Source organism: Heteronotia binoei, chromosome 5 (genome assembly GCF_032191835.1).
Source record: "Heteronotia binoei isolate CCM8104 ecotype False Entrance Well chromosome 5, APGP_CSIRO_Hbin_v1, whole genome shotgun sequence".
Classification (NCBI taxonomy): Eukaryota; Metazoa; Chordata; class Lepidosauria; order Squamata; family Gekkonidae; genus Heteronotia; species Heteronotia binoei.
The window spans coordinates 121,238,488-121,382,666 of NC_083227.1; the positions used below are offsets into that span (position 1 = coordinate 121,238,488).

General features: G+C 44.9%; 1 protein-coding gene across 2 annotated transcripts; it reads left to right on the top strand.

The window, feature by feature from the left end:
- Positions 1 to 13,267: 13,267 nt before the first annotated feature.
- On the top strand, positions 13,268 to 64,221 carry LOC132572812 (LON peptidase N-terminal domain and RING finger protein 1-like). 2 transcript variants are annotated; one of them, XM_060240272.1, is made up of 12 exons: positions 13,268 to 14,521; positions 31,952 to 32,070; positions 37,779 to 37,901; positions 40,815 to 40,949; positions 41,828 to 41,954; positions 43,320 to 43,422; positions 45,750 to 45,864; positions 47,227 to 47,348; positions 50,796 to 50,954; positions 56,948 to 57,110; positions 58,864 to 59,010; positions 63,613 to 64,221. In XM_060240272.1, the coding sequence occupies exons 1-12, from the start codon at positions 14,215 to 14,217 to the stop codon at positions 63,775 to 63,777; spliced, it is 1,785 nt and encodes a 594-aa protein (XP_060096255.1). In that variant the 5' UTR covers positions 13,268 to 14,214; the 3' UTR covers positions 63,778 to 64,221. The 2 variants fall into 2 exon arrangements, with proteins under 2 accessions (XP_060096255.1, XP_060096256.1); XM_060240273.1 differs by lacking the exon at positions 50,796 to 50,954 and having other exon boundaries at positions 14,205 to 14,521; positions 63,613 to 63,863.
- Positions 64,222 to 144,179: the final 79,958 nt, after the last annotated feature.

The window sequence follows — 144,179 nt, forward strand, 5'->3', positions numbered from 1 at the left end:
ATGCCATTGTGTGGTGACACCCTGGTTTTGGGGCAGACTCTATGATAAAATTGGGCTAACTTAGGAAAATAACAGTTCCTTCTCCTCTTCCTCTGATTATATTCATTAAACAACTAAAGGGAACACTTCATGCATATGATGAAATAGCCTTTGGTTCAACAAAAGAACATTAGTAGGGCCTGCAGGAACAGAGCAGTGGTCCATTTAGTCCAGCAAAGTGTTTCACACAGCAGCCAACCAGTTGCTTTAAAGGGCCAATTGTACAGGGTCTCTAGAGCAGAGGTGTCAAACATGCAGTTCAGGGGCCGAATCAGGCTCCTGGAGGGCTCCTATCAGGCCCCTGAGCAACTGGCTGTCATCTGCTTTCTTCTCCTTATATCTTGTTTCCTTCTGCATCACACGTTGCTTTGCAAGGTTTGCTCAATTGCACAGCAGAGCTACTGAGCCAAGCCTTTCTTCCTTCTATTGGACAAGCCCCCTCCCCAGTCCCCTGGAGAAGGAAGGAAAGAGCCAGAACTTCCTTTGCCCAGTTCCCTGAATCCCATGGAAGAAATACGAAGAAAGCATCTTTAAGACCAATGAGTGCTAACATTTTAAGCATGTTTTAAGTTTTTTAAAAAATTGTGTTTGTCTGTGTTCTTTATAAAATTTATATCTCTGCTACCTAATCTTGAATAGGTACACACATGGCCCAGCCTAACATGGCTTGGCCCAACCTGACATGATCCGGCCCAACAAGGTCTAATTTATGTCAGATCCGGCCCTCGTAACAAATGCTCTAGAGGCTGAGGCCCTGCCCTGCTGGTGGTGTTCACAAAAGCTTATATCACCATAAACAACAAACAGCCTTTTAAATCCTGCTGATACAGAACACATTTAAATACCATGATACACACCTCTTGAAAGAAACAATATTACAAGACATTATAGCGTAGAATGTGGAGTCTAATGGAAAAGTAGAAGCATTTGCCTGTTGATTGTGGAGGCTGTAACATTCTATCTTGTAATGTTGTTCCTAAGAGATATTAATCATTATAAGGACCACAAGCTCTTGAGAAAGAGAGTCTTCAAAACAACCTACATTGATTGCTAATTGGGCTCTTGGATCCCTGTTTTATATTCACCTTGTTATATTCACCTTGTCTAAGAAGTCTGGTTGGAGTGAAGTTTTTAGCTACAACAGAATCTGTATATAGAAGTTCAACATTTCAGGTTTGTGAGACACGCTAAAAAGAACTTTCTATTACTATGGTTTGGAATAGACTTATATGTTCTCTATTGTATACGGATTTATAAAGATTGTTAATGATCGTATTGGACTGATATTTATGTTTGCTTTAGTCTTATGAAGTATATACACAGATTATTTATAAATTGTTTATTAGTAGTCTATATTTAAAGGTTGACTCAGCCTTCCATCCTTCTGAGGTTGGTAAAATGAGTACCCAGCTCGCTGGGGGTAAAGTGTAGATGACTGGGGAAGGCAATGGCAAACTACCCCATTAAAAAGTCTGCTGTGAAAATGTCATGATGCGACATCACCCCAGAGTCGGAAACTACTGGTGCTTGCACAGGGGACCACCTTTACCTTTTTAGTCTATATTTATAGAAGTTTTCCCCACCATTGTTTTTTTTTTGATTCTCTAGACCAGGGATATTGAACTCATTTGTTATGAGGACCAGATCGGACATAAATGAGACCTTGTTGGCCAAGGCCATGTGTGTCATAGAATGCAATGCCAGGTAGCAGAGATATAAACTTTATAAAGGACACAGACAAACACGATTAAAGATTTTTTTAAAAAAAACCTTTAAAAATGCTTAAAACATTAGCACTCATTGGTCTTAAAGGTGCTTTCTTTGTATCGCTTCTGTATGATCCAAGGAACTGGGCAAAGGAAGCTCTGGCTCTTTCCTTCCTTCCCTAGGAGACCAGGAGGTGGAGGAGCCTCAGGCCATAGAAGGAAGACAGACTTGTCTCAGTAGCTCTGCTGTGTGATTGAGAGAACCTGGCAAAACAAGCTATCCTTCCCTTCTCTTCCTCAGAGGATGAAGCGTCAGTCAATGGAGAAAACAGAGGCTTTGCTCTGTAGTTCCTGTGCGATTGAGCAAGCTGTGATACAGAAGGAAGCAAGTAAGAGAGGGAAGGAAGCAAGGAAGCAGACAACAGCTTGTTGTTCAGGGGCTTGACAGGAGCCCTTCGGGGGCCTGATTTGGCCCCTGGGCTGCATGTTTGACACCCCTGTGTGTGCTCAGTTGAGGCAGTATTTGTCAAGAGACTAGGCCTCTTCATAGCCTCTTCAAACTCAAAACTTTGCATCAGGTAAAAGGCCTGCAGAACATGGAAAATTCCTGCTCTCTGAGCACAATGCCAAGCTGGCAGTGACTCAGAGGGAGAGGTAAGGGAGGATGGGAGGCAGTTCACTCGTGTATGATGTCTCATCAGCCCTAAATATTTCAAGGATGCCTTTAGTGGGCCTACATATTTCATCTAGTTAACAAGGATTTATGGGAGTTTGTTAATTAGATCTGATGTAGCTGCAGAATATAGGCTTGCCAAGTCCAGTTCAAGAAATATCTGGGGACTTTAGGGGTGGAGCCAGGAGACTTGGGGGTGGAGTCAGGAGACATTGGGGGCAGAGCCAGGAGCAAGAGTGTGACAAGCATAATTGAACTCCAAGGGAGTTCTGGCCATCACATTTAAAGGGACAGCACGCCTTTTAAAATGCCTTCCTTCCATAGGAAATAATGAAGGATAGGGGCACCTTCTTTTAGGGCTCATAGAATTGGACCCCCTGGTCCAATCGTTTTGAAACTTGGAGGGTATTTTGGAGAGAGGCATTAGATGCTATACTGCAAATTTGGTGCCTTTACCTAACCCCTCCCCCTCCCAGAGCCCCCGATGCCTCCAGATCAATTCCCCATTATACCCTAAGAGAACCCAACTCCACATAGAGAATAACAAAGTGCCCAGCAGACATTCCTCCCACCCACGTTTCTGGTGACTCTGAAGCGAGGGATTGGCATCTCTACTCACAAGTTGCTGCCAACTTCATCAAACTAACACAGACACACCATCCCAAGAAGAAGCCTTTCCAATCGGAGACTGAAGCCTCTGGAGGTGGAAAGTCACATGGTGACTGGGGGCAGGAAGGAGCCTGGGAAAGCGGGAGAATCCCTACTGGGACCTGGGGATTGGCAAGGCTAGCAGAATACCAGATACAACTGGAAATCTCACCTGATTGGTTACATCATTTGGTCAGATTCAAGGACAGTGAAAACAGCATTGCCCAATCTTTATCGTTTTTCAGATTTATTCTCCCTCAGTCTGATTCAAGAGTCTGGAGAAGACACTCCTACATCTCTTGCTTAAGTAATTATTAATTCACTTGCTGATTCTTTTTTTTCCAAGCTCCACCCTTTAGTGCCTTATGTAACCTAGCTATTTATCTTTCTATCTGTTGTGAAAGTTAGACCATTTTGATTCTGTGCATGAAAGAAGCCCAAGGATCTTAATATATAAACATCATATTATGAATTGTATGTATGCTTTGGAAGCAGCACTGCTTTCTTCAGGTAACTGAAGGCCAGGCAGTTACTTAATATGCTAACAAGATTAAGCAACAGTCAGATGCCTTTCATATTCCTCTTTGACTGATCCTCCAAACAACACATGTTACATGCAAGGGACCAAGCGAGTTGTATGGAAAAGAGTCAGGATATATAAATCAAATAGCTAGGTTACATAAAGCACTAAAGGGTGGAGCTTGGAAAAAAAGTCAGCAAGTGAATTAATAATTACTTAAGCAAGATGTTGTTCAAGTACATTCACTCATTTTATGTAACAAGTGTTATCACACTGAGGTTTCCCTTAGGAGAGATATACAGTAATTGTCCCTAAATAAAAAACCCCACAGAAATTGTGGTTGCCAGCTGGCTTTACTCCGGATGGTATTACAGGATTTAATTCTGAACAGCATACCAAGTAGAATAATAACAGGATTACAATATATGTAATAGCCATTAACAGAATTGTTTGACTTATATCACATGTCACTGCTCTTCCACAAGCATGTCACCTCATTCAGTTCTGCTTCACTTGTTTGGTCCTCATTCGGGCTGAAGGGAACATGGTAGCAACTACCATGATAGTGAGGCTACCAACCACAGCGTGGAACCTGGAGTTCTCTCAGATCCCCTTCTTAAAAGTTCAATGCTTTTGGGAAGCATTTTCTCTTCCCTGCTCCCCTCCCACCCCGCCACTTCCCCAGAGCATCACAGTCCATCCATGTACTTCTGCGGGTTTTCCCAGCTTTTTCTCAGTCTGTCCCAAACCTGCTTTGCTCCAAAGATTGGGGAAAGATCACAGCAAAGCCTGGATAGCTGCTGTGTGGGTGGGAAAATTTGGCCCACTTGTAGCCACTTTTCCTGCCCCTGTCATGGTGGCAGCCATTTCCTCTCCATGTACAGTAGGATCAACAACACTGTAGGTGACTGCCGTTTATGACACAGTCTAGAAGACCTTGAATATAAATACCATCTTACCAATGTAACAGCAAAAATACACAAAAAACAACATTCTTCAAAATTTGTCCTATGGTTGCAGGATTAGTGAAAAAAGTATAAAATCAACCCCATTTCTCAGTGGAGCAGCACTTGCAGAAGACAAAGGAAGAACAATGTTAGTTTTTTTGTCCTTCCTCACTCCACCCCCTGCCCTGCGAGGCTATTCCACCACTGGTACCTCATTCCTAGGAGCCAGTTTGGTGTAGTGGTTAAGTGTGCGGACTCTTATCTGGGAGAACTGGGTTTGATTCCCCACTCCTCCACTTGCACCTGCTGGAATGGCCTTGGGTCAGCCATAGCTCTGGCAGAGGTTGTCCTTGAAAGGGCAGCTGCTGTGAGAGCCCTCTCCAGCCCCACCCACCTCACAGGGTTTCTGTTGTGGGGGAGGAAGGTAAAGGAGATTGTGAGCCGCTCTGAGACTCTTCGGAGTGGAGGGCGGGATATAAATCCAATATCTTCTTCTTCTTTCAAGTAGTCAGAAAGAAATGCAGGAGTAGAGAATAATAATAATAATAATAATAATAATAATAATAATAATAATAATAATAATAGTAATTTTATTTTTGTATCCCGCCCTCCCCCGCCGGAGGTGGGCTCAGGGCGGCTCACAGACATGGAATTCCATGATTCAAGTAAAACAATGTAAACAACAGTTTTAAATATAATTTATTTATTTATTTATTTATTTATTTGGTGACTTCTATCCCGCCCTTCCCACAAGTGGCTCAGGGCGGCTTACAACAACAATAAAACAATAAAACAGTAAGGTCAGAGCAAGTTATTACCTCTAATCGATTACATAATAAATTATTTAAAATAGATAAAATAGGTGCTATAAAATACTGTAAGTCATAATATCCACAAGATGGCTAAATGGCTACACGTCAAATTAGTCAGGTTCTGTCTCAAAAGCAAGCTGGAAAAGAAATGTTTTGCAAGCCCTGCGGAATTGGTTCAGGTCCCGCAGGGCTCGTACCATCTCTGGAAGATGATTCCACCATCAAGGGGCCATTACTGAGAAGGCTTGCTCCCTGGTTGTCTTCAATCTAGCCTCTCTTGGCCCAGGGATTGTTAGAAGATTTTGAGAGCTAGATCTCAGTGCTCTCTGGGGAACATATGGGGAGAGGCGGTCCCTTAGGTAGGCAGGTCCTCGGCCATATAGGGCTTTAAAGGTGATGACCAGCACTTTATAGCGAACACGGTACACAACCGGCAGCCAATGCAGATCCCGCAGCCCAGGCCGCACATGTTCCCACCGTGGTAGTCCCACTAGCAGCCTGGCCGCCGCGTTCTGGACTACCTGAAGTTTCCGTGTTCGGTATAAGGGCAGCCCCATGTAGAGGGCATTGCAGTAGTCTAGTCTCGAGGTGACCGTTGCGTGGATCACAGTTGCTAGGTCGCTGCGCTCCAAGAAGGGAGCCAACTGCCTCGCCCTCTTGAGATGAAAGAAGGCGGATCTAGCAGTGGCAGCTATCTGGGCCTCCATTGATAAAGAGGATTCCAGTAACACTCCCAGGCTCTTGACTTTGCGCACTGGTATCAGTGGCGCACCGTCGAAAGCCGGTAGGGTAATCTCCCCTCCCGGTCCGCCGCGGCCCACTCAAAGGACCTCAGTCTTTGCCGGATTCAACTTCAGCCCGCTCAGCCTGAGCCAGTCAGCCACGGCTTGTAACGCCCGGTCCAAATTTATAGGGACATCGCCAGCCCGGCCGTCCATCAGTAGATAGAGCTGGGTGTCATCTGCATATTGATGACAACCCAGCCCATACCTCCGTGCAATCTGGGCAAGGGGGCGCATAAAGATGTTGAACAACATCAGGGAGAGAACTGCCCCCTGAGGCACGCCACAGTGAAGTGGGTGCCTCTGAGAAAGCTCCCCCCCCAATTGCCACCCTTTGTCCCCGACCTTCAAGAAAGGAGGAGAGCCACTGTAAGGCTAGCCCCCGAATTCCTGCGTCGGCGAGGCGGCGGGTCAGCAGCCGATGGTCGACCATATCGAACGCAGCCGATAGGTCTAGCAGCAGCAATACTGCCGAGCTGCAGGAAAAACAGCTTTCTGTGAGTTGGAAGGACTGCAGGTTGGAAGGAACACAGAAGAACTCCAAGTACCTTTTGTGCACAGATGTGCTTAATATGTACTATTGTGTCACAGTAGTTAGAAATTGGACTTGGAATGGAGGAACATGGATTCAAATCACTTTTCTGTTGTGAATTTCTATTGATTACTTCCGGCTAGTTACTCTCTTAGCCTAACCCGCATAGGATTATTGTGAACAGTGGGGTAGTTAGGGTAATTTTAAACTCAAGATTTCATGGTTTAATGCAGAAATACCTTAGATGGTAACATACTTTTCAGATTTGAAACTACAACCTGATGGAATGGTGTGGAGGATCCTATACTTCCATCCCAAAGTCCAGCACTGATGTCACCGTTAGTTGTAAGAATAAGATGAAGGAGGAAATGTATGCTCCTGGGAGAAAGAGGAGGATAAAATGCAATAGATACATTATTTATAAAAAGCCACAGTCATGTTTAGATTTTTCAAAGCACTGAATGGGTGAGTCTCCCCCAAGGCAGATGAAGCAACAGGTCCAGACATAGGTCCCAAGTGAGAAAAGGGGCAGAAGCCAATATAAATAAGGGGGAAGTGAAGCCAGATGAGAAGAGAACATTGTTCCACACAGTGTCATTGCAGCCTGGGTCAGTTTGACCTAAGATTTCATGCAACTCATCCTACTGCTGCTTCTGATGGGGGTTAACTAGGTGCACATATTTGTAGAATGGCACCTGATGGTTGAAAACTATGATATTGCTGCCAGAAGTGAATTTTGGAATGAGCTAGGACCTTCTCTTCCCTGCCCAACGCTTCCTTATGGGCCCCTATCCTGTAGTTAATATTAACAGTGACAGTTTCTTTTCCATAATATATCATCTCTGTAATAACATTCCTAAGATGTGCTTCAGCTTTCCCTCCTTTGGAATGGTGTGCTTTTTCTCTTTTCCAAAATAGTTTGTCTGTGCTTTTTTCTTGCTTTGGAACTTCACTTTGGGTGGGTTACAGACTGGTTTTGTTCAGGTATTTTGGAATGAATGTGGCTCCCACAAATGTTTTTCCCCCAGAACTTCTGCTGAGATGGAAGACTTCATCGTAACCTCATAGGTCTTTTAAAATAGCAATTCTTCAATGTGTTACGAAGTCTGGAATGCAGACTCACTGTGAACTCTGAATCATTCAGGCAAACATGATTCACCATTGTCTAAAGGACAGAAATGGGGGTGTGGATTATTTTCCCCCAAAACTAAAGTCTTTCCAGCATGTATGGCTATAATAAAAATTTTAAATCTGAGATTTTTGCACAGAACCTTCATGCTATCAACAGCCCTCCCCCCATCTCCCCCCATCTCTCATTATATCTTGAAAAAGGATTGCTTGCAATGGATGCCAGACTTCTCTGAGTGGTGAAAAGTTCAGGGGTAGTGCTATAAGATTTAGTTACCTTTGAAGCAGAGACTGAAAGCACCAGTCATTTCTGACTCTGGGGTGATGTCATATCACAACGTTTTTACGGCAGACTTTTTAATGGAGTGGTTTGCCATTGCCTTCCCCAGTAATCTACACTTTGTCCCCAGCAAGCTGGGTACTCATTTTACCGACCTCAGAAGGATGGAAGGCTGAGTCAACCTTGAGTTGGTTACCTGAACCCAGCTTCTACCTGGATCAAACTCAGGTCATGAGCAGAGAGCTTGGACTGCATTACTGCAGCTTTACCACTCTGCGCCACGGGGCTCCTCAGACTAAAAGTACCTTTGTAATATTTGTTTTATTTTCAGATGTACAAGCAGTGCATAATGGAAGCCAACAAGCAGTATAACGGACAGCAAAGGCCTTGTTTTTATAGTGGATTTACAAACAGAACCCCAAGATGCTCCACTTTCAACCAAAATCATGCTTCTCTCCTCTGTCTTCCAGTTCAAAATGCCAAACTAGCATCTGATTCCCTCCCCGTGTCAAAATTCATTATGAAGAAACTCTAAGGTTCTTTTGTCAAATCCTTGAGCCTCATAAAGTGACTATTTAGGCAAGCCCCAGTGATTAGGAGTCACTATAATCAATTTAACCCTATTTCATTGAATTCAGTTGGGATTTATTTTCAAGTAACCATACAGAAAACTGGAGTGAAAAGGTTTTATGGGTCATACACTACAAACCACTGGAGAGCCTCTGAGACTAGAGCTTTCCTTTTACAATCTACTTGTCTGTTCATTGATCTGCCTCTTTGAATGCATTCTACTTTATCCACAACTGCCCTATTCTGAGAATACTTCCTGTTTACCATTAAGCCATCTCTTGATTCAATTTCCTACTTGTTTTTCTCATGAAATTCATAATCATTTCTGCTAGAAGAGCAGATAGAAAAGCCCAATGAAATACCACTACCCTATATTGTATCTCTCTCTTTTTCCCTACCAGGTTAGCTTAGGAGGGCTCTTCTTAGGAACCTGACACAGGGAAAAGAGTTAAATCCTCTTTTTCCCAGCACCATGGATCTCATCCACATTGGGTTCTGGAAGCCTTTAAATTAAGAAACACATTAGGAGGTCTTCCACACAATCTATGATTTAACCCAGGTAGAAGGACCAACATCCCTTTTCCTACCAATACCTCTACCTTTACCAGAGCCATTACAGACAGGCTCGCTTCGAAGCATATTCTGTGACCTTGCCTTTCTAACCTTTAAGACTATTTTTCTCTGCATGGAAATTTAGCTGTCTGATAATAGAGTAAATAAATTTGCATTCCTCTCTCCCCAATAACGTTTTATTTTGAATATCAGATTTCTGGGTATTGGATTTAAAGCTTAGCTTGGAGATGCTCCAAAATAAAGCTATAACTGAACAAGGACCACACAGTATTCAATAGGTAAGGAACAACCCCCCCCCCCCGAAACCTTGTGTGTGCTACACAAATAAAGAATATGTAAAACCAAATTAGAACAAAGTCTTACTCATTTTTGACTACCATCACACTCACACAACTGAAATACAAAAATGTCCAACTGTGTTAAATACTGGGTTCAATGCATTAGAGTCCAAACAGGAACATATTTTATTGGTAACTACATACTAAGATGAATGGTGGGGCCGCAACCTTGCCTATATGCATGCAAAAGAACCACCCCCCAGTTCCCCATACCAAATCATGACAATCAAGTTTCGTGGCAAGACTACTCGTTGGTTACTGTTTAGCATCCAGATCTATAGATGCATCAAAGAGTTTCTAGTGTTCCCACTGCTGCCTGGGCGTGCACGCAAGCTCCCCACCAAACATAAAGTCAAGTACATAACACCCCTCCCCTCAAGTTCTAAAGTACTTAACACACATAGTCCTCTAGGTACTCTGGTTGGTGACGTTCCCTCTGTGAGTGTTGGGGGCCGGCCTGAGAAGGAGGTGTTGTGCAACCTTGCTTGGCTGTGGCAATGAAACAGGAACGCTTGGCTGTGACAGGGAAACAGGAACACCATCAGGATTTTCCCTGGACAGGGGTAGAGGGTCTGCTTCTCTGTGGTTCTTGGGCACCAGACTGAGTGGTGCTGGTTCGCCCCCAGTCTGTGGCAACACTGGCTCTTCCCTGTCACTGTCTCCTTGGTTGTCCCCAGCCTCTCTGGCTCCTCTGGAAGCATCCTGCAGTGCAACTCGTCGATGTGCCGGCGGAGCAGTTGGCCCCCTTCGGTCGACACTTCATAGGGATGGGGGCCAGTAATTCAGATCACCCTGACCAGAACCCATTCTGGGCCACTAGCAAAGTTCAGGCATGCATGGAAAGAATCCTCTGGGTGCTTCTTGGTTCACTGGGTTTGAGCACTGCTCCAGAGGTCAGGGTGCAGCTGGTCCAAACACGTTGTGAGGCGCCGCCCCATGAGGAGTTCCGCTGGACTGCGGCCGGTGGCTGCGCTCAGGGCTACTTGGTGGCCGAACAGAAAGATGGCAGCCTGTGGTCCAATTCCCAATGGATGATTCTGTGGAGGGACTCCTTGGTCGTGCACACCATTCTTTCCGCTTGCCCCTTGGCAGCCGAGTGGAAAGGAGTGGACTGAATGTGCCTAATTAAATAGTGTCCCAAGAACTCCTGGAACTCCCTGGAGGTGAAGGCAATTCTATAGTCAGTCACAACTGTGTCAGGCAGGCCGTGGGTGCTGAAAACCCATCTGAGGACCCGGATGGCCGCTTGTGCTGATGTGGAGACAACGGGTATCACCTCCAACCATTTGATGTAGGAGTCCACCAATATGAAACATATCTGGCCATGGAATGGGCATGCAAAGTTCAAGTGTAGCCTCACCCAAGGTGTGTGTGTAGACTCCCATCAGTGCACGGGTGTGCTTGGGGGATCCGGTCCCATTCCCTGGCAGGGCTGGTACCTTTTTACTCATGTTTAAGGCTAATAAAAGCCAGTGATGTGTCAGGACATAATACCTATATGTTCTTGCCCACATTCACGTCTATAGACAATAAAGTAGTTATATTTCCTTTTGGTTTGTTTAGATATCCATGAAAGCTAGCATCCCTGAAATCAGAGTGTATTCTGATATCTGCATAATTTGATCTTTTATCCATGTATTTGGAAAGAAATCCCACTGAATTCAATAGAATTTACTCTCTGTGTTTGGGATTGTAGGTGTGCATCTCTCTGTGTGTATACACACGCACACACACATACATACATATACACACACTCAAAAGTAGATAAAATTAGAAATGTAAATAAATTTCAGTGTTGTTATTCTGTTCATGCCTCTCCCACTTAGTGAAGTGTAAGTTACTGTATTTTTAGGAAGCTAGTAAACATGTTAAACTTAATTACCATGTAAGTATATTTAAAGCCCAAATTATGCATTTACTGAGAAGTAACTCCCACTGACTTGAATCTGAAGCCCTGTTGAAGTGGTATTTTGGAGTCTCCCATCCTCTTTGAACAGCATGTATGCTTGTACCCCATGTTAGGTCAAAATCTGCTCTCCCAATCCCTTTCCTTCTCCAGAGATATTTGCCATGCAGCACTATGGACTAGTGCTTGTGAAAAACAGTCTAACACCATGTTTTGGTTTTAACAAAACGACTGCTTCCATCGATCTTTGGCTCCTGCCTCCTGAATTCAAAAATCTTTATTCCCCAATAATTGCATAATGGAGCTTTTTGGTATTCATTTAATACAATTGGCATGCCTCTAGGGGAAAAAAAAGCTTTGATTAAAGAAAGATTCACTTTCTCTCTCCCTAAGACTGAGGGAGTAATCCTAAACAGCTTTACTCAGAAATATTTTATTCACTTACAGGGAAGTGATTTTTTTAGGACTGCAGCCTTAGAATTCATCTCACTGTTTCAGAGGTTAGCTGTGTTGGTCTGCAGTGGAACAGTCAGAACACCTTAGAGACCAACAAGAGTTTCAAGTAGGGTTGCCAGATCCAGGCTGGGAATTGATGGAGCTTGGGGTGGACAGGGACCTCAGTGGTGTACAATCAGCCTTGGCGTGTGGGGTTCTGGCACCCGAGGCAGAACCCCAATGCACATCCACCCACCACTCCCTGGGAGAAAACTTATAGCATGTGCGTAAAGCATGCAAGCAGCGTGATGTTGTCACCCAGAGATGACATCATCATGCCAGGCACTCAGCGCGTCCCCTGCCCAGGGCTCTCTGAGTTTGGAAGGCACTAAGGAGGGAAAGTGCCATTCTTTCTTGGCTCTGAGGGATTGGGAGAGTTCCTCTGACCCCTCAGAGCCAATAAAAAAATGAATTGGAGCCTCAGGGACAGCGCCAGGAGTTGGTGCCCTAGGCAGTCACCTAGTTCACTTACTCCCACACACCAGCCCTGGGTACAGTGCCTTGCAGTCCACCCCCCCAAGCAGCCATTGTCTCCAGGGGAGCTGATCTCTGTAGTCTGGAGATGAGCTGGAATTCCAGGGGATTCCCAGATCCCACCTGGAGGCTGACACAGCCATTTCAGAATGTAAGCTTTCCAGCTTCAGACGAAAGCTCATACCCTGAAACTCCTGCTGGTCTCTAAGCTGCTACTGGACTCAGATCTAATTTATCTCATCCTGACTCTCCTCCGCCACTCATCACACGTTAAGTAGTTTAGCATAGCTACTGAACGGTCTCTTTATTTTCTCTGAATCAGAGCTGCATTTTACGCTAATACTCTTCTCTCCGTACGTCCCACAATTAATAACTAATTCGTTGTATTAGTCAATGCATGGATGAAGTGAGCAAAAATATATGTTGGAATAAAAGTTTCGTAAGCGTATGAGGTGCCGCCACGTTTATTTCCTTAGATCTCATCACATCACCTAAAGAAGACAAAACGGAAAGCCCCCAAGTCACGCGCGAACGGCGGACTGCAATAAATCACGACGGTGACAGACAGGAGCGCGTCTCCTTGTTTGGGAAAGAACTCTCTATAGCTCCTCCGATAAAGGCAAAGCAGCTACCCCGAGAGGGATGCTTCGCTGGGCGGGGCGGCTTCGTCCAACCGCGCCCCGCCCCCCCATCATATCATTTCAGGGATTATGAAACGCAGCCCACAACGCGTTTCACAACAGGGGCGGGCACAAGCCGGCAGCCAATAGGGCCGCTCCTTGATCACATCACATGGGGCGGCTCCAGATTTTATGTAATGTGCGGGGAGCTTTGTGCGTGTGTAAGCAAAGAAACAAAAGCTTCTTCCAAAGTAGATGGAGGGGGGGGGTGGAGGCGGAGAAATCGGGCTGGAAGAAAAGGAACGAACGTTGCGACTGAAAAGTTATTCGTGCACCTGTTGTCCACTCTTTCCTTTTCTCTCTCTTTCTCCCTCCCCCCCCCCCCCCAATTAAGTACAGGACGCCGTTTTCTTCCCGTCCCCTATCGGGCGCTGGTAGATGAAAGGATATCCGAGGTGAAATAAGAGAGCCCCAGAAACTGAGCAAGGAAGCTCGGCGTTGCGTTTTGCTCGTCACCCAACTGGCACTCCGGGCTCTGTAGATGATCCGGCTGAAACTCACCCTTGAAGGAGGCAGGGACGCAAAGCCGCAACTCCCGGCTTGGTTGTCTTACCCCGGAAACCGGTTAGCTCCATTTCCAGAGCAGCTCGCAGAGTGAAGGGGTCGAAGGTCCCGGGAGGGACAAAAAGTCAACTTGCGTCTCGCGATTCTGTTCGAAAGAAGTCCATCGCAGGGGGTGGATGTTGTCGGTTGAGCCAGGAGAAGAGACTAGTGCAGCAAAGCGGCTGACTAGACGGAAGGGAAAGTGAAACCAGAAGCCCCCTGCGTCGATGCCGCATCTCTCCATCCTTCGGAAGCAGGAAAGTTAGCCCAGTGCGTGTGTCTTTAAGAGCCTGGTAGTTGGCTCCTGGTTTTGCCGAAAGCGCGCAAATAAGGCAGAGGAATGTCAGCCCTCGGCCAAGTGTCCGCAGCACGGTCACTAGGCAAAAAGAGCAGGGTAGCTGGCTAGGCACCGAGTTCGCCCAGCTCGCCCACGCCCGCTCTTTCTTTTTGATGGGGTTTCTTTCTCGAGGGGGCTGCCCTTCACCCGGCGCTGCGAGAGAACTTCTTTAGTCGGTCTCTCAAGCACACACGCCCCCCACGGGCCCGGCCAGGTGCGGGAGCACAAGCCATGGAGGTTTTTGTCTGCCCCTCTTGCCGCTTTCCTTTGTGGGAGCCGGTGACCGTGTCGTGCGGCCATTCCTTCTGCAGAAGATGTCTGGGGGAAGATTCGCCTTCCAAGTGCTGCGTTTGTGGGGACAAGCTCGTCCTCCTGGGTTCGAGAACTGTGCAGTGCAGCGTCGTGCTCTGTGACTTGCTGGGAAAATGCTTGGATAAAGAGACTAGCGTGGCCAGGCTGAAAGTCGACTTGGACGACCTGCTCAGGAGCGGAAAACATGAGGGGGCATTGAAAACCCTTCAGAAAGGAGTTGGCTTGGGTAAGCAAGCTCGTCTAAGGATGCTTCTTGAGTGTTGGGCCAATGGAAAGACAGAGAAAGCCTAGGCTGGCTTGGGAAACAATTGTTGGACTCCAGAATCCAGATTTTCCCCTCAAACCCCAGCAGTTACTGGTTATGCAACTTGTCACCATACCACATTGTATAAGCAGCAAGGGACAGCAGCCTTTGATAAGTCTGCAGTGGAGTTATTAGCATGCTGTGGAAGAAGTTATTTGTAGTGAAAGTGAATTTTGCATGGTCCACGTATGCATTCCATACCTCTTTAAGAGGAACTTTATTTTCCAAAAATAACCATTGTATGTTGAAAAGGTTGTATTGTGCAATAGTTTGTGTGACAGTGATCTGGATGGCCTGAAGTGGCCATGATGGTTAGCAGGAAATTACTTCAATGTTTGTGTGGCAGATATCTGTGCCCTTTATGAGGTGATTCTTTGGAATTTTTTAAATAGTTGAATTATGTGAGTAAGAAAGAAATCTACTGTCAGACTTAATGATGAATCCAGATGACATGAAGCCACTTTTTTACTTTTCTGAAAAGACACAAAGAAGAAAGGACAGTTGTATTACAGTCTTCTCCTTTCTTAAACAAATGTATAAAGCAAGGTAGCTGGAGATTCAGTGAGTTGCTCAAGAGTGCTTGGTTGCTGATCCTTGGTTTTTATGGGCTTCATTTAGAAAGAGGTTCAATATTATAATACTGTTTATTTCCTATAAAAAGGCTCTTTTCCTCTTGACTGAAGCACATTCTGAGTATTAAAGCTGTTAGAGTTGTCACTTTTTTCTGGTTGCAGTTTTGGACTTTTGCCCAAGGCAGAAATTAAACAGGTAAAGTTTCATAAAACTGGAGATGTAGCAAGGGAGAAAGCTGCAGCTCTTTGACTTGGCTGTCATGCCCTTCTTAGAGGAAATCATGTTAAGTAAATCTCAGGCTAAAGCAGATGCTGGAAGAAATCTTTGTAGTGTTATTTGTATGAAACCCATGTGGGACTTGTCATTACAAACTCAGATGGTGTTTTTTAAACAGGCACTCAAGCTTAGTGATGTCCATTACTAGTTTTGAGAACGTAATGGCCAAAGAACTTGGAGAGACTCATTATGTGTTACAAGACTGCTTTGAAAGAGATTTGCTTAACAAGGGCCCCTTAGTGTTTTCAAATGGGAAGTTTAAGACTGAATTTGTGAGGTGTATATGCTGAAAGAACACTTAAATCCTACACCGTATAGATAACACCTTTCTTGCAGATTCAGTCCTAGAATGTGCCTTAGGTTTGTTATGGAGGCATGGTTGGGAAATGCAGATTGCTGCCTGGATAATACCAGACATGATTTAGCATATACAAGGTTTTTTCAAAGTGTGGAGAAATGTTTGTTCCATTTAGGTGAATGTTTATTAAAAGTTTCACTATGGAGAAGTATCTTTTAAAAACTTTACTCAAGTGGAACTGCACTTTTATTTTTACACTTGAAAAAAGATATGAAAATCAAACTCCTTTAAATATTTTCCTTTTCTCTATGCTTATGTATAAATCATTTATGAGTGAGGAGCTTCCTTGGACATGCTGATGATCTCTAGTCTGGAAAAGATACACATTTAGATATGAAAAATTATAGCCCTTTCTGCAAACTTCCAGGAAGAGCTAGTAATTGCTTAATTTGCTTCAGTTGAATCTGTTTGCTGTCACTGTCCTCTCTCTGTGAGAGACCTGTTTAGCAGCCAGGTCACAGAGAGACGTGCAAGAGATGCAGTTTTCCCATTTGATATTCATGCTAGGAGAAGAGACACAAGGTTTGGGGAAACATAAGCAACCCAGTAGTTCTCATTAATCATGCCTGTTTGAAGAAGAACTCTTACAACTTTAATCTTAAAGAATACAGTCTGATTAATAACGTGCAGGAGTATGTACATGAAAATTTATAAAACTGGTCTTCAGTTTTCACAACTTGTTCTTGAAGCTTTCTGATTAATAATTTTCATGTATTGTTGTTTACTAGTACCAACATCATTCAGCTAAATAGCCTTGACAAAAATAGTGAGAAGCACAGCCTTGAGTCCTAAGTTAGAGCTGGGATGGCTGAATTTTTTTCCAGTTCAGATATTTTCACTCTTCAAGTATTCTTGTCAAGTAAACTTTTAGCATGTTATCTTTAGGTGCTTTAAAACATCCACAATTGTGGATAGAATTGAACTATTTGGTTGTCTTTTTCTTTAATCACTTTGTGAAAAAACAGAATGGGGTTGGAAATCAAATCCTATCACAGAGTTTATGGGGGGTTTTTTTAAGTAAAAGAACACACCTTTCAGTTCTTATAGTTCATTTCCAGACTTTAAAATCCAGTGATGTTCAAAACTGTGAACAATTGGTCATGCCACAGAATGTTCCCAGCAATGTTCCCTCTAAGCTGCAGAGTCTTGTGAGCAAAAATTCTACTATGTGAGCTAGTGGCATTAAAGTTGTGAGCTACTGCATAAATTAGTGTGCTCTGGGGTCATCCTTCCTAGGCTGAGACAAAAATGTGTGAGCTGGAGGCTAAAACTTTGTAAGCTAGCTCACACTAATTCAGCTTAGAGGGAACACTGGTCCCCAGTGTTGTTGAGCCTGTGGGAATTTCAAGAGCAGGTAACAGCTGTCAACATGGCTTCCATGTGGGCTGGGTCCAGCAGTGAAATGTTGAGGGGTTCAAGTCAAATACCCATCTATGATGACAGCAAAGATGTGAAGGTCATGGGGAAAAACTGGATTTGCAGGGAGGGGAGAAACGCCCCTCCCCCCACAACTTTTTCAGTTTTTTCCCCATTGGAAAAATGTTTTACTCAAAATGCGTAGTGTGAGAATTTCTGTATAAGAAAATTTGCAGCATTATGTAGTAGGAGTAGGGATGTTTATCAGAGAAGGTGGGATAGATTGAGAAAGAAGGGATAGGGACCAAAGAGATCAGGCGCAGAGTAAGAGATAAGGGGAAAGAGAGGGGAGATAGAGGATAAAAGGAGGCAATGCCCTATATGTAACCCCCCCCCCCCCAAACAAACAAACAAACAAACCCTGGGCAATCATTCCCTCCACCCTGGCTCTGGTCCCAACCCCTCACTGGTGCTGTCTTTCCACCCCACCACTGCTATGTTGATAATATACTACTAAGGAGTTTGATGTTATAAATAACTTGATATCCAAATATGCTGGAGGTTTGATATGTTGTGGCTATATGAAATGCTTATGTCCATATGTGCTTTCTTTTGTTCCCTATGTAATTTGTCTTCTATCTTTAATTTTTATTTCTTCCCCTTTAGAATATGGAAAATAAAAATACATGTGCTATGTTAGCATAGAATGCAGTCGTTTGTAATTCTCTTTCAAGTTTTGAATACATCTGCAATTTTTTCTGCTTAGCACTAAGACTGGCATCCATGGCAATTCCTCTGGAATCATCGGTCTAGCAAAGTGTCATGAGAAATCATAGCGTATGGCCACCAAATGCATGCTGTCAATCTCCAGTCCACTAAACTAGTATTCTAAGTGTACATTAACAGCATTTAGTATAATTTAGCTTTTGTTATGAGACAGTTGCTTTGTTAACAAGGTAAGGGTAGTGACAACTGGCACATATTAATATCAGCTGAAGATGTACTGCACTCCTGAGCTATCCCAGCCCTAGGCATCAAAACTTATACCATCCCTGACTTCCTAAACCAAACAACATTTGCAAGAACGTGGCTAGGCCTATTCTATAGGCAGTGCTCAGAAATCTGTGGCTCAAACCACAGTTTCATGCCAATCATAGTGGAGTCCACAGCCCTTAAAGAGTTTGAAAACTGATCAACCATAATACTTCAACTGTCTCCAAGTAGCTTTATCTAAGCACTGGCCTTTTAAGCCAGAGAAGGGCATATCAAGCCCCTGGAGGCAATGCCACAACTCAACCCTGCCCCATGATTTTTTACACTCATCATTTTATGACTAATCATCTTCATTCTACTAAAGCCTATACTTCTGCACCTCCACCACATTACTCCACCTAACCAAACTACCACCCCATACCCACCTGCCCCCTGGCCATAAACATGATGATAAACTTATTTGAACAACTCGTAATTCCACAAACACTAGGTATCCCGTTAATTATAATCATATTATTACCAACACTGCTTATCTCCACACAATCTTGTTTAATTCCAAACTGCACAACCATTACCCAAATATGACATATATTAAAATTTACCAAACAGCTTATAACCCCACTTAATAAACCTGGCCATGCCTGGTCTCTACCATTTTTTATGGTCATATGCAATGTTCCCTCTAAGCTTCAGAGTCTTGTGAACAAAAATTCTATTTTGTGAACTACTGGTATTAAAATTGTGAGCTACTGGGATTAAAGTTGTGAGCTACTGCATAAATTATTGTGCTCCGGAGTCATCCTTCCTGAGCTAAGACAAAAATGTGTGAGCTGGAGGCTAAAAATCTGTGAGCTAGCTCACGCTAACTCAGCTTAGAGGAAACACTGGTCATATGTTACTACTTATTAATCAAACTACTAGGCCTGCTCACATACGCATTCACCCCAACAACCCAACTTTTCATAAACATGGGCCGCATAGTACCAGTCTGACTGGCTACGGTATTAACAGGCCTGTGTAGCCAACCAGCCACAGCCCTAGCACATATATTTCCAACAGGTACCCCAACTCCCCTAATTCTAATTCTAATCAAAACAGTAAGTCGCTTCATCTGCCCACTAGCCCTAGGTGTATGGCTAATCACCAACCTAACAGTTATCCATCTACTAATTTTATTAACCCCCATCACTTCAATAACCATAGTACCACTCATACCATCAACTGGAGCACTTACCACAACATTCCTGATCCTTTTATTTGGACTAGAAATTGCAGTCCGATAATTAAAGCCTATGTCTTCGTCCTGCTTTTAAGTCTATACCTACAAGAAGACATCAAATGACCCACATAGCTACCACATAGTCAACCCCAGTCCATGACCACATGGTTCCATAGCTGCACTCCATATAATCTCCAGACTAGCAATATGATTCCACTACAGCTCAACAGTTCTTATAAACATAGGCCTCACCGCCATATTATTAACAGTATATCAGTGATGACGAGACATTATTCATGAGGGCACATTTTCAAGGACATAACACCAAACCCCAGTACAAACTAGTCTATGATAAGGGATAATTCTGTTCACTGCCTCAGAAGTATTCTTCTTCTTTGGCTTCTTCTGAGCAGTCTACCACTCAACCAGAGCATTTCTGTGAATGGAAGGATTTCCACTTATGGAGCATAAACATTATTTTTTTTGAGGTGGGTTTGGAATTTTGGGCTGCTGCAGGAATGGGGAGGTAGTAAAGACAGACATCCTTTATGTGCAAGAATGTTCCTGCTGTTCCAAACCAATGAACTTCCCTTTGATCACATTTGCTGGAATCTAGTATACACAGTGTGTTTTTTGTCCTTTTGGTTAACAAATGAATTTCCAGACAGTACAGGCAAACAATTATATGAATTCACAGAAGGCAAATAGAAAACTTCGCTGACTTGCATCTTTTTATTCAAAAAAGTAATACATAGTAGTGGACATTACTGAAACTTATCCAAACTGTAAGAATTATTTCTTTTGACATTTCTGATATGGCAACTCTGTCAGCAGCACAATGTGCCAGATGTTATTAAAACAACTTCCTCTAGATGTGATTCTGTCTTCTTCCAAATTTTGACTATTGCCATTTTCTCAGCCTTAAGTAACATCAGAACAAAATCTCTGGGGGATTACATATTGTTTAAAGTAACCTTGGATTCCAGAGGAATATATTTCTGAATAACATGTCATGAATAAACTGAATTACAGCTTGTCAAAAAACAAACAAACCAACACCCCTGAATTTGGGGATGTGTCTAAAAAATATGCAGCAAATCATCTTTTAATGTATCACATCTCCAGTAATCATGTTCATTACTTCCATATAAAATAGGCAGAATCTGAAGACCTTGATAGCACTGAAATGAGATTTTGGGGGAGAAAGTCTTTTGAACTCAGTGATTAATTTAGGAGTAACATTAGGCCATATCATTGTCATTCATCTAGATCATATTCAGGTCTTTCCCCCATTTCTTAGTATAATTTAATGAGACAATAACAAAGTTTAATAGCAGAGAATATATTTCAGCAATAATGCAGCCAGATAGAAGATTGCTACCAGTTACTGACTCAGTAATGGCTTTCCTGCAATAGTCCATTGTATCTCTGTACAGGATTATCCATAGCATGCATTTTTTGAAATAATTTAAATAATGGAGGTTTATTTCCCCATTAATTTTGTCCAGCCTGAAAATGTGTAGCTTCTTCAGATCGTGAAACTGCCAAGAGAAATCCCACATTTTTGCAGTTGAAAATGTTCGTGGGAGTACTGTTTTTCCTGTTTTCAGGGCTCTTTGTTTCTGGCTCTGGGACAAACAGGCCCCTCTGTGGATGGCTTTGTTCACAAAAACTGCATGAATTTCCCTCCTTCCGCTGCCCCATGGTCTAGAACAGAAAAACAAGGCTGCATCCTGAAAAGTTCTGAATCCCATGGTGGGTTCATACAATAACTCTAGGCTGCAAACTGTTAATCTGGAACCCTTTGGCTATTGCCCTTCAGTTTATGCCTTACCCTTTGGGCACATAGGGTTGCCAATTCCCAGGTGGAGGCAGGGGATCCCCCAGTTTGGAGGCCCTCCGCCCACCTCAGGGTCAGAAAGCAGCAGGGGGAGGGAAATGTCTGCTGGGTACTCCATTATTCCAAATGGAGACCAATTCCCATAGAGGATAATAGAGAATTGATCCACGGGTATCTGGGGCTCGGGGGTGGGGGCTGCTTTTTGAGGTAGAGGCACCAAATTTGTAGCATAGCATCCAGTGCTTCTTCCCAAAGGGGGTCAAGTTCTGTGAGCCCCAAAAGAAGGTGTCCCTATCCTTCATTATTTCCAGTGGAGGGAAGGCATTTAAAAGGTGTGCAGTCCCTTTAAACGTGATGGCCAGAACTCACTTTGTAGTTCCATTATGTTTGTCACAACCTTGCCCCTGGCCCCACCCCCAATGTCTCCTGGCTCCATCCCCAAAGTCCCCAGATATTTCTTGAACTGGACTTGGCAACCCTATGGTCACACCAGTTTTTTAGGATGACCATATTAGTGTGTCATCAGCTTTCTGTTTTCTGGGGTTTCTCCTCTTTTAATTTGTGCAAGTATTATTGTAAACGTGTTTGTCAGTGACTTTTAAACAATGCTTATTGTTTCCCAATCAATTATTTTAGTTCAAGTACAGTAAAAGCTGTGTTAGCCAGCACCCTGTTAATCAGCAAACTTGATTAACTGGCATGGCAGACTGTGCTGTCCACTTCCTGCTGTAAAGCAAAGTGAGAGAAACAGGCTTCAGGGTGATGTCAGTTTGTGCTGCTGCTGAACAATCAGTCCTTATGGCTGGGAGCTGGCTGAAAGACACTCCCTTCACCATGGGCACCACCAGATTCAAAGCCAGAGCTGCCCATTGTCATGAGTTGTCTGAGAACATAAGCATATGAAGCAGAGGTCCATCCGTTGCTGTTAGCCACAGCATATTGTTGGAACTCTCTGTCTGGGGCAGAGATGCTCTGTATTTTTGGTGCTGGGGGGCAACAGTGGGAGGGCTTCTAGTGTCTTGGCCCCACTGATGGACTTCCTGATGGCACCTGGATTTTTTTTTTTTGCCACTGTGTGACACAGAGTGTTGGACTGGATGGGCCATTGGCCTGATCCAACATGGCTTCTCTTATGTTCTTATGAGAAGCCTCTCACTGCTCTTCCTCGGCTTGCTTTCATACGACAGTAGGTGGGGAAGTGCAGGGAGTCGCCATAGCTCCCATGAAAGATGGGTGGCAGTGGCAGCAGAGCAGGGGGTGTTTTTCAGCCATTGATGCCATTTGCTTGCACTACTGCTGAACAAGCAGTGCTCATGCCTGGAAGCAAGCTTGGATGCTCTGCTTGCTGTTCCTTGGTTTGCTCTAGAAGTGGGGGAAGAGAAACAGTCAGAGAGTCCCTGCCTTTTCTATCCATGTCTGTTGTGGCAGTGCTTAGCAAGTGATGTGTCCATGCTGTATCTGGCCACAGCCACCACCCAGTTGGTACTGCTGTGTTATAAAAGCCTTGTGAACCAGTATTTGGCTAAATCAACAACTCTTATTCCCCATGCATGCCAGTTGATAGAGCCTTTACCACGTTTGTTGATATTGAAATGACAAATCAACATGGGTATATTGTAAATTTCGTTTACTAAAATCAAAATCACTCTGCTAAATCAGCTCATGTCTTGTTCAGGGCACAAAAAATTCTGGTTTCTCTCTCTCTGTATGTGTATATATTTAAAACCTGCATCACTGAGAACCAGGCTGACCTGTTTAAGAAAGAGAGTTGTTGTCTTATAAAAATAGGTTTTGATGTTTGGGAGGCAATCTGAGAACAATGTTCTTGCCCCCCCCCCAGTGATAACACACAGTATACATTTATTTTTATGATTTTAATGAGTAGTGTGTACACCAGTAGCTTGGGTGTGCTTTTCACAGCTGGCAATCCTTCAGCCTTTGTCAGTCAAACTCTAGGGGAAGAATGTACATAGTCTGTCACTCATGCTTTATCTTTTGTCTCTTTTGAACATACTTATGTTCGGAGATCAGGATGAAACAGAGACAACCTATTGATGATCCTGCTGAGTGGGAAGACAGGAATGAGATGAAACATTTCCTAGGCATATCTGCTGCTTCTGTGGTAGAAGCACAGTGAAACCAGCCTTACTATGTTCTTTTTTTTGGGGGGGGGGAGGGGTTGTAGAGGCACCAACTTACCATGTTTTTGAGATGGGTCTATCAGAGAAGCTTGAACTCTTCCATGACTTTGTGGAGGCCTTGTGCTCAAGACTCTAAAATGCACAAAGCTGTATACTGAGTTAGACTGCTTATGAAGGGAAGTATTGTCTGCTCAGATTGGCAGCAGCTTTCCGAAGTTTGAAGCCAGGATCCTTCATGACACCTGCTGACTTGATTCTTTTGAACATATGAACATATGAAGCTGCCTTATACTGAATCAGACCCTAGGTCCATCAAAGTCAGTATTGTCTACTCAGACTGGCAGCGGCTCTCCAGGGTCTCCAACTGAGGTTTTTCATGCCTATTTGCCTGGACCCTTTTTTGGAGAAGCCGGGGATTGAACCTGGGACCTTCTGCTTCCCAAGCAGATGCTCTGCCACTGAGCCACCGTCCCTCCCTTTGGAGATGCTGCGGATTGAACCTGGGGTTTCCTTCATGAAAAAATGTTGTTCTGTCACTTAGCCGCAAGCCACTCCCATGACTTGGTGGGTAACTGCTTGCATTAATTCAGAATCTCTTTTCTACAAAAAGCTTGAAGGGAAGGTTGATGCTTACTGTTCAGAGACTCTCAGGCAAACTTTATTTTGGTCACCCTGAAGAATCCCTTTGCACTGGCATGTCCTCAGAAAACCTTGACATGTCATTTGAAATGGGAAGCTTTCGTTCACAGAGGCAGGGAAAATGCCAAATACATTCTGTATGTTTTATTTTCACTGCTATCAATTTTTAAAGATATAAATAACATGTAAGCCTGGGGTGTCAAATGTCTGGCCCGCTCGCCAGAACTGGCCCATCCAGGGCTTTCCTTCCCCCTCCTCCCCATCCTGCCCTCACCCTTTGAAGCTCCAAAGCTATTAAAGTTCCCAGTTCCTTCTGCCTTGTCTTTGCTGGCTGTAGCAGGAAGCTCTTCTGGGATTGCAAAGCTGCAAAGAAAATGCAGAATGGATTTTCCATTAAGGTCTCTGTGGCCAGATAGATAAGGACCTTAATGGAAATCCATCCCACATTTTCCTTGCAACTTTGTCTGTGCTGCAATCAGGCCCGGCGCTGGGCTTTCCAGCATTCAGTTTCTCAGCCATTTCCCTATCCTCCTTCAGTAATTATTTTACCCCTTGGTCATCCAAGGGCTCCATTGCCTCTCGGGCTGGTTTCCTGCTTCTAATATATTTGAAGAAATTTTTATTGTTGGTCTTTATGTTTTTTGCAATATGCTCCTCATAGTCCCTTTTTGCCTGCCTGATCACAGTCTTTCATTTGATTTGCCTGTTTTCCCTTTTATTAATCTCACTTGGACTAGCTTTCCACTGCTTAAAGAAGTCCTTCCTAACTTTTGCAGCTTCCATTACTTTGTTTGTTAACCATGCAGGCCTTTTCTTATACCCGTTTGTGCCTTTCCTAAATTGTGGTATATATTTTATCTGAGCTTCAAGGATTGTAGTTTTAAATAGCCTCCAAGCTTCCCCAAGGGTTTTGACTGTATTTACCTTTCCTTTCAGTTTCTTCTTCACATGCCTCCTCAGAGAATTTACCTCTTTTAAAGTTAAACGTGGTTGTGCTGGTCTTTTGGGGCAACTCTCTATTTATACAAATGGTGAAATCAATAATGTTATGGTAACTGCTCCCAAGTGGTGCGATCACTTTTACATCTCTCACCAAATCTTGGGCATTACTTAGGACCAAATCTAGGATCGCCCCACCCCTGGTATGTTCTGAGACCATCTGCTCCATAGCACAGTCATTGAAAGTGTCTAGAAACTCAATCTCTTTCTCTCGACCCGAACATATATTTACCCAATCAATCTGCGGGTAGTTAAAATCATCTATTACGACACAGTTTTTACGTTTAGCTGCTATCTTTAATCCTTCCATCATATTATAATCATTCTCTTATCTTTTTATTTGATGGCCGATAACTAACTTTCATAGTTAAATTTCCTTTTGGGCCCTCTATTTCGACTCAAAGCATTTCTAGAAGGGAATCTAATTCTTTGACCTCAGTCTTACTGGACTGTATACCCTCTCTGACATACAGAGTCACCCCACCTCCAACCCTTCCCTCCCTGTTCTTCCGATATAACTTATATCCAGGAATCACTGTGTCCCACTGATTCTCCTCATTCCACCAAGTTTCTGAAATTCCCACAATGTCTGTTTTCCCCCAACACTAAACATTCCAACTTACCAATTTTACTTCGAACACTTCTAGCATTTGTATACAAACATATATAATTTCCCAGGCAAGTTCGGGCTGCAACCTTCCTCCTGCTGCCTCAAGACTTTGGCAGAAACTCCATACTGTTTGTCACCATCTCAGTGGACAACTCTGATCCATTAACCGGTAGAAAAGTAACAGCTAACCGTTCATCTCTTTGAGATGAGTCCTCCCGAACCAGAGACATTTAATCTCCTGTTGGCTTTCCCCGAAGATTTAGTTTAAAAACTGCTTTGCCACCTTCTTGATTTTAAGTGCCAGCAGCTTGGTTCCATCTGGGTACAAGTGGAGACCGTCTCTTTTGTACAGCTCCAGCTTGTTCCAGAAAGTATCCCAATGCCTAACAAAGTTAAACCCTTCCTCCCTACACCATCGTCTCATCCACACATTGAGGCTTCTAATTTGTGCCTGTCTCTTCAGCCCTGCACGTGGAACCGGTAGCACTTCTGAGAAGGCTACCTTGGAGGTCCTGGCCTTAAGTCTCCTGCCTAGCAGCCTAAATTTTTCCTCCAGGACCTCACGACTGCATTTCCCCACATCATTGGTGCCAACATGCACCACGACGACTGGCTCCTCCCCAGCACTGTCTATCAGCCTATCTAAAACACGCATAATGTCCGCTACTTTCACACCAGGCAGGCAAGTCATACGGTCAGTACGCGGTTTTGCCACCCAGCTGTCTACTTGCCTAAGGATTGAATCACCAACTACTAAGACCCCCCCTCGTTCCCTGCCCAGGGATGGTTCCTTGGCATGAAAGGATACCCACTCACCAACTAAAGAAGAGGTCCCTTCTGAGGACACATTCCTCTTATCCTCAGGACGGTTCCCTGTTCCCTCTCGACCCTCATGCTCCCTGGCAGCAATGAGGCTGCCACGTTCAGAGTGGGGCTCATCTAACACGTCCCTGAGAGTCTTCTCCGAGTGCCTAACTGACTGTCTCTGCTTCTCCAGGTCCGCCACCTTGACCTCAAGGGTATGAACTCGTTCCCTGAATACCAGGAGCTCCTTGCATCAAGCACAAGGGGCAGATAGTCATACATGTGACACTCAGTGCAAAACACTGGAAAGCCCCCACCCCCCTGCTGGCATTCTGCCTTCATGATAGCTTTTTAAAAATATACAGTTCCCTTTTCAATCCTGTTTGTTTATGTAGCTCTCCTTCTGGAGGGTCTACTTACCTTATTTGGAACACAAAGAAAATAGGGATCTGGGTTCCTGGTCCTTACAGAGCCCCCAGGCTAAGAGCAACAGACCAAGAGCCCTTTAGCTCTCATCCTTCGGCTCATGCCAAAGGCAAGGCGCAGCTTAATAATGCAAAGAGGGTGGGGCCTCAGTCTGCCCCAGGAACACAGCCACTCCTAAGCAATCAGCAACAATCACCTTTAGCCCACTCAAACCAAACAAACAGCAGTTCCCCAGCAACCACAAACTCAGAATTTTCAGCAATCACACAGTCACACAAACTCAGAAATTCTCAGCAACTCCCCCAGCTGTTTAGAATATATATTTAACAATATATTTAATTGTGTTTCTCCATATCCTTTATAAAGTTTGTATCTCTGCTACCTGGCATTATGTTTTATGACACACATGGCCCAGCCCCCCAAATCCCATTTATGTCATATTCGGCCCTCATAACAAATGAGTTATAACAAAAGAAGTTTGGTTCACTCAAAATGGATTCTGTTTCAGAAAGTTTGGTCAGACTGTTGCGGCCTGCTTTGCCTATTCATTTTTTCCTCTAGAGATTCATTCCCTGTTGCTGGGAAGAATGCACAGTGACCTTGTATAGAAGCGATAACACCAGCTGTGCCTCATCTTCTCTGCCCTCTATATTCCATTCAATTAGCCACCTGTGTGAAAGTCTGAAGTTGTTGGATGCAGAAACTCTTCTACCCTCTCACATGAGCAGAGACTATGAGGTCATATAGATCAGGGGTGGCCAAACGTGCATAGTGTAAGAGCCACATAGAATAAATGTCAGATCTATGAGAGCTGCAAGACATGAACATCAGCTGTTGGAGGGAGGGAGGGAGGAAAGAAGGAAGATGGATGGGGGGAGGGAGTAAGAGGTGAAAAGAAAGCAACTTTTGCATTCTCCAAGTCACCAGCTGACTTGACTTGAAGAAGTGATTTGAAGAGACAAATGCTTCAAAAGCCGCACAATGTGTGTGAAAGAGCCACAAGTGGCTCCTGAGCCGTAGTTTGGCCACCCCTGATTTAAATAATCATTGACTAACATGTTTGACAATAGAAACTTGTTTGGAGCTCTGATTGGCACAAAGACCTAGCAACAATCTAGACTCTTAGCAATAAAGGTAACATCTTAAACTCTGTTCCTTAGCCTGGAAGGTTCCTGCATGCTGTCATGGACTTAGCTTGCTGAAGCCGACCAGGCTTGCTAAACTCTGGAGAAGAGTTGTCTTGAGAACCTCAACCTCAACAACTTATATTTGTGAACCACTAGCTAGCACTTATTATTTAGCTTTCTTAATTTCTCCTCACTGAACTGTTCTTAAAGTATTATAGTATTTTTTGCACCTTAATAAAAATACCTTTTGAAATTCATAACTCTGGTTATTTGTCTTCACAGCCTGCAATATCTTCTAGTGCCTTAGACTGGCAAAGCCACCTAACTCTGAAATTTTAATTCTTGTGAATTCCTGCTTTGAGTCTATCTTGCAGGAAGGAATTCTTAGTTATTCCTGGTAAGATCTGGAGTTGGTCCTTTGGCTTCTGACTAGAGAGAATAGAGGACTGGTGGCAGCTACCTAAGCTGAGCTGCACACAGGTGTACCCCAGTTGTTTGCAACTTGTTAACCTGCCTACTTGAACCCACAAGTTACTGGGCTCTGGTTGAGTTGGTGACCTTTGTGACAGACACCCTTGAATTAATATACAGACATAAATTATACATGTAAGAATGTCTCTAAAGTCTTCATTGCTAGAATGCATTTTTAATGGTTAGAAACTAGATTTTAAAAATGTTCATGAATGACACAAGTTTGGCACTGAAAGACATCTTGGTATACCAATGGAATAGTTCAACAGACAAAGCTTGTTGCATTGCCAGTACCCTACAGTTTCCATTACACTTGATGACTGTTCTTGCCTGGATACTTTATGGACCTCCCCAGTTTGTATGATTGGTTGGCTGGGGGTTATTTCATATTTAATATAACATGACATGGAGTAGCTCTGGGCTTTCACATGTCTTCTAAACATAGCATAGTTAGTCTTAACTGAGGCTTGTGAGTTAGTATGCTAGCTGTTCCCATGCTATCCATGTACCTCATTATTTCAGTAAATAAGTGTGTGTGTGTAAAAGTGTTGGCCCATACAAAACATTCTGTGTTAAAAATGTGAGAGCAAAGCTTTTTTTGCCTAACATGGAGGATAATTAACAACCCTTAGTGCAGGGGAGTCAAACATGTGGCCTAGGGGCTGAATCAGGCCCCTGGAGGGCTCCTATCAGGCCCCCAAGCAACTGGCTGTTATCTGCTTCCTTCTCCCTCTCTCTTGCTTCTTTCTGCATAACAGCTTGCTTTGCAAGACTTGCTCAATCGCACAGGAATTACAGAGCAAAAACTCTATTTTCTCAATTGGTTGAAGCTCTTCCCTTGGGGAGGAAGGGGAGGAGGGATAGCTTGCTTTGCCAGGCTCTCTCAATTGCACAGCAGAGCTACTGAGCCGAGCCTCTCTTCTTTCTATCGGCTGAGGCTCCTTCTTCTCATCCCCTGGAGAAGGAAGGAAAGCCAGAGCTTCCTTTGCCCAGTTCCCTGGATCCCATGGGAAAGCTATAAAGAAAGCACCTTTAAGACCAATGAGTACTAATGTTTTAAGCATGTTTTAAGGGGTTTTTTAACTCTTTTAATTGTGTTTGTCTGTGTCCTTTATAAAGTTTATCTCTCTGCTACCTAATCTTAAATAGGCACACACATGACCCAGTCTGACAGGACCTGGCCCGGCCCAATATGGCTCGGCCCGACAAGGTCTCATTTATGTCAGGTTTGGCCCTCATAACAAATGAGTTTGACACCCCTGCCTTAGAGATTATTAAGGTCTGTTTGGGACCATGGGGTATCTCTGTAAGTTATGAAAGCTATTGATTTTAGAGTTCAGGATTTATGGATTTAGCAAATAAAGACTGATAGCAAGATGTCTGGTTTAGTGACGGACTCCGAGAGGATTTAGTTCAAAGTTTCTGTTTTAAAATTCAAAACAAGAGTCAGATTTTTAGTTGATTTTGTGCCAGTGGAGAATATGACGCATAGCAAATGGAGTACTGTGTTTCTTGGTCTTCCAACATCTCCACAATGGAAACTGGTTGTGTAACCACTTTTCTGCTGCACACATAGGTGAATCACTACTGCAGTACTGATAGGTGAATCATTAACAAATGCAGTCTTGTGCTTTATTATGAAAAATTACTAGTTGGGGGAGGGGGGGCTCTATTTACAATCCAAGTGCCACATAGGCTGCATGCTGTTCATTTTGCTGTACTCTTTTCTTGTGTTATAAACCCAGCTGAATCTCTGTAATCCCCCCCCCCCCCATAGGTTCTGTCCTTAAAATCACAGAGTTGATTAGTGTCAGATTCTGTTAAACTGCATAACTATGTGCTTGCATAACAGACTAAGATTGGGTCAAAAATAGGAATGATTGAAGAAAAAGAAAATGAACTGCACTGTGATTAGAATGTTTTATTTCTAAATAAAGTTTAGCAAAGGGACATTTGCTGGGTTTAGTCTGTGGCCCTTTCCTAAATGGTTTAGGATTTTTATGATCAAACAGTCATTTATATTTAACCATTGTAGTCAGATAATTTTTATATCACATCATCTGTACATCTTGAAAGTTTAACTGCAATCTGAATACTGATTTCTTCTCCAAATGGCTGTGGATGCCATAGCAAGATTTAACCTGGCCTTGGAATACTTAGTTATTCTGGATTATCAAGAGTTTGCAAATGAACAGTCTGTGCAACAGCCAATTTGTGAATGGCTTTGCTGCGCCCACAGTTATTTCCCAATATTCACAAATGCCTGCAGGATCAGCAAAGTTGGGGATGCATAATAAACACAAGATCCATATTATCCATAGCGTGTTGAAAAAGAGCTATGTGATTATGACAGAGTGGGAGTTACAGCCACAAATGTGTTTCCGCATAGAGTTTTTTGTAGATTTCCAGTCTGTGATATAAATCTAGGGACATGGGGAGTGGCTTGAGTTTAGGCAGGTTTTACTAACCAGTGGAGAACTAATAAATTAAAGAATCTCATACAGTAGCAGTGCTACTGATTTCCTAACTTGTTGGATTTAAACAGCTTTGTTGCTTACATCTGTTTCTTGATGTACAACCTCACTGATTCTGGTCAATGATTCTTGCTTGGACATTTAACCAGGAGGGGAGACTTTTACATTTTTGGAGAACTACTTAAATTTTTTCAAGAGATTTGAGACCTACCATTTGCAAAATCATGTATTTCAGAGCAGGTCTTCAGTGCTCATGTGGAAAAATCTTTCCCTTCTGCTCTTTTCCAAAGTAAACCAATGCCACCCCTTCAGACAGTGTCTTGCTCTACAGAGGGAACTTGTTTATTTATTTATATGACACTTTTTCCTCCAGTTGGAAATGAAAGTGGCCTAGAACATCATTCACTCTTCCTCCGTTTTCTCATAACAACAAACCTGCAGGGTAGACCATACTGAAGAGTTTGTGATGGGTCCAAGGTCACACAGCAAAGTTCCATGGTAGAAGTTGGGTTTTGAACCCTCATCACCAGGATTCTAGTCTGCCACTATATCTACTCTGCCATACTATTTACTAGTTATCTCTGTGTTTTCATTGGAAGGGCAAATAGCAGCTTTGATACAGGCGAAAAGAGTCAAGAGTATGATGCTTTCCCTTCCACAACAAGCGTATATGTATGTAGGCATGTTGTGAAGGTGCAGAAATGGATGGAAAAGGCTTCTGGTACTGTCCTTTTCCCAACCAGAACAAAGGTGAATGTATACATATGCCACCACCTCCTTCATACAAAAAGAGAAAAGAAACATTGGTTCATCTCACCCAGTATTGTCTAGTCAGACTGATAGAAGCTGTCTAACACCAAGTTCCTTCTTTGTATTCTTTCTATGGACATTCCAGGGATTTAAAACTGTTCTGCATATGCCATGCTACTGAGCCACAGGCCCTACCGTTTTCCACTAAATATGACTATTGTTCTTTTGTAAAGAGAAAGCATTTGTAATGTGCTTCACTAGGAACACTTTTCAAATGTTTTTCCTTCTCCCTCTAGCTCCAGACGATCTTGAACTGAGAATGTGCCGTTCAGAAGTGTATGTCGCTTTGCAGCAATATCCAGAGGCCCTGAAGGATTTGGAAATGCTGTGCATTCAACAACCAGAAGGATGTGAAGTAAGTTGGGTGTGCAGTTATGCTGTTATTGTCAAAGACTAGTATCTACTTCTGCCTGTACATAAAGCAATAAGAAGCAATCTAATTTAAAAAAATTGTTGTCTAGTAATGCATATAGATACAATTTTTTTTGTTAAAAACATCACTCTTTTCTTACTTTTACATATCAACAATTCCAACATTAAGTACATGTAGGGTTGTCAAGTCTGTGTTGGAAAATACCTGGAGATTTTGGGGGTGTATCCAAGAGAGGGCAGGGTTTGGGGAATACAGGGGCCTTAGTATGCTACAGTGCCATAGAGTCCACCCTTCAAAGCAGCCATTTTCTCCAGGGGAACTGATCTCTACCAGCTAGAGATCAGTTGTAAAAGTGGGAGATCTCTAGCCTCCACTTGGAGGCTGGCAACCCTACATTAAAATAACTCTCTATATTAAACCAATGATCGCAAACTTATATCAGTATACTTAAGACTTCTAGCTCACCAAATGTGGTAAAGTTAATCATTTTCATCGGGGCCTTTTTAAAAGAAAAGGCCCAGCAGGAACTCATTTGCATATTAGACCACACCCCCTGAGGTCACCATTGTTTCACACAGGACTTTTTTGTAGAAAAAGCCCAGCAGGAACTTATTTGTATTTTAGGACATACCCCCCTGATGCCAAGCTAGTCAGAACTGTATTCTTGTACATTCTTGCTAAAATAAGCCCTGGTTTTCACTGTGTACCACACCTTTAATAACTATTCTTACTTACTGGGGAAAAACTATTCTTACCTCCATTAGCATGTTGAATGTTATTTCGCTTACATATACTTTGTAGTACTATCAGTAAGACGACTTCCAGATTAATTTGGGAACTTGGACAAGTCCCCTCTCTCACAAACATCAGAAAATATGCTCTGCAGCATCTCCACTGCATATTCTGAGAATTTGCGTCTTTTTTGAAAGAAAACCTCCATTCAGTACTCATCTTACCACTTATTTTAGAAATAACCTACTGATAATTTTAAAATAGTGTTCTCATAATTATGTTTACTGAAAATAATGGTGCACATATATCCATTTTGCTTCATTTAGCTTGTAATCTAATGCTTTACATCACTTATTATGCTGATTACATTTTCAGTACTTCAAATCGATTAACAAGGAAACTTTTGGATTGCTGCTCTTTAGGAAAAGATGTCTTTATCATTGCTGCAGACAGACATTCCTTGGTTAAAGGGCTATCTGTTAGTAGATCTTTGAAATCCTAAACTGGTAGAGATTCAAGAGAGTGTTCCCAGAGATTTTGGGCATCATGCTGGAGCATTGGGTGGAGATCAGAGATGGGCATGAACCGATCAATGAATTGCCATTTGTGCACGAATTAGGCTGATTCGTGGTTTGTTTTGAACCAGTTTGTTTGCTTGTGCCATGCCTGAACTGGAAAACTAACCACCTTTTTTCCTTGGTGGGTTATTTGGGTTTATTTTGCGATTCATTTTCCCAGACAGTCTAGTGCTGATTCAGTCAATTCCTAGGCAGCGCTAGGGGTAGACTTCTGGGAGCCTTAGAAACACTCATAGTAATTGTCCATAGCTTGATTGGCAGCTCTGGGAGCCAATCATGGAACTCCCATTATGCTCTATGGGAGCAGACACCCTGACTCCACCGCTTCCATTTTGCAGCATGAAGAGAGAAGAGTTAGTTGTCCTGAGAGCTGAAGCTGAGGTTTTCTGGGGTAACCTGCTTTGGGAGGCTATAACTTGAGAGGCTAACCCAAATCCAGTCTTTACCAGATGTGGAGGGTGGGTGGAGGAGAGCCTGCTGAAGACTCCCAGTGAGTTTTGCACCTCCCAAACCAATGAACCACAAACCAGTTCAGACAACCATATGAATAATGAAATGGAACAAACCTCCAGTTCAGGCAATCAAATGAACCATGAACCAACATGAATCACCATTTTCCTGTTCTGTGCGGATCCCTAGTGGAAATATTTTAGTAGGCCAACTGATCTTATGTAGGAAGATGCCATGTTCATCTCCACCAAAAATCCTATGCAAGCATATGAGCTCCTTGAAATAACATTCTATATTTCTCATGTTTTTTCTATTTCTGTATTCATTTTTATTACTCCTCCTGATGTGTACATGACAGTGTGTTCAATTGCTAATGAATAACTGTTTAACTTGATTGTTTGAAGGTAAAATTTACTTATTATTTGACTGGTGTTTCATGAAAGATGGGTGATGGCCAACAGGAAGTACTCTTGCATTCCCACAATCAAGCAAGAATTTCACCTGGATCTTTTCTTCTAGTTTAAACAAACAGACTAATCTGTGATTGTGACTGAACAAAAACCAAATCTTTGTGATTTGAGCTGATATCCTCCTATTGTTTTTATTTTAAAAAATACTTCTGTATAATGTTTCCAGGTCATTCCATTGCTGACGTAAGAGTGGCAGTCCTCAAACAAAGAAACTTCTGAACCTGAGTTCACGTACAAGTTTAGAACAATGGACCCCCCATGGCTGAATAGAAACATATGATTCTTATTGCATTACAGATGCTAATTTTCTGCCCCCTTTGCATCCTGAGTCCCTTCTTTACAACACCCCTCCCACCTTCTAATTGGGATATAAAGGCTCTCCATTCCTACTTGTATCTTACAAAGGGAACACTGAGTCTCAAAAGCTTGTACCCTGAAAATCCTGTTGATCTTTAAGGTGCTACTGAATTCATCTAACTGTTCTATATAATGGATATATATAGATATATATTCTCTAATAAAATTTGCATTTTGATTGAAGACATTCCCTTGGAATCTTAAGATCAGACCTCTCCTTTTCTTGATCTGATATGTATGTACACACAAATATTTTAAATAGCAAGGTAGTAATTTACCTGTAGGTCTTTCAGTATCTGGTCATTTTCCTGCTCCTGTTCTTTCATTGTCAACGTCTTCCCTCTTAAAGTTGGTAAAACTGATTTTCTTCAAGTTCTGCATTAGCAATGCACTTAACATAACAGATGTTTCAAGCTTTGTTTCTCCTGCCTTTTATTACAAAACCCATAAAAGTTATGGATGAGTGCAGGGGTGAACAGCTGTTGTTGTGTAGTATCATTGTAAAGAAGGGGGGGATGCCATAAACTGTCAAGGGGTTTCTGTTTTCTTGTGACAGTTTGTAGGACAACAGCAAACATTATTCTGGCCCTTGAGAGTATGTGAATATGTTCATTTACAATTATTGTGAATCTAACTTTTGAATGCCGTTATGCCATCACTTTGTCAGAAGGCCAGTTCAGTTGCTGATAAACCAAGATCTAGGTACACATGCAATTTTGACTTTGACTGTTCTTCTGGCAGCTTTGTTGGGTCACAGATGAATCTTGTTTTCCACTAGGAAAATCAGGTATTTGCCTAGGAAAATCAGGCCCGGGGGGAGTGCCAAATTAGGTGCTGCCCCAGGTGACTTTTAGAAGGAGTCCCTATGCCTGGCCTGTGCCCCGGCCCCCAGGCTCTGAGCAAGTGCCACATTACCAGGAAATGCCTGGCTGCACTGCCGCTTGCTTCCCTCCTCACCTTCCCTCCCATCCCATCTTTCTGTCCTTCCTTGCCTTCTCTCCCACCCCCTTTCTCCTGGGCATGGTGCTGCTTCCCTCCCAACCTTCCCTCCTGTACCCTCTTCTTTCTGTCCCTCCTTGCTTCCCCCCCCCTCGGCTTTCTCCCAGGCATGGTGTTTCTTCCCTCCCTGGCTTCCCTCCCATCCTCTCTTCTTTTCTCTCTCCCTTTCTCTTGGGCATGGTGCTTCCTTCCCATCCCGTTCCTTCCTTCCTTCCTTCCTTCCTTCCTTCCTTCCTTCCTTCCTTCCTTCCTTCCTTCCTTCCTTCCTTCCTTCCTTCCTTCCTTCCTTCCTTCCTTCCTTCCTTCCTTCCTTCCTTCCTTCCTTTCTCCCAGGCACGATGCTTCCCTCCTATCCCCTCTTCTCAGTGTGTGTGTGCCTTTAAATCTCACTGACTAGAGGTGTATGGGCTGGACAAGCAGGCAGAAAGGAGGAAAAGCGTTATTCTGGAGTAAAACTCCACACCCTTTGGCTGCTCTCTGTTTTCCTGAGAAGTTGGTGAAAATAGAGATGGTTACGTTTACCAGTTCCAATGAGTAAATTGCCCCAGTGAGATTCACAAACTCTTTATTTTGACTGATATCTGTGTGGAAGGAAAGAAGGAAGGAAGGCCAAGCCAGCTCTAGCGGATGAGGAAATTTGTATTTATTTTCGGGAATGGGAAGGTCTCCTTGCTCCATCCTCCAAAGTCCCCAGATGTTTTTGAGTTGCACTTGGCAACCCTATGCTCTGTTGCCCACAGGGATGGTGTTTTGGTTCAACTGATTCAGGCTGACTTGGATTAATCAGAAATGAGCAGCTAGTGTTCACTGATCAAGATCTAAGCACTGATCGAGATCAGGATCACTGATCAAGATCTAGCAAGTGGAATAGTTCACTTACTTTTTCAGATGCCAGGTGATGAAATCATGCTAATGTTTCCAAATTGTACAGCAATTGTCAAATCATGATTTCAGTTTAAGTACAATTATACAGATGTTTTTAAGTCTTAGCAACAGAATCCCCCTGGCTTTCCCCATCTTTTGGTGTTTTCAATGGTGGGGTGGGGCTGGTTGCACAGAATTTTATTGGAGGCTGCCTCCTCCACCATAAGAGCATCTGGAAGTCATGGTGACAATTCATCTGTATTTGAACATTGGTTATGAGGGTGGGGGTGAGGGGGCTCGGTTTGCCTATGGTGCCAGATAGTCTAGGGCTGGCCCTGATGATGTAGTATTCAGCAGCTCAGTGACTACTTTCAAATGCTGGTCAGGTGCCACAGAAAACCAATAATAAATCTCTCTATGAGGTTAGAGTGATATATATTCTTTTAGGAAGGTTGAGGTGAGCTTCTCTACTAGTCTAATGATGAAATGGTATTTTACTTACCATGTTCAGCTGGACATTTATGCCTTGGTGTTGGGATAGGTGACAGTGCATGTAAAAGTAGACTTAAAAATAAAAATGCATATTAGAGTCTCATGGACTTTGAATGTAATCCTGTATAGAAAAGACATTCAGAAAGATTATCTAGTATCTATGTTGGTGAGCCGCCTTAAGAAGGTTCAAGTAAATTCATCATCAGTGGCTTGTTAACATGCATGATAGGAGGGTCACCATAAAATGAGAGAGTGGGCTGGAAGTGTTTATATTTCCAAGGATCTTTGTAGGTCAAGACTTAGGGAATTGCAGTTGCTGCTCTTCAGCATTCATTATACTCTAAAGAGCCAATGGGCATTCTACAAAAATAAAATGGATGTACTGCCCACAAAAGATTCTTATCAGTCTTCCTGTGCAATCTTCCATCAGCCAAAACAGTGTCACAGTTAACCACAGAAGAGAGTGACTGGCCAAAGGTAATCCAATGTGTTCTATAGCAGAGTGGTCCTTTGAATCTGGATTCCCCCAGTCTAAATACAACACTCCAGTCATTATACCACACTGGAACATCTTAATTCCAAAGCTCCTCATGTCTTCATTCTGTCTGTCTCAGTTTGCATGTATTTCCGTATAATTGTCTGTGGAAAATATTTACAATGCACTTATTACAGTGGAAGACATGAGATGAAGCATCAAAATGTTTGGAAGGAATTGTTTTTAATGCATGCATTCTTCACTGTTCTGCAGGGTTTTTTCCAGAAGGGAAAGGTACTCCTGGCAATAGGACACAAATCTGAAGCCCTGCAGCAGTTCCAACATTGCCTCAGACTGAATTCCAAATTCTATGCTGCTAAGTATGAGATAGAAAAGGTAAACACACCTAACTGACAATAGTTATTTGGCTATTTATTTAATACATTCTATGCCACCTGCTTTGTTTTGTGATGTGTCTCAAAGATAAAATCATTAATCCACAATCATTAAAAACACTGAAGCATAAGAGGAGCATTAAAAAAAACCTCAAACACAGTCTAAAAATGATCTTCATAACAGTCCTTACACTAGAAGCATATGTCAAGATTTTAAAAAATTACTTAAAATGTCAATCATACTGAATTTCCAACAAAAGAGCATTATTACGAGCCAGATACCATTTACTCCTTGTTTGCCCAGATTGCAGAAAAGAAAGAAATATTTTAGCTCTTCTTATTTTCTAATTAAACAGCTGCATTGTGAATTTTGCCTAACAAAACCCTCACTTCTCCAGTTCACAGTGCTTTACAAAAACTTATTCTGAATCAAGCCAGGGCAGTTTGTTACCCAAAATAGTCTCCACATAGTTTGGGGGAATTCGCTTGGAGATGGAGCAAAAGGCAAGTAACAGATCTCCACCTATGTATACGAGGATTGTCACTCTGAGAACTTTTGGAAATAACCAGACAGATATTCAAGTGATAGGGTTTTTTAAAATTAAAAACAAAAACAAACAAAGGTACACACACAAAAGAAACCCTTACAAGAGCTAGCTAAGGAAAGCAGGGAGGAAAGGGGAAAGTTGTTTAGTGGAGGGGTTATATTTACGGATACTGACGAGGTCTGCAGGAGCAGCAAGTTGAGGAAGGAAGCAACCAGCATTTTAAGAAGTGAGAGAGAAAAGTTCCACATGCAACTGTGGGTGTGCAAATGGTCCAAGAACACACAGACACTGCTGGGGCAGTTGGGTGATATATTTATAGGTCAAAAGATATCCTGAGATGAGTTGACACACCGCCAGATGACAATGACTCAGTTGCTTTACTGGAGGTAAACGAAGAGGTAGGAGAGGTTTGATGGCCCTACAAGCACTGGACAAGAAGGGTGATAGGGAAGGTGAATAGACTTAAGCATTGTTTGATTGCTGCTTCATCAAGGGGAATGGGTGAAGGGGAAGTTATGCTTGGATGTTGATAGGATTATACTGAGTGAATCAATAGATGACTCATTTGTTCTAAAGTCCTACATCTCTCCATGGCAAGGAGTGGGTAGTAGCAAGACGTGTGCCTTGAAAACAATTTTTCTTAGGCCTCCACCTGCCTGGGATCCAACTTGATCCATTTTGGCCCAAGCAGTGCCCTGCATTTAAGGTATTGGGGTATTTCTGGCTCTTTTAGCTCTAAATTGCCTCTCAGCAGGAGGAGTGATCTGACCGCTGACAGCTTTGCCCATTGGTGCTCCCAGTCCTTAAATGTTCCTTCAGTATTTTCACCACTGCATGCACAGCAGCTGGATTGTGTTAGAAGGGTTTTGGTTTGCCTTTCCAACTACATCAGAAAGATGTTCACAGTAGCCATTGTCCTGATTTAGATACAAATGTGCACAGGTTCTGATGTAAGAATAAACTGGAATAGCAATAACCCACTGGAAATTATTTAACTCTCACACTAAAAGTGTGTATAACCTAATAAATTCTATACAAATAGCAATTAAAGCACACAATTCATACAATACAGTCTTTTCCTTGAGTGCAGCGGCTAGTTCTTTAACAAAGTCCAGATTCTTATTTCATCCTCAAGAAATAATTCAAAGAATGTTCCTCTGGGCTAAATATGCCTCCAAAGTATTATGCTGTTGAACCCTTGAAGATCCAATAAATGTTAAAGGAGTCCAAAGTATTTAGAATATGGGGACTGATCAAAACCGTGGAAAGTCCTAGGAGTGCACCTTGCATTTATGTGCAGGAAGGGAGACTCCTCACAGGGAGAGGGAGGGGAGGGGGCACCCAGTGCCCCTGTAGGCCAGGTGGTGCCCTAGGTGGCTGCCTACCTGGCCTATTTGGTGGCTCTGGCCATGGCTCTAACTGTTAGAAAGTTCTTCCTAATGTTTAGCTGGGAACTGTTTTGATTTCATTTCAACTCATTGGTTCTGATCCAACCTTCTGGGGCCATAGAAAGCAACTCATCATCTTGTCTCCTCTTCTGGCTAAACATACCCAGTTCATTCAGCTTTTCCTCATAGGACTTGGTTTCCAGACCCCTCACCATCTTTGTTGCTCTCATCTGGACATGTCTAAATCCTTCTTAAATTCTAGGTGAGGTCTTACCAGAGCAGAGTAAAGCAGTACCATCATTCTGAGTCGAATAAATCGAATAAAGTAAAGTAAAGTGATCTGGACATTATGCTTCTGTTGATACAGCCCAAAAGTGCATTGGCCTTTTTAGCTACTGCATGACACTGCTGACTCATGTTCAGCGTATGGCCTACTAAGACCCCTAGATCCTTCTCACACACACTACTGCCAAGACAAGTCTCCCCCATCCTATAATGATGCATTGGATTTTTTCTACCTAAATGCAGAACTTTTCGTTTATCCCTGTTAAAATTCATTGTATTTATTTTAGTCCAATTTTTCAGCTTGTCAAGATTGCCCTGTATAATGTCTCTGTCTTCTACAGTATTTGTGACCCCCTCCCAATTCAGTATCACCTGCAAATTTAATAAGAATTTTCTCTGTTCCTTCATCCAAATCATTTATTAAGATGTTGAACAAAACAGGTCCCAGGACAGATCCTTGAGGATCTTGTCACTCCTCTCCAAGAGGATGAGGAACCATTCACAAGCCCTTTTTGGGTGCGATTTGTCAACCAGTTACAGATCATGTTTGATTACAAATATTTTGAGTGAAGAAAAAGCAAGATGATGAACTCTGCAGGGGCCCATGTTGCCTCTAGTGTCACTTAAAAGCTCAGTGTTTTCATGCACCTTGTCTTCAGTTAGAAATAAAGCATACTGTTGTCTTATTTCCAGATTCTCACAAATGATGACTACCTTCTTCCAGGCACTGTTGCAAAACTAAAGAGTGCTGTCAGTCAGAACTTGAAAGAGTCAAATTCAGGGAAAGACCCAACTTTACTTGTGCCTTCTGAAGGAGAGTCGCTACAGGTGAGCAACTTTAGATGCCTGTAGTAATTACAAGTCTGTTAATTGCAAAAGGGAATTAGATATACATAATCTTTCTTTATCAATACATGTAACACAAACCAGCAATCCCTCAGGCAACAGGCTGTAACGGCTTGATCATGAGTGTTTCTATGGCTGAGTACAGATGGGCAGCTTCAGGCACACCAGAGACATCCCAAACTGGAGCAGCCAAATCCTGATCAGATGCTCCTCCACAGTGCGCCTGTTTATTGCGCGGGGGCACTTTGGCATCTTCACATGGTTATTGCGTGCCACCCCCGTAGCACAGTTTGGATTTCTTTTTTTCCTTACATTTTAGTGGCCATGTGCCCATGAGCTCTGGGCAGTTTTTTAAAAAAGAATACTGGTGAATGCCTAGAGCTGATTGGCAGGTTCACACCACCAATCCGCCTCACTTGTGTTCGCCTGGAAAGACGGAGTGTGTGATACCCCTTCCCAAGTGGTAGTTATTTGGTCCATCTCAGAGATGTCAGAGGATGGGGGTGAATGTGGGAGTGGGATGGATGGTAGCTGTGCCTGTCTGACCTTGCTTTTTTAACCACCTGGGGGCCGTCCCTATGTCAGCTCAAATTGGCCATCTGAATTCAGCCTAAGTGATTCAGTGCTTTTAAAATATCAGTTGTCTTTGAGTGGTGTCTAAACTCACTGGAGAATGTGTGCTGTTATGAGGACACAAAATACTACTGAAACCAGCAGAAAACATATCCAGGTTTGTTTGTTTGTTTGCAGAATGCAAGAACATACATTTTTTAAAGAAATGTAAGGCACCCATGTTTAAGTATGATCATGCAAGGGTGCTCTTTTATTCCAACCTGTTTTGTTTTAAACTTATTACATAGGATATAAAGCAAAGCCAAGAAGTTTGGCAGGAAGAAACTATGTCTGGCCAGAACCTGGCATCACTTTCCCTGCCAGAGTGGTTGTGGAAGAAATCTAACTCTGGTGTTTCTGTAAAAAAGGAGGAAGGTGAGATTGTCTGAAGATGTCTACAGATCCATATAACTGGTAAAGGAATTCTGTTATCTCCCTTTGGGATAAAGAAAGGAAGGATTCTTGCTGTTTGGGCTCCCTTTCTATGGTGCTGCTAAGTGCATCTACTGGACTGTACCAGTCAGATCTTACAGCCTGTTAAGTACAAGGTCCTAATGTAGACACATAGATCTTACCTACACAATATGGTTACTGAGCACCCTTGTTTTCTTCCACTGTACCAGTGAAATTCTATTGTTTTTGTTTCTTCTCTGCCCCACCCCCAATAGCTGTTGTGATAGAAGCTCTTCAAGGAAAGTAAGACATTATTAATAAAGAGGGAGTAATGCTCCCTTCCTATCAAACCATCCAGCTGTTTCCAAGAAGTCAGGCGATAATTCCCTGCATGTCTGTGGCAGAAAGCAGATAGAGAACTAGCACACTGATTATAGTCTCTAAGATACCAAACTGTAGAATTGTCTGAATGTTCTCATGGTAGAACTCTATAACAGGCAGGATTCCAAGAACAACATGTTCCAAGAACAACATGTTCTTTAAAATGCATATTGTTCAGTAATATGTGCAGTCATAGCCACGAGATGAGCTGTAAATATTTGTCAAATTAAATGCTGGAGTTGTGAATTGTGCATTGCGTTTAGAACACTGGTAAAATACAAGACTCACGTGTATGCCTAAACATTGTAATGTATCACATTGCTTTTTCTGTGCAATTTCACTTGCCACTCAAATGTAATATGCAGGGCTTTTTTGAACAAGAATGCACAGAAACACAGTTCCAGCTGGCTTGGCCAGGGCTCTGGCTCAAAAAAAGGTCTCTGGCAGAGGGAAGGCACTAGGCAGCCATGCACTCCCAGACTGTTTGCTCCATCCTCTCTGCTGCCTGCAGACTCCAACAGGTTTGCAAAGAGAGTGAGAAATGCAGGGCTGCCCTTAAGCACTCCCTGGGGAGAAACAAGGTCTCTCATTGGGCTGTGTGAGAATACACATCCATGAAATGCAGCTGATGACACTGTACTGTTCTGTGTCAATATGCGGAAGGAAAGTAACCTACCAAATGGGTGATGTCACTTCCGGTGATGTCAGGGGGTGTGACCTAATATGCAAATTAGTCCCTGTTGGCCTTATGATTCCTAGACTGAAGACATAGAGAATATGGGTTTCTTCTGTTTTGTTCTGTGACTGTGTTTTCTGTATCTTTCTGTATCTCAGATGGTCATGTACAAAGCAAATGTGATAGAACTACCCTTCCACTTGAGTGAAAGATGCTGGGTTATGGTGAGAGGGGAGTTGATGTGTGAGGTTAATTTTTTTTAAATCTTTTTTTTTTTTTTTGCTGTCTAGATATTGAGAAGGGAGCAACAGCAGAAACAACAGGAGCCAAATCCACACAGGACATTAGGAGCCTCTTGAGTACATCAGACCTGGAATGTTCTCTTTGCATACGGTTTGTATTTATTTATTTACTTACTTATTTGTTTGTTTGTTTATGTTGGCTTATATTGCACCCTTTCCTGTGCACGGGCTCAGGGTGGATAACAACATAGGTTAAAGTTAAAAACTTACAAATTAAAACCAAATAATATAATAAAACCAAAACAATAATATACAGCAAAGGCGGCAATTTCCATTGGTCACATTCTACAGTTCGATACAGCTAGGCCTACGAATCTAAAATAAGATGCTAATAATAAGGTAGCATCACAGCAAGGCCAAGGCCAAGCAGATGGAATAAGGATGCCTGCTGTTGCCCTTTTTAGCAGTGGCTGCATTTGGTTGCTCTGTCCATCCAGTAGGGAAGGGTGGGAATCCTGAGTGTGTGTCCATCTGGATACAGTGGCATGGCTGGCAGCTTCCCTCCCTTACATACTCACTTTTCTCCCTCAGCTCTTGTGTTCTCTTTCCCCACTCTAGGTCTTTGGTGACCTCTGTGGTAGAGAAGAGCTTGCAAGCCTGCCTATTTTCCCCTCCTTTCCCACTTCACACATGATGGAAATAGTCACCTACCTGTGGGTCAGCACTCTGAGGTCTTGATGCTATGCAAGCTTGCGTGAGAGTAAGCCTGCAGTAAATTCTTCCTCAGCCTTTGGGAGCCACACAATACTTTGAAAGAGCCACATGTGGCTCCTGACCCACAGTTGGACTGTTCCTGTCTTAGAGGCTCGTATAAAAAGGAATATATGAACCTGCTATATACAATGTGGGACTGTTTATCTGTCTACCTCTGACAAGCAGTGGCTTTCCAGGTTAACTAGAGAAATATACCTATTTCCATAGATAATTTAACTGAAGATGCCAGAGAGGCCTTCTGCATATTTTCTAGAGAATCTGAAGCTGCTTTCTTGTGTCCTGGAGGTGTCTGGAAGCTCTGGCCAAAAAGCTGTATCACTAAGCCATGGTCCCTTTCCTAAGATAATTCATGCTATATCAATACAAGACCACAAGAAGGCGATTTGCAGGCATGTTCTTATATGACAATGCCAATAGTTTGACTTGTTTAATAATGTAAAGCAGCTTTTTAGGGCCAAGGATGTCTTTATATTGTGACTCTTCTTTTAAGCAGCAGTATTTATGATCAAATCTCAGGCCTTATCTATGCAAAGCCTCTGCTATACCCCTGAGTTCTGACCCTTTCCTAGACAGCTTATTGTGTTTAAATATATTTCTTAGATTTCAGTGACTCACTAGAGTAGTCATCTGCCACATGAGAGCAAATTGTTTTCATGAACTGGGGTCTCCTGCTGCACACTTTTTGAGTGTAGGTTTATGCCGGCTGGTCAGTGGCCATTGGGTAAAAAGAGGAAAATAGGTTGAAATTGCGAGGGCTTTTTGCAAACAGTGGGGTGTTAGAAAACTTAATCATGAAGCCCTTTGAATATTTGAAGATGTATGTAGTACAAAGCACCAACACCCCTGTAAGACAGCATTCAGCCGCTACTAGAGTTTTCATTGGATTCCCACCAGACAGACTTAGTCATTGAACAAACTAGACAGCTGAGTTTCTTTCTTAAACCCCTGGTCCATTTAGCTCATTATTGTCATTCTGATTGGCAACAGCTCTCTAGGTTCTCAGGCAGAGAAAAGTCTTTCCTAGCAACTGCTTCCTGTGGTCCTTTTAATTGTAAATGTTAGAGACTGGATCTGGGTTCTCCTCTGTCACTTACCCATGGTCTCTCCCCACAACAACTCACCTTGACTCTGAGATTCAACAGTGCAGCTGATGCCAGTGGAAGTTTCTTGTGTGTTGGGAACAAGTATGGAGATAGGTTTGGCAAACTTATCCCTCCCTGAATAACAAATATCTAAATTCTTAAGTGTGGAGTGAGTATGTGAGAATACCTCCAGTTCTTCAAGTAAGCCAGTGGTATCCAAGGTAAGCAGGAGACATTGCTCTACATAAAAGATACTACATACATCTGTGATCTTTGTTCTTTCAGTTCAAAAACCAGATAGTCATGCTGCAGTTCTCAAACAGGCAGCAGGTTTGCAGGTCTTATTGTCAGGTTTGTGGAAGAAAATCAGCAACAGGATGAGTGATACCAAATAAAGGCAATTGTGGTATTATTTTCATTCCTCATGGGCAGCTTTCAGACTTCCACTTGGAACAGCTCCCTTGCCCTTTGCATATCACAATTCAAACAACCTCAAGCCATCAGAACCTGGAGGATGCAGTCACTCATGACTTGATTTTTCTTCAGGTGTCTAATGGCACATCTCCCTCCTTTTTACCATCATTGCCAATTCACCTTTTTTCTTCCTCTGGTTGGTTTGCAGTATGTTCTTTGAGCCTGTGACGACGCCTTGTGGCCATACCTTTTGCAAAGAGTGTGTGGAGCGTAGCCTAGACCACAGGCCCAACTGCCCACTTTGCAAACAGAGCCTGAGAGAGGTAAGATGAACTTAGCAGTAGACTTACATGAGGGAAAAAGTAATCTCTCATTTAGAACATTTCTTAATGTTGAAGAAAAGGGGTTACAGGTTCTCCTTGCAAGCTGGCATTTAGCTGTCTCATTTTCTGTCCTCCAGTCCTTTCTCCAAGTTACATATCTTGTATTCTAATAGCCACTTGTGGCCCCATCTGCAGATATCTGAATCTGCAGACTGAGACCACACAGAGGCTAAAGAGATTTTTCTGCACAGTTGGGGGACTCCCTAGATGTGCAGAAAAATCTGACTTTGGGGGAAGAAAACAATGGGTTTTTTAAAAAATCCCCAACATTTCACATGCCTGATGGAGCCCAGCAGATCAGGAGTCACATTGGGTCAAGCTTTAGAGGCACAACAGCCCAGAAGCTGCATTATGCTTAGTAGCAAAGCAGCCTGGGAGCTGTGCTGAACCCAATGGTGGCAGCAGCCCAAGAGCCATGGTGGGCCCAGTGGTGGAGGCATGGCAGCCCAGGACCTGCTCTGGGTCCAGCAGCAGTACTACATAGCAGCCTGGGAGACATAGCAGAGTGGTATAATGCCATAGGCTCCACCCTCCAAAGCATTCATTTCTTCCAGGGGAGCTAGGATTGCCAACTTCCAAGTAGTGCCTGGAGATTATCTGGAATTTCAACTGCTTTCCAGATGACAGAGATCAGTTCTTCTGGAGAAAATGGCTGCTTTCGATGGTGGACTTTATGGCATTATACCCTGCTGAGGTTGCTTCCTTCCTCAAAACTCACCTGCCCTTAGACTTCACCCCCAAATCTCCAGGGATTTCTTAACCTTGATCTGGCAACTCTAAGGGGAACTGATTTCTGTAGCTAGGAGATCTGTTGTTATTCCAGGAGATCTTCAGCCCCCCACCCAGAGGTTGTTAACCCTAGAAGGAAAGAAGAAATCAGGAAAAGAGAGAGACCATGGGGGTTTTCAGGAAAGTGTAAATAATGGACAATATATCAAGCTAGTAAGAAAAGGTGGTTATTACGTCAGAGAGATTTCTTTCCCTCACAAATTACGTGGCCCTGCATTGACCAAAATGTTAGAACAGATCATAACCAACATTTGAAATAACAAATAGAAAAACAACAAATAGAAAAACAACTTTTTGCTATTCCAAATGGTCTTTCAAAATTTCTGTAAAGGATTAGCTCAATCCTTATCTGAAAAAAATGCTGATCTGGGGGTTTGTTACTGGGGTACATTCTGTTGTCAACACCAGGATATTACTTTGTAACTTTTAAAGAAAGCAGCCCAATGATAAGTCCCTGTAAATGGTGATATTAGAGATGCCCATTCTCTTAATTTTTTAAAACATTTCTTCCAGTACCTGAAGGCTCGGAAATACAGTACCACAGTAGTTTTGGAGAAGCTCATGTCAACCGTCTTTCCATCGCAGTTGGCAGACAGGAGGCAGATCTACCAGACTGAGATGGCTGAACTTTCCAAGTAAATATAAGCATTTGAGGAGAATTTTTTCATATTTGTGTCAGCATGTTATACAAAAGGGTTTTGTTTCTTATCAAGCTGTATTTTAGCCAAGTATTTTGCAGGAATACTTGTTGGCAGTGAATTGATGAGCTTCCTTTACACTGAAGTGCATTGAGACAGTCTTGCAATCTGAAGAAATTATTCTAAGAAACCTATTCAACATACCAGATATCCTGCATGCAGAAATGTTGGGTGATGAGTCATAAATCCTCACTTCTTTGTTGTTGTCCATTTATTAAAGTAGAGGTTGCACCCCAGCAGTGTTTGTTTTGCATGCCCTTTCTTTCTGCATTATCCAGATGCTATTACAAGTGGCATCCTTTACTGTGTGATTCCCTGAACATAATAAACCCCCCCCCTCAGGAATGTCTGGCTAATTAGCCGTTATTCCTTTTGTACATATGTACGTCTTCTTCAGACTAACTTCTAGGCCGAATAGCTTGGCAGCCTCTGCAAAGCAGGACGTCATATGCTGCAGAGCTGCCTGCACCCCAGGAAGATTATCACCCTCCCTGCATCACTGTGGATGAATCAGTTCTGAAGACAGTCCAGCAGTTCAGCTACCTAGGTTGCATCATCTCCTCAGATGCCAAGATTGACAAGGAGATTGACAACAGGCTGGCAAAGGCAAATCGTGCATTTGGCCGACTGCACAAAAGAGTGTGGAGCAACAAGCATCTGGAAAAAGGCACAAAGATCAATGTTTACAAAGCAGTTGTGATGACAACCCTCATCTACGGCTCCGAATCGTGGGTTTTATACCGTCATCACCTGCGACTCCTTGAGCGCTTTCATCAGCGCTGCCTTCGCACCATCCTCAACATCCACTGGAGTGACTTTGTGACCAACACTGAAGTCCTCAAGAGGGCGGAGGTTACAAGCATCGAAGCACTGCTGTTGAAGACGCAGCTGCGCTGGGCAGGGCATATTTCTAGGATGGAAAACCACCGCCTTCCCAAGATTGCTCTGTATGGCGAACTTTCCACTGGCCGTCGAAGTAGAGGGGCACCAAAGAAGAGGTACAAGGACTCCTTGAAGAAATCCCTTGGCACCTGTCGCATCAACCATCACCAGTGGTCTGACCTAGCCTCAGATCGCAAAGCATGGAGGCACACCATCCACCAGGCTGTCTCTTCCTTTGAGAACGCACGCATAGCTGGTCTTGAGAACAAAAGGAGATTGAGGAAGAATCGCACTGCTACAGCACCAACTCCAAATCAGACTTTTCCCTGCAGCCACTGTGGCCAGATCTGCCTGTCCCGCATTGGTCTTGTCAGCCACCAGCGAGCCTGCAGCAGACGTGGACTACTGCACCCTTCTTAAATCTTCGTTCGCGAAGTCAAGCCGAGAGAGAGAGAGAGAGACATATGTACTTACATTTCTATTCTGCCCTTTTCAGATGGGCTCAAGGCAAGTCACATAAAATAAAACCAGGAGGGGGAATGTTTGTTGTTTGTTTTGTTTTTTAGCAGGAACACACAGGAATGCAGTTCTGGCTGGCTTGATAACAGGAGGTGTGGCCTAATATGCAGATGAGTTCCTGCTGGGCTTTTTCTACAAAAAAGCCCTGTGCAAAACAGTGGTGATGCCGGGGGTGTGGCCTAATATGCAAATGAGTTCCTCCTCAAACAAATTACATAATTTCTAAAACTAGCTAAATGTCATGAGCCCTGACGAGGAAGAGCTGGAAGGGTTAACAGACCTGGAAGAGTTGCCAGCCAGTTCCTCAGCTGAACAAACAGCAGCTGGCCCATCAATCACTCTCCAGGCACCAGTGTCAGGATCAATCTCCTCCAAACTCTCCTCCTTCCATCTCAAGAGTTCAAAGCAGGCTCTGGAAAGAACTTTCAGAGCGAAGACATGAGACACGCCGATGCTTCAGATCTCTCAGCCCTGAGTTCTAGCAGAGTCACTGCCACCCAGGGAGCAGGCTGATTGAGACTCCCATATAGCTCCCACCCAGGACCTGGTAACCTTGTGGAAGCAACAAGTCTATTCTCTGGCTTGCATCCACACTCCTTCCTGATCCTGACCTGCTTGATTTCCTTGGCACCCTGACCTTTTGGCTTTTGGAAATTGACTCCTGATTCCGGTTTGTAATTCTGCATTGGTGACTTGGCTCCTGCTTGACTTCCTGGACTTTGACCTTGGACTGATTTTGGACTTCTGCCTGCGTGCACCCTGAGAACGTGACACTAAACATAAAACCAAACAAACCAATTAAGTAATTAAAAAATCTGTTCTGCAACCACTTATTAATATTTGCACATTACATGTTAGCAGTTATCTTTGTAAATACTAAGAAGTATGAGTATGGTGTACACAAGGCCAAATTTAAATAACCTACTTTCACCCCATGTTGGACATCTTTACTCTTTCATCTTTCTCATTTCAGCACAATTTCCATTGCAGCTGTGGCCTGTCATTAGCTCTGCCAAGCCTAATACAACACCATCCCTTTAACGCTTTTCTCTTTCAGCTGTTGTATGCTGGAGCATTTGCCTTCCATTCTCTCCCCCCATCTAACTTTTCTTTCTTTTACTGTGTGGTTTCCACAGGTAACATTTTATTTACTTCCACCATTCCTTGTGTCTCTGGATTCTCTACCACACTTCTACACTTCTCTTCTGAGGCATGTACAAGCACAGAACCTCTGAGCAAGATGCTCTCAATATTTCCTTTCCCCCTGTCATGCACTCATCTATCCCCTCTCATTTCTTCCCTGCCGTACTTTATAGCAGTGTCACTGATTTCTGCCTGTTTCTTTCAACATAAGGGGTTGGATCCTATCAACTTTTCTACTGGTGAAAGAGAGGGGAGGATCCCTTTCTGCCTAATGAAAGACTGTGCCAGAAGTTGTGGGGCCAAGAAGAACAGGGGCCATTGCTCCCTCTAAGCTGTGGAGTTCTTGTGAGCAAAAATTCTGTGTTGTGAGCTACAGGCATTAAAGATGTGAGCTGCTGCATAAATTAGTTTGCTCTGGCACCATCCTTCCTGAGCTAAGACAGAATTGTGTGATCTGGAGGCTAAAAAACTGAGCTAGCTCACACTCAGCTTGGAACACTGACAGGGGCTGTGATGAGGCCAGGAGTTGGATGACATTGAGTGGAAAAGCTGGTAGGATGCAACTCAAGAAAAATATGCCAGGGGGTCAAAACAGTGTATGAAAGGAAAGAGAAAATCCATCTGTCCTTACCCATACAACAGCCCTTTGCATTTATATGGTGCTGAGGTTACATAGCTTTTTATAGCATATACATTGAAAGAAGGGAGGGTATTTCATTCATAAGACATGAATAAGCCAATGATGTCACTGTTTCCTCAGAGCATGCATATATTCAGTCCAGTATAGTTGATAGACACTGGTAACAAATGATCATGCTTCTTCTTTTTTCCTTTCTATAGTCTGACCAAGAATATCCCTATCTTTGTGTGCACGCTAGCCTTTCCAGGCATTGTGTGTTCCCTTCATGTGTTTGAGCCTCGCTATCGCCTTATGATTCGAAGGTGTCGGGAAACTGGCACGAAGATGTTTGGCATGTGTATGTCTGAGAATGGGAAGAGGTAAGCCTTTTGGCCTGTGGCCAATCTCTAATTCTCAGGTTCATTGTGGGTTTCTTCTCTTGTAGAACCTTCATACTCCTTGGTTGCAGGACAGATCATTGGCTAGGATACCTTCCTGGTACTTGTTCTCTGTTCTGTTCCTTATTCTGATACAAACTTTCTATGTTGTGGGTGGAAGTCAGGATTTCACCCTTTGAGTGTCCTTTTGTGTTCAGAGTAATTTTCCATGTTTTTTGAAGTTTAGTGGACTTTTTTCCTGAGCTGCATTATTGTATATGTTGAAGCAAACAAATCACCCTTTCTGGTTACATCTTGATGATCAGGAATACCAGAAGTGGAGTGTAAAAGCAAATTGTAATTTGATCCACATTTCAGTAAGGTGGTGACTCTTCTGTACTCACCAGTGGTTCAGTAGTCTTTGGCTTTTGTCTTACAAGAGCCTTCCTTCCACTCCTACTTAGCCCCTCTCCAGAATCTTTTTACTGGTAGATTAGTAAGGGTAAAGAGAGGGATAGCAATGGGAGAAGAATTGAAAATAGCTCCTCTTATCCAAAAATAGAAGTATTCTTCTATTATTGGAAATACATAGTAGGATTGCAACCTGTTTTGTGAATCTGTTTCACACCTGGTTTAAGGTATTCATTCTTGTGTACTTACTAGTGGTCCACATATGTGTTTTCAGTCTGCTATTGGTTGATGCTGTGGCTAGCAATACATAAAGGACGCAAGGGGTTCTTCATTCTCATGCGTCCTATACCGGGTCCCCCTGATTTCCTTATTTCTGGTAACACATGGAATTCAGTTCCCCAGGAAGTGTTGGCAGCTACAAACATAGACAGCTTCAAGAAGGGATTGGATAAACATATGGAGCAGAGGTCCATCTGTAGCTATTAGCCACAAAGGTATAGATAGAACACTGTGGGTGAGATCACAAGAGATTTGGCCCGACCTAGCCACATCTCCCCTCCAGATTTAATGTGCGTGATCACACACACACATCTACCATGAGTCGCACCCATACTTGCCTCATTTTAGGATGGGCTGGGAGTAGTAGATTAGGGTACCCTATCATCATCAAGCCACATTCCAAAGTGACAGCTGCCCTGCCAGCACATGCGCGTTCACACACAAAACCTGCTATGGCTCAGCACAAAGTCCACTCATGTCCCACTGAAGTGAATGGAAGATGCTCAGCTGTAAGACTTGGTAGATTTTTCAAATCCATTAGACAGGCAAACTAAGATTGCTGTAATAAAGAAATAGTTCTAAGGCACATAATAGTTCAGGCATAGCACATAATCATGGTTTGCCCATGCTTAGTTTATAAAACCAGGATTTGGTTTACAGATGATCATTCATATCCTGGTTTGCCTCAACAGATGCCACACTGTCTTTGCTCTCTCACAGAGGCCCTAGTGGTAACCTGGCCTTTGTTGCTACAATACAATGTTGGTGCCAGGAAGCATGCCAAAATTCATCCAGAGTATTTGTCTTACATCATGTGGATTAATGAAGCACTTTCAAACCATGGTCTCAGATCTCGGTTTGACATCTATCATAGTGGAGTGGTTTGTATTCAGATGGACAGGCTCACCATATTTAGCTTAATGAAACCATGTTTCCAAGCAGTGTTCAAACCAAGCCACTCTGTTGCCTTAATTTAAAGCATGCCTTTCTGCAGTAGACAGCACAATCATTACATTTATTTATAAAAAGCCTTCCTCTTTCTTCGAAGCATTCTGAGGATGGAATCTGGCTAAGCTAGCCATAGCTTTGACCTTCTAGGCATATCAGGATAATTGTTTGTTCCTTGAAAATGTTTCCCTTGTGCACTCAATCTTTAGCTGAAACATTTCAGTGTTAATTTACAAAATGATAGTGTATCCATTCGTGTGACTTTACCTATTAAATCTACCAGTCCTATTTTATGGCTTCTGTAGACAGCTAACAGCTCTGAGGTAACTGGTCCTTTCAGATTTCTGTTTGTGTGTGCTGAACCAGCACATAGAGATACTCCTGGTGCCCTCTAGAGGACAGGCATACACAACACAATCCATCCTCCTGCGAGAGAGGTCCAAGTGGGCAGCTGTGTTGTTCTGAGGCAGTAGAACAGATTTTGGGTCCCGTAGCACCTTTAAGACCAACAAAGTTTATTCAAAGGTATGAGTTTTCCTGAAAAAGACAGTTCTCATAGGGTTCAATGGACTCTTTCCCCTCATTTTCCAGCCAGCCCGTTGGCATTACTTGGTCCTATATTTGCCTTGCCAGACCTATCAGCCATTACTTGGTCCTATAATTCTCTCCCGATAGTTCTGATACTTCCCAGGACCATGAAAAATGACTTATGGCCTATATGATTATACACATCCAGATTCTTCATGGTAAGGAAGCTCAGGGGTCAAATACCTCTTCTTGAACCCACATCCTTCCACCACATCATAGGTTATTTATTTACCTGGTCAGCTTCTGAGTGACAGTAACTTGTAGGTTGAGGAGAAAGAGAAGAAGAAACGGGTGTCTGTATTGAGCTTAGGTTCCTTCCTAGATACATGTGATGGGTACTGGTGGCCTCTGAGACTCCCAATCTTGCTTTGGCAGGTGGGTAGATTGAATGTTGATACCTCATTTCTCCCTTCCTCCTCTTTCTCTCCCATCAGATGCCCCATGAGCATAGCAACATACACATACCTTTCAGGTATGTTGAGACAACTGACTTTCACACAGGTGCTCTCACACACTGACAGAGGGAAGGGTTTTAAAAATAAATTGCAATAATTCCCCAACTGCTGTTTAAAGCCAGATAACATGTCTGAAAGCACCTCAGTGATCTCCACACATTTCCCAGCATTTTTCAGTGCTCATCTCTGAGTGGATTTCTGTAAGCCTCTGGCATACTCAGAGATTCAGTCCGTCTCCAAATTAATATTTTTAAAGAATAAAGGTGGAAACTGGAAGGGGGGAAACTCTTTATAAATTACCTGTGAAGTTCCATAAACATCAGACTGCAGCTTTTTGGGGGGAGGGGCAGTGGTTTAATCGTGGCTTTAAATGTTTAATTATGAGATGCGTTTGCAGCGGACACTCAAAAGGATGCTGATGGTGCTCTTGTGTCAGAACTTCCTTCCTGTCAAATGGACAGTACTCCCAGAAATAATAGCCCAGATTCCACCAAAGAAATACGTGTCAAATTGATACTGAGCTGGTCTGGCATCTGAGAAAGGGCTAGGGAGGACAGTATTAACCCACTGATTGCTCTGGGATGCATAGTTCACAGCTTGTGAAAGTGTGTGTGTGTGTGGGGGTACTATTCCAATAAAATGCTGTGGCTAATAGCCGCTGATGGACTTCTGCTCCATATTTTTATCCAATCCCCTCTTGAAGCTGGCTATGCTTGTAGCCTCTACCACCTCCTGTGGCGGTGAATTCCACATGTTAATCACCACACATTGCCAATCTTAAAAAGGGATCAAGTAAGTAACAGTGACCTTAAGCGTGCACCAAGTTGTGAAACACAAGTTCCAGATCATAATAAGAACATGAGAGAAGCCTTGTTGGATCAGGCCAACACTCTGTATCACACTGTGGCAAAAAACAAAACCAAACCCATGTTCCATCAGAAGGTTCACAAGTGGTGCTAGAAGGCCTTCCACTTTGCCCCCCCAAGCACCAAGAATACAGAGCATCACTGCCCCAGGCTGTTCCAATAAAATGCTGTGGCTAATAGCCGCTGTTGGACCTCTGCTCCATATTTTTATCCAGTCCCCTTTTAAAGCAGGCTATGCTAGTAGCTGCCACCACCTCCTGCGGCGGTGAATTCCACATGTTAATCACCCTTTGGGTGAAGAAGTACTTCCTTTTATTCATTTTAACCTGACTGATCAGCAATTTCATTGAATGCCCACGAGTTCTTGTATTGTGAGAAAGGGAGAAAAGTACCTCTTTCTCTGCTTTCTTCATCCCATGCATAATCTTGTAAACTTCTATCATGTTACCCCGCAGTCAACGTTTCTCCAAGCTAAAGAGCCCCAAGCGTTTTAACCTTTCTTCATAGGGAAAGTGTTCCAAACCATTAATCATTCTAGTTGCCCTTTTCTACACTTTTTATAATACCCTTTTTGAGATACCCTTTTTGAGATGTGGTGACCAGAACTGTACACAGTATTCCAAATGAGTCCGCACCATCGATTTATACAGGGAGGGCATTATGATACCGGCTGCTTTGTTTTCAATCCCCTTCCTAATAATTCCCAGCGTGACGTTGGCCTTTTTTATTGCAATCGCACACTGCCTTGACATTTTCAGTGAGTTATCTACCACGATCCCAAGATCTCTCTCTCTCTTTTGGTCAGTCTCTACCAGTTAACACCCCCATCAACTTGAATTTGTAGCCGGGATTCTTGGCCCTGATGTGCATTATTTTGCACTTGGCCACGTTGAACCTCATCTGCCACGTTGTCGCCCCACTCACCCAGCCTCAACAGCCCCCTTTGGAGTGCCTCTCAATCCTCTCTGGTTCTCACCACCCTGAACAATTTAGTGTCATCTGCAAACTTGGCCCCTATGCTGCTTACTCCCGACTCCGGATCATTAATGAACAAGTTAAAGAGCATGAGTTGTATCAACATGCAACCTGATGCAACTTGATGTTAAAGGGACGTGTTACAGGTATAAGGTTAGCAGCGCTCAGTTTTAAAGCCATCATTTTATCCGTTGGGTATGTCTCCTCTCCAAACTATGGCCGCTTAGAACCGTTGCATCTCCACAATTCTCTAAAAAATGTCTGTGTTGCAAAACACGCTTTCCCCCCAAAACAATATGAAGCCTGCTACACCAGTGGCTGATCCTCCTTTCTCCCCTTAGGAAACAGCCGGCATTCCTTGGGGGGAGCGGATCCCTAGCCGCCCCCTCGGGGACTGTTGCATCACTCCCCCATAAGGAAACATATGACGTTCATTTTTGTGTGTGAATGCGCATGTGTGGGCAGGGCAGCTGTCACTTTGGAATGCAGCTTGATGATGATAGGGTACCCTAATCTACTACTGCTGGGACTGGATTAAATAGCTACCAGGAACTCTCTAAAGCACATGCAGGGCGCATTTCTCAGCTGTTTGAATGACTGGGGCATGCAATGCACCTGCCCTGCATGCCCAAGAACAGTCTGAGTGCTCCTCTTGCATGTGTGCAGCCTGTACCTCTTCTGACGGCAGGGTGGGGGCTGTGTGATTGCTACGACATGCATCAAAGAAAGCCAGAATACTGCCATGCCAAATTCCCAGTGTGATCCCACCCTGTGTCTGCTCCATATTCTTGGTTCTGGGGGATCAACAGTGGGAGGGCTTCTGGAGGTCTGGCCCCACTGGTGGACCACCCAGTGACACCTGGGTTTTGGCCACTGTGTGACACAGACTGTTGGACTGGATGGGCCATTGACCTGATTCAACATGACTTATGTTCTTATTAAACTCCAAGCTCAGACTAGGCCTTCAGGTAGGTTTTCTCGCAAGAGTGGGAACTGGACAGGACAGCAAATCTCAAACCCCATAGAATGAGGTAGGGTTTTTCCTCCAAAAGGACTCAGTTGATTGGATTACCAGAGCAGAAAAAGAGCAAAAGGGTATGATTATAACAAAATTGGTAAAGTCCTGTTGGTAGAGTTATTATTGGCTTTTCTATATGCAATCAAGGGAAAAGGGGTCCCTTGCATGATAGGCCCATTCAGGCTGACATGGCTCAGAGAGTCTGTCTTTTTTAGTTGAGAGCCCTTCTAGCCCTATGTTACTTGGGTATAAAAGTTATATACATAACTTGGGTTATATATATACTAGCTGCCATTTGAACCAGACTATGTATACGATGATGAGGAATGTGTGTGTCTGTGTTTGGCAGACAGGCAAGATGGAACATAGTACATAGCTCAGTTTTGGGGCCTCATTCCCCCCTCCAAAAAAAATCTCATTCTTCAGTTTGTCTTCTCTCTCTGTGCTTCTCCTCAGTTTTGCTGATTATGGCTGCATGTTGGAGATTCAGAAAATAGATTTTCTTCCTGATGGACGGTCTTTTGTAAACACCACAGGCAAACGGAGGTTTCAGGTTTTGAGACGAGGGCACAAAGACGGTTACAACACTGCAGATATTGAATACCTGGAAGATAAAAAGGTGAATCTTACTTTATGGGCTGACCATAGGAGTAATGGCCGTAGCAAATTAGCATGGTGATAAAAAGCCTCCCTGACAGAAAAGCAAACCCTCTGCTAGTGATATAACACCTGAATTGTTTGGGATGGTGGTTGCAAGTGGTGGTCCTTTATGTTATTGAATAATAAGGACATTTTGATGGTTTCAGTTTTTGAGGAGAGATGCAAATTACAAGATGGGCTGTCAATAAACTAAATATTTTTAGGGAAGAAAAGACCAAAAATTTGGAGAAAATTTAGTACTCATTTGCCTGTCAAACCTGACCTCTCTTCACTGTTTGAACAACATAAAATATATCATTGATAATTTAGCATATAAAATTGATATATTTATGCAATTTAGAAGTATGAATATCTGTCTATAAGAAAAACTGCAAGTATATCTAAAACTTGAGAGAGTTACAAACCATTGCACCTTATACTGCCATAGCACTGGATCTTTAATTTTTGCCATCTGAGAGACAGGAAAAAAGAAACATTGAAAATAGAAAAGAAATTCTTTAAGAAAAACACATGTATTATTTGAACAGAAACCCAGAGTCACAATAAATAGAACTACAAGCATGTTTGGATAAAACACATTGATCTTTTAAATAATGTATCCTTAAACACACTGTGGCATGCTGTTGCCAAAATTATTTACATTTAAAAGGAAGACAACTACTGCACTTGTTGTGTATCTCTGCAGTATAAATGTGGTTTTTTTTCCCCCAGTGGTCCCCCAAATTTCCCATTGGGAAAATTGAAAAAGTCCTTAAAGGGGGCAGGGGGAATGTGTGTTTCTGGATTTTTTCCTTGCTTTTCACCAGAACTTTACATCTCTAATAAACTGACAAGTTTTTTAAAAAATGCTGTTTTAAGAGGGGAAGGAAGGGAAAAGGTTTTCAACTGAATACATAAAAACTATCACGCATAGGTAAAGGCATTTTTTTCATTCTTTGTTACTGTAACAAAGAAAAATGAAAATACTTCCTGAAATAAAGAAGCATGTTATTAACTCTTGGTTTCTTAGGTAAAATGAGTCTTTGCAAATTAATTTGCCAAAGGTGTCGTTCAGTGATCTAACAGTTAATGCATGTAGTCTTAAACATTATGGGGACAGAACAATTTTGCTTGTGTAGATGAGAGAGCAAATTTTGAGTAGTTTATTCAGTGAAGTATTGTGTTATGATGAACATCAAAATTATATATACTTGTTAACATAAACTGGCTGTTGCCCAGACTATTGTCATTAGGAGTGTCCATAAATACTTGATAACAACCAAAGTATGGTACAATAGCAGGTAACACTTGTCTGTTTTGCGTCTCATTTTGTGTTACCTATGAGGCAATATCACATATGGCACTAAATAACTTTGTATCAATTCCTGTTGATTGTACTTCACTTTATCTCATTTTTTGTTCTCAGCTCCACCACCAAATCATATATTTATAAAGAGAAAGCTATTTCTAATTCACAGCAGTTTAGGAAATTCTGCCACACAGTCTTGATGCTTTGATATAGTTCAGTTATTGACAACCATGGTGTTCCAATGATTTGGTAGACATTATGTTTGGTACTTAGAGGCTGGTTCCTTTCCATTTTATTATCTGTTTTGCTTTTAATGTGAATGGTCTGTTTTAAATTTTGAAATATAAGCCCCTTATATTTGTCTTTGGAGAAAAAGAGTATAAGTATAGTTTAAATAAACTCGTATCTTACCCAATGCATGCAGGTGGAAGGAGAAGAACTGACTGAGCTCCAGAATTTGCATGACTGCACATATGAGCTATCACAGAGGTTTTATGAAAATGGGTACATGACTTTTAGGCACAGCTTGATGTACTATGGCCCCATTCCTGAGAAAGAGGAGGATATACAGGTATGTATACACTGAGTACTATCTATGGTTAAAGCATAATGAGAACTACAGGCCAAGTGGCTTACTGGTTTTATATATATATAAGGTAAAGTTGTCAGAAGTACCCATTCTACTTTTTTGGGTTTTCTTTAAGTGGACATTTTGAAATTTTTATGTTTTTAAAAAAACAAAACGATATGATCCACATGCTGACTCATGCTTGCCTATAAATGGCATACAAATTGAAGTCTGTTGGTGCAAGGATTAGGGATCAGAAGGACTGCAGATTTTTCTCCATTTATCAGATGCCATTCTGACCACAGGAGATCTCTGGGGTCATAGACCCCCTGTGGAATACTGTGCAGGTTGCTGGGCAGCAGTGAGAAGGGGGCAAAATCATTCCCTTCTCCGTCTTCCATGAGCAGAGTTCTGCTGACAGAAGTTTAATTGATGGATGAAGCAGGAAAAATATGTCTCCTTCCTCCTTCTCACAGCTGCTGATGGACCCATCTGGCTGTTTCTCATTGGGGGACTGCAACCTCAGAAATCAATTTTATCTTGTGTCAGAAATGTCGGGGGCGGGGGGGGGGGAACAGAGAAAATCTGTGATCATCAGTGTCTTCCATTAATTCTTCAGTGGTTCCAGCCCTAAGTGATATGTTGTGTTATGACTTTGGTGGCATCATCCTCTCACCCTTTCAGGCCCTTTCAATAAGGCAACAGCAGTATATGAAGTGTAGGTTTGCATCACTGAGAAAGCCCTGTCTCATGTTGTCTTCTATCCCATTTCTGTAGGGAGGAACATAGAGGGTGGAGCTTGGAATGAAATTCTTAACTGTCTGGCTGATCTGTACATAAGGAGATGGGTTTCCTTACTGTGAAATGGGTTGAGTTAGTTCCCAATTTTCTTCAAGTGTAAATTAGGAAATTTATTGAAAAAACTGTTTATGATAATCTCACTGGATAATTGGATAATCCTTACAGATAGCAAAAACAGGACTCAACTGTGCGACTGAACAACAACAACATTGGATAATTCAGAAGTACAAGGTTGACTTCAAAAGTTTCCATGTTCAGAACAGGTCTTCCTCTCCCTCCAGGAGATCCAGCTTTAGGCTATGACCCTCAGGCTAAGGACAAACCTTTTGTCTTATGCCTCTGGGCACACCCAGGCCTTCAGTCCCTGTGTAAGCAGGAAGAGAGAAAAAAGTCAGTGAGATGTTCCTCTGCTGCCACTAGAACTAGCAGGCTCTTTTCTACTTTATCATCTGCAACTTCTTATTAGATCTTTTACAAAATACCATTGTTTTAAATAAACTGAATAATATCCATTTGTTTTCATAAAAAAATTAGCCGCCTATGTGTTTTGATTGATCTAGTTTAACTTCCAGTTTGTTAATTTCTATCAGTATCATAGGTAGGGTTGCAAATCCCCATTTGGGAGCAGGGGGTTTCCTGGTTTGGAGCCCCCCCCCTGCTTCAGTGTTATTTGAAGGAGGGGTGTTGAATGTCCACTCATTATACCCTATGGATACTGGTCCCCATAGGGTATAATGGAGAATCAATCTGTGGGTATCTGGGCTCTGGGGGGTTTGCTGTTTTTTGAGGTAGAGGCACCAGATTTTCAGCATAACATCTGGTGCCCCTCCTCAACCCCCCCCCCCATTAAGTTTCAAAAATATTGGACCATGGGGTCCAATTCTGTGAGCCCCAAAGAATGTGCCTCATCCTCTATTATTTCCAGTGAAGGGAAGGCATTTAAAAGAGGCGCAGTCCCTTTAAGTGTGATGGCCAGAACTCCTTTTGGAGTTCAACCATGCTTGTCCCAACCTTGCTCTTAGCTCTGTCCCCAAAATCCCCAAAGTATTTCCTGAATCACCTGGCAACCTTAGGGAATCTGAAATTAATCATGAACCTGTATTCATGTTTAACAAGAAGGAAGAGACAACAATGTAATAGGGTTTAGGGAATGCCCAACTTCTGTTTACCTCTCAGAGTTTCAGTCAAGTGTTCAAGAATAATGTTACTCTTGCTTTTCCACCCCTGAAGTTCTAAAAATATGCAAACGTATTCATATCCTCTGCTAATATTTGCCAAAATTCCCCTTCTCTAAATTTTATGACTGCTTTTGTCAGTTTCCTGAACACCATCTATTTTCTTAATTGTGGGGCACAGACAAATTAATAATACATGAATTTGGGTTTTTTCTCTGATCATTACATAACATATTTCCTTACCTTGGCATTAATCTTTAAATTCCCATAAAGCACTCTCTGTGATAACAAGCCTGATTTCCCTAGCTTTATATCTGAAGCAGGAAAAGTACAGTTGACCTTTAATGCTATGCTCAGTAAGTAGTGTGCCTAATGAATCAAATGTGTTTCTTGTAAAAAGATAATGTCTGCTCTGTGCTCTTTTTTTAAAAAAAAGAAAAATGAGGATAGAACTTTTTTCTTTTAGTGGGGTGATTAATCATATTTACTTCTATAAAATTATTTTTCCCAATCTTTATCTGTTAGTTATCTTTCCATCCATCCAGATGCCCTGTTTCTAATCCCATAAAGTTGACACATCCTTCCTATCACTTTAAGGTGCTAGTACTACATTTATTTAAATGAGACTCTTATATTAAAATTTTCTAAGGAATAGCTAAGTCCACTGGCTGTTTGACATAAAGAGTTTGGTGTTGTGGGTAAATACTGGTTGTCTGTTCATAAAGAAAGCTGGTCCAAAGCTATGGAAACAGAACCCTTTGATTAATTGTTCATGTTACTTGCTCATGGCCACTTGAGATTTACACTCCCAGACCACCCTACATTAACCTCACAGACATGCATGTCCAAGTGAAACTTTATAAAACATCTGAAGCTTTTAATTTTTTTAGTTTAGTTTAGCAAGACCAAGACATGGACATCTTATGTTTGGTCTATCATTCTGTTACTTTTATTTTTAGAGTCCTTTTATCAAAACCTTTATCTAGAAGATTGTTTAAAATATGCAAAAACTAAAAAGACAAAATCACTTTCTAAAAGTTATCAGTTTTTTTTTAAAAAGAGAGTGTTGTGTTTTTTATGACTTCTGTAGATAGTTTGTAAATTATTACCTGGAAGTAGAGCTGTCAGGATCAATGTTCCCTCTAAGCTGCAGGGTCTTGTGAGTAAAAATTCTACTTTGTGAGCTACTGGCATTAAAGTTGTGACCTACTGCATAAATTAGTGTGCTCTGGGGTCATCCTTCCTGAGCTAAGACAAAAATGTGAGAGCTGGAAGCTAAAAATCTGTGAGCTAGCTCATGCTAACTCAGCTTAGAGGGAACACTGGTCAGGATTTTAAATTGCTAAAAAGAAGTCAGTACTCTTTTTCATTCCTTTTTTTTTGTTGTTTATCAGGTTCACTATAATTTTATCACATTTTAAGTTTCTCCTGAGCTGTGCACAATCCAATGAACTGGATATGGTCTGAAAAATTTAAGTTTCTGTACAATGAAACATGCCTTCTGAAAGCTGGTCACAATACCAATTAGGTTATTGTTTCGATCTGGGCTATTTATTATATAACCCATGAAGTATGGTCACAAAGCTGCCAAATCTGTATGCACAACCAAGCAATTCCAAAACAGATAATTGCATTCCAAAACAGATAATCAAGCATATTGAAGTTATTGCGATGGCATACCTAATCATTCATGTCCCAATAGATAATTTAGCTTCTGATCAATAGACCCAATGAAGGGAGTGAGCAATAAATGAACTTCCTTCCTGACTTTTTTCACTACTGACTTCATGGTTCTGTAAATTGTCTCTAAAATAAATGTGGGTGATGAGCAGACTACTTAGCCACAGTACCTCTTGCTTTTGTATCTGGTTTAGCAGCAATTTCTTCCCAAATGATATCAAAGCAGTAATCACAACTCTGAAAGGAAAAAAAAAATTCAGTTATGATTTCTGATGAGCCCTTAGCACTATTTTGAGGAAAAAAAGATCACAGTGCCACAAGCACTCTTCCTTGATTAGGAAGCTAATTTAACAATATATGACATCAGTATGCACTATATACTTCCCAGCAATCAAACTTTGCTAACCAGGTATACATTGATTGCATTGCTTTTTGGACACTACTCTGTTTCCATTCTTCACTAGTTCCTTTTTCTAGTTATTAGACCCTTAATTCAGTGTAAAATGCTGATGAATACCATTGGTATCTGAACAATTTAGTCCTGTGCTAAATATTGGAGAATCTATATAAAATGAAGCATGTCTATAAAACTAGTTAACAGCAGCACACACTAGGGCATGGGGAAATAGTTTGGGATGGACTGGCTGAGGGGGATCTTGAACCTAACCACCAACTAAATCACTCTATGCCTCATTACCTTTGGTGCCACATTTCTATCATTCCCAATAGTGGAGACACAAGTGGAAAATATCCCCTAGTGCTGATAACAATAAAGGACAGATCCAATCTCATCAATTGATGCACTGATTTCCCCTACATGCTAATCAGTGTTCAGGAACTCAGCCTTAATGGTCAAGCTCATGGTGTTCAGTTGCCCTTGCAGGCTTTGCAAAGAATAGAGAATCTCTGGTACAATGAACTTACATATTTTCTTATACCTCCTCACTAGGCGTCTCCTGATGGACCAGCTTGGTGCTGGTGGCTTATATTAACCTTGCCCCTTGACGTGACCCGAAAGTTGGCTATCTTTTCTGACACATCCCTGAAGAGCCGACTCACTCAGCTGAAGAATATTCTGAATGTCATTTTGGAAAGCAGCAAATTCAATAGTTAGCTCTCCAGCATCATACTGGGAAGAAAGCTATGGCACAAAAGGAGCAAATTAATTGTGTGCTGTATCCTCCACCATTTTTCTTGGTGGGGCTAGTAAAGTAAAGCCTTACTTTTTGGGTTTTCTTTTTGTTCTCTGTGTGAGCATACGGTTTTTGCTATAGACCTGACCCTACCAATAGGCAATGAATCAGTAAACTGAAACAGTAGCATGTTCCATTAATGTTGGTGCACCATCCACAGAGACTCTTTAATTGACATTGTTAGGCACAAAAGGCAGCAAATCTAGAAGTGGAATTTATCAAGGTGACTGACTGGCCTACCTGCCTTGCACTAGATGAAGAAACAGCAGCTTCCTCAGGCAAAAAGCACAGAGTCCTAGGTCTTGGATCTTACAAATGAAGTTTGTGCATGCTAAATTGCTAGAAAAGAAATCTTTAGAAAAGGTTGTCACATTTGAGTCTCATTTATTGTTTTGTTACAGATGTGCTCATTACTTGTTTGTTTTGGTCTCTATGTTGCTACAATGATCTTTGTGGAAGGCTAAAACAAATTTGCTTGAATACTATCCAGTCAGACTAGGATCTTGGAGACCCAGGTTTCAATCTTCCTTCTGCTGGGTTGCCAATCTCCCGTTGGGTAAATAAAAAAACCGGGTTTGATTCCCCACTCCTTCTGCTTGGGCCAGTCATGCATTCTCAGTCCAACCTATCTCACAAGGGCCTCCAGCGTTCAGAAGGGCCTGTTGTGAGGATAAAATGGAGGAGTGGGAAAGCAATGCAAGTCACTTGGTGTCCCTTCTAGGGAGAAAGGGAGAGTATAAATGAAGTAAGTACATACATCTACATATGATTTAAAATTACATACACATAAAAGTTCTTGGAATGAAAATGCTTATATGAAATAAAAATGCTTTGGAAACCAATGCTGTCAACCTTTTTTAATATATATATATTAATATATAGTAATATATATATACATGTATAGATTTTTGCCTTGTTTTTTAAGTTGGTATTTATCTGCACAGACTATAGCACAAAGTGTAGTGTAGTATGGAAGGGGCTGTGAGGCTGCTTTTATAGCCAGTTTGGTGTAGTGGTTAAGTGTGCGGACTCTTATCTGGGAGAACCGGGTTTGATTCCCCACTCCTCCACTTGCACCTGCTGGGATGGCCTTGGGTCAGCCATAGCTCTGACAGAGGTTGTCCTTGAAAGGGCAGCTGCTGTGAGAGCCCTCTCCAGCCCCACCCACCTCACAGGGTGTCTGTTGTGGGGGAGGAAGGTAAAGGAGATTGTGAGCTGCTCTGAGACTCTTCGGAGTGGAGGGCGGGATATAAATCCAATATCATCATCATCATCATCAAGACACGCTACTCATAACTTTTTGTTGTGATAGGGAGGGGGTGCTCCGCCATTATTTACAAGAACTGAAGAACTGTTTAACATTGACCACACTCGCCCCATACCTTTTAAAGGCTAAGAAGTGTAATGGCTTATTTACAAAAATATTTTTGAGCAGCATCAATTTATCCTTTTTTAAAAATTCTCAACACAAGGTTTGTGACTTAGTGGTGCCAGTTTTGACTTAGTGGATGCCAGTTTTGCCCCCGATGCAGATTTTTTGAAAACAAATTAACCAAGGTGGCCTGGGGTTGCCAATCTCCCGTTGGGTAAATAAAAAAAACCACTAAGAGACACCATAAATTTTAAACAAGACAGTGTAATGAAAAGGTCAGTGGTGTTCTGACAAAGCTTGCACGTAGAACTTCAAATAGAAAAGAGCATGTAGCAAAAAAACATTAACAGAAGACAGTTCAAAAGCAGTCTTTCCAATCACAAAGGAGTGACAATATTCCAGTACTTAGTTCATGGAACTAAAAGAAGCCCTTTCAAAGACATTGTCAAGCGCCGATATTTCCCAGTAACAGAGTCCTTTTGTTTTGAATCAAAGATAGGTTTATTGTAAGAAACTCAGGAGCTTTTCCAAGAACACAAGGAGTAATGGGGTACAAACAGTTACACAGTTGCTATATAGGATATCATCAAAGGTTGCAGATGCATACTTGAGTCACGAGTTCAAAGGTTACTAAGCAACTGTATTTTATTACTAAGGAATTTTAGGCTATTGAAAACATCAAACCTCACACTTCTCTGTGAAGAGATAAGAGTTGTCTGTGTGAAACTGGGAGGGGGGGGAGCGGCTTGGAGGTACCAGCGGCCAGTCTCTAGTATAAACATCCCAGGGCCAGATGTTTTCTCTACGTGCCCTTTGGGTTGTAAATAATGGAGGAGAGCTGATGACATGCTCTCTACATAGTAAAATGTGGTCCAGAAATGAGCGCGCTTGACAGACATCTGTTCTAGATATCAAGACGTTTCATCTGTCTTCAGTTTGGAGGCTTATTTATCACTGGAACCAATCTTTACAATACATTCAAAGGAGACCAACAAGGTTCAGACCATGTCTGTAAGATTTCCAGGTTCTCCATGTTCTGAACCTTGTTGGTCTCCTGTGAATGTATTGTAAAGATTGGGTTCCATGATAAATAAGCCTTCAAACTGAAGAAAGATGGATGAAACATCTTGATATCTAGAACAGACGTCTTTGGAAGGGCTTCTTTTAGTTCCATGAATTAAATACTGGGATATTGTCACTCCTTTGTGATTGGAAAGACTGCTTTTGAACTGTCTTCTGTTAATGTTTTTTTGCTACATGTTCTTTTCTATTTGAAGTTCTATGTGCAAGCTTTTTCAGAACACCACTGGTCTTTTCATTACACTGCCTTGTTTAAAATTTATGGTGTCTCTTAGCGAGTTTTTTATTTACACAGCTGTACGCCAAGATCCTATAGTTTCGCTAATCCCCAGTTGGGGGCAAGGGATCATTTGGTTGGAGGTCCTCCCCCCACTTCAGGGTTATCAGAAAGTGGGGAGGGAAATGTCTGTTGGGCACTCCATTATGCCTTATGGGGTCTGATTCTCACATGGTATAATGGAGAATTGGCCTGTGGACATCTGGAGCTAGGGGGCCTGTTGTTTGAGGTAGAGGCACCAAATTTCCAGCATAGCATCTGGTGCCTCTCCTCAAAATAACCCCCAAGTTTCAAAAAGATTGGAACAGGGGGTCCAGTTCTATGAGTCCCAAAAGAAGATGTCCCTATCCTTCATTATTTTCAAATGGAGGGAAGGCTTTTAAAAGGCATGTGGCCCCTTTAAATGTGATTGCCAGAACTCCCTTTGGAGTTCAATTGTGCTTGTCACATCCTTACTCCTGGCTCCACCTCCAAAGTCCCCAGATATTTCTTGAATCAGATCTGGCAACCCTATTGGCCTTATTGAAGCTAACCTTCCTCAGCCTCTCATGTGCAATATTTATTTTTATTTCATTAATTTATATCCCACTTTTCTCCCCTATGGGGACCCAAAGCAGCTCTCATACTTCTCTCTTCCATTTTAACCTCATAACAACCTTGCAAATCAGGTTAGGCAGAGTGTGTGTGACTGGCTCAAGGTCACCCAGGAAACTTCCCTAGCAGGGTGGGGAGTCAAACCTTGGCCTCCCAGGACCTAGAATGGGACTCTAAACAGTACACCATGCTGTCCATATGTGATCATTCTCTTATGGAGAGGATAATGATACCCTACCTCATGGAGTGTTTGTAGGAATTATGTGATCATGTATATGAAGTGCTCTAAACAGTGTAAGTGCTATGTAAATATTAAGTATTTGGGTTAATTATAATTCCAGAGTTCCTAGAAATTATTGTTAGGATATAATGTGAATTTATCAGCCTCTTTGTATCAGTTGTTTATTTCTGTACTTACATCTGCATGTCCTAGGGTTCCAATAACCAAAGATGTCAAACGTCTCGAAAAACATTTGATCAAAAGTTGGATCATTTCCTTTTATTCAGTGTGCAAACATCCTTGTCAAGGTCTGGAATAAATTTCCTAAGCAGTTGCTTGGTGGATTTTTAGATAAGCTTCCTGGAAATGGTTGCGGCATCTGTGTTAGTATGTCTCACCTCAGTTTTTCATGTCATCCACTGATATGTATCTCATTGATACAGTCTCTTTAAAGGGGCCACCACTGGACAGCTTGGTTGTTTTCAATCAGCCTAATGAAAAAAGAGACTGTGGCACTAGGACGGTTAATGCTGAAGTCTCACTTGACCATGGGGTTATAGGTAAAGAGTACATTCTGCCAGCAAGGGGTATTTGTGAGTTTTTGTTATTTGCTGCTACTAGTTCCTGGTGCTGTAGGGAGTGGAACTACAAAGGAGTATCTGAAGCCTATGATACATGCATAGCTTTCTTTAAATTGCAAATATCCTTTTGGCTGGAAGGTAGAGCTGTGTCAGTTGTGCTTCTGTGGCCTAGGGGGCCAGCATGAATGGTCAGGTGAGGCATGAGGGCCCAGTTCAGCCAAGGGGTAGAGACCCAGCCAGAGGGCTGATTTAGCTGGGAAGGAGATAAGGGGGCAGGGTCCCAGCTGGAGTGAGTTGAAGAAACCCCTTAAGGACAAACTAGCCCAAGCAATATGGAGTGGAGCTCATAAAGGCTGTGAGGGCCTATTTAAACCCTATCAGCCTCAGGACAAGGAGGAAGAGGTTGTGGCTGCTCCTGTTTCAGAACAGGGGCCAGAAAAGACAACCAGGGAGCATTCCAACAGGAGAAGGAACTAGGTAAACATAATCCCCTCCCCTCCATTTCTGAGGTACCTAGAAGCCCTGACCCCACCTCTAACAGAAGGAAGTTCCGACTGCTTGCCTGCTTGCTTATTTGTTTGTTTATATCCCACATTTTCTGTGTGACTTCCTTCTTTTCTCTGTTTCAAGGACTGTAAATGCAGGAGGAACAGCCTCTAAAAGAAGATAGCCCTCTCTCAGCTACATGATCTCTCATTATTCTGTGACACTAAGTGAGCTGTTACTGGTAGAAAAGTGCTGTAATCACTGCTTTGCTTGAAGTTCATTTGAATTGGTACCTTTTAAAATTCTCTGTTGCCCTAATGATTTTCCCTCGTCAGATTATTTTTCAGTGCAGCATTTGTGTATGTTTGAATTTTAGTCATGCTCTCATATCCATGTGATTAAGATTTTAGTCTTAAAAAGTGTCATGCTCGGTACTTTGTTCACACTATTCCTTTGTCCTGGCATACAGAAATGTACAAGATGTAGCTAGCTTTCTCCTTCCTCAGCTGATAGATGCTTGTGTAGTCCAAAACTAGTTGGATGTTTATGCTCTCATAAGACGAGGAGAATTAAGAAACAAGGCAAGTGGCAGTAAGCCAAGAGTATTTCCAAGGTGTGAAGAAACCATGCTGGGTACAGGTTGCATGTTATATCTTGGGTTAAATATGACTCCTCATTCATTTGAGTGGGATTTATTCTCCCATTCCTATTTTGCAATGAAGTCTACTTCCACCAGATGTCATTGTAGAACAGAACACTTTACAGACAAAGAAGTGATAGAATACAAATTAAGGGCGCTAGCGATTTAGCAGTACAGGCACTTCATATTTAGCTGTCCTTCGTATACAATATCATAGGTTTTGAGCTAACACATCTTCTACCTCACCAAACTCCAAACACTCTATTTTTGCAAAAGTATCTGTTTGGCTGGAATATCTCATCATAAAACTTTTTTTTTAATGGATAATTTTCCACTAGAACGTTTCTAGTTAACATATCAGATAAAATAGAAAAGCTGCTATGTAAGCAACATGAAATAATCCACTGCAGTTGACATACAATTATTAACCTAGAGATGTTTTGAGAAACTTACATGTGAATGAATAATAAACCATCAATTGCCCCCATGGATGGAAGGAAGAGATGGACATAAGGGTTTGGGTAACTAAGGGCCACTTTCTTTATTATTAAATTAACAACAAGGGCTATAAACAGGCAGCACGGCAGGGCCAGAGGATAAAATACCCCTCCCCTGCCGCATGATGGGTGAGCCATCCTGCCCCTAGGTATAGCCAAAATGAATGGCTCGTACCCGGCCGGCCTAGCAAAGGTATGCTCTGAAGTTCCAACCCCCATCCGCACGGCTGAAGGGCAGATCAATCCATGCAAACCCGAGGCAGTCCGCTTCATCACTCAACTAGTCTGCATGGCCCAGGAATGATTTAGCTAGACCTCGTGCCCCAAAACTGGGGTGCTGTTGGTGCTCACCGAGCTTCATAATGGAAGTTAGGCAAAAACCCCAGCCACCGTGAGGCCAAGCCTCTGCTTAGGCAGCTGTGCCCACTAAACGCCTAGCACTTCCCGAAGCCCAAGTTTTAAGTCATCCAAAAAAGTGTCATTTCCCTTATCAGAAAGATGGACACCATCAATCCTGTATAAATCCGTGCAATCAGCATGGATCCCAGGATGAGGGAGAAAGTGGCCCAACCCCCCCTCAAGGGCTTTTTTAATTTCTAAATTGGCTTTGTGGTGAGCTCTCTCAATCGCCCATGGATCCCAAACCCCACGACATACCTGGTGTGGGATCATGGTCGACCACATAATGGAAACCTGAGGCCAACGACTCCTAATGACTCAAAAGTCATTCTTGGCCTGCAGCACAAGGGCTTTACCCTTGAGCAAACCTAGATCGTTTCCTCCCAAATGTATCACCACAACATGTGGTGGCAAAACATGAACATTTTCAAAAAGCAAGGGCAACAGGCCCGACCAATGGAGACCCTGCCGTCCATGCCACTCTATGGTAGCCCACTTGCTGAGCCCCAGCTGTGACCCGGCCGAAGTCCTCCTGGCCCGATGAGCAGCCCAGAACATGAAGCTGTGCCCGCATCATCTCTCACCATGGACAACTGCACCTGAGAAAAAAAGAAAACAGTGAATAACCACACCCTCAATAACCTGATGCCAGTTACTGCAGCGCCAGAGGGCAGACATAGCCTTTATAGGCTGAGGAATGCCACCTACCAAGCTTCTGAATGGATGGTGGGGAGTACCCCAGAGCTGCTGCCATAGAAGCAGCCCCTATATGGAAAGAATGAATGCCAAACTTAACCCCCACCAGGCCAAGCCTGGCGAGAGCTTTGACAGTCAGAGACCAAAACTGATGCTTCGTCAGGGGACTACCTTCTCCATGCTGGAACAACAGACCAGCCCCAAAACCACGGGCAGCCAGATAGCACTTTAAAGCCACTACAAGACACAGTTCCCCCTCAGAACAGGCACCTAAACTAATAGTGTTCTCCCGCTGCAATTGGTCAGTCTTAGAGAGACATACTGTAATATATGCCGCTCCATCAGCAATGCGAATGTCTTGGGCCAACAAGGCCCTTCCAGAAACATCCCCTTTGGACTGAGCTACCAGCTCACTCACCCGGAGAGCCCCAAAAAATGCCACCAGGGAGGCAGCATGAAAGAGAAGTGTTTCGTACTCCGACACACTTGGCCCCAGACTGACCGTAAACCCCTAAGAATTATGGGTGAAATTGGCTGCCTTGCATCCGACCTAAACCCGGCCTCTCTGGCCCACCCTTCGAGCATCTTCTGAATGCAGAAATCACTAGTTTGTTCCTGTAACCTCATGGCTTTACTGGCAAAAGCCAAAGCAGACAACCGGCCCCGAATGGATCGAACTGCCAGGCCCCTGCGCTGCAAAGATATGTAATAGTGGAGTAAATGCTCCACTGGAAGAGGTCATTCCATGCTGTAACCTACGGCACTCCTAAAATTCTTGAACTGGCTTACTGCCCTTGTGTATGATTTTCTAGTGCTAGAATCAATAGCGATACTTATTGCTCTGCCGACCTCGACCCGCCAATCCTCCAAATCTCCAGGGGCATCCTTGTAGGAAGAAGATCTGCGTCTGGGGTGAGCTGACGAAACCTCTGCATCTGTTTGCGAGAGAGCGTCAGCCACCCCATTATCCATCCCAGGCACATGCCTGGCAAAAAATAAAATATTCCGCCACAGGCATTGCAGTGTGAAAGCCCAAACTAACCTCATAACTCTGGGTGATTTAGAAGTGAGGGAATTGAAGACATGCACCACAGCTAAATTGTCACACCAAAAGTGGACTGTGTGGTCCGCCAAGTCATTTCCCCCAAAATGGCTACCAAGATCAGGAAGAACTCTTAAGAAGGTCAAATCCCTGGTCCACCCGGCATCTACCCATTCCATAGGCCAATCCTCTGTGCACCAGTGTCCATGAAAATAGACGCCAAATCCCAAGGACCCTGCAGCATTGGATGTAATTTGAAGCTCGGCTTCCTATCTCAAATCATTAAATGAGGTCAAAAACTCCTGCCACAAGAAAAGGTCCTCCTGTATGCTCCGGAAATCTGAATACTGTGATGTGGCTGGCATAGAACAGCCATTGCATCACACAGCCTCCTCAAGAAAGGATGACCAGGAGCGATCACCTTACAAGCAAAGTTTAAGTGTCCCACTAACTGCTGCAGCTCCTTCAAGATTGCCTTCTGCCGCAGCAAAAACTGGGCAACCATCTCCTGGAGCCTCAAAATTTTCCCCCCTGGGAGGTGAGAGGTTTGCTGCAAGGAGTCTAGTTCAACACCTAGAAATGTCAATTGCTGGGTAGGGCCCTCTGTCTTCTCATGGGCTAGGGGGATGCCCAACTCCTCAGACTGCGCTGTAAAGGCCACTCTGGCCAGAGCCCAAGGGGCCGGCAAACAAAAAGTCATCAAGGTAATGCACCACATTGCTTAAACCAGCCCTACAGCACGCCCCCCATAATGCTCAAACGCCGCACAAGAAATGAAGCACCCCATGGGCATGGCCCTATCCATATAAAACTGCTCATCAAATTGGAAACCCAGCAATTCAAAATCCAGAGGATGAACAAGGAGAAGGTGAAAGGCAGACTTTATATCACATTTCACCAACTCAGCACCCACCTCACAGCGCCTTACCGTGTGAACCGCTGCATCAAAAGATGTGTTCCGCGCAGTACACAAGACCTTGCGTATGGCATCGTTCACCAATTCCCCACAAGGGTAAGATAAATGTGGATCAATCTAAACTCCCCTGGGGTCTTCTTAGGCACAATGCCCAAAGGAGAAACCCGCAGAGAACTCACAGGAGGTGCAGGGAATGGGCCAATCACCCTGCCCCCAGCCAATTCTTTCCCGATTTTTTGTCGAACTATATGGTCCATACCTATAACTGACTTCAGGTTATTGGCCATAAATGGCCTTCTGGGACCCTGACAAGGAATTCTGAAACCGAACTTAAAACCGTTGAACAGGTAAACTCTGTCCTCAACCTTAGGATAATTACGGAGCCAGGCCTCCAGCACTGTCACCCTTATTGGGCTGGGACCCTTTTCCAAAAGGCTTGTTTGTCCCACCAGAGCCCTGCTTGCACAACCTCCTCCTGGGTTTACCCTGGGAACAATTCATAAAGGAGTGAGACCCTCCACACAGAGGGCGCTCGTGCTTAAATGGGCAGTTTTTCCTTCCATACACCCCCTGTGACCCAAACTCCCAGCAGAGCAAGCAGGGTTGAATTGCCTGCCCCGCATTAACGCAGGAACCAGAAGCAGCGGCTGTGTGCTGCACAACATGGCTGCTGTCAGACATATCTCTGAGATTAGGTCTCTCTGGAGACATAACCTGCAGTCACAGCTGTGGCTGAATTTGATCCCATTGAAGGGATGGGTTCAAGGTGGCCCTCATCTTGAATTCCTGGTCATACTGGAGCCAGGCAGGGCCACTAAAGCTGGTGTAGCTCTTGTATATGACATCATACTGGAAAAGGGAAGTGGCCCTCCCATGGATGAGACCTGGAAATTATTCTGACATAAATAATGAAACCGGGCACCCAATTTGCCCAGGTCCTATCAACTTTACGCCGTTTGATTTTCTCCTTTTCCCTGTCATCAAGGTCCTCCTTATCCTTTTTATCCAGCTCCCTGTAGAGCAGAGAAAAAAGGTCCACAAATTAACCCTTTAATATTTTATCCTTGGTGGCTGGCAACAAGTGATCCCCTAAGCACAAAGCCAGATCACCAAAAGGTAAGGTCTTAGCAGGCACCGAAGAATATGATGGGCCCCAGGGATAAGGGAAACCCCAGCCACTGCAAGGGGCCAAGGATAGTCCAGGAAACAGGCCAGGCAAGCCACCCCAAGATGCTAGAGGGTTAGCCAAATTAAAACCCCAAGCCCAAGGCTGAGGATTAGTAAACACTGCAGACTGGCTGTTGGTCACAGGCCCAAATGTATCTGACTGCCCCTACGGCCCCCAGGGCCAAGCTGTATTAGTGTGTTGTACAGACTCACCCCAACCAAACGGCACACTTTGCAGGACGTCTACATCAGGAACTTCCACCAGAAGAGGTGACACTCCATCTGTCTCAACAGGGCCGGACCTGCACTCAAGAGAAGAAAAGCGGTTAAGGATCTCTTCTTGCAACCGTTTCCTAGCAGCAGCCTTGTCAGCTTTGGATGAAATGCCCTTCTTACCCCCAACATCTGCAATAAGGGGTTTGCCACTAGAACCCTCCAAAGCAGCCAACCTGGCTAATACAGACTGCTCAAAGGATGACTCCTTGTCATCAGATGACATAGGCTGAGGCACCGGGTGCTTATAAGAAACTTGCTGGCGAGGCTGGGATTTTGGTGCAGGGCTTTTGCCCTTTGGTTTTCCTTGCCCCTTAGGCATGGCTAGCGAGTCCAATATCTAGCCTATAAAATGGGGGGGGGGGAGCTTTCTGCAGAAACTACTAAAAATGGCCACCACCCTGCCCAGCAACAGGGGAGTAATGAGCAGAAAAAAATGGCCACCGCCCTGCCCAGCAACAGGGGAATAATGAGCAGAGAAAATGGCCACCGCCCTGCCCAGCAACAGGGAAGTAATAAACAGAGAAACAGCCCTTAAAATGGCCACCCAAAGACAGCCACAAAATGGCCTACGCCCCACCCCAGCAACACGGGGGAGGGGGAAAGGCAAAAAGCCTCCTTTAAAATGGCCACCCAAAACAGACGGGGGGAATGAAGAGAACCCAAAGCTAGACCCCCAAAACGGCCAGTGCAGCTACGCTACAAAATAGAATATTGGTGAGGGATTGCAGAACCCAGGTTGGCCTTAAAGCAAAAAAGGGCACTGTAAAAACTGGCGGACTGCCAAGACAGTGCTGATGTCCAACAGCAGGCCGGCCTCCGCTATTCCCCAGGGAGAGAGGGGAAATACGTAAACCAAAACGCTGGCTGCGCTGAAACCCCAGCCAGCAGCAAACCGCTGTGCCAAAAGGTGCTACTGCTCTATCCCTCGCTGCTCTGGAGTGCCGTGGCCGCTTTTAAGCCAGGAAACTGACCCGAAGAGACTCGGGCAAAAGAAAGAGCACCACCGTGGCTTGATCAAAGGCAGCCATGGCAACACTGAGCTGACGCTGAAAGGCCCTGTTCCGGGAAAGACAGGAGGAGCTCGCTGAAGCTCTCCGAACATGAGGCGAAGACTGGGAGGCAGGATTGGAGACAGTGGTTAAGGCATGCCTGCTCCGCCCTCACCTCCCATAATGCCTTGCCCACTCCTCCTCCTTACGAAGGGGCAAAATGGCCCCCGGAGACAAGGCTTTGCAGCCTGCCTCCGGCTGAGAGCCGCATTGCTGCCGGTGCAATGACCCTTTAGCTTTCCTCTTCTCAAGTCACCTATGCACCTGCAAGTAATCAGCTGTTAAGTAATCAAGTAACATACATGCATGTGGTGATGGGTGGTCATGTGACTTAGATAGGCTTCCCAATCCCCAGGTCCCAGCGGGGGATCCCCCGGTTTTACAGGCTTCCTCCCTCCCCCAGCCAGCTGGCCGGCGGGGGAAGCCCCACCTCCACAGCCATTATGCACCTCCATGAACAATTCCCATAGGGAATGATGGGGAATTGATCTGTGGGTATCGGGGGCTCGGGGGGGGCTGTTTTTTGAGGTAGAGGTGCCAAATTTTCAGTATAACATCTAGTGCCTCTCCCCAAAATACCCCCCAAGTTTCAAAAGGATTGGACCAGGGGGTCCAATTATACGAGCCCCAAAAGAAGGTGCCCCTATCTTTCATTATTTTCTATGGAAGGAAGGCATTTTAAAAGGTGTGCTGTCCCTTTAAATGTGATGGCCAGAACTCCCTTGGAGTTCAATTCTGCTTGTCACACCCTTGTTCCTGGCTCCGCCCCAATGTCTCCTGGCTCCACCCCCAAAGTCTCCAGATATTTCTTGAATTGGATTTGGCAACCCTAGACTTAGAACTAGTTAAGCAACAGGAAGCAGAGATAGGAGATAATGAATGATTCTCACAATGGAGGGAAAGAAGCACAGACGTTCATGAGGATTGATGCCATTTAGTTTGGAATCATGAGTGCACAGCAAAATGGCCAAGTTTGTGGTTGATGCCAGATCTTTCAGGATAGTGAGATCCTTGGGGGGTGGGGTTGAGAGATCTAAACAGTCCTCTGTAACTGGGGTGGCAATAGGGCAAATGAAGTTCAGTGTGATTAGGACTGATTCCTCATCAGCAATTGCTCTGCCCCCAGGAGTTCTCCTTGAGCTGACTCAAGTGATCAGTTTCCCACCAGTTGCAGTGTGGGTACCTTTTGATCCCTGGCTACCTTACATTCCCCTTGCAGCAAATGGATCTGGATTTTTTTAAGATCCAGTCACTGCAAGGGAATGGGAGGCAGCTGCAGATCAAAAGGTGCCTGTGCAGCAACTGGTGCAGAATCTATTGCTTGAGCTGGCTGAAGCAGAAGCCCGGGAGTGGAGCAACTGCTGGGGAGGAATCAGTCTAAATGTAAGATGATGTACACTGGGGCGAAAATTTCTGCCATTTATACATACACTGATGAGGAAAGAGATGTTTAAAGTCACTGGGAATAGCTTAATGATATACAACAGCAATGAAAAAAGCAAATTCTATGTTGATTTTATATAGATATTTATACCTTCCTCTTCCCAATGAAGTTCTTAAGTGGTTTGCATTGTACTACTCTCCTACTTTTTATTCTCTCAACAATGTGAGGTATGTTAGGCTTAGAGGAAACAACTGGTCTAAGGTCAGCAAACTTCTATGGCACATGGATTCAAATGTGGGTGTCCCAGATCATAGTTCAGTATTTGAACCACTACACAGTTTGCTCCTAGGAATTTGTAGGAGACAGAGTGAAAAAAAAATGGAGTGAAAACATTGTTCCCTGTATGGTGGACTGATTTTACTGTGTATAGTTCTGGTCATCATATCTCCCCCCACAAAAAAAAATCATAAAGTTGGGAAAGATCAAGAAAGGGCAAGTAAAATAACCAAGGGGTTCGGGCAGCTTCCCTACACTGAAATGTTGAGTTCATTGCCTTTCTGTTTAAAGAAAACATGATTAAGTGGGGACATAATAGAGGTTTATAAAATCATGCATGGGGTGGAAAATGTGGATAGAAATTTTCTGCCTCTTTCATATTATTGCAACTCAGGTTCACCAGTTGAAGCTGACAGAAGTAAATTCAGGACAGATAAAGTACTACTTCATATAATGTATAATCAAAATGAACTGCTCCAGGATGCAGTGATGGCCACTAACTTAAGATTGCAATGGAAGAGGATGAGCTATATTCATAAAGAGTTATGAGTTATCATAATGGAATAAAAAACCCCATGTGCAAAAGCAGTAAATTTCCAAAATAATGCTGAGGACAGCAAAAAGTACAGATGTGTTAGCCTATGTGCCCTACTCGTAGGCCTTCTGGGGAATGTAAGGGCCACTATGAACTCTGCTACATGAACCATCAGTCTGTTCTCAAACTTTTTTAAAAAATCAGCTATGATCAAGAAAGAAATGCAGCTGAGAAGCTTTCTATAAATCTCAGTAAGGCTTCCAGTGTCCTGGAATGCAGAAAAAAGACAATATGGTTGCACCATAGATCACAGTGCTGGCACAGGTTGCAGATAAAGCTGAAATATGAAAATAAGACCAGTTCGTTTTATTACTATTGGCAAGTCCTTCAAAATGAGACACAACAAAACATAAGTATAAATTAATAGACACCTGGCAGTCTTAAGGAGGAAGTTAACTTTTCATGCAGTTGAAGAGCTGCAAAGAATATAATGTGGCCCTGGCCCACTTGGGATCAGCAGGAGCACAGACTTGTGTGCAACAGTAAGTCGTTTGGGATCAGCAGATGAAAGGATTTCTGCCTGTAAAGTGTATTTTGATGCTTCACTGCTTTCACTGTGCCCCAAAAGCATATCCATCCAGTTCAACAGGGCTTGGATGAACATTCAAATGTGCATATGCATCAGCAGCACATGGATGGTTGATGTGGATCTCTCTGGATAGATCAGAGTACATTTCCTGTTATTTGTTTTGACAGTGCAGAACCTGGCCTTTACTGTTTTGCCTTCACTGAGAGGTGTATTAAGGAAGCAGGATGTATGTATATTTCTGTATTTATCCTATCTTTCTCCAATAAATTGATTCAGTTCTGCGTGATTGTTCCCCCCATTTCTCTTATATACATACATTCTTTCAATGACAATATGCACCTATTTCATGTGACTAGCATAATTGCCCTAGGGTTCTAAAGCCTCTCTTTCAGATTTTGGGTGGCTGCCTCTCCCCAAGTACCTTGAAATCTTCTTTTCCTTTCATGTACGAAAGGTCCAATAGCCAGTGCTTCAAAGCCATAGGCAAAATGAGCATTAAAAGTAGAAATTCACAGGCTGCCAAGGGCTGTCTCTTTGTTCTTCCACTTTAACTGTACTCTCAGCTCTGTTCTGCTGCAGTCAACACAATGCACAGAGATATATTTTTTTCTCCTGTAATGCCATAGGCTTGAAAAGTGCCTGTTAAAAGAATTAAAGAAAAATACAGTTTTCCATTCTTTCCCTGCATTAGAACCAGGCAAACGTTAATAGCATGGTATGCTTGGTTGCTTATCTATAATTACAGTGAGGCCTCTTTTCCTTCCCTCTTGTCATTTTCCAAATACATTGCTTAAGTTTTTCATTTCAGGTAAGATGGAACACCAAGGTTCTTCTCAGTAGCTAAAAAAGCACTCTGCTCATGAGGTGAGGTGAGCTGAGGGGAAAGCAGCTTTGACAGATTTTTTTTCTTACCTTCTTGTCCTAAGTAAGCTTATTGATGGAAAGTGCTGTCAAGTCACAACAAAGTTTTGGTGACCTCAAAGGGTTTTCAAGGCAAGAGAAGTTCAGAGATGGTTTGCCATTGGCAGCCTCTGCATCATGATCTCCTTGGTGGTCTCTTATTCAATTACTAACCAAGGCTGACTCTGCTTAGCTTCTGATGGCTAGCCAGAGCCATCCAGGACAGGCCCTGAGTATTTACTTACCCTCAGTGAATTTAGGGTAAACAAATTGTTAAAGGACTTTGGAGCTATAGTTAAAAAAAGCTCTACCCATTGACCTAGAAGAAGAAGAAGAGATTGGATTTATATCCCACCCTTTGCTACCCAAAGGAGTCTCAGAGCGGTTTAGAAATCTCCTTTCCCTCCCCACAACAGACATCTTGTTGGGGCTGAGACAGCTCTCCCAGAACTGCTGTTGAGCAGAACAGCTTTGAGAGTACTTGTGGCTGAACCAAGGTCACATCAGCAGGTGTACATGAAGGAGTGGGGAATCAAACCTAGACTAGTGCTCCCAGATAAGAGTCCTCACACTTAACCACGACACCAAACTGGCTCTCAAAGGTTTTTTTTCCTTAGCTACAAATAGGAGGACCATGCTGTGGTTACTTAAGCCCTATAAACATGATTACATTGTGAAGATAATCAGCTCATAGAAAGCTGAATCATGTCTTCCAACTGCACTCTTCTTCCATGCATTAACTGACTGTAGTGCATGGAGCCTACAAATTATATATACACACACATCTTTGAGTAATGTGTTCCAATAGGCTACAGGCTCTAAGGTTTATGTGTATACATAATATGGTAGAAATGTCAAGACTAGCAGAAGGAAAGTGTAAAACTACCAGGAGCAATTGACTCTTCTCCTAAGATCACATTTAGGTCATCTAAATGTTTTTTTTCCCTTGAAGAAAAGGTATGTTAATTATTGGTTACAAATCCTAACCATTACCCATTGAGACTGATTTCCCACTAACCTTATGCCTCTCTCACGCTTCTCTGCAGGGTTGGGGCTTCCATAGGATTTCACACTATCTGCCCTGGGGCTGCAACTAGCTTCGCCTTTTTCACGCAGCAAACAGAAACTTGTTTTTGGAGGGTCTTGTATGCTGTGTGAAAGAGGTGGAGCAAGTTGCAGCCCTAGGGCAGATAGTGTGAAATCTGATGGAAGCCCCACAGAGAAGAGGAGAGTGAGAGCAGCATAAGGCTAGTGGGAAAATGGTATGAGTTTAAAGCAATGTACCCAAGAGGTTTTCTACCCCCAAACAAGCTATTTTAATAAGTGGTCAGTAGTAATAGCATTTTTGTCACACCATCTGCCCTGGTTCCAGATCTTGACAGCCAAAAAAATTGAGATTTTCCCTCACAACGTCCAACTGGTCTCAGACACAAGATGCTGCTGAGGGCATTGAATACTCTCAGGTTGGTTGTGAACTCCATTGCTGAATGGCAGTGACTAGAAATTACTGAGGGACAGATAAGGATGTGATGTTTCTGGTTTAAATGAAACAAGGCGCTCACATTTATCTAAAAGACAAGTTACTATATTATCAGACCTGCATATGGGACCTGGAATAATAATATTGATTGGTTCTTTAGTAAAGGTTTAATTTGTATGAAGTGTCTGTGAATTGTAAACTGCCTCGAGTACATCATAGCAGACAGGCAAGTTAAAAAAAAAATAGAAAAAAATGTTCTTCTAGTTAGAAATACACACATTAGTGATAGTACCTACATTTTTAAACAGAAAGGAAGCAACGCTCATGCCTGCCTGGAAATTCACCCTTTGTTATGGGGATAAAATATGTAGTAAGTGGGGAAAGAGAGGCAGTGATCACTCAGTGGTAAAATGAAAGTCACTCTGCACATGCTCAGAAGTAGCTTTCTTTAATCTATCCTAATATATTACAGGACTCTCCCTGATACTGAAAACAATGTCCAACATTAAGTTCCTGTACAAATTATAAGTCCTAAAAGAGACTGTCAGTACTAGGGTTACCAAATATCCTTTTTGTTAAACCACCACAGAATTCATAGACATCCTTAGCAAAGAGTCTTTAGTTTTGTAATGTTAACCTGGTAACGCTACTGTGTAATCAGTCATCCTTACAAACAATAGTGGGCTGAAAAATCCAGAAGAAGAAGAAGACTACAGATTTATACCCCACCCTTCTCTCTGAATCAGAGACTAGGGTTGCCAATCCCCAGGTGGGGGCAGGGGATCCCCCGGTTTGGGGACACTCCCCCCACTTCAGGGTCGTCAGAAAGCGGGGGGAGGGGAGGAAAATGTCTGCTGGGAACTCTATTATTCCCTATGGAGATTTATTCCCATAAAAATCATGGAGAATTGATCTGCGGGTATCTGGGGCTCTGGGGGGGGACTGTTTTTTGGGGTAGAGGCACCAAATTTTCAGTATAACATCTAGTGCCTCTCCCTAAAATACCCCCCAAGTTTCAAAAAGATTGGATCAGGGGGTCCAACTCTATGAGCCCCCCAAAAAGGTGCCCCTATCCATTATTTTCTATGGAAGGAAGGAATTGAAAAGGTGTGCCGTCCCTTTAAATGTGATGGCCAGAACTCCCTTTGGAGTTCAATGATGCTTGTCACAGCCTTGATCTTGGCTCCACCCCTAATGTCTCCTGGCTCCACCCCCAAAGTCCCCAGATATTTCTTGAATTGGACTTGGCAACCCTATCAGAGACTCAGAGTGGCTTACAATCTTCTATATCTTCTCCCCCCACAAGAGACACACTGTGAGGTGGGTGGGGCTGAGAGGGCTCTCACAGCAGCTGCCCTTTCAAGGACAACTCCTGCGATAGCTATGGCTGACCCAAGGACATTCCAGCAGCTGCAAGTGGAGGAGTGGGGAACAGCTGCAAGTGGAGAGAGATGGCAATTAAAATACTTTGGTCTATGAATGTGTCTATATTTTGCTGTTTCAAACATCTACTACAGGAGTGGCCAAATTGTGACTTGGGAGCTGCATGTGGCTCTTTCACACATATTGTGTGGCTCTCAAAGCTGGTTTGGAGAAGGCATTTCTCTCTTTAAATCACTTCTCTAAGCCAAGCCAGCCAGTGGACTGGAGAATGCATTTAAAGTTGCTATCTATCTATCTATCTATCTATCTATCTATCTATCTATCTATCTATCTATCTATCTATCTATCTATCTATCTATCTATCTATCTATCTATCTATCTATCTATCTAATCATCTACCTTCCTTCTTGTTGGGGCTGTCTTGCAGCTCTCAAACATCTAATGTTTATTCTATGTAGTTCTTATATTAAGCAAGTTTGGCCACTCCTGATCTAATATTAAGAAGTTGCCTTTATATCACAAAGTCAGTTTCTTACAGGAATAAAGGAGAGACAACAAAATAAAAAAACACTATAGCACTAGAAGCCCTGTTTTATTAGTGTTTTTTCTAAGTTATTCTGTTATGAGGCCCTCTGAGGTACTGGCAGTACGAGTTCTTATTGTGGTAATAAGGTGGAACATCATAAAATGTAACAGTAGGTGAACATAACATTAGATAAATAAAATAACAGTAGGTGAACATACATGCTAATTCCAGAGATAAAGTGTGAGTGTAGGAATAAGTCAGAAGTGGGGTTCCACAAGATCAGTATCCGGACTACTAGTACTTTATTTTTTTTTTCATATATGACCTGGAATTGGAGGTGAGCAGTGCGGCAGCCAAGTCTGCAAGTAATACCAAATCATTCACAATGGTGAAAACCAAAGGTAGAATTCTCTAAATTAGATGAGTGGGCAACAATGGGATGAATGAGGTTCAAGGTTGGTAAGTATAAGATGATACGCATTGGAACACCCCATAATTTTAAATATGTGCTGATGGGGGTTGAACTGGTAGAGGCTATGGGTGCATTCACACTACACTAAATAACACATTTTTCAATTGGATTGTTGAAAAAAGCAAAAATCCAATTACAAAATGCATCATTTAGTGTAGTGTGCACCCTAAGAGAATATTTGGGGGTTCTGGTGGAAAGAATGATGAAAATGTCAACTCAGTGATTGGCAGCAGTGAAAGGGATTATTAGGAAAGGGACTGAAAACTTAAAAAGCCAGTATTGTAGTTCTCTATATAGATCTATGTTGCAGCCTCATTTGGAATACTATGTAGAGTTCTGGTTCTAATTTGGAATACTATGTAGAATTCTGGTTCTGTATCTTTTTTAAAAAGTGGAAAACTGCAGCAAAGGACAACCAAGATGGTTAAGGGGAGGAAAGGTGAAAGAGTCTGGGGCTTTAGAGGAAAAAAATAGGGTGACATGATAGGGATCTACAAAATCAGGCGTGGGGTAGAGAAAGTGGATAGAGCTTTTCCTCTCTCTGCTATAATACTAGAACCTGGGGAGGGGTACCCAAAGATGTCGATGAGCAATGAATTTAGGTCAGACTAAAGGAAGTTACTTTCTTACCTTATTGGTAGGCTTCCTGCAAATATTAGGCAGCGACAGAGAGAACTAGGATGCTAGACAAGATGGGCTGGGAATGGGGTGTCTTCATTGATAGAGATTTATACATTATGCATAGTTTTGAGAAAGTAACTGCAGATAGATTGTCCTTCCTTTATCATAAAATATGAACACAGGAATTGAAGCATCTATGTGTACTGTTGCCTTGCTCTTCCTTCAGGGTAAAAAAATGGTATGGGTAGTCCCCTGTGCAATGGTATGGGTAGTTCCCTGTGCAAGCGACTCTGGGGTGATGTCGCATCATGACGTTTTCATGGCAGACTTTTTATAGGGTAGTTTTGCCATTTCCTTCCCCAGTCATCTACACTTCCCCCCCCCCCCCAACAAGCTGGGTACTCATTTTACTGACCTTGGAAGGATGGAAGGATGAGTCAGCCTTGAGCAGCTACCTGAACCCACCTTCCGCTGGGATCAAACTCAGGTTGTGAGTAGAGAGCTCGGACTGTAGTACTGCAGCTTTACCACTCTGCACCACAGGGCTCTTTCCTTCAGGGTAGCATCCCTTAATTTTTCCTGCTGCATTTGAAACTCACTATGATTCTGAAAGATAGGTTAAGGTGGAAGGGGTGTCTGGCTCAAGATGATCAATCCAAAATTATCATAGGTTTAGCCTGGAATAACTCTGCATAGGATTGCACAGTTACTCATCCAATGAAATTGACTGATAAAAGATTTTAGACAGACAAAAAAGTACTTCTTTCCATAACACATAAATAGCAAATAAAATTCCATGCAATGAGGTGGTTTAAGCGATAGATAAAAATATATTCTGAATATGTTAGAAATGGGTTTGACACACATTCCCTGCAAAATAAATACCATGGTTGTAGTCAATGTATATTGAAGCCAATTCTGTTAAATTTTTGAATGTCTGTCTTCACCCTGTTGCAGGGGTGGCCAACAGTATCTCTCCAGATGTTTTTTGCCTACAACTCCCATCAGCCCCAGCCAGCATGGCCAATGGCTGGGGCTGATGGGAGTTGTAGGCAAAAAACATCTGGAGAGCTACCATTGGCCACCCATGCCCTGTTGGATTCAAATGGAGATCAAACAAAGCCATAAAAGATAGATAATAGCCCTCATAATCAAAGCCATTATGCTTCTGAATACCAGTAACTAGTGGTGGTGGTGGGGAAATGGGCAACAAAGATGAACAAACTTCTTTCATTTCCTGCATGTGGGCATTTTAGAAGCATCTGATTTTCTGAGGTTGCAAACAGGATGCTGGAATAGGCAAGTACATTGTAAATCATAACTGCTCTTATGAGGTTAATTTTGTAAAGAAAACAAATAAGAGAAGTATAAAAGTTGCCTTAAACTACAAAGGGAAGGAAGGTTAAGATCTGATGGTTACAATCCAGCTGCAGAAATTTGTTAATATGTAGTCTCTAACCACTGTGCATTCCAAAGGCTGGGGGCAAATGGAAGATGGCTATTAACCACATTGTTTGTGGGACTCCAGAGGTTGCAGATTAAACCAAAATACTGAAATGAAATTAAACCAAAATACTGAAATGTATATCAGCCATTCTGATGTCTAATTCTTCAACCTAAGCATGTTCAATCAAAATTAAACCCCAGCTCATTGAGCCATATTCCAAAGTAAGTCTCCAGAGCCTTAAGACAAGCCAGCTGAGTTTAAATGTTTACAAGAATGATTAATAGTAAGACAATGGCAAAGCCGTTAAAGAGTAAGCTTTATATAGACAGTACACTATAAAATAAAGTATGGTGTTTCACCAGGGACAATTCTTTTGGTGCTGCTCTGTTTACCTTAATTGCTTCCTCACAATTAATTATAATTTGAAAGGAAACCTTGTGTAAATTGAAATAAATTAATCAAATTTGTTTAAACCCTTGTGTTGATGACTTATGAGGATCTCAATTAACCAAGTATATTTGGGTGATGAAATTATGTTTCCTAGATTGGCGTTATTCCTTTGAAAGAGAAAGAACGAGGGACATAGTATCACAGGAATGGATGAGAATGAACTGTCAGAAAAGCACTTTGATCAATGATGTTTTTGTTTCTCATCTGTCACTATAAATCACCATTAAAGGGTACAAGAAATAGCTTTAATTCACAGTGAAACTAAACTAAAGGATGTGAACTAGGCACTGGGTAGAGAGAGCCAGTGCACTCCAAAGGTTATCATGTCACTGGGGAGACTCACTGCCTTCTTGCTAATAGATGTCATTGGAGTATTTTGTTCAAGCCATTCTCTCAACTGTCTTGTATAAACTGGAAGCTAATAGTGGCATACTTTACAGGGATGCAGTGAAAATATATGAAATAAAACATGAGATACTACTGAGAGCTGATATTGTTGCTAGGAGGATAGGCTTCCCAACCCTCCTGCCCTGGCGGGGGACCCCAGGATTTCCACCCTCTTCCCCCGCTCCCCCCAAAAATGGAAGCGGGGGGAGAGGGGGGAAACGGCGCCGAGCCGCCGGATCCTGGAGCCGGCGAGGCCGCTGCGCTGCTGCTGCCCCCTCTCCGCCCACTGCAGTTTTTCCTCCGAGATGGGCCCAGGCTGAGCCCATCTCGGAGGAGCAGCCAAGATGCGGCAGCAGCACAGGGGAGGGTGAGGCAGGCCAGGAGCATGGCGAGCCGCGAATCCGGGCCCTTCTAGGACCCGGACTTGCGGCTCGCCACGCTCCCGGCCCGCCTCCACCCCCCCTCCACTTCCACCCCAGAGGCAGAGCGGGCGAGGCGGCAGCGGCGTGGCGGCCTCTTCTCTGCTCGCCATGGCTGCTCCTCCGAGATGGGCTGAGCCCATCTCGGAGGAGCAGCCACAGCGAGCGGAGAAGAGGCTGCTGCGCCGCTGCCACCTCTACTCTGCTCGCCGTGGCTGCTCCTCCAAGATGGGCTCAGGATGAGCCCATCTCAGCAGCCACGGCAAGCGGAGAAGAGGCGGCAGCTGCGGGGCGGCTCGCCATGCTCCCTGGCGCTGTTTCCCCCTCCCCCTAGCTCCACCCCAGTATCTCCTGGCTCCACCCCCAAAGTCCCCAGATATTTCTGGGGTTGGATTTGGCAACCCTATAGAAGGAGTTCTCCAGGATTTGGGAGTGAAGGTCCAGGGGACACCATCGTCACCTGGGGGTGAGGTCTACTTCCACCAAATGCAACCCAATCTGCAGTGCCTCTTCAAGTAGCCAATAAGCAGGCACTGAATGGAATCAGAACTAGGCCACAAACTGACCCTGTTGTTGAGGACAGTCCCATTCTAGACAATAATGAGCAGTGAGGGGCATAAAAGACATGAGGGAATGTTTCTGCATGCGCTCACTTTTGTTCTTTCTTGCAATAACCAAATAGAGGCCCCCAGGAAGCACTAACAGTCTTTAATGCATTGACCAACTCAAGTTACAGACAGAGCCTCTTTCAGCCCAAACGTAACAACCTGCTTGGATTTTTCCCCCTCCTTGGCCTCTCCTTCTGCCTCATGGCAGGTCTCCTTTTCCTTCTTGGCCTCTCCTTCTGCCTTATGGCAGCTCTCTTTTAACTTCTAGCTCCACCCACCCATGGCTGAGATTTCCCACTGCTGGGGCAGCCTCATCCAATCCTCACAGAGGGCAGGCTCCTCTTCTCTCCTGAGACTCTTTGCTAGCCTTGGACTGCCTGATTACCTGGCTGCTTGATAGCTTTCCCCTGCTCCAGAGAGAACTTAAGGTTCTTGTGCTGATACAGGCTCCCATCCTGCTGCTGTGTTTCCCTCTGGGGTTGTGGTGGTTTCCCTGCTGACCCCTTTCCTCCAGGTTGGCCTGTCAGGCATCCCCTGCCACAGATCCTTCCCCCTCCAGGAGGGATTTCCAGTCCTTTCTTAGCATTGAGATGTACCTGCCCATCCTTATATACTACCATAAAGGAATTGGGTTATAGGGCTAATTATCACCTGGTCATCTCCAGGATTGTCTTCTTTAACTATCTCAACCATTACAGCAAACCATGATTGGAGAATAACATAAAGGATGCACCCCATAGTTAATGTTTCAGGGCCTCTACCACGCATTTGATTGCCATCAGTTCCCTCATTGCATCCCGCCTTTCCTACTTAGAGCTCAGGAATAGGGCTTGGTGTACTTTTATTCTGTTGAAGGCAACAAGACAATCAGTGTAGGAAAGATGTTGCCCCTCAAGTCGGAATGAAGAGACTGACACTGTATTTTGGTAAAACGGGCCCCTTTATTAAATATAACCTTATTGTAACTTGTATGGCAAGGGTTACCTGAATCTGGACAAGCCCCGAGGACATCGCATGACCCTTCCTTGTCCAGGTATGGGCGAGCCACCCTGCCCCTGGCATGAGCCACAGAATTGGCTCATGGCAGGCTGGCCAGGCTGATCATCCTACCCCACATTGGCATCATCACCCAGGAAGAGCCAATCTTGTGGGGAGGCATCACACGATTGGCATTATACAACATTGAGCCATGGAGCCCATCTGCCGCTCCTGCCGATCACCTGCACCCAAGTGGTGCTGTGCCCTGGGTACTCCCCTGGGTTTCCATAACCCCTTGCTCATTCTGCCAAGATCTTCATAACTAATACCATTTAGTCCCTCTCTATCAGGCAGTACAAGGTAGGCAAAAAACACCTCACCACTAGCCAATCAGGTGAGAGTGAAAAAATTCCTACCTGGCCCCTAATAAGGCGACCAGCCAAACCTGTACTGCTGCAGGTTGGGCGGGTGGGCCAAGAGCTGTGAACGAACTGTGTGGCTCGGGGTGGGGTCAGGACTCTTATAGTCCCGATGCTCCACCCCAGCTGAAGTCCCGGATGCCTGGGAAGCCCTCAGTCTCCTCCTCCAATGAGGCAAACGCGGCCCCCCGGTCTATGGCCGCTGTTGTGGCGCAGTCGTAGATGGGCCGAATTGCCCCCCAAGTCGGAATGAAGAGGCTGACACTGTATTTTGGTAAAACGGGCACTTTTATTAAATATAACCTTATTGTAACTGTATGGCAAGGGTTACCTGAAGCTGGACAAGCCCCGAGGTCATCACATGACCCTTCCTTGTCCAGGTATGAGTGAACCACCGTGCCCCGGGCATGAGCCACAGATTTGGCTCATGGCAGGCCGACCAGGCTGATCATCCTACCCCACATTGGCATCATCACCCAGGAAGGGAGGAGGAGGAGGAAGAAGGGGGGGTGAAGGCAAAACCCAGCCGAGAAATTACCCCTTCTTTATGACCTATCCCCTTCTCCCTTGACACAGAATGCAACAATTATCAGAACTGTGTTCTGGGGGGAAGGGGGGGGTGGAAGATGGAATTTAGGGGGGGTAAATTAGCAGGTCAATCACCCACCAACCGATGGGCCCACTTCTGCCCCCAACCAATTCCCCCATGCAATCTTCAAATCCCCAGCCGAAGGGCCCATGAATGCACCAGCCTCCTCCACCAAGAGGGGCCCGCCCCCGCACAGGCTTTCCAGCCCCAAACCACTCGGACCAGCCAGCCACAGTGCGCCCATCAGGACCACCGTCCTGGATCTCCTCTTCCCGCCGCTGCCTCGATTGCCAGTCTACTGCTGCAAAAAGACATGACTCCAGCCTGGCTATACGTGCCACCGCCAAGAGCCATGAATGAACTGCGTGGCTCGGGACAGGATCAGGAGCCTTATAGTCCCGATGCTCCGCCCCAGCTGAAGTCCCGGATGCCTGGGAAGCCCTCAGTCTCCTCCTCCAACAAGGAGGCAAATGCGGCCCCCAGGCCTATGGCCGCTGTTGCGGCACGGCTGTAGATGGGCCGAATTATCCCTAATAAAAGTCACCTCCTGAGCTGAACCAGTCTACTAGAATGTCCTTCTGAAAAATTATGTTTTGCACATTTGCTCCTTCTTGCTTTGCTCCTTCTACTAGAATGCCCTTCTGAAAAATGATGTTTTGCACATTTGCAAAATGATCAAAGTGTGGGTGCCTTCCCAACATCCTCCACTAGACTATTACTTCATGTAACATAATGTAGGAGCCACCACAGAGAACACATTAGGAATTTGGTCTTAAGCATAAATATTAGGGGAAATTCCTAGAGCATCAGCAGGAAGTGATATCATATCCTCCAAACTTCATCCTCCCCAGTTACTGTCCTCAAAATATCCCTGCATTTGCTGCCCTCAAAATCTGTCTGCATTTACTGCATTTACTGGCAACCCTGACAGCATCTCATTTAAACTGGGCTGCTGCCAGTGCAAAGCAACTATGCACGAATAGGCAGCATGCAAGAGCAACACCCAGTCTCTGCACACACTCCTGCATGTTCCCTCTAAGCTGCAGAGTCTTGTGAGCAAAAATTCTACTTTATGACCTACTGGTATTAAAGTTGTGAGCTCCTGACATTAAACTTATGAACTATTGCATAAATTATTGTGCTCTGGGGTCAACATTCCTGAGCTATGTCAAAAATGTGTGAGCTGGAGGCTAAAAATCTGTGAGCTAGCTTACACTAACTCAGCTTAGAGTTTTAATAAGACACATGTAAGTGTGAAGTCCCTCAGATCAGTTCTTTTGCCTTGAAAGCCCAGCATCACATTTAATTTGTCTAACTGATGCCCTCCTCAGCTATGGACAGTGTTGCTTCTTCGGTCATCATTTAAGATTGTCTTTTGGCACGCACACACACACACCTGAAATTAAAAAGGGAACTGCTAATATGAAAAGGGAATTGTTTTGGTTATTTTTTGATCATTAGCTACAGAAAATTAAAAACTTTGGGTTGCTGAAAAGACCAAAAAAAAAAAGTTAAACAGCTTTTTAATCTAGTTTTGGAAAGAAACAAAGGGTTTTTGAAATGCAGATCTTTCCCTTGAGATCCAAATCTTATTTTCTGGTCTGCACAAAAGTATTACTTATTGCAATGTGGATGAGATCATTTCCCTGAAACATTTACTTTCTTCCCCCACCTGAGTTGATGCATATTTAAAATGGTCCATCACCTAAAATTGTTACTTAAAATCCTATTCATTCCTCCTTTTCTGTAGGCCATAAATAAAATCACAGTCCTGAACTTTTTATTTCTGCATTTTGAAATTATGAAGCTTCAGTGTTCTGATTTAATAGGCAATGTGTATGTAATATATGTAGAATACTTGTGGGTTTTCCCGATGTAATCTGATATTTGTTTTGTTCAAAGAAAAATTCCCAAGAAAGGTTTTTTTCCCCCCCTTAATGTATTTCTGTTAGGTCAGCTGAAGACAACTTGCCCACTAAGGATGGAAAGATATTTCCATAGGGTTTGTCTATTTTGGCAGGCAGTTCTGAACAAACAGATTCTAGGCTAATTTTTGGATATCTAGGTTTGGGCAGGCAGTGGATATATTGGTTTAGGTGGGTAAGGGATATAAAAATAATGATACTTAAGCAGAAAAAGGTTAAATAACAAGAAGGAAAGAATGAAAAGCAACAAAAAACAGGCAGATCCTGAACCAGCAAAAAACACACGTAAAGCAAAGTCGGCTATCAACTGACCACAGCATAACATAAAAATGGACATGTTCATTTCTCTGCTGTTTTCCTTATTCTTGGAAGGGCGAGGGGGAGGGAGTCAGCAGCATATATGAAAAGGTGAATACATGCCACAAGCAATATCACACTGTGGAAGAAAGGATCCAATAACTAATCAGACAAGCAGTTTGACCCTAAATAGTTGCTGTTCCCTTCCGAATTTAAAGTGCATGATCAAACAGTGACATCTGCCTCCCATTCCCCGGTCATTGCCTCCTCCCACCCTTCTGACCTGCCTTCAAAACAGCATTATCAGGCACTGGGGAAAGTCAGGTCTTTACGAATGTCAGCACTTTCACCCAACATTCCTGGATGTCTGAACTCCTCTGTTAAGAACATAAGAGAAGCCATGTTGGATCAGGCCAACGGCCCATCCAGTCCAACACTGTGTCACACAGTGGCAAAGAATTTTATATATATATACACACACAGTGGCTAATAGCAAATGCAAGGCAGTTGCAAATGCAAGGCAGTTGGGAAGTGTGAACCTTCCTTTCTACAACTTTGTAAAATCAGGTAGTGATGTGCACATAAGTGGATCTTTGCCCCAGAGTTTTGAATCACTGCTTGTGCATTTCTGCACCCAGCACTCTTATCAGGATTGGAAGACTTGTTTTTGAGCAACAATTTCCCCCCCAACCCCCTCCTGTTTCTTGGAGTTGGAAAGCTGTGGAAATACTCCCTAGTTAGGCTCCCATATCAGCAGGGAGCTTGAGAAGGCTGGCAACTCTACTCATTATCCCACTTTCCCCCATGCAAACTGTGTTAGTAGAAAAAGGGTTGCTGTAGGAAAGCATCCCATGATTGACACAACAGTAAATATACTGAAGTCAATAGGGCTATTCTCATGTAAATCTGCTTTAACCCCCCCCCCCCCCCCCATGTATTCTATGGAAGAGAGGCAATGCAAGGAAGGCTGAGAGGCATTGCAGTACTTGGAGAGATTGTGGAGTTGTCAAAAAGGAGTTGGAGGTTATGTGCATGAATGAAAAAACAACCCAGGATCAATTTAAGATGTTGGCTGTCATGTACAAAGTCCTTCATGGTCTTGATCCTTCTTTTCTATGGAACAGCTTCACTTATCTGAGCAAGGCCTTCTTCAGGCACCAACTTGTAAACTGACAAAATCAACAACTGTCTCTGCATGAGCATTCTCCACTGTAGCCCCCACCTTATGGAATGGCCCACCTGAGACTTACATCATTTCCCTCTCTTCCATTTTATCCTCACAAAAACTCTATGAGGGAGTGTGACTGACCCAAGGTCACCCAGATAGGTTCCATGACATGAGAAAGGATTTGAATCTGTTTTTTTTTTGTTTTCCAGGTCCTAGTCTGACCCTATAACCATTACACCACACTGGCATGTATGTATACATGATACTAACAATCTAAATGATGTTCCAAGTATGGTTCACTCCCATTAGTATCCTCTAGTGACGACATCACAAGGATAGGATCCATGCTGCTGCATGAGGTGTAGCTCTGCAAACATTCTAATATCATTTGATGCTGCATGGGAGCAAGTGCCCTGGCTCAGATTGCAGATGTTAGCTGTGGTCACACTGCAGGCTTGGTGTGATCTGGTCAGACCTCTAATTACACCATTTTATTTTGTAACAGGAAGTTTTGATCAGCCATGGTCGATCGTGCAGATTGTTGCAGCATCCTTTTTGTTGTTGTTGTTGCCCCAACATCACCGACATGATTACTTTCTCAGCTAGCAAGGCAGCTAGCTTGATCTTTTCTCTGTCCTATCCAGTTTGTTACTTCCATAAATAAAGCTTTTTTTACTCTGTAATCAATTCAGTGTCCTGACTGCTGCATAGGCACTCTGCCAACATTTTAAATGGCAATAAAACCAGGAAATGGCAGGAACATACCTACCTGATTCTGCCTCCTGGCAGGTACATCAATAGCCATTCTGTGCTGGTGAGGGGAGGACAGCTAGATTTGTAAGTCTGTACAAAATGCTGAAAAAATCAGCAAAAAAAGATTTAGATTTAGGAGAAAAAAGATGGAAGAACAAGAAAAGAGCACATCTGCTTCAGGTTGCCAGTGGAATCATCTGAACTCTACTAAAAGTGATTGCTGATTAAATGGTGAGCCCACAAGCTGCTCCAATTGTGAATTTGAGAACTACTTGATAGCCAAGATCTCCACAGCACTGCCTACCTGTTCCAATCTATGTGTGATCTCTGATTCTTCTATGCAGCTGTACTGTGTTTACCCAAATCTACCCACATTACTTAGCTGGATGGGCACTGGTCCTATAATCTCATCATTGTACATGATTTGAACAAAATCTGGTAGGATGTGGTACAACAGAAGAGGAACTGAGGAGAAGAGAGAAGGAGGAAGGCCAGAGGAGAGCTGGAAAAAAATACTGTCCCTGAAGACTGTTTTCACAGGCAATGAGCAGCTGACTGACTGCAATCAGGGGCCCTTTTATACCATTCCAGTGTCAGCAGCACTTTTTCAAATTGATTTACAGCCCAAATCATTGGTGCTTCTTCTCCTGTTTCTTTTAAAAAGCATTTAAGAAAACAGCAGTACGCTCAGTTGAAATCAGGATAACAACTTTTCTTTTTCCTCAGTGCAGAGCTGTGGAGATTATTGGGAAACATTATGCCTTTCATTTTGCATGCAGAATCTGTTGGAACCTGTCAGCCCACGCATACATGGCTGAGGGTGGGAGGAAGGGGAATCCCAGGACCTAATGCAGACGTATTTTTTCCTTATATACGTTTGATTGAAATCTGAATATTTACCCACCATGGAGTTGTAAATTTAAATAGGACACAGTGCCAGGTGTTTCAGAAAAGATAAGGGAGTTAGGAGGTACATTTCCATGTTAAAAGTATATTCAAATTAATCTGAAACTGTTCCTTAATAGCTCAATACTAGCACATTATTGAACTGCTGCTATGTATTACTATTCTTGTCCACCTCACTTTCTTTGAAAATATAAAACAGCTTTACTTTAAAAGTAAAAGAGAACGATATTTCTCACTTCCCAGTTCCCAGTGTTCTTTTCTTTTTTAAGTGAGACTTTTCATAAGCTTGAAAAATGAAGGTCAGTTTTGATGAATACTTCATTAAAGAAAAAAAACAAGGAAAAATGTCAGAGAAGGACTGATCAAAGAAATTTAGTTAACAGCAGCTTGACAAATCTTCCCAAAAGACAGCCATATTAATCTGTTACAGCAAAACCAAGCATAAGCCCTGTGGCACCCTAAAAAGTAACAAATTTGGATTCTAGTTTAAACTGTTAGTGATTTCATCAAATGCTTCTGACACAGTTGGCTGAAATCCATAAAACAATATGCTTGAAAGAAGTGCTAATCTTTAATGTGCCATGAGGCTTTCTTTGAGGGGAAAGTGGAGAAGCCAGTTCATGGCCTATTTGGCTAGGGTATGGTTTGGGGGCAGCACACCTTCATGGGATAATGATTGGGTAAATGTGACTATTATGCCTCATAATATTATTTCCTCATCTGAAGAAGTGTGCATGCACACGAAAGCTTACGTTCTGAACAAAACTAAGTTGGTTTTAAAGGTTCAATTGACTCCTATTTTGTTCTACTACTTCAGACCAACACAGCTGCCTATTTGGATCTATTATGCCTCATGTTAGGTAACAATAGGGATTAAGTGGCTACTTAAAGCAGTATCTTCCATGTAGCAGGCTTTTCACTTGTTGGCCTGTTCATGGACCCTGTGGAATAATGTGGGATTAACTGGCTACCATTTGGGGTTGAACAGGATTTGGGCATTTTGTAACCTCATTGCATTGTTTCCGGTGATAACTCAACCAGGTTTTGACTGAGTAGGCCATAATTAGCTGGTCAGGAATTTGGCAAGTTGTAGTTAAGCTACAGTAGGCTTGTCAAGTCTAACTCAGAAAATATCTGGGGACTTTGGGGGTGGGGCTTGGAGACTTTTCCGTTCCCTAAAATAAAAAAAATGCAGTGCAGTTCCCCTGAATACAGTCTTCATTTCGTCATCCCCCAGCAGCTGACTGCACTTCCACTTCCACTCTCTCTCTCTCTCTCACACGCACACAGACACACAGAGCTTGAATTCAACAGGAGCTCACAGGAGTGCAGCTCCTGAACCTCCAGCCAGGGTCTGTATGCAATGGGGAGTTCTTTCCCGGCTGCAAACAGATCCCGGGACATATGCAAATGAGGTATGCTACTGAACTCCTGTATCTTTTCCCCTAAAAAATGACTCCTGCAGACACATATCAGCCAAAATAAACAGTTTGGAAGCACACATTTTGTGGTCTTACTGGGGTAATTTACTCACCATGGGAGTTGATGATTGCTCTATACTCTATACTTGTCAAACTAATACAGGGAAACCAGAGGTTATTGTTTTAATGTGCAAACGGCTTCTTAAGGAACTGTTGTCATGGGTGCTGGGGACCCTGCAGAAGAAACCGAGCCTGCAGAGCCTGCAGAAGCAACTGTGCCTCTGCCACCTGCACCAGTGCCCCTGCCTCCTGCTGAAGAAGATCCAAGCCCCCCTGCCTCGCCCTCTCGGGTGGCTCGTGTGCGTGACCGCCTCCGTCAGGACCTCAGGGATCGGAGGAGGGCGGCACGCTCACAAGCAAGACGCTCCCTGAGCCCTGAGTGGTGAAAGGATTCTGGCCCTTCTAAGTGTGAGGATGCTTAAGTTTTGGCAGGATCCTGGCTGCTGCTCTGAGACAGCAATTAGCCCAAATGAGCAACAGGCAGCAGAGGGCTATATAGCTGTGGGCTTTGGGAGGAGGCTTTGTGGAAGCAACTAGTCACATACCTGACATCCTAGCATCCACTCCGGCTCTTGACTTTGGCTTTTGGATTCCTGACTTTGGCTTGGACCTCTGGACCCCCTGACCTCGGCTTCTGAACCTCTGACCTGTGATACCTGGATTACGATTCTGTTTTGGCACCTTGGACCCTCCTTGCTCACGAGTTGCCGACCTTGGACCGCCCCTGGACTTTGCCTGACTCAGCCCCAGCTCGTGACAGATTGCTTCCACCCACAACCAACACCCATTCCACAGGATGGATGCTGAAGCAAGTGGAACCACAGGACTACTGGCTGCGCTCCAAGCCCAGGTACAGCAGCTGACACAGGCAGTAGTACACTTGCAGCAACAACCTGTGGCCAGTGCTCCAGCCAAGTGCCCAGTTCCCCCACCTGACAGATTTGGGGGTGCCGTGGAAGAATTTCCTGCTTTCCTAGCACAGTGCCGGCTGTACTTCGAACTAAGAGCTCGGGACTTCCCCAACGACAAAACAAAGGTGTGTTTCATCATCAGCCTGTTAAAGGGGCAGGCGGCCAAATGGGCCACACCCTTGCTGGTTGCGTCCTCTCCCCTGCTGACTGATTACCAGGGGTTTGAGGCCCACCTGTCTGCTGCCTTCTCAAACCCAGTCCAAGCAGCCACAGCCAACCGGAAGATCAGGGCGCTGAAACAAGGCAAATCCTCAGTGGCTCAGTATGCCACCGAATTCAAGCTCCTGGCCCAAGACTTGGCGTGGAATGAGGCTGCCCAGATGGACCAGTTTACCGAGGGGCTGGCAGAGGAAGTCCTGGATGAACTGGCCAGGGTGGAGTCGCCACCCACGCTCCAAGGACTTATCACCCTCTGCCTCCGCATTGATGGCCGCCTAGAAAGTCGCCGCCAAGCCAAGACCAGAGGGCGCCAGCTCCCTGCGCCGTGCCACTTGGCTCCTCGCCCATCCCCAGTTAGTACCAGAGCCGAGGAGGAGCCTATGCAGCTTGGAGCTGCTCGACCCCGCCTGACTCCAGAAGAAAAGGCCAGACGCCGCACGCAGAATCTGTGCCTTTACTGCGGTACGGCAGGCCACTATGCCTCTGGCTGCCCTGCTAAGCGTCGGATACCCGGACCCTCGTTGCCACCGCCGCCAAAAGAGCAGCCCCAGGCGTAAGTGGGCCCTCCAGCCTGGGGCGACTAGCTGGGTCCTCCGAACAGCAGACTGATACCCCGGGCCCGTTCCTGCTACCAGTCAAACTCCGTCTGCCTGATGAACGCTGGCTGTTCGTATATGCCATGCTGGACTCGGGAGCGGCCCACTGTTTTGTAGATGCCGCCTTTGTAAAGCAGCACCAGATACCAGTGCAGACAAAAGAGATTCCAACGCTGGTGGAGGCTATCGACGGGCGCCTCCTCCGTTCTGGCCCCATCACCCAGGAGACCTGCCCCATCACCTTCCACGTCCAGCAGCACCAAGAACAGCTGCAGTTTAATGTTGCCTGCATGCCTCGCTTCCCGCTGATTCTGGGCCTTTCCTGGCTGAAGCTGCACAACCCCATCGTGGACTGGGCCCAGCAGGAACTACGTTTCCGAGACCCATGCCCCCATCTGACTCCTCCCACCACTCTAGCAGCCGGCATCCCGAGTGGTGGTCCTCAGCTCCCTCAGAAGTATGCGGACTTCGCCGATGTCTTTGAAGAGACAGGAGCAGATCAGCTTCCCCCTCACCGACCCTATGACTGTGCCATTGATTTGGTACCTGGGGCACCACTCCCGGTGGGGCGTCTGTACCCGATGTCGGAGCCTGAGTTGGCAGCTCTGCGAGACTACCTGGACAAGAACCTGAAACGCGGATTCATCCGACCCTCAACCTCTCCCCTGTCTGCTCCAGTCCTCTTCGTGAAGAAGAAAAGTGGGGAGCTCCGGCTGTGCAATGACTACCGGGCCCTGAACAAGATCACCATCCGCGACCGGTACCCTCTACCACTGATCCCTGAACTCTTGGATCGCTTAAAGGGGGCCCAAATTTACACCAAGCTGGACCTCCGTGGAGCGTACAATTTGGTGCGCATACGGCCCGGAGACGAGTGGAAGACCGCGTTTGGGACCCGATACGGGCAGTACGAGCACCTGGTGATGCCCTTCGGATTGACCAATGCCCCCGCTGTCTTCCAGAGGTTCATGAATGACATATTCCGGGACCTGCTCGACCGCTTCGCGATCATATACCTGGATGACATCTTAATTTACTCCCGCAATCCTGCCCAGCATGCCGAGCACGTCCGCCAGGTCCTGCAGCGCCTACGAGCCCATGGCCTCTACGCCAAGCTGGAGAAGTGCGACTTCGACCTGCGCTCCGTCGAGTTCCTTGGGCACATTGTGTCACCGCAGGGGATCCTCATGGACCCGAAAAAAGTAGAAGCGGTCCTGACCTGGCAGGCTCCTCAGAATCGCAAAGACCTGCAGCGGTTCCTTGGTTTTGCCAACTACTATCGGCAATTCATCCCGGCCTACGCATCCCTGACCACACCCCTGACTCAACTACTCCGCCCCAAAGAACCCTTCCGCTGGTCCCCAGAGGCCGATAACGCCTTCTCCACCCTGAAGACTCGCTTTGCCACCGGGCCACTCCTGAGATACCCTGACTCCCAGCTTCCCTTTACGGTGGAAGCTGATGCCTCCAACGTGGCCCTGGGAGCAGTGCTGTCCCAGCGCGAGGAGCCGTCCCAGCCACTCCAGCCCTGCGCCTATTACTCGCGCCAGCTCACTGCTGCAGAGAGGAACTATACCATCTGGGAGAGGGAGTTGCTCGCGATCAAGGCGGCGTTTGAGGTTTGGCGACATTACCTCGAAGGGGCTCGCCACCCTGTTCAAGTGCTCACCGATCACCGGAACTTGGAACACCTCCAGACCACCCGCCGTCTCAACCAGCGCCAGATCCGGTGGTCCCTATTCTTCTCTCGCTTCGACTTCCGGATCTCCTACATCCCCCATACCCAGAACTGGAAAGCAGACGCGCTCTCCCGGAAACCGGAATACGCCCCTGCCTCAACTGAGACCACGCCCGCTGCTCCAATCCTGCCGCCCTCAGTATTTGCAGCCACCTCCACTTCACCAGCACTCGTGGAGGACATTCGGGCTAGCCAGGCCAATGATCCCTGGGTCCAGCAACACCTCCAGGCTCTCCAAGATGACCCAACAGGCGAGTTCACGACTCGAGGCGGCCTCTTGCTACACCGCGAACGCCTCTATGTGCCGCCCGGGCCCTTGCGGGCAGAAGTGCTACGCCTGACCCACGACTCGTTACCCGCCGGGCACTTTGGACAGCATAAGACCACCCACTTGCTGACAAGGGAATTCTGGTGGCCACGAGTTCGCGCTGATGTTGCCCGTTATGTCAGCTCCTGTGACGTCTGCCGACGGGCCAAAGACATCCCAGCCAAACCCTCAGGGTTGCTACAGCCCTTGCCCACATCTTCAGGACCCTGGGAGACCATCTCGATGGACTTCATCACGGAACTTCCGCGCTCCAAGGGTCAGACTTGTATCTGGGTGGTCGTCGACCTATTTACCAAGATGGCCCACTTTGTTCCGTGCCCGAAACTTCCCACAGCTCAGGAGACGGCCCAGCTTTACCTGCAACACATCTTTCGTCTGCACGGACTCCCAGCCCATCTGATCTCCGATCGGGGCCCTCAGTTCTCCTCTCGGTTCTGGCAAGCCCTCCATTCCAGCCTGGGTACTCGAGTGCACCTGTCCTCAGCCTACCACCCACAGACAGATGGCCAGACAGAGCGCACCAATGCCACGCTAGAGCAATATCTCCGCTGTTACACCTGTTACCAGCAGGATGACTGGACCACTCTATTGCCCCTAGCGGAGTTTGCATACAACAACGCGGTCCATTCATCCACCCAAATGACCCCGTTTGCTGCAACCTACGGGTACCACCCTCGGTTCTTCCCGGCAATCCTACCACCCACGAATGTCCCCGCCGTCGATGCCTACCTGCAAGAACTCCGCGCCAGCCAAGACTTGCTCCGAGAGCAGCTACAGCAGGCCAAGGAGGCATATAAACGGGCTGCGGACCGAAAGAGGCAAGAAGGTCCTCCAGTGCAGCCGGGGGATCAGGTGTGGCTCTCAACTCGCTACCTGCGCCGGCCTGGTCGGTCTCACAAGCTGGATGCACGGTTCATTGGACCGTACCCCGTCGTAGAACAAATAAACCCCGTCGCCTTCAGGCTCCAGTTGCCACCCCACCTCCGCATTCACCCTGTGTTCCATCGCTCCCTCCTTGTTCCAGCTGCACCCCCTGACCCAGCTCGGCCTCCTTCCCCACCGCCGCCACCACCGGTGTTGGTGGATGACGAGGAAGAATATGAGGTGCGCCAGATTCTGGACTCCCGGTACCATCGTGGAGGCCTCCAGTACCTTGTGGACTGGGAGGGATATGGCCCGGAAGACCGGTCCTGGGAACCTGTGGACAATCTTCATGCCCCGGACTTGGTGCAACAATTCCACAGCGACCACCCCGACCTCCCAGGCCCCTCGACGGAGGGGGGCCCTGGGGGGGGGGGGATAGTGTCATGGGTGCTGGGGACCCTGCAGAAGAAACCGAGCCTGCAGAGCCTGCAGAAGCAACTGTGCCTCTGCCACCTGCACCAGTGCCCCTGCCTCCTGCTGAAGAAGATCCAAGCCCCCCTGCCTCGCCCTCTCGGGTGGCTCGTGTGCGTGACCGCCTCCGTCAGGACCTCAGGGATCGGAGGAGGGCGGCACGCTCACAAGCAAGACGCTCCCTGAGCCCTGAGTGGTGAAAGGATTCTGGCCCTTCTAAGTGTGAGGATGCTTAAGTTTTGGCAGGATCCTGGCTGCTGCTCTGAGACAGCAATTAGCCCAAATGAGCAACAGGCAGCAGAGGGCTATATAGCTGTGGGCTTTGGGAGGAGGCTTTGTGGAAGCAACTAGTCACATACCTGACATCCTAGCATCCACTCCGGCTCTTGACTTTGGCTTTTGGATTCCTGACTTTGGCTTGGACCTCTGGACCCCCTGACCTCGGCTTCTGAACCTCTGACCTGTGATACCTGGATTACGATTCTGTTTTGGCGCCTTGGACCCTCCTTGCTCACGAGTTGCCGACCTTGGACCGCCCCTGGACTTTGCCTGACTCAGCCCCAGCTCGTGACAACTGTAAAACAAACAGAGGTTCTGGGCTCCTTCCCTTTCAATAGGCACATTGTTTTGCAGACTTGCCCCACCTCCGTTCATCCTGGCTCTAAGATTTAGAACACACACATCTTTCTAGAATCAAGCTGTTCCCAGCATCTTCTTAAACCTTACAAGGTTTGAGGGCACATGGAGGCTGTTGGGGTAGAGCTTCCCCCTGCCTGCCAGAAGACTGGGGGTGGGAAAGAGCTTGCCAAACTAGGAGATCCCCTGCTGGGAACTGAGGATTGGCAAGCCTATGCTATAGGCAGGAAAATCAGTGAGTACCCTGAAACATCTGAGGAAGAAGAGCTGTTCCCATAACAGCCTGTGGAGAAACGCCATCTTAGTTGGGAGGGAACATGAAACTGCTAAGCAGGCTTTGGGGCCTAGCCCTCCTTTCATTCCCCCCTCCCTTCCAGAGCCAAACCAACAACTCTAGGGGGAAAGCCTCCTAGAGCGGCAGGAAGTTCTTTTGTTCTGGGGATGTGAGTTAGGCAGGAAGAGAGGGTGTCCTCAACTGGCGCTCAAGGGAGGAGGTTGGGAGCATGGGGGCTCCTGACTGTAATATAGGCCTAATCAGGAAAAGGAGGCCCCCAGGCAGTCAGACCAAGTAAGTCATCCACAAGACAGGGTAAGGTTAGACCAGGGACAGTAGGATGCGTTTATAACCACCTTTTCTTTGTCATGCTGTTTGCTGTGCGGGTGCTGTGCTAACCGTTTACATGCAACTGTTTTTGTTTTGTTCTTCTTTTCTTTTCTTTTTCTCTTTTAATTAAATATTTTTACTGTTTTGAATGCTGGCAGTCAAACTCTGTACCACATAGATCCCCAACCGCCTTAGACCACGCTGCTTTAAGACGGGGGCCCCGGGGAAGGGGGAAGGCATGCAGTTGGATAAGGTGCCAATCCTCCAGGGGTTCCCCGAAGAAGTGCTGTGGTCTCTGTGATACCCAGGTACTGGGTGGCAGAGGGCCTTGAGGCCTGGCCTCATAGATGGAGAGGGGGATTGGGAGTCCTGTTCCTCTCAATCTGAACCCCTAGACTGAGCAGGTGGTGGCAGCGAGCCCAAGTGGCAGGAGGAGAAATAGCTCCCTTCAGGAGTTGGCGACTCAATAGGGAGTTGACGGGACCGGGTCTGAAGGCAGAATCGGGCCGGTTCCGTCACACAGCCCATCATTACTGTAGCAGTCATGTGGGTATCAGATAAGTCCTTACTTATTTGAACACTACATCAGGGGAGAGAAATGAAGCTTAATACCCAAGCATTGTTTTATATGCACACTAATAAATCAGGAGGCATAGTAGCTAAATTAGAAGTCAGGGTGGGTTTGCCTAAATGCTGGCAGGCTGGCATTTATGCAGCATTTGTCTAAATGCTGTGTTAGGCTCCCAATACCAACCCATATTTAAAATCAGGTGAAGGATATATTACGGATGTAGAGCAGCACAAATAAAGATTAACCCAGAAACTGGTGTCACATGTTGCTACAAATCATGGCTTTTTCAAGTGCATGCAATGAAAGAATGAAGACCTGAAAGTTAAAAATTGCAATAGAAATGCTTTGCAAAAGATTGTTTCTGAGAGAAAGGAGAATGTCAATATACGTGGGAGTTACTTACAGCTTCTCCCTGCTGATAAAAATGGATCTACCTAGCTTCAAAATGACATTCACTTCCATTAATGTTTGCTTTCAATTAATTCAGGAAGATGAGGAGATTGGAGAAGGCTCCTGTGACAGTAACGTATGGGTTAACAGAAAACCAAGAAAACTGAAGACGCATAGAGCCTGCGTCAGGTGACCTGAGGGTGGGGGCCAGAGTGCTCAGAACTCTCAGAGTGTGAGATTGACAGCTAGTGGCTGAGGAGAGTCAGTTAGTGCCTGACAGAGCCAGAGAGAGTTGGTGCCTGACAAAGTCTGAGAGAGTTGGTCTTTGAGAGAGTTGGGGGCAGTAGCTGTGGAGAGTCTTCAAGAGAAGCAAAGTTGACTGCTAGCTCTATAAAAACAGCAAGGGGCTGTGTGTGACTAAAAGAAAGAGTCATTGTGAAGACCTGAACGGTCACAGACACACACACACACACACACACATATATATATATATATGTGTATATATATATATATATGTCTCTTAAGAACTAGAGAGGTGGTTGAGGGAACAGATGCGGGTCTAAGAGTCTGAAGAGCTGGGAGTAGAGGCTCCAGTCGACTGGAGAGACTTGGCACATCATACCCAAGAGGCCAGCTATTGTTTGCTATTGTTGGAGAGTGTATTATATAGAGGAACTGAAAACCTGAGAGACCTAAGAGTAAGAAGAAAGATATATTAGAAAGCCTGAAACAACTGAGCAACTTGTTAACTGTGTGAGATTCCTTATAGCCCGTGTATATGTCGCCCATATCCCCAGTTTAAGTCTTTGTGTTGAAATAAATATCTGTGGTTTACGTTAACGTTCTCTGGTGCCTATAATTTGGGAAAACTGACAAAACTGCTGTGGTCCCCTACAAATAGATATATACATCCATCTGAAAGCAAAAACCCCGAAGAGACTTGTACAGAAAAATCGATATCATACCCACCCCTTTAGTTATATTTTCCTGAGGTAAAAGTTTTAAAAGGAAGAACTGAGGAGAAAGCGGGGCTGGGGTAGCCATAAGACACATCTAAAAGCGATCCAGTGGGACCGTGAGGCGGGCGCTGTTATAGCTCCCTACAGAGAGAGGCTAAAATGTATCATGATTTTTTTTCCTGCCATCAAGTCATAACTGATTTTTGGTGATCCTGTAGGGTTTTAGAGCAATGAACATTCAGAAGTGGTTTGGTTCTGCATAGCAACCCTGGAATCAAGTCACAGCTGATTTTTGGTGATCCTGTAGGGTTTTAGAGCAATAAACATTCAGAGGTGGTTTGGTTCTACATAGCAACCCTGGAATTCCTTGGTGGTCTCCCATCCAAGTACTAACCAGGGCTAACCCTGCTTAGTTTCCAAGATCTGATGACACTGGCCTAGACTGGGCTATCTAGGTCAGGATATCATCAGTGTCTTTAGGTGTTTGGAGGGTAAGATGCTACATGGATGCTACATGGGTGATCCAGGTGAGTTGCCATTACCAGGAGGGTTTTTTTTTTTTGCTAATTTCCCACTGTCGTTGAACTCTCTAGTTTGCCTCTCATGCTGTACTTGAGAATCCCCCATTCCCCAGAAGCGTCATTTCGGGGAGCTCAGTTGGTTCTAGTGGAAATGAATCTGTTAACACAATATTAAAAACTGAGCAGAGAAAAGTTGCAATCCTGTTGAAATTTCTCTTTCTAGACAGGATCCTGTTCCTTTTAAAATATGTGAGGCAACAGGAAAAAAAATAGCTAACCTGAAACTTTGTGGACTATTTGCATAACTTGAGGAGCCAGTTCACAGCTACAATGGTAAAAGTGTGGGAAAACAAAGTTGCCAGATGAGGAAGACAAAAAATAGTTCTTGGAGAGAAGGACACACTGAGAGAACAGTTTCTTGTGTGACCTTGAAAATGGCTGCTCCTACCAACATCTGATGGGCCAAGGCAGAACACTGTGGAAGCAGACTCCAAGATGTGGGAGTTCTGGCCATCCTGCTCCTTTGGTTTGGAATTGTTTTTTGCCTTTACACTGGTAGAGATCAGAATACAAAATAAAAGCACAATGAAACAACAGCTTGGAAATTCCCATCTCAGCTCCCTCTACTATCCATCTGCTCTTGACACAGCTGTTGGCTAGCTTGGCTGACAAGATGAAGACAGCTGCTTGTCATGTCAATGGCATAATCAGCAGGAACATAATAGGGATTGCAGCATGTCACTGAGCATGGGAAAGCAAACTGATCAACGCAGGATTCAATGACAAACTGAAGAGGCGTCAATGCTGACATTAAAAAATTGGCCTTGCTTTCTGCAACTAGTTTGCAAGGGCTTGTCATTCTGATTGGGAAGTGAATACATGGGTAGGCCAATATACAACATGTGGCTTTTCCACAGGGGAGTGAAGGCAATCATTTCACCCATCAAACTGCCACCACAGCTCACTCAGTGTTTTCCCAAGTTCCCCTTGACAGAGAGTTTCAGCCAAACCCCCAAATATAATTTTTTGTAAAAAAACCTCAAGCAAATTAAAGAAGCAGGTTGGAGTTTCTTTGGGATCAGCTGTGGAGAAAATTTACCTACATAGATATTTATGTACAAAAATCTATCTACATTGTTATGTATGGTGTGTACACTGTTCTACATCACACCCTCTTCCAAATAGCTGGGCAAATATGGCTAACCAAAGAATAGGTTATATTTTCTTGACTGGAGACAGTTTTGGCAGTGGATGTGCAGATAAACTGTCTATAATAGTGGCCATGTATTTCCCTGTCTTCAAGTATACAGCCTGCTTTTTGGTTCTTTTGAACCCCGTGCTACAGGCTACTGATGTGGGGACACAGGCCTTAGTTTTTATTCCCCACTTTTCCCTAGTTTAAGGAGCCTCAAAGTGGCTTACAATCACGTTCCCTTGCCATTCCCACAACAGATGCCTTGTGAAGTAGGTCAAGCTGAGAGTTCAGAGAGAACTGTGACTGGTTCAGGATCACCCAGCAGGTTTCACATGGAAGAGTGGAGAATCAAACTCGGTTATCCAGACAAAAGTCCCTTGCTCTTAATCACTACACCACACTGGTTCTCCAGTATCAGCCAGTAAGCAGACAGTGGGATTGCTACAGTCAAAGTTGGAGTGTTGGTGGTGTAGGTATAGGTCTGTTTTAAAAAATAAAAACTCATGGTTAAAATAATGTTTAATTTCACAGTAAATCTTGTAGTTGTGTTTATATAATTTATTTATTTTATCTGATTTATATCCCGCCCTCCCCACCGAGAATGGCTTTAACCAAATGCACTTAGCAGTGTTTATGATAGTGGGCTAAGGAAGGTGGCTGGAGAGTTTAAACATCCTAAAAGTATTTCTAAAGGGCAAACTCAACTTCTTTTCCCAAAGGCAAACCCATCTTCCACTATATTTTAATGTATTTTTCTTCTAATGGCAAAATATATGTATATCACATGTTAAAAGGTAAATTAGTTGGATGGAAAAACTTCTGAGAAAGTAATGCCCTCTTTTTTGACCCAGGCTTATATAATAGAGTGATTGACAGACATTGCCCCCCCCCTTCAAGTCGGAATAACGAAGCAAACACTTTGGTTTGGGGTAATAAAATGGGGCAACTTTATTGAACATTTTCTGTGGCATGGGGCTACCTAAACTGCTGGACAGGCCAAGGGAAACCCCTGACCCTTCCCTGTCCGGCAAGGGTGAGCCACTCAGCCCCCAGCAGGAGCCAATTTGCATTGGCTAATGCCAGGCCAGCTAAGGCCGGGTTTACCCTCCCCCGCCAGGGCCCCGCACCCTGGGGCAAGCCTTAACAGAGGAGGGAACCCTATAGCGAGCACCACAGCAGAGAGCCGTACAGCCCAGCTGCCGTTCCATTCCGCCACTTCCCCTCAAACAAGGTAAACCAAGGGTGCTCACCGGTGTCCTAAATAGCCCAAAGCACACGCCATCCAAATAACATTAACAACACCCCCTTAATATTTCCCAACCATATGCAAACAGTACAAGGTAGGCAAAACACACCCCAACTAGAGCCAATCGGTTGGGGTGAAAAAATTCCTACCCGGCCCTACAAATTGGCGACCGGAGAAGCCTGTACTATTGCTGGGTAGGAGGGTGGGCTGAGAGCGCTTCAAACTGTGCTGTTCTGGGGCAGGGCTAGGTCTAATAAAGCCACCAAGCTCCGCCCTTGTCCAAGCCCTGGATGGGCAGGAAATGTCTGTTCGCCTCCCCTCCTTCTGGGGAGGCAAACACAGCCCCTGCCCTATGCTGCCATTCGGCAATGTGGTCAGAAAAGGCCGCATTGCCCCCCCAGTTGGAATAATGAGGCAAACATTTTGGTTTGGGGTAATAAAACAGGGCAACTTTATTGAACATTTTCTATGGCATGGGGCTACCTAAATTACTGGACAGGCCAAGGGAAACCCCTGACCCTTCCCTGTCCAGCAAGGGTGAGCCTCCCAGCCCCTGGCAGGAGCCAATTTGCATTGGCTAATGCCAGGCCAGCTAAGGCTGGGTTTACCCTCCCCCACCCGGCCCCCACATCCTGGGACAGGCCTTAACAGAGGAGGGAATCCTATAGCAGGCATCACAGCAGAGAGCCGTACAGCCCAGCTGCTGTTCCATCCCGCCACTTCCCCTCAAACAGGATAAACCAAGAGTGCTCACCGGTGTCCTAAATAGCCCAAATCACACTCCAGCCACCGCCACCGCCAATGCCAAGCCTCAGCTCATAGCCACACGAAGCCCCAGCCTTAGTTCATGCAAAAAGGCCCTGTTGCCCTTTACAGACAGGTGGACCCCGTCCTGCCAATACAGGTCTGCCAACTCCAACCTTATAGCAGGATGCGGCAGGTAAATGCCCAAGCCACCACACAAGGCCTTCTGGACCGCCCTGTTGGCTTTGCGCCTGGCCCTTTCAATCCCTGCTGGATCCCAGGCCACCCTCCACACCCTGCAAGGAAGTATGGCAGACTACAAAATCAGCACCCCGGGCCACCTCCTCCGTATGACCCGAAGATCCTCGATCGCCTGAAGTGAAAGGGCCCTCCCTTTCAGCATGCCGAGATCATTGCCACCGAGGTAGACCACCAAAACATGTGGCGGAGGACCAGTCCTCCATTGGAAGAGAAGTGGCAGGAGCCCAGACCAGTGTAGGCCCCGGCGCCCCTGCACTCCACCACAGCCCATTCACTGAGCCCCAGATTGGCATCCGCCGAGCTTGGTGGGTCTCCCAAAATACCATACTGTGGCCGGCGATCAGAATCCTTTGCCTCTCACATTGCATCACAGCACCTGGAAGATAGAAATGGAATAAAGTGAACGGCCCAAAAGGGGAACCATCTAACTATTATCTAAGCCCTATTTGCCGTCAAATGGGCGAACATAGCTTTTGTAGGCAGAAGACTCCCACTGGCTCACCCGCTGAATAGCCGGGCCAGGGTAACCCATCTCTGCCGCCGTAGATGCGGCTCCTATGTGGAATGAGTGTGTCCCAAATTTAACCCCACTGAGCCTCAGCTTCTCCAGGGCCCTCGTGGTGACCGTCCAAAATTGAAACTTGGTTAACGGGGACCGGTCTGCATGGCAGAATAAGGGTCCTCTCCCCTAGTAGCAATATACCGCTTTAATGCGAGCACCGGGCAGAGTTCCTGCTCGCAACACAAACCCAAGGTGATCACCGCACCCTTCTGCTTCTGGTTGGTTTTTGATCTCCGTACCCTAAGAGACACCTGATCCCCTGCAAATTTAATGTCACCTGAATGCAAGGCACGACTGGAACAATCTTGGCGTGAGCTTGCAACTACTTCACTAACCCTGAAGGCCTCAAAGAAGGCCATCAAGGCCGCTGCATGAAACAATACCACCTTGAAAGTAGAGGTACATACTTCAGGCCACACTGCATGCAATCCTTTTAGAACTGCTGGGGAAATGGGTTGCCTGGTGTCCAGCTGAGGACTTTGCTCACGTGCCCACCCCTCTAACATCTTCTGCAGTCTGAAATTGCCCATGGCCTCTGAAAATCCACGGATTTTACTATTAAATGCCAAGGCAGCCATATTTGCCCTGATGGACTTAACCACAAGTTCCTTACCTTTCAAGTGGATGCAGAACTGCATGAGATGCAAAGCTGGAATAGGCCAAATTGCACACAACCCTACCTGTTCCCTAAAAGTTTGAAAATGCAGGACAGAGCGGTTATATGCCTTCCTGGTACTGTGCGCCAGAGCTAACTGCAATGCGTGGTCAGCCTCAGCTCTCCAAGCTGCCACATGTCCGGGGGCATCCATGCCAGCTGAAGGTCGGCCTCTGGTGCAAGCTGCCAAAATCGCTCCATCTGCCGGCGAGACAGAGCGTCCGCCACACCGTTGCAAACTCCTGGCACATGCTTTGCGAGGAATAAAATATTCAGACGCAAACAACGTAGCATGAATGCCCTGACCAAGTTCATCACTGGGGCAGATTTGGAAGTAAGAGTGTTAATAACGTGAACCACTGCTTGGTTGTCGCACCAAAAATGAATGACATGATTGGCCAGTTCAGCCCCCCAGAGTTGGACTTCTACCACTATTGGGAAAAATTCCAAAAAGGTCACATTTCAGCATAGCTCATTGTTCAACCACTCCCTAGGCCATCCTTCTGCGCACCAATGTCCACGGAAGTACGCCCCAAATTCAGTGGATCTGGCCGCATCAGAAGTGATCTGCAGCTCCATGTCAATCCTCATGTCATCCTGCCAAAAGGAGATGTCATTAAAGAATGACAGAAACTGCTCCCACACCTCCAAGTCTTGCCGCATTCCACTGCTAAGCCTGATCCAGTGATGAGGAAGTCGTAAAACCCCCGTGGCATCACACAGCTGCCGCAGGAAGGCCCTACCTGGGGCCACCACTTTACATGCAAAGTTAAGGTGGCCCACAATCTGCTGAAGTCCCAATAGGGAATTCTTCCGCCTACCTTTCAGTGCCGCCAATTTTAGCCTCAGACCCTGAACCTTCTCTGCAGGCAGCCATGAAGCTTGTTGCATGGTGTCCAACTTGATGCCCAAAATGGTCAACACCAACAAGGGGCCCTCTGTCTTTTCACAGGCCAGCAGGACCCCAAGGTCCCTAGCCAGCCCAACAAATGTATGGAGCGGCCAGGCACACTGACCTGACCCCCCAGGGCCCACAAACAAAAAATCATCATGGACCAAGTTTGCTGAACCAGCCCTCCTCCGTAGGTCCCTTTTCAAAAAGGAACTAAAATGCTCAAAGGCCACACATGATATGGAGCAACCTATGGGTAATGCCCTATCCATGTAATATTTGTCCTCGAACATAAAACCCAGTAGCTCAAAGTTGTTGGGGTGCACCGGGAGGAGGCGAAAATCTGGCTTAATGTCGCATTTTGCCATATCTACCCCCACCCCACAGCTCCGAACCACTTTGACTGCCTGGTCAAAGGAGGTGTACCTAACTGAACAGAGGTAGTCAGGAATGGCATAATTCACCTTTTTGGGTGTCCCTTTGGGTGGGACAATTGTCCCTTTTGGGTGGGACAAGTGGTGATTGTGGCGAAATTCCCCTGCTGCCTTCTTGGGCACCATGCCTAAAGGAGATATCTGCAGATTCGGGACAGGAGGGCTATCAAAAGGGCCTAGCACCCGGCCTTCTGCACACTCCTTCGCTATCTTGTCCCTCACCATGTGTTCTATCCCCTGAACTGAATGTAAATTCCGTGACATAAAGGATCCCCTGGGGCCCTGAAATGGAATATGAAACCCTAACACGAAGCCCTCCCACAAATACACCGCATCAGCTACCTTGAGGTACTCAGTCAAAAGGTCCTTAAGTACCCTCAGCCTAATGGGACTGGGACCCTTTTCCAGATGATTGGATGGGCCCTCCGGCCCCCGGACACTTGTTTCCAGCTCTTGGTTTGGATTTGTTGCATGCAGAAAAGGCATGGGACCCCCCCACACAGCGGACACTCGTGTTTATATTTGCAAGTTTTTCTATTGCACTTGCCCTGCGACGTGTACTCCCAACACAGCAGCCGGGGTTGAACCGGCTGCCCCGCTGCTGTGTGGGGACCTGCTATTCTCACCTGCTTACTCATGATATGGCCACTATCCGACCTGTCACCGCTGTTAGGCTTCGCTGGTGACATCAACTGCAGCCACAGCTGCTTGTTGATCTGGTCCCACGGTATTGCCGGGTTCAGGGCGGCCCTCATATGGAACTCCTCATCATAATGCAACCAAGCAGCACCTGAGAAGTCCGTATAAGCCTTATAGATGATGTCATAGTATTGAAATAGCGGTGCCGCATGTAAAGGCTGAGCACGCACAATCACTCCTGCATAAATCAGAAACCCTGGCAACCAGTTAGCCCAATTCCTATCCCACTTTCTCCGCTTCAATTTCTCCTTGTCCTTATCCTCTAATTTGTCTTTGTCCTTCTTTTCAAACTCCCTATTAAAAAGGCTAAAAACGTCAATATATTCCCCCCTTAAAATCTTTTCCCTGGTGGCCTGGTTGCTTGTGGGAATGAGACCAGGACTGAGCTCTACACAGTTCCAGCTTTGAGCATGGCTGACGAGGGCTGCTCCTGTATTCCTTTCATATACCATAGCAGCAACTGCTATTTTAGTCACAGTCTCTCAGCATCTGATATGTGCTGACTAGTCAGGCATGCAGACACACACAAATCTGACATTATATTCAGATTGTGGCCAACTAATTATAGAATTATGAAGAAGTGTTTGTAGGTTTTGATAGGTAAATGGTAAGTGTTCGTTTGTTAGTACTCTAGCCCTGTCCTAGTGCAGGCCTGAGATGGAAAAAAGACATCTCAAAGGGAGAGGAGTCTCCTGCTGTCCCCACTACCACCTGAGTGGCCAAGTGCTTCAATATCTCTAGAATCAGGGCCCATGCCCACTGCATAGCAGACTCTGCTTAGAAATGCCTCTGAGTTGACACATCTGCCTCCAGATCCATCACAGTCTTCCCAGGAGCCTTATGAACAAAGAATGTGGAGACCCAGCCAGGAACTTTGACTAGGTGAAGGAATGCATGCCTGGCTACTCAAGGCACAACACCACAATTTATTTCTACTCATGAGAAGAGCACAGTTCTCTAAGAGTGGGCAGGCTCAGAATATTGTGGTCAAGAGGAAGTGATCAGTTCAGTATAAAACTACCCAAGTTTAAATAACCTCTGCTCATTCAGCACACCATAAAACCAGCTTGTCCTATAGCCCTAATGAACAGGCTTGGAGTTGAGGCTCTTGCTTGCCTCCTTGTATGTCTCCCTAGTTCTGCTGCTGAATCTGTGGACAGCTCCTGGTCTACACTAGTTCTGCTGTTTGCTTGCGAATGTCATACCTTCATATTTCACTGATCAGACGAATAATGGGACACTGTTTTAAAGAGAAGCCATACAGTAGTTGGTTAATTGGCCTGGGATAATAATGGCAAATTCTTAAAAAAGTAAACAATCTCTTTTATAAATCTAGTGGCATTCTAGCTGATAATTGTTTGGTTATTACTGTTTTGGTAGTTTTTGATGAGGTCTCAGTGGATGGGGGCCATCACCACAAGCATCACTTCTAGGAATTGGCATGTTCTTGATTTTATAGGAGAATGAGTGTAGCTGGCAACACAAAGTCCTATATCTTTCTACAGTCAAGAAATAGTTACATCCACATGAACAGTTTGAGACTGATAACAAATACAGATTTGTTCATGTTAAAGAATGTGCCTTTACAAAGCAAGGAAGCAAAGATGGTTTAATTTTTAGCATATTTCAGTCTTATACTGTGATAAACAGTGCATCCCCATTACAAAGAGACCCAGCACCAAACTAGTCGGAAAAGCTCTAGGCTTTTGTGTCTCTAATGAGTCTGATAAATGGTGGAAATTATTTCATTACAGACTGTTGCAAGCTCTTGGTTCTTGGAATAAAACAAATTGCTTAAGTGCTATGTATTTTACTTATCTTCAGCAATGTATTTTTACATCTTAAATCTTCAGCAATGTATTTTTATTCTAACAATGAGTGCTGTTTAATCAATCTCTCAGTTATAATGTCCCAAGACATACTGAGAACTTTTAAAAAGTAGTAACGTTACTAACGATTCCTGTGTATCCTCTCTAAAAAAAACAATTCTCTTAAATTCTATAAAGGGGGCATGTATGGTAAACTGCAGCATCTAGAAATAAGAAGCAACAGAAGGTTACCCAGACTACTGACAAGACATCAAGAGGCAAATCTTGTTGGCAGAGAACATGAGAAGTGAGGTTATTTTGGAAACTGTTGCACTGCAATAATTGTTCATATTTTACTGACAGTAGTTACTCCCTTGTGAGTTGTTTGACAAGCAATTTACTGCTGACAAGCATGAAAATCAGAAAGAGTTTATTTCTGAGAGAGCACTTTTCTTCCTCCTACTTTCTCACCTTAACTCCCACATCTTCTCCAGTCAGGCTTCCTACCAAGGACATCTTTATAAGGTTAAACTCATGTGCGCTCAACAACCCCTATGATATCTTTTATTCCAAGCCTGGCCAACAGTACATGAAAAAAAAGGCCCAGTATTTGCGCAACCTGAACTATCAGTGCAACATCAGTAGAAATCATCACAATGGCTAGAAAGTTATTCTTGAGATTTTAACAAGGCCACTGATTGCATTACTGTTAATTGAGATGCATGTGATCCATAGTCAATGCTGTCTGCTGCTGTTGAACAGCCTAAAGCAAACCCTAATGGAAGTGGTAAATAGGATGCCAGTAAGACTTTGGCTTAAACTTTGAATGTACATGGATACAATGAAAGGCAATTCCTCATAATCACCAGTTCTAAGACAACATCCTGGAAGCATTTTTTAAAAGATGTATTATGTTTGCACAGAACAAAAATGTTTGATAATATATTGTTTTTGTAATATTTGAAAAAAACATATCTGTTGGATCAAGCTGCTGGTCCATCTAGTCAAGCATCCTATTTCACACAATGGCTAAACAGTTGCCCCAGAGCAGAAAACAATGCATAGAGGCCAAGTTCTTCCCCTGATGCTTCCTTCTAGCATTGGTAGTCACAGGTAGCGATGGGCACAAACCACATTTTTGCAGTTCGGTTCAGTTCATGGTTCATGGCTGAACCGCAAACTGAACCACAAACTCACACAAATTGGGCCCAGTTTGTATCAGTTTGTGAGCCATTTAAAGTTTAAACCACCTGCTTTCTGCTCCCTGCAGGTTTGTGTGGGGAGCAGAAAGCAGGAGTTTCCAAACAGCTGAGTGGTTGGACCACTGTTCAGCTGTTTGGTTTAAATGGTTTGTGTTTGTGTGTGTGTGTGAAGAGCAGAAAGCAAGGGTAAACTACTGTTTTCTGTTTTTTATGAACCACCATGAACTGCGCCAAAATTCATGGCAGTTCAGATGTTCTTCAGTTTGTGAACATCACTTTGAAAACCATGAACCAGCCAGTCCATGCCCACCTTTATTCATAGGTTTACTACCTCTGAATGTGGAGTGTCTCTTTAGCCATCATTATACTCTCAGAGAAATTTATCCAGATGATCTGGACATCTTGAGAGGCCCTGCTTGAGGTGTACCTGCCATATGAAACTTGACTGGTCGAATCCTGATAAATGGCCTTCTTGGTCATGGCACTGAAACTTTGGAACCCTCTTCCCAGGGGGATTCATCTGTCTTCCTCTAGTGTTTTATTCCACCAGAGAGTGAAGAATTCTTTGCTTGGTTTAGTGTCCCCTTTTTAAGTCTTAATAACCCTCCTCCATGTTTTTGTGTTCCTGTGTGTTTATATGCTTTATTTAATTGCTTTAAATATTATAGACATACATATATACTGTGTGCATGTAAATGTATTTTAAATATTGTTTTAATGTCGTAAATATTTTTGTATTCACCACCTTCTGAGTTGGATGGAAAGGCAGCATATAAAAGTTTAAAATAAATACATAAATGTATAGATCCACCTATCCTAAATGAATCTGTCTAATCCTCTTTTAAAGCTAGAGGCATCACTATATCCACTGGCAGTGAGTTCAAGAATTTAATTATTTTTTGTGTAAAGAAGTACTTTGTTTTGTCCATTCTGAATCTACTGAGCATCAATTTCATAGGGTGCCTCCAAGTTCTACTATTATGGGGTGATGAGAAAAAATGCTCCCTATCCAGGAAAATATTTTAAGGAGCAAATGTAAAAAACAGAAAAGAAAAATTAACCAAACGTAGGTGAAAAGGTATCTGAACAGACCAATAGTTGTTGAAAATGTTGATCCATTTGAGAAGTTATTTAACCTACTCAGTACAAAGAAAGGGAAAAAAATTAAATTTGCAAGTGAATCTCCTGCAAAATGAGCTCATTGGAAAAATGATACAGATCAGCTTGATTCCAATGTCTTTTTGAGAACTGACCTGTTACAAAGGATTGCTCAGATATAAAGGGCTGCTCAGTAAGTTACAAACTCTCAAGCTGTAGTTCGTGTCCTTGCAGCTTAGGTGTCAGAACATAGCCTCTTGTGAAAGCCAGTCACAGAGGTACAAGTGATCTGGCTGAAGTATTGTAATTGCTAGACACAAATGGTAATAGTCTGCAGGGGTGAAACAAGACAGGTCATTTTAAGTTCATTTTGTATCATTAGAATCACTTTGCTTGCAAAACAGAAAGAATTTTTAAATGAAGATTTGAGCCAGTGGAATTAGCAAACTTTAATGGGTATAACATTTGCTGCAAATATTCAGTTCTGTTCTATTCAAAGCTGGTCAGCACAGCCAAGTTTCTAACAGTCTGATGCTAATAGCAGTGGAAGCTGCAAAATGATCTAGCACAAAAGCTAATTGATCTGTAGACCACTTTTGGAACAAAACAGCATACAATTTGATCTTTGGAGCTGTTCGGTACAAATGCTGTGTACCTATAATGCTCTTGCATCTTTAAATGACTACAATAGCTACTTACAATTGATAATTTAAATACAGAAAGACAATAGAGAAAGTAATGGAGGGCATGATTGTTCTTTGGGATAGAGTCCAGGAAATCAGATCCATCTTAGTCCAGGCTGCTTTTTCCTCTGAGGATGGAAAAGTATATTAAACATGATGGAGTATACAGCAAAGATCCAACCACTACTTCCTGGGAAAAAATGTGTGTCTTTACACATCTGGAATCCCATTGGAGGCAAAGTGGCTGTGAGATGGTGGCATGCAGGATAAAAAAGGCACATTAACACAAATACAGTCAGTGAGTATGTCTGCCATAATCTCAAACTCTAAGATTCACTGGGGAACGCCAGTATCTATAGTCGTATTTTCCGTACATCAGTAAGTATGTACTGTTAAGAGAGAATAGAATGTGCCTGGTTTGTAACTCAGGTTTCTTTGAGAGATGGGGGGGGGGGGGGACAGAATCCTGAAATCCCTCCAGGAGGGGAAAGTGTGTTGACAGATGGGCTGGAGATTCCAGGGCTCATATTCTAGCATTTAGCTCAATTGCCAAAGGATCCAAGATGGATACTTTTGGTCAAGAGCAGCCCTGGAGGCTCACTCACCCCAAATCTGGATGGGTTAACAAAGACCCCACCAGGCTTCAAAAGAATTTAATGAAACCATTGATTGTAGTCTGTGTTCCGGATTAGAGGCTGTATCGGTATCAACATGGGGGGAGGGGCTGTGTTCAAGCTTAGAGTTGGGAAGGCAGTATGTGTCCAGTCTCTAACTCTTGCATGTGTTCCTGGGAGAGGAATATAGAAGTGGAAGTTTTATTTTGTAAGTATAGAATTAGTACTACCGCTTCAAGGTTGTTGTTTTTTTTGCCTGGTTTTCTGCTTCTAATTATATGTCTTCTGATGGTTCCCAGGCATTATTAGTATGCATCCTTAGTTATTAAAGATCAGTCTTGAGTGTGAACTGACTGCTTAGAATCTTACTCAGCCCAGCCCTTTCCCTTTAGAAACCAGATTCAGCCAGGTACTGGAAGAACAATGGCAGCTGAACAAAACCGGCAAACAAGAGGGAAGGGGGGGCAGCCCCCACACTGTCATCTATCATGCACACCCCTGTGATCCTCCTGATATCCAGGAAAACCAAGGGAAAACAGAAAAGGGGAGAGGATTCTCCTGGTGATGGCAGATTCTACAGGAAGTTGAAGGTCCCATAGCTGAGTAGTGCAGGAAGGCAGGGTATAGGCAGGGGGAGGTTTTTGACATGTACCACGAGGTATCTCTGCATAATGTTACAGAACATAAGGCTGGAGTTAGATTAAAAATGTGTTAGGAAAACTGAGGGGTCAGGGATATAGCAATTTTCCATTCCTTAACTAATAAAATGGGAGATTTCTTGTGACCCTTGTCTGCAAATCACTTCCTTTAATCTACAATGATCCTTTAATACCAGATAGATAGATAAATGTGTGTGGTTTCTGAATAGTGAGGGGAAATCACAGTGCTTCTAGTCTCAGCATTCAGAGAAGGGATTATTCTTGGCTCAGATTTATTAAGACATTCCCATTTATTTTTCTGCAATCAGAGATGATGGGGTTTAGGACTGTTTTGCTTTTTGCAGTGAAATCACAAAGCATGGGGGAAGAGAATGGGAGATCAATTTTGGCTCACATTTCAAGTCTCAGAATAATGAACTAGTGAACTTACACTTTTTAAATTATTTAACATATTTAAAAGGCTATGGCAGTAGACTTTCTTTCTACCATGTTTTAAATGTGTATCTGAAGAGGGTCTGATAATGTACCCAGTGAACTCATTGGGGATAATGAGATTAAAAATGTCCTTATAAACCATACTTTGCTGTACTATTACAGAAGTTCATTGTGATGCCATTTTTTTTCCCAAATGGCTTTATTATGCACATTCCAGCACTTCAAACAATATAGTCCAGTGTAAACTGCATGGCTGTTGATCCAGTTTTCCAGATGAGTAGGATGTTTTAAACACACTGGCATAAGAGCTATTTGAATAATAAAGAGCTACTGTCCTAGTAAATGCTTAAAACATGTAGATACAGCTATAGTTAATCCTTCAGACTCTGTAAGAGTGAATATAGTTTTGCAGAGTTTATGAGCAATGCATATGTCATTATGTGTGTTCCAATGAAAAATGCAACCCTCCCTCCCCAAACTTGATTTGTTTTAATTGATGGAGTTATGTGGCTGTTTCCAGACTTCTATAATACCAGAACTCCCTGCTTACTTTGCCTGTCAGATAGCTCTGTAAAGCACAATAAAATTGGGTAAATGTCATTTCATTTTCTAGGAAGTGATTCTAATCTCTCTGAAGTCTCCGCAGGCAGGCGATGCTCCCTAAAGTGTTGTGCGCTCCCTGTGTTCTCCAAGTCCGGTGGATTGATCACAAGTGCCAGAAGAGCAATCTGCCGCAAACAGGTTTATTTTTACCTCTGGTTTGAAGAGGTTCGTTTTCAAAACATCTGTGATTACCTGCTGTGTTCAGGGACAAGATTGCTCTCCTGTCATCTGTTTTCTACCTCTTTTGCATTGTGCTAGCTGCACATACAGCCTGGGGCATGGATGGAGAAGAAAGTCAGTTCTGACATGAAGCAAGTATTGCAGGGGAGGTTGAGGCAGTGGGAGGAAAGGAAGCAAAGCAACTAAGAAGCAATCAGATTTCCCTTAAACGGCATCCTTATTTCTTTTATTTGTATCACTGTAGCACCAATGTGATGGTGGCAATACAGTTTGTGTCACCCTACATCTGTCTCATTTATATGTGAAGTGGGGTGGGATGCTTCAGGTGTGTGTATTATTTTAACAGCAAAAGGGCACATGTCAAGGGAGGTCAAAACCTTCTAAAATATTTAAAATGTTCTTGTTTTATTTAATCTGCTTTTATAATTTTTATTACATTCATTTTGTTTTATCTATATTTAGGCTGCACTCTCAGGCTGAAAGGTTCCAAAGAAGTTTACAGAAATGATTAAAAACTATATCAAAACCATTGGCATGTCAATATTAACCTTCAAAACAGCAATAGAACTCTCAAATAAAAGCATTAACAGCAGGAGGAGTATTGACAGTATACTATGATTTGCTTACCTCCCCTTGGTTACCAGAACTTACTCCAATAACCAGACATGAGCCAGGCTGGGAGAAAGGAGAATGGGAGATAAGGGAGGAAAAGGAGAGAGGCTAGTTCCCCTCACTTGTATCCCTTTTGATGTCAGAATCAGACCCACTCATCCTGTCCCCACCTTATGCTTGAAGAGGACAGATACTTTATCAAACAAATGTGGTCACCTCTGTCATTTGTTGCTCCATGGATAGCTGAGTAAGTTGGCTTTCTGTACCTTTCTGTATCTCAAAAGACTGATAAAAAGTGAACACAGACAACTGTTTGTTGTATGAACTATGGAACAATTGCAGCTATCAAGAAAAATGTAACAAGTGCTATGTTGGCCCTCACTCAAATTGAAAGATGGGATAGACTGAAACGGTTTATGGCTAGTTTTGAAATATCAGCAATGATCTAAGAATTATAACCTATTCTTATTATTTATTTTATTTGGTATATTTTTATCCTGCTTTTCTCCCAATGGGATTCAAAGACAAAAACAAAAAACAAAAAATGAACAAGACATTCTGGGTTGTTGTCTGCCTGCTCAATCCATCTGGTTCACAGGCTGTGATCTGTGGGCTAAGAGCCACAAACTAAGAACATTTTGGCTCATGCCCCTGGACATACCCAGGCTATCAATATTTCTCCCCAAATCAATATTTATTCAATTTCTTTTGGTAGGTGGCTACTCCTTAAAGGATATTGTCTGCCTCTGGTTGGAAAAACAGGACCAGATCTACAGGCTGGATAAGCTGCAGCTCACTCTGTTCACAGTCACCAATTACTGCTTCATGACAGAAATCAAAATTTTCAAATCACAACCCAAGCAGGCTTTCAAGAGAACCTAGGAGTCCCCAACCTTTGACATTACAAAACTCAAGGTGGGAGAAGGCTTTCAACATCTTATCATGCCATAGGCATCTAAACGACAATAGTGATTCGTTATCATACTATAGTTAATATTTATTGATAGTCTGATGCTTTTTTCTTATATAATATTATGTTTTCCTTGAATACGGTCCCCCCCCTTTGGTTAAGGGTGAGAACAACATGTGGTAATGCACTGATCAAGTTCCTGGGGAGAAAATAGAATCACTTGTGGACAGGGCTGCTTTTTCCCCTGGACAACAACAGCATTTTTCCCAGAGCCCATTGTGCACTGAGAAAGACAAGCACTGTACAGGAGAATGCATGTTGGAAGGACATTGGCCCAATCCTCCTTTAGGACACAGCAGATTGCCCTGCTCCTTCCAATGTAACTGGTCCCCAGTTGGGGGCAGGGAATTCCCTGGTTTGGAGATCATCCTCCCCCTTCAAGGTCATCAGAAAGTGTGTGTGCGGGGGGGGGGATGTCTGCTGTGCACTCTATTATACCCTATGGAGAGCTGTCCCCATACGGTATAAGAGAGAATCAATCCATGGATATCTGGTGTTCTTGAGGGGGGGGGCTGTTGTTTGAGGTAGAGGCACCACATTTTCAGCATAGCATCTAGTATCTCTCCTCAAAAAAATCCCCAAGTTTCAAAAAGATTGGACTAGGGAGTCCAATTTTATGAGCCCCCAAAGAAGGTGCCCCATCCTCCGTTATTTCCAAGGAAGGGAAGGCATTTAAAAGGAGCACAGTCACTTCCTTATGGTTCAGCTCTCACAGCGATACATTACTACTGGGAATACCATCGCTTTGACTATACGGACTTTTGTTGGCAGGGTGATGTCTCTACTTTTTATTATACTGCCCAGGTTCGCCATAGCTGTCCTCCCAAGGAGCAAACATCTTTTAATTTCATGGCTACAGTCACCAGTTGCAGTGATCTTGGATCCCAGAAATGTGAAGTCTGTCACTACTTCCATGTCTTCCCTTCTATTTGCCAAGGTGTGAAAGGGCCAGATGCCATGATCTTAGGGTTTTTGATGTTGAGTTTCAAGCCTAGTTTTGTGTTCTCCTCTTTCACCCTCAACAAGAGGTTCTTTAGGTCCTCCTCACTTTCTGCCATTAGAGTAGTGTTATCTGCATATCGGAGGTTGTTGATGTTTTTCCCGGCAATCTTAGTTCCGGCTTGTGCTTCATCCAGGCCAGCATTCCGCATGATGTACTCTGCATATAAATTAAATAAGCAGGGTGACAATATACATCCTTGCTGAACTCCTTTTCCTATTCTAAACCAACCAGTTGTTCCATATCCCATTCTGACAGTTGCTTCTTGACCCTTATACAAGTTTCTCAGGAGGCATGTGAGGTGGTCTGGTACTCCCATCTTTTTAAGGACTTGCATAATGGGCACTTTCTGACCTGAGGGGCGCATCTTCCAGCGCCATATCTTTTAGCCTTTTGTTTCTGTTCATGAGGTTTTCTTGGCAAGGATACTGCCGTAGTTTGCCATTTCCTTCTCCAGTGGATCACATTTAGTCTGGGTTCTCAGCTACGGCCTGTCCATCTTAAGTAGCCTTGCATGGGATAGCCCACAGCCTTATTGAACTGCGCAAGCCCTCTCGCCATGACAAGACAGCAATCTATGAGGTTATACCCCTCTCAAATAACATAAACAGCTGCTAGGCAACCACACAAGATTGCCAACTGTGGAGCCTTGGTTTCTGTCAGTGGAAGGTATGTGTGTGTGTGTGAGGGGGCTCTCCAAGCCTGCTTTGACCTTTGAAGATGAACTTATATGGCCTTTGAGTGAGAATTCAGTAGCAAACACTGCACAACTTGATATCATGTGATTTGTGTGCCTAGGTGCTTGCTACTGTTCGAAAGCAACTCCTCCACAAAAGCCATTGTGGCATAGTGGTTAAAGTTTCAGGCTGGGATCTGGGAGACCCAGGTTCCAATCATCAGTCTGCCATAGTAAAGGGTGACCGTGTACACATTCTCAGCCTCACAGGTTGTTGTGAGGATAAAATGGAGAAGTTAATGATGTAAGCTGTTCTGAGTCCCCATTGTGGAAAAAGGTGTAATATAAATAAAGTAAATAAATAATATATAGTTAAAGATGCTGGACATGTTACAGGTAGGTGGATGGGAGGGTGGGAAGGACAGAAGGAAGCGGGGAAAGATGTGGACATGGTAGTTGCCAGGAACAGGGAAAGAGAAAATAGTATAGGGAGGGGATATAGGGGGAAATGAGATGCCCACCACAAATTCCTATGGGTTCCAAACTGCAGAACTCCAGAAGAAGACTGCAGATTTATATCCCACCCTTCTCTCTGAATTAGAGTCTCAGAGTGATTGACAATCTCCTATATCTTCTTCCCACACAACCGACTAGGGTTGCCAAGTCCAATTCAAGAAATATCTGGGGACTTTGGGGGTGGAGCCAGGAGACTTTGGAGGTGGAGTCAGGAGACATTGGGGGTGGGGCCATAAGCAAAGTTGTGACAAGCACAACTGAACTCCAAAGGGAGTTCTGGCCATCACATTTAAAGGAACCACACAACTTTTAAATGCCTTCCCTACATTAGAAATAATGGAGATGGGCACCTTCTTTTGGGGCTCATAGAACTGGACCCCCTGGTCCAATCTTTTGAAACTTGGGGAGCGTTTTGAGGAGAATCATCAGATGCTATGCTGAAAATTTGGTGCCTCTACCTCAAAAAAAAAGCCCCTACAGAGGCCCAGATACCCACAGATTAATTCTCTATTATACCCTATGGGAATCAATTTCCATAGGGAATAATTAAGTGCCCAGCAGACATTTCCCTCCCCCTCCCGTTTCTGACAACTCTGAAGCGGGGGATTGGCATCTCTACTCATGAGTTGCTGAACTTCCAGCTTCATCAAAGTAACACAGAGCAACCAAAGGTTCAAGTTTACCTTTCCTATGCAAACCATCTCTGAAAAGATTGTGCAACCAACAGAGGGTCTGGGCTGCTTTCACAGACACTGGGAGCAGCCATGTTGTTCTGCCTTCTCTCCTCCCCCCTATTCAGCCTTAAAGACACAGACACATCATCCCAAGAAGAAGCCTCCGGAGGTGGAAAGGCACATGGTGGCTGTGAGGGAGGGGCTTCCCCCCACCAGCCAGCTGACTGGGAGCGGGAAGGAGCCTGGAAAAGCGAGAGACCTGGGGATTGGCAAACCTACAACAGACACCATGTGAAGTGGGTGGGTTCTGAGAGGGCTCTCACAGCAGCTGCCCTTTCAAGGACAACTCCTAGGAGAGCTATGGCTAACCCAAGGCCATTCCAGCAGGACCAGATCGACATGCTTTTTGAGGGGGGGGGGTCAAAATTAAAAAATGATGCCCCCTTATGGGCCCATTCTATTTTATGGGCTCATAGGATAGAATGGACCCCATACCCAATTGACACTCTCCGTCTGGTGGTGCCCATGGCAAGTGCTCCCTCTGCTCCACCCTAGATCCGGCCCTGCATTCCAGCAGCTGTAAATGGAGGAGTAGGGAATCAAATCCGGTTATCTCAGATAAGAGTTCGTGCACTTAACCACTACACCAAGCCTGGCCCAGTAACTGACATTGTGCAACAAATAGGCCATAGTTTTCCTGAGTAGCGTCTGAGAGAGGAAGGGCAGGAGGGAAAGTTGAAGATGAGAGAGGAGTAGATAAAGGTAGTTTGGCTGGTGGTGGGAAGGAGAGAAGAAAGCAGAAAAAAGCTTGGAGCTCTGTAGCAATAGGGCTTTCAGAGAAGGGAAAGAGCAAGCGGTGGGGGGGAAGGGAAAATGAGATGTTCCCTACAAGTCCTTGTGAGTCCTCCACTAGTAAAATATAATTGCACTCTAGAATAATCCTCATTAAAACTAAGAGGGGGATCTGTAATTTTTATAAAGTAAGTTGTCATTTTCTACATACCACCAATTGCTGTAAGCTCTCCAAGTCCTTCCCTCGCAAAGTGCTAGGGAACAGAATAATTGCATAATTAGTAATGAGTCTCACATGTTGTGGAGCTTTTTTTTTTTTTTTTAACCCAGAGCAAGTACACCATGTTTCATTTCACTCATCTGAAGTAGCAAGATACTGTCTCTATTTTTTCAAAAGGGATAAAAAGAAAATCTGCTTCTAAGATACTCATTGCTGTTCTTGAAGACACAAAGAATAGTCTATAACAGACTGTCCAGCATAACCATAACAGTGGGGAACATAAGAACATAAGAGAAGCCATGTTAGATCAGGCCAATGGCCCATCCAGTCCAACATTCTGTGTCACACAGCGGCTATATATATATATATATATATATATATATATATACACACACACACACACACACTGTGGCTAATAGCCACTGATGGACCTCTGCTCCATATTTTTATCTAACCTCCTCTTGAAGGTGGCTATGCTTGTGGCCGCCACCACCTCCTGTGGCAGTGAATTCCACATGTTAATCACCCTTTGGGTGAAGAAGCATGTTTGTTGCATTCATGCTTTATATTTTAAGACAGGTACTTAAAACAAGGAGGCTGAATTTGGTTCCCAGTAGCTCTTGGAGTTGACTCAAATTGCTCTGCTTAGCTATATTAGATCAGAAGGCACACACTGACTCTGCGATCAGCCCAATCACTTGGGGAAGCTTCTTCCAACTGTGTCACTATGAATAACGTGCAGTCACTCCATTGCAGCCCCAGATATCTGACCGTTTCAGAATTGTTTGAGAGTTGCCAATAATTTCTTACCATCTAACTAAAAATAATGTTCTTCCTAAAACCAAACTTTATTGTGATCTAATTTACTGTTGACTTGCCTGATGTATATGAGCACTGAGTAGTTATGTCTTTTTGGGAATATCTCCTCTTTGCAGTTTAAAACAATGTAAGCTGGTTTGAAATATTAACTGTTTGAACCTATCTGCTTTACAACTACCACACTTTATTTCTAATTTATCTTGTATTTGTTTTTATGCTTCTGAAGAGATCTTGCTGTCCCCTATATGGAAATATTGCTGTCTATTTTTTGCTTTGTTTTGTCTGTTGAAAAAATGGTAATAAAATGTTAAAAAGGGGGACTTGTTTGAGAGCTGTACCAGTCAGATACCTAAGACTGCAATGGGATGACTGAACTTGGATTGTTTTGGTAACCTAAACAACAAAGCAGATAGGCTGCAGCTGTGAAATGGATCCTTGTGATATGTACGTGCAGGGTATTTCAGCACATATTGTTCCCTTGGCCATCTAATTGGCTATGCTTGATCACTCCATGATCATTGTAGCCTGCACACTAGGACTGCATCCACACATCATTGGATATTGTGCTATCATTGCACTATGCCAGTAATTTGCATCTGGACTGGCTTGTCCATGTAGGACCAGCCAGTTGCCAATGATTGCTGTAGCGTAACACTATCCAATGGTGTCTGCATGCAGCGGTCCAGGTTTGCTGGCTTTGGAATGTTTTAATAGGAGGTGCTTGCTTCTTTTAGAGGCTTTTCCCCATACAAAAGCACTATGCCAAGAGCACAGGAAGGTGCCATACAGATAAGAGTTCACCTATTGTAATTGCAGTTGGGCTTAAAAAGACTGACTAGGAGATTTGGCACATCTAACAGGCAATGTTCCCTCTAAGCTGGGGAGTCTTGTGAGCAAAAATTCTAATTTGTGAGCTATTGGCATTAAAGTTGTGAGCTACTGCATAAATTAGTTTGCTCTGCGGCCATTTTTCCTGAGCTAACACAAAAATGTGCGAACTGTAGGTTAAAAAACTCACACTAACTCAGCTTAGAGGGAACATTGCTAACAGGACTACTGGATTCACTACCTTCTGAATTGAACAGGAGGCTGTTCCCTACCATAAGCTTATGCTGTAATAATAACAAAAATTTAGTTTATGAGATGGCATTGGACTGTTTAATTTGCTGCCAAAGACTAACGTATCTACTTTTCAGGAAGTACCTTATAACAGTCATGTGTGGTATGGCTGAATGCCAAGCTAGTTAGCTTCTACCTGATAGAGATTCTATACAGGGGCAATGACAGTTGTAAAGACCACTGCTATCAGCTCATGGATCAGTAATTTTTGCAAGAAACATCTTCATGCTAGCACCAGATAATGATGCATATGTCTATACCAGAGCGTGGGCAACCAACAAACTGTGTTAGCATAGAGACATTGATGGATGTGGTGGTATGTGCGCAATGCAGATTGAAAGCCAAGCTAAAGTCATGCTGTAATGCTGGAAATCTGCAGCCTGTGAGGGCCTGTCTTCAGAATGTAAATGCCATGGGACAGGGACCCATCTTTGCATAGAATTCATTTGCATGGGCTTTGGATCTTGGTAATACAAATACAATTGAAAACAAGAAGTGGAACAGGTAAATGTGAACGCTGAGTGATCTGAAACCAAAGCCAGTAAAATGGCTCAATAGCAATCAAATTGTTATATGCTGTTCCTTGCATTTGTTGTTGGTTTTTTTGCTGTCAAGTCACAGCTAACTTATGGTGACCCCGTAGCATTTTGAAGGCAAGAGCATTTTGAAGGCAGCCATTGCCTGCCTCTGTGTCACAGCCCTGGTTTTCCTTGGTGGTCTCCGATCCAAATACTAGTCAGGGCTGGCCTTGCTTAGCTTTCAAGATGTAATGGGATCAGGTTAGTCTAGGCTATCCAGATAAGGACCTTCATTAAATCATTTCAAAAAGACATCTGTTTCCATTGATTCAGGACAGTTTCAGGAACTAGGTTAGTAACATGTTCATTTTGTCTTCATCTTCTGTATGGGTTGCTTTATAGACAAGAGTCTGTTGAGCTCTTGTTTACCAGGAGGGGGAGTGGGAGGACTGCACAGTACAAGAGAAATCTTCAGGCACCACTAATTCTCATTTACTGAAACCTAAGTACTTGTACTGTCATTGCTGAGCTGAGAACACAAAGCAGGTATGATTGGGTTGAATGGGGGAAGGGGTGTGTGTGTGTGTACGCACATGTGCCTGTGTGCACATGTTGTGGCTGAGAAAAAAAGGGAGAAATAATACATTCAGCCACTCATGGGGGGGGGGGTACAGCCAGCCTCTTGTGTACAGCATGCTATTTATAAAACATGGAAAACATTAACAAAAGATCCTTGTTCAATTAAAGAAAGTTGCTTCAGGTCATTTCAGAGGGCCCACGGCAGAACTATGAGACATTTAGGAAAGGTATCATGCAGCCCATTTATGCTAGTGCTACTGTTCCTGCTATCCATCCTCTTTGTCTCTGTGACGGAAAAGGGCTGCCATTCTCTTCCACGTATCATTGTCTAGTAAGCTCTGTAGCAAATGCACACACACTTTTTTATCCCCATCTAGATTGTTCCAAGCAATATTTTTAAAGGGTACTTAAAAAAAAAAAGATGAGTGATTATCACAAATAAAGGTAAGGTCAGCCCAAGACCTTTATACATTAACACAGAGAGACATAAAGAAACGAAACTGTATCAGTTGGAAGACTGCTGAGATGAGTCCTAGATTTGTCTCAGGCCCTAATCCGCTTTCAGGCCCTAATGTACTAGAACATAAGAATAAAAATGTACCTCCAAGTTTGAATATAGGAAGAATGTATTTCCTTCACCAGTGAGTCTTCACTGCCTCGTTTTCCAATGCAGATTGCTACAAACAGCTTTATTTTAAGAAATATATATTTTAACAGCCCACAACTGACAGAATTTGCTGCTCTTCCAAATCTTTTATCTGAGTTGGGGTCCCCCTTCTCTCCCTACTTGATAGTAGAGCCATCTCTGACTAAAGATGGGCTGTCAGCCAGGGGAGATACAAACTACAAGGCCAAGAATGGCTTCACAGCTAAGCTAGTGAAACTAAGGAAAAAAGACCATCACGTTAGAAAAGTTATGTGTCAATGGTGGTGGTGGTGAGGAGGCCCATTCCACTGACCCATTCCTCAGTGGAAGAACACATGATTTGTATGGATTAAATTTAGGCTTCCCAACCCTCCCGCCCTGGCGGGGGACCCCACGATTTCCACCCTCTTCCCCTGCTCCCCAAAAAAACGGAAGCGGGGGAGGGGGCAAACAGCGCCGGGGAGCATGGCGAGCCGCCTGATCCTGGAGCGGGCGAGGCCACCGCGCCGCTGCCGCCCCCTCCCCGCCCACCGCAGCTGCTCCTCCGAGATGGGCCCAGGCTGAGCCCATCTCGGAGGAGCAGCCAAGAGCAGTGCAGGCAAAACCAGAGAAGGGGAGGGCGAGGCAGGCCAGGAGCATGGCAAGCCATGAATCCGGGCCCTTCTAGGACCCGGACTCATGGCTCGCCACGCCCCCAACCCACCTCCACCCCCCCCTCCGATTCCACCCCAGAGGCGGAGCGGGCGAGGCTGCCGCGCTGCTGCCGCCTCTTCTCCGCTTGCCGTGGCTGCTCCTCCGAGAGGGGCTCAGGTTGAGCCCATCTCGGAGGATCAGCCATGGGGAGCGAGAAGAGACGGCAGCTGCGCAGCGGTGTCACCCGCTCCGAGACGGGGCGGCTCGCCATGCTCCCCGGCGCCGTTTCCCCCCTAGCTCCACCCCAGTGTCTCCTGGCTCCACCCCCAAAGTCTCCTGGCTTCACCCCCAAAGTCCCCAGATATTTCTGGGGTTGGACTTGGCAACCCTAATTAAATTATTGATTTAATCCATGGCCTCTCCAGCTACAGAGTTATCAATAGTGAATAAAAAGTCTTGGTGAGTTGCTGCCTGCTAAAGTATATAATATTGAACAAGATGGACCAGATTTATATTTAGAAGAGGTTTTCCCCACACCCTAGACAAATTGCTAATGCTTCTAGAGGATGGTGTTGAAATGGTTCTTTGTTCTTCTGTGGTCCTATGATTCTGCAAAGGTAAGTGGGCTAAAGTACAATCCAGAGAGAATAGTGCAATTGTGCATGATTCATACAAACATGCCCCAGTTTTATTTTTTACTATCATTATTCTGAGTATCCTTCAGTGTTGTTGAAAGCAATTATTGGCTCACTAACAGTTAAAACATGTTAGGATATTATTGCTGTGAGCATATCTTTGGTTATATAAAACTAAGGTTTTGCATAGCCTGCCTGGTATTGATTGTAGATTAAAGGATTTTGTTTTGGTTTAAAAAAACGTATATACTGCTTCTTGATATATGCTGTCAATGTGGCTCACAAAGTAAGAAAAAATAAAATAATATAACTACATTAAAATATCAATACAGCAATAAAGCAAGCCTTGTTTTAGATTAGTGGGGCTTTATGACTGGTGGCTAACCTGCCTGTAAGTAATAGAGACTGAAGGAAACCATTTTGTAGCTTGAATGTCAGAGAAAGACAGTTAAGAAATCTGTAGCTAGCTGGTAAAATACATCTTTGGAGCTGTATGATTGTTCTTGCTTTATGGGGCAGGGGATGATGGAAATAGTGCTGAATTAAATGTTAGCATTACCTTTCTGAATATCAAGCTGGTCCATCAGATATTTGTACACAGGGCATTGTGCAGTGCATTGGGGGAATGCAGTGGAACCGAGTGCCAAAACCTTTTTGTGGAACAAAGGCCTAAAAAAAAAAAATGCTTAAAAATTCATGAGGGGCACTTGTGTGTTTCTCCTTCATTTCCCTGAGACTTCTGGCACCTATTTTTTCCAGGAAAAAAGTCCTGTTTGTATATAAACAGATATGATAAAGTTACCATAAGTCTCAGGGACAAAGCTGGCCCAAATTACCTTGTCTCTGCTCTGCTCCTTCCACTTTCCCCAGTATGGTTGCCACTTGCCAGATCCAATTCAAGAAATATCTGGGGACTTTGTGGGAGAAGCCAGGGGACTTTGGGGGTGTAGCCAGGAGCAAGGGTCTGACAAGCATGATTGATTTCCAAAGGGAGTTCTGCCCTTCACATTTCAAGGGACTGCATGCCTTTTAAATAATTTTCCTCCATTTGGAATAATGAAGGATAAGGGCACCTTCTTTTGGGGCTCACAGAATTGGACTCCCTGGTGCAATCTTTTTGAAATTTGGTGAGTGTTTTGAGGAGAGGTACTGGATACTATGCTGAAAGGTTGGTGCCTCTACCTCAAAAAGCAGTCCGCCCAGAGCCCCAGATACACACAAATCAATTCTCCATTATACTCTATGGGAATCAGTCTCCATAGGGTATAATGGAGTGCCCAGCAGATATTTCCCTCCCCCCTCACTTTCTGATGACCCTGAAGTGGGGGGAGGGCCTCCAAACTGGGGGATCCCCTTCCCCCAACTGTGGATTGGCAACTCTAGTCCCCAGCCCTCAACTAATGGAGAGTTAAAACCAGTCATACCAGGCTGCAGCTGCCTGGCTCCCTCAGTTCATTTCTGGAGAAGCATTCCCTATGGCAGTTATCTGCAGACAGCACCAATCAGCATTGGTGTCTGCCAACTGGGCAGGGCTGAGCCAGCAATGATAGTGCCAGGCAGGAGGTTGCAAGGCTGGACATCACACTGCCTATCTCTGTGTTGTGGTAGCATCTTCTTGGGTCTGCTTGACTGCTGGGCTAGTGGAGAACTAAGGAGGATTTTTATCGGTGACCATAACGGCTGACCCACCCCCTGATAGATCTCCATATCCCCTTGAATAAATCAACTTTATAAAAAAAATGACCACAAACTTTCCTTGGAGTCATGGAGACTCTCAAATGGCCAATCCAAGTGCCCAGTTTATTAACTAGAGGTATTGCTTTTCAGAAGCATGGGTCTGCAATTGCTGACAAACTCCACCATTTCAGAGGGATTAGCTTTTTGTGGCTTTCATCTAATAACCAAATAAACTTTCTTGTCTTGTCAGATAAGGTGACTGCCAGGAATTGCCGAATGACCATTGTAGCTAAAAATAGCAGAACCAGTTCCAAGTTTTGAGGCCCTCTTGGTAGAAAGTTCCAGGGAACCCCCAAGCCCATTACTAGGTCTCCTTTTTTCCCCACCCACTTGTGTGCCCCCATCTGCCTATATGTCCTTCCTCTGCCAACTCACAACTTCTCCCACCCTGTGTAGTCACAGCTGCCTGCATACCCCTTTCCCTGACAGTGCTGGCTGATGGGTGCAGCTTGAAGTTCCACTGCCATGGCCACCAGGAATGCTGATGTTTTATGCACCACTTACATGCCCTTCTCCAGTAGAATTTGCAGCTGGGGACAACAAAGACAAAGTGCTCACAAGCACCAGTGCACCTAAAATATTGTTTCCCAGGCATTCATCAATACAAGGCATAAGTGACTTCTTTCTGCAGATTTTTGTGGTGTGGCTTGCTAATATATGCAGTCAACATGCTAATGATGTGAGACCAAGCAGAAAACTAGACTAGCAAAAGCAAGTAGGGGTAGGAACACAGAGAGACTGCTTATCACTGTGAAGCAGGAAAGGGCTCTGTGGAGGATAAATAAAACACATTCAGCAAACAACCTTTCCTCTTCTTTCCTAGTTCTCCTGCCCCAGGCACCAAATTTCATTTTATTCAACTTAGCCAAACCATTCCTGCTGGTGATGCCATCACACTGGACAGTGATCACCGAGATCAGCAATCACTCCAAGCCAAATTGCTGTGGAAATTAAATGTTCTCATGCCACACGAGAACTGGACTTCTCTAGGCTAGAGCAGAAGCTATCGCCATCAGGAGAAAGCCCAGTCTTCCTGATAACAGAAATGCAATTGTGAGAGGAAGAGATATGGCAGTGTTTTTTTTTTTCCTATCAAAGGCCAAATTGGCTTTGTTTCCAGCAGAACCAGAACAAGAAACTTACTGACTTTGAATTCTCTCTTCAGAAAACCATTTCACCTAAACAATCTTGTTTGGGTACACAGGAAGTAGATGGGTCAAGGCAAGATTTCAAGCTCTCAAGACATAAATCCAAAATTTTGGCTGTACTCTTCAGCTACTATAGCAACTGCAGGCTAGCTAGGGGCATGTCCCGTGAATGTCTGCATATGAAAAGAGAGCCAAAAATGGGTCCTGTACCTCATATAATTTATCCTCTGTGAAAGAAAAGATGATAAAAATAAAGGCATGTGCTATGTTATTATCTGTCAGTTTAGGTAGACAAAATCCTCTGGCCTAGTGTAAGCAGGCAGCAGAGTGAAAGATACCTGAAGTAGTATAGCAGAGAGTACCTAAGGTTGACAGATGCTGTTTTCAAACACTTCACCATGTACAAAGCTACTTACAAGTGAAAAGCTAGCACATCAGAAAATATCCTAGAGCAGCCCATTTAGGGTTGCCCACCTTCAGGTGGTGGCTGGAGAGTTCCTGGGATTATAACTGATCTCCAGATGACAGAGATCAATTCACCTGGAGAAAATAGCTGCTTTGGAAGGTGGACTCTATAGCATTATACCTCATTGAAATCTCTCCCTTCCCTAAACCGCACCCTCCTAAGGCTCTATCCCCCAAATCTCTAGGTATTTCCCAACCGGGAGCTGGCAACCTTAAGCTCACTGCATACACAGTGAAATTTTTTTAAAGGACAACATCCAAAAATATGACCCCTGCCTACAGTTTGAAAAAGCATAGAATAAGATGTGTCAGTTTTCCAAGGTAGCCCAATAGTAGAAGTAGGAAAAAGTTTCCCCTTGATACTGAGATTAATTCTCCCAAATTCATTGGAATTTTTGGTGCATATCATGACCTGCACCCTAGATAGCGAGTCTACTCATATCTAAGGATATATGTGCAAGGGAGCACATGTGGTAACAGGGAAAAAACTAGTTCCCTAAAGGCGGTAAAGTTCTTATGTTACCTAGGCTCTCTTTTAAATAAAGGGTTGGAGGTGGGGTGGCTTTGTATGTCAGAGAGGGTATACAGTCCAGTAAGACTGAGGTCAGAGAATTAGATTCCCTTCTAGAAATGCTTTGGGTAGAAATAGTGGGTCCAAAAGGAAATTTAACTATGGGAGTTTGTTATCGCCCACCAAATCAAAAGATAAAGGACGATTATAATATGATAGAAGGATTAAAGATAGCGGCTAAATGTAAAAACTGTGTCGCAATAGGTGATTTTAACTACCCACAGATTGATTGGGTCAATATGTGTTCAGGTCAAGAGGAACAGACTGAGTTTCTAGATGCTCTGAATGACTGTGCTATGGAGCAGATGGTCTCAGAACTTACCAGGGGTGGGGCGATCCTGGATTTGGTCCTAAGTAATGCCCAAGACTTGGTGAGAGATGTAAAAGTGATCGCAGCACTTGGGAGCAGTGACCATAACCATTTCACCATTTGTATAAATAGAGAGTTGCCCCAAAAGACCAGCACAACCACGTTTAACTTTAAAAAGGGTAAATTCTCTGAGATGAGGAGGATGTGAAGAGGAAACTGAAAGAAAAGGTAAATACAGTCGAAACCCTCAGGGAAGCTTGGAGGCTATTTAAAACTACCATCTTAGAAGCTCAGATAAAATATATACCACAAGTTAGGAAAGGCACAAACAGGTATAATAATAATAATAATAATAATAACTTTTTATTTCTATCCCGCCCTCCCCGCCGGGGCAGGCTCAGGGCGGCTTACAACATAAAATAATTATACATCAGTTTACTTATAAAATCACAGTTAAAACAATTTACAATTATTACAATTAAATTAAAATTAACAGTAGCAATATCAACATGGTACTAAGCGTTAGGTCTTCAGCAGAATTCAGTAATTAAAAGCATTTCCAATGGCACTTCCCGGTTTGTCATTGGTTGAAGGCTATTTTGAAGAGGTGGGTCTTACAGGCCCTAAGGAATTGATCTAAGCATCGTAGGGCCCGCACCTCCTCCGGGAGTTGATTCCACAGCAGTGGAGCAGCAATAGAGAAGGCCCGGTCTCGGGTATAAGAAAAGGCCCATATGGTTAACAAACAAAATAATGGGTTACTGAAGGAGGATAGGGAAATGGCTGAGAAGCTGAATGCATTTTTTGCCTCCATCTTCACTGTGGAAGATGAGAAGTGTTTGCCTGCTCCAGAACCACTTATTTTGGAAGGGATGTTAAAAGACCTGAGTCAGATTGCGGTGACAAGAGAGGAGGTCCTACAACTGATAGACAAATTAAAAACTAATAAGTCACCAGGTCAGAATGGCATACATCCAAGAGTTCTGAAAGAACTCAAAGTTGAACTTGTGGATCTCCTGACAAAAATAAGGGTTCCAGAAGAGATCTGGGAAATTACAGGCCAGTCAGTCTGACCTCAATGACGGGAAAGTTGGTAGAAACCATTATCAAGGACAGAATGAGTAGGCACATTGATGAACACAAGTTATTGAGGAAGACTCAGCATGGATTCTGTAAGGGAAGATCTTGCCTCACTAATGTGTTACATTTCTTTGAGGGGGTGAACAAACATGTGGACAAAGGAGACCCAATAGATGTTTACGTTGACTTCCAGAAAACTTTTGATAAAGTTCCTCATCAAAGGCTTTTTAGTAAGCTCGAGAGTCATGGAGTAAAAGGACAGGTCCTCTTGTGGATCAAAAACTGGCTAATTAATAGGAAGCAGAGAGTGAGTATAAATGGGCAGTCTTTGCAGTGGAGGACGGTAAGCAGTGGGGTGCCGCAGGGCTCAGTACTGGGTCCCGTGCTCTTTAACTTGTTCATAAATGATTTGGAGTTGGGAGTAAGCAGTGAAGTGGCCAAGTTTGCAGATGACACTAAATTGTTCAGGGTGGTGAGAACCAGAGTGGATTGTGATGAACTCCAAAGGGATCTGTTGAGGCTGGGTTAGTTGGCGTCAACGTGGCAGATGAGGTTCAATGTGGCCAAGTGCAAAGTAATGCACATTGGGGCCAAGAATCCCAGCTACAAATACAAGTTGATGGGTTGTGAACTGGCAGAGACTGACCAAGAGACAGATCTTGGGGTTGTGGTAGATAACTCACTGAAAATGTCAAGGCAGTGTGTGATTGCAATAAAAAAGGCCAACGCCATGCTGGGAATTATTAGGAAGGAAACTGAAAACAAATCAGCCAGTATCATAATGCCCCTGTATAAATTGATAATGCGGTCTCATTTGGAGTACTGTGTGCAATCCGGCCCCTTCCCGCCCGCGCCGGCTTCAGCCGGCTTTTAGGGCGGGGGCCGATTTTGCCTCCCCGGATGGAGCGAGGCAACGGCCCCTTCATCCGGGGATTGGCGGGCGTGGTTAACAAGGGCTTGATAAGCCCGACCACGCCTGCGGCCACGCAGTTCTGCTGGCCGTTTTGGACTGCACACGTTGCTCTCCCGTTGGCAGCAGGGCCTTCGCGTCGGCTTACCTTTCAGCCGGCCGCGGCGCGTCGTTGCGAGGCGAGGGTTGTTTTGACACCCCCCCTCCCTCGCGAACAGCTGATCGGCGGCGCGGCTGCGAGCCGCGCCCGCAGGGAGCGTCTTCCTTGCCTCGCCGTCCGCTGGTCTTCAGGTCGAGCGGCTTCGGCCGCTTCAGGTTTGAGGGACCGGTTTGGGAGGGGCGGGGTTGTGCTGCGTGGCTGCGAGCCGCGCCCGAAGGAGCGCCTTGCTTTTGGTCTTGCCGCGGGAACGCGGCTTTCCGAGCGCTGCTTTTCTGTGCGGCCAGGGGCCCTCTATTGGGCTTCGGTGGAGCGGCATTCGCTGGGGAGCCCGTAGGGGATCTCCCTCTTGCCCTCACACTCGCCGGTGAGCGAGTCTGTTGCCTCAACCCCCCCCCCTCCTCTTGGCTTCTTGGCAGAGCAACGGCTTTGCGTATAGAAGGCCCCAGGTTCATTCCCTAGCAGCTTCTTCAAGTACAGGCTACCCTGGGGAGTCATTGCCAGTCAAGGAGGGCAAAGCTGCGCTGGATCAAGCGTGAGCCTGATCCTGGGTGGTACCTGGTGGGGGTGAATTGGCGCTCTTAATCCTTTGGTGTGCCAACTGCCTCGGAACACCCCTCCCCTCCCCTCTCCTGGCAGGCATTTTGCTTTACTGTTTGAATTAGTAGATTAGACATGCCCAAGGGACAAGGGAAATCCAAGGGCAAGCAGCCCTTAAAAACAGGAAAGAGGCCCAATCCTGGTGGCCCACCCGGGGCGGAGGAGGAGGCCCAAATCAGGCAGGCTATTGTCAATAGCCTTGAGGTGCTGGAAAGGCATCATGGTTTGGACCCCGGGTCTACGCGCCCCGCTAGGGGACGCAAGGCCGCGCGAACATCAACCAGGGCTTTTGAGCAGGAGGTTCTGGCTCGCCTTTCTTCCTTGCAGGAGATGGCCGCCCTTCCCGGGCCTTCCGATGCACCTGGTCAGGAGCCGCCCGATGACAGCTCTGATGGTGAGGATGGTAACGCCCCGGAACCTGCTTGTCCGGGCGGCGCTGGAGGTTCCACCCCAGGCGGGGCTCCGGCTGGCTTGGACGCAGAAGGTAAGCATGGCCCGCTTGGCAATGCTGGCGCCTGGCCGTGGGGGGCTTGGAGTCCCTGGCTTCCACTGGGTATGTCTTGTCATTCGGGCAATTTTAGCCAGGGGGGCTCTCCGGGCCCGATGTTTGCGCCCAATCCAGCGGCTACGGGCGGCTCGTTTGGGCAAGGGCAAATTTTGCCTTGGGGCCCTTCCTCTGGGGCCGGGGTCCCTAATACTTCTCCGGCCCCCGTGGGTCCCTCGGGCCAGCCATCCCCAGGCGGCTCTCTCCCGTGGGGGCACCAATTTGTCAACCCTCTTGCAATGAGTTCCCCAGGACATCAGTGGGGAGGCTGGTGGGGCCCCCCGGCGCAGTTGGGCTCGGTTCCTTTCCACTGTCGCCCTTTTGGCGATACGGCCATGCCCCTCGGGGACCACCTGACTACGTCCACTCGGGAAAAAATCTTGCGGGGCGAATATGTCGACGTCTTTGGCCTCCTTTATCGTGAACTCGAGAAGAAGGACAAAGATGAATTGGACGACAAGGATAAAGAAAAGATCAAACGGCGCAAGGTTGAGAGGAACTGGGCCAATTGGCTGCCGGGGTTCCTCATATATGCTGGGGTTATTGCGCGCGCGCAACCCGTACGGGCGGCGCCGTTGTTTCAATACGTGGACATAATTTACAAGGCCTATACGGACTTCTCTGGCGCTGCATGGTTGCAGTATGACGAGGAGTTCCGCATGAGGGCGGCCCTTAACCCCTGTATCCCGTGGGACCACATTCATCAGCAGCTGTGGTTACAGCTGATGTCACCTGCTAAGCCCAATGCGGGTGACAGGTCGGATAGTGGCCACCTGGTTAGCAGGCATGCAACGGCGTCAGGTCCCCGCTCATCGGCGGGGCAGCCGGTTCAACCCCGGCTGGTCTGTTGGGATTTCTCGTCCCAGGGTGGCTGCAACAGAAAGCCGTGCAAATATAAGCACGAGTGCCCGTTGTGCGGCGGTTCCCATTCCCTGTCCGCTTGCAGTAAGACTAAGCCCCGAGCGGGGGGTAAGCGTTCAGGTGGGGGCGCAAATACACAATCTGCTGGTAAAGGGACCCAGCCCCATCAGGGTGACGGTTCTTAAAAGCTTGTTAGCTGGTTACCCATGGGCCCATGACCGGGCGTACTTGTTGGAAGGTTTTAGTTATGGTTTCCGTATTCCGTTTGAAGGGCTTAGGGCTCCCTGTATGGCTAGGAACTTACAGTCCATTCGTGGGATGGAACAGGTGGTCAGGGACAAGATCCGGAAGGAATGTAGGGAGGGCCGGGTTTTAGGCCCTTTCGACTCACCCCCGGTCCCCAATTTAAGGGTATCCCCTTTAGGGGTAGTGCCTAAGAAGGCCCCCGGGGAGTTCCGCTTGATCCATCACCTGTCCTACCCAAAAGGTGGGTCGGTGAACGACGCCATTCCGGACTCTCTGTGCACTGTAAGATACACCTCCTTCGACCAGGCGGTCAGGATCGTGCGTAGCTGCGGGGTTGGGGCCGAGATGGCGAAATGCGACATTAAGTCGGCATTTCGTCTTTTACCGGTGCACCCGCATGATTTTGAGCTCCTCGGTTTTGCCTTTGAGGGCAGGTACTATATGGACCGCGCCCTCCCTATGGGATGCGCTATCTCTTGTTCTGCGTTCGAACGTTTTAGTTCTTTTCTCGAATGGGCCCTTCGTGTGCGGTCCGGTTCCGCCACAACGGCGCATTATCTTGATGATTTTTTGTTTGTAGGCCGCCGGGGGTCAGGTCAGTGCGCCCACCTGCTTCACTCCTTTTTGGAATTGGCGGCAGAGCTGGGAGTACCGCTCGCCCATGAGAAGACCGAGGGCCCAGTTACTACGTTGACTTTTTTAGGCATAGAGTTGGATTCTGTGCAGCAGGCTTCCAGGTTGCCCGGGGAAAAAATTACCAAGTTACGGCACATGCTGGAGGCGGTCAGGGGCCGACGGAAGCTGTCGCTATTGGAGCTTCAGCAGTTGGTCGGCCACCTGAACTTTGCCTGTAAGGTCGTTGCTCCCGGGCGAGCCTTTTTGCGGCGGTTATGCGACGGCATGGCCGGTTTGCGCATGCCCCATCACCGTGCCAGGGTCACCCTGGGAATGAGACAGGATTTGGAGGTCTGGGAGGAATTCTTGAGTGATTTTAACGGGGTATCTTTTTGGCGTGAGGAGCTGAAGCTGGAGGCCGAGCTCCAGGTCACATCCGACGCCGCCGGTTCCATCGGTTTCGGCGTTTATTTCCGGGGGCATTGGTGCGCGGAGGACTGGCCAGCCGATTGGCTGGCGAGTGACCTCTGCCGTAACCTAACTTTTTTGGAATTCTTTCCGATAGTTGTGGCACTGCAGTTGTGGGGACCGGCTTTGGCCAATCATGTGGTCCACTTCTGGTGTGACAACCTAGCGGTCGTCCACGTGATTAACACTTTGTCCTCCAAATCTCCCCCGGTCATGCGCCTCGTTAGGGTGTTTGTTCTGAACTGTTTACGGTTGAATGTGTTGTTTCTTGCTAAACATGTGCCTGGAGTGTGCAATGGAGTTGCGGATGCCCTGTCTCGTCGGCAGATGGAGCGATTCCGCCTTCTCGCACCAGAGGCCGATCTCCTGCCGGCTCGGATGCCCCCAGAGATGTGGCGGCTTGGAGACTCGAGGCCAACCGGGCGATGATGTTAGCATTGGCGCCTTCCACCCGGAAGGCCTACGAGCATTCTGTTGTCCAGTTCCGGAGCTTTAGGGAGCAGGTGGGGTTAGCCGATCGTTGGCCGGTGCCGGTTTCCCACCTTATGCAATTTTGTGTGCACCTAAAAGGTAAGGGGTTAGGCATTAAGACTATCAGGACCAAGTTGGCGGCCCTTGCGTTTACAGCAAAAATCAGGGGTTTTCCCGACAGGTCCGCTGACTTCAGGCTGCGCAAAATGCTCGAGGGTTGGGCGCGGGAGCGGGGGCCACGGCTTGACACCCGCCAACCTTTGTCCCCCTCTGTGCTGAAAGGATTGCGGGCTGTTTGGCCTTCAGTCTGCTTCTCCACTTTTGAGGCTGCACTGTTTCAGGCGGCCGCTATGACTGCATTTTTTGGGGCACTCAGGGTGAGTGAATTAGTGGTCAGCTCCCGTAGGGACGACTCCGAGCGGGCCCTACTGTCGACGGACGTTAAGATCCAAGGGGACTGTGTGGTCCTTGCAGTGCGCAGGTCGAAGACCGACCAGAGGCAGCGTGGCACCAGTATTACCTTGGGTTCATGCCATGATATTGACATCTGTCCAGTGGCAGCCTTGAAGGAATACATCGCCATTCGAGGCGACAGTGTGGGCCCGTTGTTTAGACACAGTGACGGGTCGCCATTGACCAAATTTCAGTTTTGGTCCATTACCAGCCGGGCTTTGGAGAAGCTTGGCCTTGGGGGGGTCCGGTTCGGGACCCATTCCTTCCGTATTGGCGCCGCATCTACAGCAGCGGCAATGGGATATCCGGGACCTGCCATTCAGAGAGTGGGTCGGTGGAGGTCCACGGCTTACAAGGGATATGTGCGTCCCATTTCCTTCTGAGGGCGCCGGTTGTTATGCGCATGCATTAATTGTTGTTTCTTGTTGCAGGTGCTGTGGTACGGGGCGAGAGGACAAGGATCTTGATCGCCGGCCACAGCATGATATTTTGGGCGGCCCATTATGCTCGACGGTCGCCCTTCGGTTCGCAGCTGGGCCTCAGTGAGCGGGCAGTCTTGGAATGGCAGGGGCGTCGGGGCCTACGGTGGGACGGCCTCCTGCCCCTTTTGTTCCGGGGGAGGAATGGTCCTCCGCCCGGGATCCTGTTGATCCACCTTGGGGGTAACGATTTGGGCCTCGTGCAAGGGAGGGCCTTGTCACAGCAGGCGATCGTGGACCTCCAGGTGATTCGGAGCAGGTGGCCTGAGGTGCTGATCATCTGGTCCGCCATTCTTCCTCGTCGGGTGTGGAGAGCGGCCTTGAACCCTGCGGGGGTTGAGAGGGCTCGCCGGAAGGCCAATCGAGCTGTCCGGAGGGCGCTCGCTGGAGGCCTTGGCATTTATCTTCCACACCCGGGAATTAGGTCGTATAAGGCGGACCAGTATCGGCAGGACGGCGTCCACCTGTCCGAGATCGGAAACAGGGCGTTTTTGTTGGACCTACAGCTGGGGCTTAGGCTGGCTTTAGGCCAGCCAGTGGGCCCAAGTGCCTAAGCTGAGGCTTGGCATTGTGGTGGCGGGACTTGTTTCAGGTTTGTTCCGGTGGGCACCCACGGTTTTCCCGGTTAAGGGAAGTAGCGGGGGACGGACGGCAGCTGGGTTCGACGGCCCTCTGCTGTTTGGCCCGCTACAGGGTCATCCCCCTTTGGTGAGCCGCCCTGGGCGGGCGGCGGCGCCATTGGGTGGGGATACCCGGCCGCTGCCGGCCTGGCAGCAGCTAGTTTTACCGGGCTGCTGCCGGGGGCTGGGTTGCTCGCCCCACCGGATTGGGAAGGGTTTGGATACCCTTCGCCTGCCCGGTTAGTTGCTAGGTTGCCCCAGGCTTTTTGGTTCAAAATAAAGTTGCCCTGTTTTAAACCCACACATTGCGTTGTCTCGTTCTTCCGACTGGGGGGGCAATCCGGCCCCTTCCCGCCCGCGCCGGCTTCAGCCGGCTTTTAGGGCGGGGGCCGATTTTGCCTCCCCGGATGGAGCGAGGCAACGGCCCCTTCATCCGGGGATTGGCGGGCGTGGTTAACAAGGGCTTGATAAGCCCGACCACGCCTGCGGCCACGCAGTTCTGCTGGCCGTTTTGGCCCACCCTCCCACCCGGCAATAGTACAGGCTCCTCCGGTCGCCGTTTATCGGGGCCAGGTAGGAATTTTTTCATCCCCACTGATTGGCTCTTGTGGGGATGTTTTTTGCCTACCTTGTACTGTTGCTTTGAGGTTGGGTTTTTGTGTTAGGTAACTTTATGGGCGGGACTTGTTTCAGGTTTGTTCCGGTGGGCACCCACGGTTTTCCCGGTTAAGGGAAGTAGCGGGGGACGGACGGCAGCTGGGTTCGACGGCCCTCTGCTGTTTGGCCCGCTACAGGGTCATCCCCCTTTGGTGAGCCGCCCTGGGCGGGCGGCGGCGCCATTGGGTGGGGATACCCGGCCGCTGCCGGCCTGGCAGCAGCTAGTTTTACCGGGCTGCTGCCGGGGGCTGGGTTGCTCGCCCCACCGGATTGGGAAGGGTTTGGATACCCTTCGCCTGCCCGGTTAGTTGCTAGGTTGCCCCAGGCTTTTTGGTTCAAAATAAAGTTGCCCTGTTTTAAACCCACACATTGCGTTGTCTCGTTCTTCCGACTGGGGGGGCAATTCTGGTCACTGCACCTCAAAAAGTATATTTTAGCATTGGAAAAAGTGCAGAAAAGGGCAACTAGAATGATTAAAGGTTTGGAACACTTTCCCTATGAAGAAAGGTTAAAATGCTTGGGGCTCTTTAGCTTGGAGAAACGTCGCCTGCGGGGTGACATGATAGAGGTTTACAAGATTATGCATGGGATGGAGAAAGTAGAGAAAGAAGTCCTTTTCTCCCTTTCCCACAATACACAAACTCGTGGGCATTCAATGAAATTGCTGAGCAGTTAGGTTAAAATGGATAAAAGGAAGTACTTCTTCACCCAAAAGGTGATTAACATGTGGAATTCACTGCTACAGGAGGTGGTGGCAGCTACAAGTATAGCCAGCTTCAAGAGGGGATTGGATAAAAATATGGAGCAGAGGTCCATCAGTGGCTATTAGCCACAGTGTGTGTGTGTGTGTGTGTATAAAAAAAATTGGCCACTGGGTGACACAGAGTGGACTGGATGGGCTATTGGCCTGATCCAACATGGCTTCTCTCATGTTCTTAAGAAATATTTCCATTCAGTCTGGTGTATATGGGGATGGCCTGTTTCCCAAATATTGTGTTGGAGGAGTAAACAGAGGGCAGTGAATCAAATGGTGGAAATTAAGTTGTTTTTGGTATCCTGGGACCTGCTTTATAGAAAAGGAATGGGAGGAGATGGAAATATTCCTGTCCTTAGTCATGTGTGTGTGTGGGAGGGGCAGGGAGCAAAGGCCTGCAGCTCAAATGGTGGAAGTTGATTTTGAAGAAAATGATATTGGATTTGTACCCTGCCCTATACCCTGAATCTCAGAGTCTCAGAGCAGCTTACAATCTCCTTTACCTTCCCCCTTCCCACAACAGACACCCTGTGAGGTGGATGGGGCTGAGAGAGCTCTCCCAGAAGCTGTCCTTTTAAGGACAACTCTGAGATAGCTATGGTTGACCCAAGGCCATTCCAGCAGCTGCAAATGGAGAAGTGTGGAATCAAACCCAGTTCTCCCAGATAAGAGTATGCACACTTAACCACTACACCAAACTGGCTTTCCATGGTATCCTGGAACCTGCTTTAGAGAAAAAGAAACTGATGAGATGAGACTATTTCTGCCTTTAGCCTTTGGCTGTCTGTCTGTTGGTTTCTGTGCATGTATAAATGAGGTGGTGGTGCAGATGAAACTGGTTCCCCAAATATGGAAAGTGAGGTAATTCTGTTGTCCTGAACTTCCTTCATCCAAATAAATGTTTACATATTTTCAGGCCAGGTATCCAAGAGGCCAGTATTTACTCTGGATACTGACATTCATGTGGACATTCCTGTTGAGTATCCAGTGTGTGAGTGGTGCAGTTAGTGTTGGTCTTAGACTTGGGAAGCCGCAGTTCAGTTCCCCACTTAGCCATGCAGCATGCTATGTGGCTTTGTCCCAGACACATACTCTCAGCCTAACCTACTTCATAGATTAGTTGTGAGGAAAAGAGAGAGGGGGAGGAGGAATTTCCTTTCATATACAAATGAAACATCTTACATTCTAACAGCCACCCATGGCTTCCATCTGTAGATAGCTAAAACTGCAGATCAGGGCCAATAAAGGCTAAAGAGATTGTTCAGCAAGAAAATCTTTTTTTTTTTAAATAGGATTTAAATCCCCTGAAAAGTAAAACAGCATTCTTTGCACAAGTGAATGGCACCTCCAGCAGTCAACAGGTGTGGTATTGAGGCTCCATGCTGGGTTCAGCAGTGGTGGCTGCATACAGGGCTGCCTAGGGTGCCACCTCACTGCAGGAGCAAGAGGCGGGGGTGGGCTCCCCCTCCCTGTCCCTGCTCGTGCCGACCCTGACACTCTGCATTGTTCTTTCTTTGCTCACTGCAAAGAAAGAAGGATGCAGCCCCTGCCCAGCTCCCTCTGAAGCAGGAGAGGGCTGGGTAAGGGGTGGGCCATGTCCTTCTTTTTTTGCTCCGATTGCTTGGAGTGAAGAAAGAAAGACGTGGCCCCTGCCCAGCTCCCTCTGAAGTGGGAGAGGGCTGGGCAAGGGCTGGGCCGAGCATTCTTTCTCAGCTCTGAGTACTCAGAGCCGAGAAAAAACACTTGTGCAAAGTGTGCCATCATGATGATGTCACTTCTGGGTGATGTCATCATGCCATACATGCAAAGTGCACACGATCAGAGTCCTGGGGGGGCAGGGGGCAGGGTTTTGCCTGGGGTGGCAGAACCTCTAGCACCAGGGCTGGCTGCACAGCTCAGGAGCCATGCTGGTAGGGTTTCTGATCCCCAGTTGGGGGCAGGGGATCCCCTAGTTTATCAGAAAGTGTGTCTGTGTGTGGGGGGGAGGGGCTCTCAAATATTTCCTGAGTCAGACCTGCCACATGCTGGGTATGCCGCTCTGGCATAACCTGGGAGCTGTGCTGGGCATGCTACTTCTGCCAAAGCCCAGAAGCCATGCTGAGCATGTTGCTGTTGGCAGTACAGCCTCTAAACTGTAGTGGGCCTGGCAGTGGCAGCAAAGTCAAGGGAGCTGAGCTGAGTTGGACTCAGCAATGACACAGCCCAGGGAGAGCCAGGGGGCTGTGCCAGACCTGATGGCAGCTGCTGAACAACCAAGGGTTCTACACAGTAGCTGCTGGAGAACCCAGGGGCTTCACGGTGGGGAGGAGTGGAAGGAGATAGGATTCCCCCCCTGTGAGTCCCATGGGCTCCCATGGTTACTCTAATTGTCTTAGTGAAATAGTTCATGACACCTCTCTTCTTATAGATTCCTCTTTCTTTAATAGAGACCGATTTTGCACTAGGCTTGTTCCAGCTGGAGAGCCCTTTTGCTCCTGGGGCTTCTCTCCATTTTCGCACAAGCTGCCCTGGAGCTGCGAGTTGGCATGCTGCTTTTCCTCAGCAAGCGAGATCTTCTTACAAGCAGTTTCTGCTTGCCACAGAAAAGCAGTGCACCAACTCGCAGCTCTGGGGCAGCTTGTGTGAAAACCGAAAGAAGCACCGGGGGCAAAAGGGCTCTCCAGTAGTGCGAAATCGGTCAGAGTTTCAGACTATTAAGAGGGGGG

Coding starts and splice junctions, on each gene's coding strand:
- LOC132572812 (XM_060240272.1), top strand. CDS start 14,215: ATGGAGGTTTTTGTCTGCCCCTCTTGCCGCTTTCCTTTGTGGGAGCCG. Junction 32,071..37,778: donor AACAACCAGAAGGATGTGAA/GTAAGTTGGGTG, acceptor ACTGTTCTGCAG/GGTTTTTTCCAGAAGGGAAA. Junction 57,111..58,863: donor AATACCTGGAAGATAAAAAG/GTGAATCTTACT, acceptor CAATGCATGCAG/GTGGAAGGAGAAGAACTGAC.